Below are 144,179 nucleotides of genomic sequence, written 5' to 3'. Positions count from 1 at the left end.
TTTATGGAGATTGAACAGAGTCAGACTCAACAGGCGATCACGTAGCTTGAGTGCATTTCTAATTGATACCGGACATCTTTTTTATCCCTAAATCTTTTGATTCACTCAGCACATATTAAAATCCCCAAAAGACCTGCTTCCCCCAAAGATCTGCTTCAACATTGATGTCGGTATCTCATCCAAAATAAAATGCTGTTATGTTATATCACGTTAGCTGCAACACCTCTGCTCTTGCATGGACTACTAACTCTACTTTTATACTGATCTAAACTGCACATCGATAAAAGTTTGTTGACACCAAGTTTGGATCTTTTGATCTGTGAGTGTGTGTATGTGTGTGAGTGTGTGTGTGCTTGTGTGTGTGTGTGTGTTTGTGTGAAGAGGTAGGAAGAATGAGAAGACAGAAACCTGGTATCACTCAGGGTTATTCATTCATTCATTCATTCATTTTCCGTTCCGCTTTTCCTCACTAGGGTCGCGGGCGTGCTGGAGCCTATCCCAGCTATCTCCAGGCGAGAGGCGGGGTACACCCTGAATTGGTCGCCAGACAATCGCAGGGCACATATAAATAAACAACCATTCACACTCACATCCATACCTATGGGCAATTCAGATTCTTCAATTAACCTACCCTGCATGTTTTTGGGATGTGGGAGGAAACCGGAGTGCCCGGAGAAAACCCACGCAGGCACGGGGAGAACATGCAAACTCGGATTTGAACCCCGGTCCTCAGAACTGTGAGGCAGATGTGCTAACCAGTCGCCCACCGTGCCACTCAGGGTTGTGTTACTCAGAAATAGTTGTGCAGTACAGGTTGTTTTCTCTACAAGCAAGTTGTGATTGGTGCAGATTTTAATGGACATGGTTAGGAAGATGGAAATGTGTTGACTGCTTCCAGGAGTGTGGTGGATAGATGGAAGGAATACTTTGAGTAGTTGATGAATGAGGAAAACAAGTGAGAAGGAAGAGTAGATGAGTCAATTGTGGCAGCGATTAGGAAGGGGGACGTCAGAACGGCACTAAAAAGGATGAAAATAGAAAGGCAGTTGGTCCTGATGACATACCTGTGGCGGTATGGGAGCAACTACGACTGGCAGATCTTAAGTTTTAACCAGGCTTTTCAATATAATTGTAGAGGGTGCCTGAGCAATGGAGGAAAAGTGTGCCGGTGCCCATTTTTAAGAGCAAGAGCGATGTGCTGAGTTGTGGGAACTACAGAAGAATAAAGTTGATGAGTTACACAATGAAATTATGAGAACGAGTATTTGAGGCTACACTCATGAAAGAAATGAGTATTTAGTTTAGTTTATCAGTTTATTTTTGAAAGGGGACAATGCAATTTCATAAAACACATGAAGTACACATGGTTAAAAAAGCCAGAATTAGCCAGAAGGCTAGTTTTCATCTGTAGTCCCCTGGCCATGATGTAAAAAAGCAGTAAAATACATCTACAAGACAATATAATACAGGATACATAATCAAACTATACTATTAAGAGAGAATAAAACCATAATTTTTTTGATCATAACAAAAAGACAACATAACATACTTGTCTTTTAGTGTTGGCAGCTATAGGTGTTAACTAGCCACATTTTCAGTTTTTTTGTGAAGGCCTTGTATGTTGTAAGCAGTTTAACCTCCTCAGGTACTGAGTTCCACTCACCAGCGCTCCTCACTGACCAGGCTGACTTACTGAAAGTGCTCCTGCGCAGAGGAATGAGACAGTCACCTCTGACAGAGCCTCGAGTGACACGCTCAGAGCTGTTTCTTTGGCTGATGAACTCAGCCAGAGGAGCTGGGGCCAAATCATGCAGTACTTTATAAACCAAATTTAAATCTGCAAATACGTGAAGACTGTCCCAGTTTAAAAGACTGTATTTTTTTAAAATTGCACAGTGATGATAGTGCCTTGGTTTTTTATCCATCACTTTAATTACTTGTTTGTACAAAACTTCCAATGTTTTTTTTGCATTCTGACCAGCCTGGGACCAACTGGTTATGCAATAGTTAAAGTGACTAAGAATCATCGACTGCAGGTAAATTTTTGCAGCTTCAGTTGACATTTCATTCCGAATTGCACGAAAATTTGCGAGGTTTAATTTGATATTTTTACACAATTTGTCAATATGGGCTTTAAAGGAAAGCTGTGAATCTATTATTAACCCAAGATATTTGTATTGGCTGACAATTTGCATTTTTTCTCCATTAACAAGTATGTCGGGGTCAGGTGATACTCTATTTGTTTTAGTGAAATACATGCCTACAGTTTTAGAAACGTTTAGCTGTAGACAGCACTCCTGCAACCAAGTTGTGACACAGGACATTGTATTAGTGAGTTTAGCAGCAACAGTATCTTTGGAGCGACCATGAACAAAGAAAACCGTGTCGTCTGCATACATTACACACTCTGCTTCAGAGCAAACAGTGGGCAAATCGTTGATATAAAGACTAAATAAAAGGGGGCCCAATATTGATCCCTGAGGGACTCCAGAGGTTAGCCTACGAGACTCTGATCTGCAATTGTTAACTGATACAGATTGTGTTCGGTCATGCAGATATGATTCAATCCAGCTCACAGCTTTGTGAGAGAAGTTAAATTTTGAGAGCTTGGTAAGAAGAATAGAGTGATTTACTGTATCGAAAGCTTTCCTGAGGTCCAAGAACACCGCCCCTACAACTCCACCCTTGTCGAGATTTTATTTTCTCAATGAAGAGGCATGTAGCCATTTCAGTGGAATGCTTGGATCTGAAACCAAACTGCATGGCGTGGAGAGAGGGGGAGCTGCTGATTAAATAATGGACAATCTGCTCTGACACCCATTTTTCTGCAACTTTGGAAATGGCCGGAAGAATGCTTATAGGTCGGTAGTTATTCAGAGAAGTTGAGTCACCGGATTTAAAGACAGGGGTAACAATAGCAGATTTCCAGGCCTTTGGAAAGTGACCAGATGAAATTGAAAGATTAATGATTGAGGCAATAGGAGGAGCAAGAGTTGATCCTAGATCTTTGAGCATGCTCGTGTCCATTCCAAAAACATCCTTTGCCTTAGATGGTTTGAGTGAATGAATTAAATCGATAACTTTGGTCTCAGTAATATTTGTAATAGTAAAGAACTGCGTTGCAGACAGGCGGCACGGTGGACGACTGGTTAGAGCGTCTGCCTCACAGTTCTGAGGACCCGGGTTCAATCCCCGGCCCCGCCTGTGTGGAGTTTGTATGTTCTCCCCGTGCCTGCGTGGGTTTTCTCCGGGCACTCCGGTTTCCTCCCACATCCCAAAAACATGCATTAACTGGAGACTCTAAAATTGCCCGTAGGCCTGACTGTGAGTGCGAATGGTTGTTTGTTTCTATGTGCCCTGCGATTGGCTGGCAACCAGTTCAGGGTGTACCCTGCCTCGTGCCCGATGACAGCTGGGATAGGCTCCAGCACGCCCGCGACCCTAGTAAGGAGAAGCGGCTCAGAAAATGGATGGATGGATGGATGCGTTGCAGACAATGCAGGGTATTCCTTCATTTGTTTTACTGCAAACTTAGAAGAGATTTCTGACACAGATTGTAGTTGTTAAAAGCATCAGCCATCACTTGAGGTTCCGTCAGGATGTTTCCATTTAATTGAATTTGCATTAGTTTTGTTTTGTTATTTTGTGTATCACCCAATAGTTTTTTAATATAATTCCAGGTTATTTTTGAATTTCCCTTCGCACTATTCAGAGCAGTAATGAAAAAGTCAGCTTTAGATTTTCTTATTTCTTTCACTACCCTATTTCTCAGTGAGATAAAGTGCTGTCTATTTGTGAGCAACATTATGGTTTCATGCCTAATTATCACAGATACATTATTTTCCTTGATAGTGTTGATGGAGAAGTACAGAGAAGGTCAGAAGGAGCTGCATTGTGTATTTGTATATCTAGAGAAAGCCTATGACAGGGTATCCAGAGAAGAACTGTGCTACTGCGTGAAAAAGTCTGAGTGGCAGAGTTTTTTTCTATGAAATTTACAGACCATGTATCAGGACAGCAGAACAGTGGTGAGGTGTGCTGAAGGTGTGACAGAGGAGTTTAAGATGGAGGTGGGACTACATCAGGGATCAGCCCTAAGCCACTTCCGTTTTGCAATGGTCATGGATAGGTAGACAGATGACGTCAGACTGGAATCCCCATGGACCATGATGTTTGCGAATGACATTGTGATCTTCAGTGAAAGCAGGCAGCGGGTAGAGGAATATTTAGAAAGGTGGAGGAATGCATTGGAAAGTAGAGGAATGAAGATTAGCCCAAGTAAGACAATATACAGACCCTTTCCCAAAATTTAGAATATCATGAAAAAGTTTATTTCCATAATTCCATTCCAAAAGTTTAACTTTCATAGATTATAGATTCAGGGCCCACAATTTAAACAATTTAAAGTATTTATTTGTTTATTTTTTAGGTCCATTGTGAAATATCCACAGTCTGTCATGATTTCGGGTGCAATGTCCAGTGCAGGTATTGGAAAACTCTGCTTTCTTAAATCCAAGGTCACCGCAACAGTCAACGAGAAAGTTTTAGAGGACTTCATGATTCCTTCTGCTGATGATCTCTATGGAGATGCAGATTTCATCTTCCAGCAGGACCTGACCCTTGCCCATACCACCTGAAGCACAAAAACCCTACCTTCTTGACTGGCCAGCCATCTCGCCGGATCTAAACCCCATTGAAAATTTATGGGGTATTATCAAGAGGAAAATGAAGGGCACCAGACCCAAAAATAAAGAAGATCTGACAGTAAGCATCAACGAAATCTGGGCTTCCATAACTCCCAGGCAATGCCACAAGCTGATTGCTTCAATGCCACGGCGCATCGAGGTAGTGGTTAAAGCAAAGGGATTCCCAACCAACTATTGAAGATTAACATATCGCTTTGAAAGTACCATATTTTGATTGATTTAATGTGACCCTAATTTTGTTCTTTTTTTTCAACAGAAACTGAGAAGTAAATGGCGATTTCTTCACATTATTCAAATTTTTTTTAAATTCCTGATTTTGTGGGTTTTATGAGCTGGAAGCCGAAATTATGTAAAAATAAACAAATAAATACTTTCAATTGTGGGCCCTGAATCTCAGTTTAACTTTCTGAATGGAATTATGGAAATAAATAAACTTTTCCATGATTTTGTAATTTTTGGGAAAGGGTCTGTATGTGCATGAATGAGAAAGGTTGAGGTGGAAAAGTGAAGCTACAGAGAGAAGCAATAGCAAGGAGGGAGGACTTTAAATATTTGTCCAGAGCAATAGTGAGTGTGGTAAGGAGGTGAAAAAAACAGATCCAAGCAGGTTGGAACTTGTGGAGGAAAGTGTCAGGTAGTTTTACAATTCTATGTGCCTATGGCTAGAAAGCAAAGCATGGACAGTCTCTGTCACAGAAAGGCACGGCTGCAGTCAATGAATGACGTGATCAATCATTGCCAACAGCCTCTCAAAATATCCATGTCCTTCCTCCTTCATCGACTGTTTCCTCTTTTTTTGTGGCCATCTGGTTCTTGTTTGGCAGTTGTGCCATGTTTTTGTGGTTCAATTAAACGATGCAATACAGTATATACAGGGCAGTACATAATTTTAGTCCTGTTCTCAACGGAGTACCAGATGTTGTTGCCTGGTGCTCATTTTTCCCCCGACTCCCCACTGGAAGAATTTGGCGCGATCTGCTGATTTGGCGCAGTTCTTTGGACAGTAATCTTCAATCTTTTTTGCACCATGGACCAGTTTCACGTAAAGCTATATTTTGACGGAACGTTACAGCCGCGACACAGCAATACCGAAAATTCCAGGAAGCTGGCCGCCTCATGGAGGGACCCTCCTCACACAACCACTGCCGCCACCCCGCGAGTGGTGCTGTTTGCAGGGGAGTTTCTCGTGCGGCACACACTCGCAACTTAGCTCAACTGAACTTAGAAAAGAATGAATCACTTCATAAAAATATTCCATTCATTACATTCATCCAGTGGTTTGTGTATCTCACAACTCTACTGTGGGCCTTAGTAATTGCAACCACTCTACCAACTGCTACAGATTAGTTCACCAACTTTACCACGGTACAGTTTAAATGGTGAGATCTGGGTCTGCTCCATTCAAGCAAAAGCGTAATTCACACAAAATGGTAAAGTACAGTGTGCTGACAGTACCTGTCAACATCAAAAACTGCTTTGATTTGTTTTTTTCCCGCAATAAATTCATTTAATTGAAACACACATGAAGGCAGACAATTCTCTCTCAACTAATCAATTAACAGCCTTGAGTGCACCACCACCCTCTACTGTAGATGCAAAGTGTAACACTGTGAGTGCCATCCCCACTAAAGTGTGCTGAAAAGTGGTATGGTTCGGAAATTTTGAGTATCTTTGCAATGGAAACATTATAATGCATACTGAACTGATAGTCTGGTGGAAACGACGCAAAAGGAACCTAAAGTCAATTTGACTCGAATGCAAAAACATTTTGATGGGTAGTTTTAGAGCATTTATACTTCAGTGTACCACTGTATATCAGGCAGGATGATGAGTAACTCTTGATAACCAGCTGGCTGTATATATAGTGTATATAAGTGTATATAAGAGTGTATCTCCTCTACTTTGAGCACAAAAAAATGAAGGCGAGAGGAGTTAACCACAGATTGGCAGATTATCCGCTCTAATGGAGGGCCTTCTGTCAGAAACAAAAGCCCTGAGTTGTTTTGTACCAGTTCTTTCTATGATTGGTCGATGCTTGTCCCACATTGGTAGTCTATTAAAAGCACCATCCGTCAAGTAGTGCTGGCTGCCTGGCGTTGAGCCTTAGAAAGAAATATAAACACTTTCGCTCACTCCCCAATTTGCTGTCATGTGTGTCTTTTCCGTTTATTTTCTTGAATTTTTTCTTTCCTTCAGTCTGTCTTACTTTCTTTACCACCAGTTGTTGAAGGTGCCATAACAGGCTTTCAAAAGCCAATTTCATCCTACCTGAGCAGGTCACGTCCGGTGTACACAATTTCACATGATCAAGTTTCAAATGTAATTTTTATATTTCATATTAAAGTGTGTTAATAGTCTAAAAGTCAGTAACACCATGCTTAGTGCATCTGGGGGGCATTTAAACCACAATGCACTTGGATCACAAAACCATGCAACATTTGGACACCTCACTTTTTTTTTTAATCTTACAATAAATTAAGAATTATATTTTATTATTTTGTGCACAATATTACCCCCTACAAAACCAAACAAGACTTGTCTGCTTTATAATAGAATATGAAAATTCAAGTTTCAATGTTTTTGAACCAACTCATCCCAAATGGTAAACTGCAAGTGACTAAGAAAACTATTTATTTATTTGTGTGTTTGTTTGTTTGTTTTATTTATTTTTGTGTCAAACCTACCAGTGGTTGAAACTTTGCCACATATGTGATAATGTGATTTTCTATTCCACCTCACAATATTGGATTCATCTGATCTCTGGGGCTTGTTGCGGATTTCTGACTGCTTATCAATCACTGCCTCAACACAAAATTGCAGATGCATTCGCATGTTATCAGTTTTCGCTAGACTTACCAACAGTCAGGAATGGGAGGATTTCACACCTGCTCAACTTGGACACCTTGTATTTAGTATAGGACCGTCAGTGTGACCTGGTTCCCAAACGCTAACCCAAGTTTATTGTATTTGTACCTATTCCCCTCATTGATCTCTTGTCCTTTAAGTCGAGTCTTTATCTTCCATCCATCCATTTTCTGAGCCACTTCTCCCCACTAGGGTCACGGGCGTGCTGGAGCCTATCCCAGCTATCATCGGGCAGGAGGCGGGGTACACCCTGAACTGGTTGCCAGCCAATCGCAGGGCACATACAAACAAACAACCATTCGCACTCACATGCACACCTACGGGAAATTTAGAGTCTTCAATTAATGCATGTTTTTGGGATATAGGAGGAAACCGGAGTGCCCGGAGAAAACCCACGCAGGCACGGGGAGAACATGCAAACTCCACACAGGCGGGGCCGGGTCCTCAGAACTGTGAGGTTGACGCTCTAACCAGTCGTCCACCGTGCCGCCCGTCTTTATCTTCATTTCAATTAAATTTCAAGAAAATTGTTCAAAAGTCAAACACAAATTCAGAACCTCAAACCTCAGTGCGAAGTACCATCCTGTTTCAAACGCTCCACCATCATTACAGTCCCCAAGAAACCTGCAATCTCGGGTCTAAATGACTACAGGCCTGTCGCTTTGACATCTGTGGTCATGAAGTCCTTTGAACGTCTCATGCTGGACCACCTCAAGAGTGTCACAGGTCCCCTGCTGGAGCCCCTGCAGTTTGCCTACCAAGCGAACAGGTCTGCGGATGATGCAGTCAACATGGGACTGCATTACATCCTAGAACACCTTGACAGTGCAGGGACCTACGTGAGGATCCTGTTCGTGGACAGGTCAGCGTTCAACACCATCATCCCTGAACTCCTTTCATCCAAGCTTCTCCAGCTCAGCGTCTCACCTGCCATTTGCCAGTGGATTTACAGCTTTCTGATGGCCAGGACACAGCAGGTCAGGCAGGGGGAGGCCACCTCATCCACACGCAGCATCAGCACTGGGGCGCCCCAAGGTTGTGTCCTCTCTCCGCTGCACTCCTCTCTCTACATGAACGACTGCACCTCAGCGCACCCAACTGTCAAACTCCTGAAGTTTGCAGATGACACCACAGTCATCGGCCTCATCAAGGACGGTGACGAGTCTGCATATGGACAGGAAGCGGAGCGGCTGGAGCTGTGGTGCGGCCGACACAACCTGGAGCTGAACACGCTCAAGACTGTAGAGATGATCGTGGACTTCAGGAGGCATCCTTCGCCACAGCTGCCCCTCACGTTGTCCAGCTGCCTTGTGTCAACCGTCGAGACCTTCAAGTTCCTGGGAATTACAGACTCTCAAGACCTGAAGTGGGCGACCAACATCAACTCCGTCCTCAAAAAGGCCCAGCAGAGGATGTACTTCCTGCGGCTTCTGAGAAAGCACGGCCTGCTGAGACAGTTCACCAGTTATCAGTTCGCCAGTTATCAGTTCTACACAACGGTCATCGAATCAGTCCTGTGTTCTGCCATCACAGTCTGGTTTGGTGCTGCTACAAAAAAGGACAAACTCCGACTGCAACGGACAATCAAAACTGCTGAAAGGATTGTCGGTACCCCCCTACCCACCATTGAGGACTTGCACGTTGCCAGAACTAAGAGAAGAGCGTGCAAAATCGTCTTGGACCCTCCGCACCCCGGTCACCAGCTCTTCCAGCTCCTTCCCTCAGGTAGGCGCTACCGATCAATGCAAACTAGAACTAGCAGACATTCCAACAGCTTCTTCCCTCTTGCGATCAACTTCTTAAACACCTAACCTACAACTCCATTACAACATGCTGGCAATTTTTTTACTTGAGTTTGTTGTCACATTTCTGTGGGGCCAATTATACATTACTTGTGCACTCACTTTAGTTGTCTCGCCATGCTGCACTATTTGCATATACTGGCCACTCATGCCAGAGTAGCATCTGCTCCATTTGCACACTGATTGAGGAGTATCTGCAACATGTGCACAACCAACATTGTGCCAGATTATTGCACTATTCGTCACTTTAAACCGCATACACTCCTTGAAGTCTCGGCGCCCTTTGCACAATGGTCATTGCACCGGACTATTGCAATATTAGTCATTTGAACTGCTCTAAGTGCTAGAGGACTCTGCATCTTTTTACACAATTGTCAAAAAAAAAATTAAAAAAATGTACCGGCATTACCAGATAACTAGCAACCCTTTACTGCTCAGTGACTGTTTTTTTTTGTCAATGTCTTTCTGTCTCCAAAGTGTTCTCTGTCAGTTGATTGTCTGTTGTCGTACTAGAGCGGCTCCAACTAGCGGAGACAAATTCCTTGTGTTTTTGGACATACTTGGCAAAGAAAGATGATTCTGATTCTGATTCAATGAAAATGGTGAAAGATGGGATATAAGCGCTTTAGCATCGGCTAATCTCTCCCATATCCCTGTCCATCCATCCATCTTTTTTCTACTCCTCTTTAGTGTCGTGGCACGGTTATTAGAGCACATTCCCTGGATATTAATCCTACACCAGCCGTATAAGAGTAAGATTTGTCAGCTATTAGACTACCAATGCTCTCTCCCTAGGCAAAGATTTTCCCTGGTCTTTGTTTATTTTGCTTGACTTTAAGGAGTATGTTCTCTGTTATGAGGAGTAAGACAAAAAGAATAATGCTAATATCACAACAGCTAAAATGTGTATAGTTTTTTTCTTTTTTCCCGAAAGTGATACTCAAAAGACATTATTCGAGTTTTACGTTAACTTAAAGTTAAGTGTTACCTAAAAACCTGGACAGATTTAAAAGTGAAAGTTTGACCTCTGTAATGGATTAATTCTATTGCCATTATTTCCATTCATTTTCTGTCAATTAGGCTTATCTTGTTTAGGGTTTCAGAGAAACTAGAGCAGACATGCCCAAAGTCCGGCCCCCGGGCCAAATCCGGCCCGTGTTCATATTTCCAATGGCCCGAAGCCTCTGTCATAAAATCAATAATATATGGCCGGGCAGTACAAAATACACGTGCAATTTTATATTTCACCACAGGATGGCAGTAAACTTGGGGCCGAACTCTCGCGGGGCCGTTTTGCGCAGGATCTGTTTTTTTGCCCATTTCTAAAATGGCAACTGGAAGTAAGAAAAGGAAAGTTGATAGCGAGGGCCGCCGTTTCCAGGACAAATGGAAGTCTGAATATTTTTCCACTGAGTTTAGAAACAACTGCGTCTGCCTAATTTGTCAAGAGACTGTGGCTGTGTTCTAGTTCAATATAAAGAGGCACTAGCAGACGAAACATGCTAATTACGAGAAGCTAACTGGGAACGACAGCAGTGAAAAATTGAAGCAACTGGAAGCTGGTTTAACGGCACAGCAACACTTTTTCACAAGAGCCAGTGAGTTGCATGAAAATGCAACAAAGGCAAGCTATGAGGTGGCAACGCTGATTGCCAAGCACTGCAAACCTTTTACTGAGGGTAAATTTATTAAAGACTGTGTGATGAAAAGGGTGGAGAACATTTGTCCTGGGAAAAAGCAACATTTCGCCAGTTTTCCTGGTTCGTAGCACTGTGTCACGAAGGATCGAAGAAGTTTCTTCTAATACTAAGAGACAGTTGGAGGCAAAAGGAGTGGAGTTTGAATTTTTTTCGTTAGCCTGTGACGAAAGCACGGATGCATCCGACACCGCTCAGTTACTGATTTTTTTGAGAGGAGTGGACAGTGAAATGAGCGTGCGTGACGAGCTACTTGACCTCCAGAGCCTTAAGGACCAAACAAGAGGGAAAGATTTATTTGCTTCTGTTTGTTCCGCCGTAGATGACATAAAATTCCAGTGGAATAAAATCACGGGGATTATTACGGATGGCGCACCTGTCATGGTTGGCGAGCACAGTGAATTATTAACCCTAGTGTCTAACAAAGTAAGCGAAGAAGGAGGTAAAGCTATAAAACTCCATTGTATTATTCACCAACAAGATCTATGTGCCAAACATCTGAAATATGATCACGTAATGAAAACGGTGATAAAGGCTATTAATTATATTCGTGCCAAAGCCCTGTGCCACCGCCAGTTTCAATAATTTCTACTGGATATCCACGCTGAATACGGAGATGTTGTGTATCACACTGATGTAAGATGGCTCAGTCGGGGGTCTGCACTGCAGCACTCAAAGAAGAAATTGGACAATTCTTGGCAAAAAAAGGGACAACCGATGCCAGAAGTAACCGATCCTGTTTGGCTGTCTGATTTTGGATTTTTAGTTGACATAACCCGACATCTGAACGCCCTGAACACAAGCCTTCAGGGGCAAAATGCATTGATAAGCCAACTGTATTGACATATTAAAGCCAAGCTGCTACTTTTCCAAACCCACCTGTCACAAACGCAGCCCAATACCACACATTTCCAATCTCTGCAAGAAATAATGACCTGTTTTCCAGTGCACAATATCAGTGCGCAAATGAGGACGTATGCCACAAACATCTCATCTCTGACTGAGGAGTTTCACCAGCGTTTCAGGGATTTTGCAACTATTGAAAAGGAGATCACGCCTTTTTCCTCCCCCGTTTCCTTGGATCTCAGTGACGTTCCAGCCCACCTCCAGTTGAAGCTCATTGAGCTGCACTGTGACACGGATAAAGACAGGTTCCAAGAGATTCGTACATTTGCTAAGAAAATGTTGCGCTTGTTTGGCTCGACATACTTGTGCGAGAAGACATTCTCAGTCATGAACATGAATAAGAACCGCGTTAGGACAAGACTAAGTGATTCGCACCTGCGTGACATCTTGCGCATTAAAACCATCACTTTTGAGGCAGACCTGCCCCATTTACTGCAGTCGAGATCTCAGTATTACCCATCACATTAATGCAAACATGTTGCTTGTTGATTCTGATGAATAAAGTTTGAGTTTGAGTCAAATTTCATAAAAATACTTTATTTTGCATTTAATTAATTTTTATTTTAACCTTCATTTATCCAGGTCAGGCAGTTATCAGATCTACCTAGCAGCCGACAGCATAGTAAAACAAAGTAAAATAAAAATAAATACAAAAAAAGCATTCCCCTCGTCGGTAGCATGTAAAATTCATGCTGGCCCGTGTGACAATTTTTTTATGTCAATGTGGCCCCTGAGCCAAAAAGTTTGGGCACCCCTGAACTAGAGCCTATTCCACTGACTGTGGTTAAGGTAGACTACAACCTGGACTTCTCACTCGTCAATCACAGGACAGGGACAGAGAATCATTTACACTTGCATTCACAACTACAGTCACGTAATAAGAATCGATCTCAGGTTGGCTGCACAAACTTTGGCCATGTGTACCACTACTCTACCACTGACTGCTATGATTTCCTATGGGAAATCAAGAGATAGCTCAGAGGGTCCATTGCAGAGGTGAGGAGCCAAAAATTTTATTCAAGGAAGATTACTGTTACTTTAGAAAAATGTGACTCAAGTGCAAGTAAAAAGTTATCCTCAAAATAACTACTAGTGTAACAGTAAATAAAAAATGAATTAAGTACTCAGTGAAATAAATACTCAACCACTGATAACTGGCGAGTAACTTATTACTAATCTCAAGGAAGCACAGCAGCTTTTCTCAGTCACTTGTGATGAGCAAATCCCCTTCTGCAAAGGACACCTTAGTGTTTCCATGATTGTAGCTCCTTCAACAGTGGCACCTTTGTGTACATTTGAAACAATTGAGAGCCTCGATACTATAGTATGGCGGTGTGAAAACAACTTCTGGGCCGTAGTATTGAGGTGGGTAGCGAATAAGACACGTGAGTTTTCTTCATGTTGTATCGGACTTTTTATTATTTCCCAAAGTCACAAACTGTCTGCTCATGAGTGTTCTTTACTCTATAAGCAGTGTTATAAATTTAATAAAATATATTTTGTTATGGCGGCCCGTTGGCCGACTGCTTAGCACATCCTCATCACAGTTCTGAGGACCGGGGTTCAAATCCCGGCCCCGCCTGTGTGGAGTTTGCACGGTGTCCCCGTGCTTGCGTGGGTTTTCTCCGGGTACTCCGGTTTCCTCCCACATCCCCAAAAACATGCAGGGTAGGTTAATAGAAGACTATAACTTGCCCGTAGGTGTGAATGTGAGTGCGAATGGTTGTTTGTTTATATGTGCCCTGCGATTGGCTGACGACCGGTACCCCGCCTCCCGCCCAAAGACAGCTGGGATAGGTGCCAGCACCCCCGCGACCCTAGTGAGGATAAGGGGTACAGAAACTGTATGGATGAATATTTTGTGATAATTTGGTGACAAGCGAATTAAAATTATGTTACCTTCCAGTTGTTTATCAAACTGTTGGATTGGCATCACTACACCCTCAGTTTTGAAGGGCTTTGCTGCCTTTGCTTGCATGAAAATAGGCTTAATCTATTCTGATTCTCATAAATTGCAAAGTTAAAATGAAAATATATAATTGAAGCCGCCATGCTGTATGGTTGTGTTAAACATTATTTAATGAAAACAGGAGCTAGAACAATGTGTTATTTCCAAGAAATAGGATTATGGGGATTCTTCATGCCAGCTCCTGTCAGTCTTCATGTGGCACGAGAGAGTGCACTAACACAGTGGTCCCTCACACACAAACATCCACTCTATCAGGATAATGAAGTAATGCTTTTGCCAAATATTACAATTTCACGAATTACCTCATGGAAGTGCATTACCTTTTTTTATGATGATTGTTACTAAATAGAAGAAGAACCAGTATAGAATATAGCGACAACAACAAAAACAGTAGAAACTCGCAAGCAAAAACAGAAATCAAACAACAATACAATGCATATCGGAGCTGAGATTGCAGATAAGGAATGGGGTGAAGGGTGATGGTGGCCTGAGGCTATATGACAGAAGCAGGCAGGGAACCAGGGAGTTATGGTGGCAGGCAGAGAGGCAAGTGACTCAGGTGTGGTGGCAGCCTGGTTGAAAAGACCAACAAGAAAAACAAGTAATAAACTAAGAAAACTGGCAGAGCAGCATAAGCTTGTGCCAACAATAGCATACATACTGTAACTAAGGCTTAACTGAACACAAGTAACTGCCCTTCTTCCTGTCAACAACTAAAAGCCAATTCATGCAAGATATCCACGTTTTGGGTTCTAGATCTCAATTAACATGGATCAGAAATCAGATTAGCAACTCTTAAAGGACCATTTGATCCCTTGTAAATCGCTTGCTCTAGTCGATATAACCAAACTTTTAGTTTAGGTCCACTTTTGAAGATTTACAAAATCTGGCCAGCGTCTGGCCAGGTTTTGAAAGTCATAGTTGGCATTTCATTATTGTTATAGTATATTCTTTTAGCTACAGTATCTTTATTAAAAGAAAAAGCTGTTTACTAAAACAAGTCACTGTATAGAATGAACAACAAACATATTCACCAGGGAAACTTCGGTCTGGATACTTCTGTTGTGTGCTTCTGTTTATGTGCTGAGTGTAATGGACAGGTAATTGGACCCAAATATAATACACCACACTCAGTAAATAAGCGGGTAAAAGGTCTTATTGGGGTCCTTCAAAGGCTGTGTGGAATGAGGAAGAAGAATGTAGCAGGTAAGGTTTGAACGACTTTAGACTTTTTGTAATCGATGCTAAGGTGATGATAGCCAAGATGACTAATCATCATTGATATTTATTTCTATATTAACTCACTGCGCACACCTCCAAATGCAAGCTCACTCACTCATTCTCTCCGCTCTCCTCAGTTGCACATGCCCTACCCCTAATTAATTCATCCAATCATATTCAGACACTTGATCATCAAATCACATTCAAATACCTTCATGGAACAGTCTGAATTAGTACAACTCTAACACCAATTCATGTAACACAATTCAGACCCCCTTAAAGACGTTTGAGATGACCAGAACCCTTCCTAGAGCTGGCCGTCCAGCCAAACTGAGCAATTGGGGGGAGAAGAGCCTTGGTGAAAGAGGTAAAGAAGAACCCAAAGATCACTGTACCTGAGCTCCAGAGATGCAGTCGGGGGATGGGAGAAAGTTCTAGAAAGTCAACCATCATTGCAGCCCTCCACCAGTTGAGGGTTTATGGCAGAGTGGCCCAACTGAAGCCTCTCCTCAATGCAAGACACATGAAAGCATGTTTGCTAAAAAAAAAAAAAACACCTGAAGGACTCCAAGATGGTGAGAATAAGATTCTCGGGTCTGACTAGACCAAGATAGAACTTTTGGCCTTAATTCTAAGCGGAATGTGTGGAGAAAACCAGGCACTGCTCATCACCTGTCCAAAACAGTCCCAACAGTGAGCATGGTGGTGGCAGCATTATCCTGTGGGGGTGTGTTCCTCAGCTGCAGGGACAGGACGACAGGTTGCAATCGAAGGAAAGATGAATGCGGCCAAGTACAGGGATATCCTGGACGAAAACCTTCTCCAGAGTGCTCAGGACCTCAGACTGGGCCGAAGGGTCACCTTCCAACAAGACAATGACCCTAAGCAAACAGCTAAAATAACAAAGGAGTGGCTTCAGAACAACTCTGTGACTGTTCTTGAATGGCCCAGCCAGAGCCCTGACTTAAACCCAACTGAGCATCTCTGGAGAGACCTGAAATGGCTGCCCATCAACGTTCACCATCCAACCTGACAGAACTGGAGAGGATCTGCAAGGAGGAATGGCAGAGGATCCCCAAATCCAGGTGTGGAAAAACTTGCATCCTTCCCAAAAAGACTCATGGCTGTGTTAGCTCAAAAGGGTGCTTCAAATAAATACTGAGCAAAGGGTCTGAATACTTATGACTGTGTAATATTTCAGTTTTTCTTTTTTAATAAATCTGCAAAAACTTCAACAAGTCCGTTTTTTTCTGTCAATATGGGGTGCTGTGTGTACATTAATGAGGAAAAAAATGAACAAACGATTTTAGCAAATGGCTGCAATATAACAAAGTGTGAAAAATTTAAGGGGGTCTGAATACTTTCTGTACGCACTGTACAGTGGAACCTCGATAGAAGGGACTAATAGGGGCGGAGTGGGGTTGTCCGATATAGCCGATTTCAGTTCTTTTTCTTTTTTTATTTTTGGGGGCCATATGCACCCATATTACTGTACAGTGCAAAATTATTGTTTTGTATGATTTTTTTGTGGCCTAAAACACCAAGTACTGTACAAAGTTATTGTAAACAAATATTTAAAAAGGCTTTAAAAATGTTTGAAAGTTTCACATTTTATCCAGGCCAGTGTGCGTAGTCATGGTGACATTGTTGAAGTACAATACTCATCATTGGCAAGTCGCTTTCATGAGGCAGAAGGAATTAGTGTGCTTCCTATTTCCAAATCTGTCGGCAAAGGTGAACGGCTTGACAAAACAATGTTACTGTACCAAAAATAACATGTTCCAGACTCCAGAGACTTGTGTTTTGTATTCCTCAAAGTTAACATTGCCGCCATCCCGCTCTATCTCTCCGCTGCACTCTACGGCACAATAAACAATAATTATAACCATCATGACATGGCCGCCACGTCAGTGCCCCGCATTCAACATGGCCGCCATGAAGCCACATGAGGCACTTCTAATCATATTGCATATCTGTGACCCGGAAATACAACAGTCCCATATTCTGCCTGCATTGCGCCACAACACCAGTAAACAACAGTGGCCAATTCTGAAACTAACAGACATGGTAAATGGCAGTTTAAGTGACATATGGAAACTATTTTTGGACACATTGTTTAGTCCCGACGGCCCGTTTTATCAAATATCCGTTATATCAGGGTACCACTGTAATTTAAAAAATACACGGGAGAATTTTTTTTTTTAAATAATGTATTGTAGCAAACCTGCAGTTGTGTTATGTGGATTGTTGCAATAGTTTTACAAGATCCGACTTTCTTTGAGACCCTGAAGATAATGTATCTATGATTGTGACTGGATGAGTGAGTCAGGTGATCTAGATCTAGAGAAAACCTATGACAGTGTACCCGGTGGGCAGCAAAACCGTGGTGAGGTGTGCTGTAGCTGTGACAAAGAGTTTAAGGTGGAGGTGGCACTGCATCAGGGATCAGCTCTGAGCCCCTAATGTTTACAGTGGTGATTCATAGACTGACAGATGAGGTTAGACTGGAATCCCCATGTACCGTAATGTTTGCAGATGACATTGTGATCTGCAGTGAAAGCAGGGAGCAGGTAGAGGAAAATTAGAAAGGGGGAGACATGCTCTGGATGAATTTAGACAGAATTTATGTGTATGAAAGAGAGAAGGGGAGAAGGAAAAGTGAGGTTACAGGAAGAACAGATGGACTGGGTGAATGACTTACTAATACTAAGGGTCAACAGTTCAGAGCAATGGTGGGTGTGATAAGGAGGTGACGAAACGGGTCCAAGCAGGTTGGAACATCAACATTGGAAAGTATCAGGTGTGTTATGTGACGGAAGAGTCTCTGCTAGGATGAAGGGCAAAGTTTATAAGACAGTGGTGAGGCCAGGCATGATGTACGGATTAGAGACAGTGGCACTAAGAGACAACAGGAAGCAGAGCTGGAGGTGGCGGAAATGAAGATGTTCAGTTTGTCTCAAGGAGTTATCAGGTTGGATAGGATTGTAAATGAGCACATCAGAGGGACAGCCAAGGTTCGATGTTTTGGAGACAAAGTTAGTGAGAGCAGAAGTCAATGGTTTGGACACATCCAGAGGAGAGATAGTGAGTATACAGTGATCCCTCGTCTTTCATGGTCAATGGGGACCAGAACCCCCCGCGAAAGGTGAAAACCGCGAAGTAGGATTCCCCCCCCGCCCCCCTGAAGAATTTTCATGTATGTGTATGTGGGTACCATAATGTTTAAAATATGTAAACAGTATTTATAATTTACATATTTGAGACAAAGATTACAACAGTACACGTATTTACTTAAATCTTTAATTATAAAACCTTATACAGTAATTAACATTTATTATAGAGTAATTAACATTCAGAAGAGGCTTGTGTTGGTGGCAGAGGTTTGGCCTTTGTCCTGCTCATATTGGTGTCTTTTCCCTGCAATCAGCAATCCACAATGCCAATGCCGCTTACATTTCCTCAATTCTCTTATTACGCGGAGTTACCACACGTTTTCCTTCCTTGTTGAAGGTTATTGAAGCAATTTTGCGGATGTTCGCTTCCTCTTTCTTGATGTACCGAACTGCCATAATGGCGTGCCACAGATGCATAACTTCTGCCCTCTTTGATCATATCAAAAAGTTTCACTTTTTCGCTGATGGCCATCATCTTCTTCTTCCTCTTGGGCGCCCCGGAGGAAGCTTTCGCAGGGGCACAGCGCTTAGGCGGCATTGTAAGGGCTTAACTAATCCAAAAAAGTTATCGCGAACACAACACTAAGATACAGTATGCGAGACAGTCCACAGCGTGGACGAAACTGGCGAGACACAACAAGGGAAGATGCTGGGTGAGGCTGCGATGATGCGCAGCCAATCAGCTCACGGGATAAATCCACTCGTGCTCTCGTTGGTCGATGTCGCGCCGGGAACCAATCACGCGCCTTTTATGAGTGCCCGTGACATGTACAGTACAGTACAGGCATGTACCAAGCCTCTGAGTCAACTCATCTCTTTGTTTGGCATGCAGGGAAATCAGAGAGCTGCCTTTACTTTCTCTTTACAGCTGTTGTACAAGTCTGTAACTGTGCCTTCCATCATACATTTACAGCTTGAGATTCTGTAGTGTGAATCAAAAGTCTTCACAAATGCGTTAAGTCAGTCATTCGGACTGCAGGTGTGGGGGCATTTCTCTGCACTCTCTCTCACTCTCCTCTATTCTCATCCTCTGCAGGTCTTTGTGCTCTTTAATGTGGTTTCCTTTCATGTGTTTAGTAAGATTTGTGGTATTGCCACAATACTTGACACAGTGTGCATAAGTCACATGTAGCTTCATTTGAGCTTACTGCAGTGAAATATGTCCAAATGACGTCCTTTTCGCTCTGACATGCTGCGCTTCTTCCTCCTCCGCTGTGATTGGCTGACGAGTGACGGCTGCTGGCGCGTGCGTGCTTGCGACGCGCATCAGTGCGCGAGCTGCCGAACCGTGGCCAATGGAAGCGGAAGCCAGACGGAAAAGTCGATCCATATACGACACATACGTCTATTGACCACAAGTTTCGCTTTTTACTTATATAAAATTGATTGCAGATTCGGTGACATAAAAGTATTAATATTTCCTGTAAAAGTGGACTTGTGATTTATATTTTGATATGAAGATCGATTCTAAAAAAACACGCCCCCAGGTCGGAAGTATTGATATTCACGGATCGATATGCACATCACTAATACAAGCTATAATGTAGGGGGTCACGCACTCTCCCACGTGACCCCTTCCCCACAACTCGGCCACTGTGGTTGGAATGTAATCACAAATGTGTGGTAAACTTTATCCAAGTTTTTAAAGTATTTTATAGCTACAGAATTTTTCTTATGGTATTCTTCCCCCAAAATATGTGGTTTAAATTTACCCAATTAAAGTGGATTTAAATTTCTATAGGTTCCTTTTTACAGTGCATTGGCACTGTTATCAAGTGTGATGAAAAAGTGAAAGAATAATGAGGGGGAGAAGGTATTGTTATAATGCATGAGCATAGGAATTAAGCAAAACGCACTGTAACCTAAAGACTTCTGTCCAAATGCCACCGAAAAACAAATGGAACTCTGTCAGTCTCTCCAGCTCTCACAGTAAATACTTATCCTGACAAACATTCAGAGTAAAAAAGGAACAAAAGGGCAAAGAGGAGGATGATGATATGATATTATATCTGAATCACTACCAATTAAAAACTGATTTGAATTGCTTTCTTATTTCGCTTAAGTGTTCTCGAGCTGCTGATGAACAAGTTGGACTCAAGAAAACTACACTGCCATATTTCTCCCTCTTCACTTGGAGCTTGCTGATTGAGTCTAAATTAAGCATGCCGCACCAATTCATTCTGACCCCTGCGTTCGCTCACAAACACACCCTCCACACCATCATTTCTTGACAGCAAAAAAGCTCATTATTAAACTTGTTATTTTCGACAATAAATGTGTTAGCTCACAGCCTGCAATATGAAGGAGGCTGCACAGTAAATATACATTAGAGACACACTCTGTTTCTGAAGTCAGAACATCGTACATACACAAAATAAACATTGCGCATGTAAACTGTTCCAGAGCTGTAATAGTCAAGTGCCAAGACTGTAGATTACCAGGTGATGGTTTGACTGCAACATAGATTAGCTTCTCGAAAATGTCAAAGGATAGATTTACAATAAATGCAAGTGACTCAATTAAAAAAATTAATAATAATAACGCCTTAACTTGTAAAGTGAAGACAGTAACGCAGCAATTTAGGCAGCACGGGCCAGAGCAACACTTTACCCCGTTTACACCAAATCCACCATTCCAAATGAATACGCACAATTGAGTTTCAAAAAATGTCATATTGTAAAGAACTGAAAATTGTCATTTGTTGAACTTGCAGCATTAGGTCAGATTTATTGAAAAGCTATTTCAATCAAGAACATCTTAACAGATCAAGTTACATTTTAACGTAGGACCCCTAATTTGATAACAGCTTTGCAATTCTTGCATCCATTTAACTTTTTTTATTTTATTTATTTATTTATTTATTTTTAAGAGGTTCTGCTTGAATTTCTTTGCAGGATGCAAACTAGCCTCTCAGAGCTACCGTTTGGATGTGAACTTTCCCCCACCCTCATAGATATTTTGCTTGAGGGTACTCCAAAGGGGCGGCACGGTGACCGACTGGTTAGAGCGTCTGCCTCACAGTTCTGAGGTCTGGGGTTCAATCCCTAACCCCGCCTGTGTGGAGTTTGCATGTTCTCCCCGTGCCTGCGTGGGTTTTCTCCAGGAACTCCGGTTTCCTCCCACATCCCATAAAAAAATGCATGGTGGGTTAATTGACAACTCTAAATTGCCCATAGGTGTGAATGTGAGTGCGAATGGTTGTTTGTTTCCAGGTGCCCTGCAATTGGTTGGCAACCAGTTCAGGGTGTACCCCGCCTCCTGCCCGATGATAGCTGGGATAGGCTCCAGCACGCCCGCGACCCTAGTGAGGAGAAGCGGCTCAGAAAATGGATGGATGGATGGTAGATGCAGGTTTTAGATGTACAGTAAAGAACTAAGCACATTGGTACCAGATAAGTCTCATTTGAAAGTCCAGTAGATGTTGGGAGACATGGATGGAAATCAACAGCGCATTACACAACAACTGGACTTGCTGTGAGTGTGAATTCATGAGACAAACTGCACCTTATTCTGCTGTATTAGATAATGATACAGAATCTTTACATTACCAATCAAAATTATGAACCAAATTCCTAATTTGATTTTCCATCTCACTGCTTGTTTTTCCACACATAGACAGCTCTATGTTTTTTCATGTTTGTTACACTTAACAAGTAAAACCCAAATCTGAAACTGCGAACAGACATCCATTCCTATTTATTGTTTGAATAATCAATAGGACACAGCTGGAAAAACCAGGACTCAGTTGTCAGTCGCATGTTCCAATATTTTTGCTCACATGAAAATAAGCTGGTTCAAACAACACGTCCTACCTTCTTCTTCTTTATACATCATATTCATATGTAAATACCTGAAAATAAAGCTGACATGTTGTCTTAACTCATTCATTTTTAGTCTTCAGAAAAACAATAAAGGACACTGTTCCTATACTGCTGGAGGGGAGTGTACAGTATATGCTGATCTTCATGTTCTAAGAGGGTCAAATCAACTACAGAATCTCAGGCTGTAATCACAACTCATTGAGTTGAACCAGCCTCATTGACCCATTCTCTCAATTATTGAGCACTGGCCTGCATTAGCCTCTCTGTAACCATAAAAAAAGAACCTTTGCTGGCATTATTATTAACTACCAATCCAGTTACATGACTGCCATGGACATCCACCCCCTCATTTTGCCTCCCGATTTGCTTAAGGTCTTACTTGTCATCATTCGTCAGCACGCACACAAAAGCCACTGGCCCTGACAGCCAGAATTTGACATCTTCAAGGCTGTACGCCTCTGTACTCGAGTCATCATTTTATAATATTTCACATCAGTCTTCGACTGGTTAACCCACTTCACTCCAGATTATACATGCAAATGGAAACTTTGTGGTCTCTTGGTCAAAATCATGGGCCATTCAGCTATTTAAGCAGCTGGGAAGTGTGTGGATTCTTGACAGCGATGAGGACACAACCGACTCATTCAACTAGAGCCTTTTGCTAAGCAAGCTAGCTAAAATATTTAGGTGCCGGTACTTATTTAGCATCAAATATTGTATTTTGACAGCACATATGAGGGCAACATATGAGCAAAGAATGCTTTTGAAATGGAAAAACTCTGACAATTAAATTTGTTACAAGGATAAACATCGGGAACGTTGTGTTTCCATCAGGTATTGAAGTATTTTAAGTAATTCAAAATCTTCACATTACATAATTGAGAATTTGATACAGTCTCATAGATTGGCATAATTGTCAAGGAAAAAGCCGATTGCCCTTGACACTGTAACAATTTGTATTTGTCGGTGGACAGCGCAAAAAGAGGAAAGGGGAGAGAGGATAGCTGAGAGGCTACTCGCAATGAATAGCCCCAATCATTGACCGCACTGTACATGTCCATTTTAGCGGTAGAAAGACAAAGATTTTTAGTCCGAGGTACATATTAAATTAGAAATACAGTATTTCTATCTCTTTTTAAAAACACTGCATACGTAAACATCTAGGCTGTCGTAAAGCCATTCCCTTGCAATTTCACATTTGGAATCACAGCCAAACTGGTTGTAGACAGTCAGCAACTCTTGAAAACGAGTTGCAGAACACTATGATGAAGTAATTTCCTTATTTAAACAAGATTGGTTTCGAAGTACTGAAGAGATTAAGAGATATATATGAGGATGGACACAAAAGCAATAAAGAACATCAGTGACTAAAGGCAGCCGAACACCAGGCTCATGCCATTGAACATCGAGCAGAGAGATAACCCTTTATTTTATTTTTTTAGCCTTTAAAATGTATCCAGAAGAACAGTGTGAATGCTCATCAAATCTTACTACAAAAAGAAAAAAAATCCTTTTACATAAAAAAGAGAGGCAGAGTAGATGTCACAGAAGCACAGACTGGAATTTGCCTCTAAATGTGTACTGTTTAAACTGCAGTTCCACCAATAAATGTGCATTTCATGTCGTATACAGCTCTGTCCTAATTTTTGTTGCGGCGTTTTTGCCACATTCTGACAGGGGGCTGTATGCCTAACATCTTGAAAGGTTGTCATAGCTACAGTATAAACACTGGGAAACTATAATCAGACCAATATCACTCATGAGTAGTCACACTAAATGGTGGGCTCAGCAGCACTGTGATCAGCACTTTAAAATGAATCTGGCAGGTGTTTTTCATGAACCAAATGCCCCATCATGCGTCTCTTTGCAGAGTGGGCCACTCATTCTATTACTCAGATAAAACCCGATGAACTCCCCTACAACAAGGCGGCAATCAATACTGCAGCTTCCACACGAGTGCAGTGATGGCTTAGTGAATTGTTTGACCAAATAAGTTGTTTTTCATGAAGAGATTATGAAGGAGGGGGCTGGCTCAGCCCACAGGACAACACAAATAAAGATCCATTCACTGCAATTTACACTATGTGAAGATTACAGGCATTTGAAAGACATAGCATTCTAGAATTCTTATTTAAAGTAAACAACAATGGTCCCCGCTGAACATTCAATAGACTCCTGTAGCCTCAGATCCATAATGTTGAGTTTAGATGTATTATATCTTTGATTTACTACTTAAGTGCAAGACAGTGTGCTTTGTATTCACTCAGATGTGCCCAGGTGTACAATAATGTTTCTGCTATGTATACTTGTCAGAACTAAGGAGGAATGTATGGAACTTAGTATTAGCTACAAATGCTGGGATGGCGTACATTAGCGATTTGTTCCTCATAGGTCTGTGTTGTCGCATCTGTCCCTATTTAAATAAACACGAAATGAAATGAAAGAGGTCAATAAATAATCAGCTAATAAAAATGAAACAAATACAACAGGAAATGTAACAATATACAGTACCAAAATGTCCAAACTGGAAATCAATTCAATTAATTTCCGACCTCAATTACCCTCTTCGGAGGTATTATTTAAATCTCCTCAATACAAAGGACTTCAGTGCCACACTGAAAAGAGATAAAAACTAAAAGAAAAAAAGAAAAAACAAAAACAGAATATTATTTAAAATAACTTGTAATCTTCCTTGTGCCCGATGCCTTAACTTACTTCCGGCAGATATTTTTTGTATTTATTTTAGAGATTTTGGCCAAATAGTCTTAATTAATTTGGTACAAATATTAATAGGATTACAGGATGATAAAACCAAATATAGCTGTTACCTTGAACTGTAAAACGTCAGGAGTTAAGTGTACTTCATCAGAGGGAAAGGAACCTTTTGGCATATATTCCCCCAAAACCTAGTTTTTCATGTTGATCACAAAGCTCACTCACAGCCATTTGTCCAAGAAACTATCCAACTGTTTTCTACTCCGCTCATTCTGTTCAGGGTCACTGTGCGCTGGAGCCTCACCCACCAGACTTCAGGCTTAAGGAAGACTACACCCTGCACTGGTCTCCAGTCAATCACAGGGCAAAAGTGAACCACTACACCAGAAATATTTTTAGCAGCTCCAGAAATTAGTCAAAAAGCGGAAGTCACCCAATGTAGCGAACCACCGCATGTTCACGCTTCGGCATTTGCGTATTGATAATGGGACAGAGACAGGACCAGACGAGACAAAATGGCGTGTGATCAGCTTATTTCACTTATCTCCGACAGTAGTGCGCTTCTTGTATAACAATACAGTACTTCACATTTCTTTTAACACATTCTGTATGTAACAACAGTCACTAATATAACTTATTTTGTACAAAATCCACAAACTGCCTCCCGGAACAGATTGCGGTCAAGTTTGGAGGGAGCAATTTTCTTCTGACAACGCTTACCTAAAGCTAACAAAACGAACAAACAAAGTATTAAAAGCCTAAAAACAGCCAATATTTCTGAACCCTGCAGAAAAGAAATTACACTCTATTTGATGAAAGTCGTTCTCCACAATCAGATTAATCACACATGAACACGAAATGTACAGAAGAAATTCAGTAAATTAAAAGTTTCTGCCAGTACTTTTACCAGCATAACCCTTTGGCATAAAGACTGTCCACTCTTCTGATATCGTTGCTGATATGGCTCCAAAATGGCTTTTATAAATCCACTAAAACTTTACCTCAATGAGTGTAATCCATCAACAGGTTCGAAGGTTGGGGCCTGGAAATACATCCGTGTACCATCGCTATATTGCTGATCTGTAATTGCATTGCCGGTAGCTTAATTGTTGAGGTGTACGTGATCATTTGGAAATGATTCATCACTTAGTGCGGTAATAATTAGTTTCCGATGGATGGCTGAGTGAACGCAGCCTCCCTTGTTCCCCACAGCGGGAATTGGTGAAATACCACGCAGTACTACATGCTGCGATGCCGCGGGGAGGAACTGTATGAGTGTGTGTGTAACTATTAGTCGGTGAACAATTTTGATTAAATGGCTCCCATTCCCATGTGTCCTCCAATCTGCGAGTTGATACTGCATCTGCATTGCATAGAAATTCGGACATAGTCTGCTTCACTTACACAGTTTATCACAACAACAAAAACAAGAAACTGAACTGAAGGGGCTGTCAATCGCATTGCACCGTGAATCTACGGGGAATTGTTCAGCTGTCCTTAAATCATCTGCTTATGAAACTTTCAATCATAATGACAGAGACAGATGGTCGCCCCAGACTAAGGCCCTCATTCATTGCCATATACTAAATATGAGAAAAGGTTTTGCGTATATTACATATTGTATTGATGCACAGCTTTCTTTAACCTTCCTTTTGGCTCCAACGACCTTACACTCTACAATGGAATCATTGAAGTTGAACACAATTCATTCAGGACGCAACCTTTGGTTTAAGCACATTATCTTCTGAAAATACATAAATCTTTCAAGGGTCAGACTATTGCCATCATAAAAACTTTATTAACTGTTCAGACAAATAAAAAGTAATGTTTTAACATTCTTTACTGTCATATGCAAGGGACAGTTAATATTAAAATGTAAAACATAAAAAAAAAAAAAAATTCTGCCCCGACTTTAATAAGAAATGTTAAAGCCATTATGGGGATTTGTCGCAGATCGCCCGTTCTCTTAACCCTTAAGCAATTCTAGGTTTGCCTACCATATTTTGCTTTTATTTCCCATTCAAAACATCCAGCAAAAATTCCACACCGTTCCTGTTTTTTGCCTTGATACTGAAATGATAAATGTATGCCACTATTGATGTTCAATGAGGTATACGAGGTATGTCAGAAAAGTTTCCACGACTGGTGTCACAGAAGACAGGCTATATTTCAAACCTGAAGAAGAAACTACAAGTTTTCTCCTTCAATGTGGGCAAGACGAACAACCAGCACGTCCACAAAGAGCTCCTGCGGCATTCGCTTCGTTCGGTGCACGAGAAGAAGCGAGAGTTGTGGCAGGACAACTCGTGGCTGCTTCACCATGACATCTCCTGCAAAGGCCTGAGCATCTAAAAGTTCCTGGCTGAGAAGAGCGGCTTTCCCACCGCAGGAACTACCCTAGCTACCCTGGTAACTTGAGTTCCACCTGTATCCCCACCGAAAAAAAACTACCAGGGTACGGAAGATTCCCCCTGGATTGTTTTGCTCCTCCTGGCATATAGGGTCTTCCTAGAGCTACAAGGATCTCTTCGAGGGGACGGGCAGTGCTGACGAACACTGATTGGTTGTGTTAACTTTTTCGTTCACACAGCCGCCATTATGCAGCGTTACGCAAGGCTCGAAACAAGAGGATTAAAATATATTGAAAAGAAAACCTTCAAATCACCGATTGAGCGTGGCGGACATTGAGGCAGTGGACCTCGCCAGCGGCTCGCAGCAAAATCTGCCTCCGCCCCGGTGGAGAAGTCGGCATACTCAAGGCCAGCCTTGACTGAATTTTGATGTTGTTATACTCGTATAATATTGTCTGATACGTTACTTTTCACTGCAGGCCTGCTGTCTTCATCAACTGTTAGGAAATGTTTATTACAAATCACAGACTGATCCCAAAATGTTCAGTATTATTCAGTGTCATCCATTATCACTGTGTCAATACGCGACATCCATTTGTATTTTAGTAACATTTCTAAACAATGCTCTCCTTTTTTTAAAGAGCAATGTAAATGTTGAGGCGTGATTACAATTAATATGGTCATCATTTAAAATAATTGCGTATATTTAAATGACATTTAAATTTGATCCATATGAGAGAAAAAACAGAAGCGTCCTCAACTGGACAAATATAAACATTTTGAAATTGAAAGCCATTATTGCAGATATAAATATTAATGTCGACAACTGCATTATGAAACCTCACAAATATGATTTACCGTATATTTGATATCACTAGATTAGCTTGTTTAATCAGATTTTATATATATATATATATATATATATATATATACATTTTAACAGTTCTTAGTAAATTGACCATTTTTATTCATAGGAATTATTACATAAGCAAAAACAGACTTGCAATGTGTGTTTGTTTACTTCATGGAACGTCTGATGTCTCTTTTTTTTTTTTCTTTTTTTGTCCTGTTCGGCTGTTAGGTCAAGCAAAATGGAAAATCTGTATCCCTTTTATGCCGAAACAGTTTTACTGTGTCCCAGTGGAGTTTTTAAGCTTACGCTGTGCTATTATAATTGAGGTTTATTGAGAATCAGACTTGATCAGTCAAACAGAACAAAGTTTCTAGAAGGGAGAAAGAAACAAAGACAAAAGACAAAGCACTAATTGTAAACAGGATGCGTGAAGTAAATCATTACATTATCTACAACAATGAAACGTTAAATATGAGTGTTGCATGGGGCTGTTGTTATACACCCTGTGAGGGAAGGACAGGACAAGATAGAACAGGACAAGGACAGGAGAAGAAGCATGCAGGACCAGGGTCGTGAACTCGGCTGTACAACTGAAGTGTGGTGGCATTAATTATGTAAACTATAAAAGTGTACAGGACGAGAGTAGAAGTGAGGGGATACACAAGCGATTTGCATATTCATGAGTTATTTGTTGCAGTAAGGGGTGTGTGTCTGCGGACACATGCAAGTGAATTGATACCGTTTTACATGCACAAGGACTGACAGAAGTGTCCTGTAATTGCTGTGGCCTCACCGCGGCGGCTGAGGAGCCCAACCAATCAATCGAGGCCCAGGCGTCGGATGTTTCTTAACACCCGTGTTACCCTGTCTGGTATTTTTCCTCTTAAAATCAGTTTTATGCATACTGCCATTTTTAGCAGGCCTCATTTTTAGTCGCATTTACTTCACGACAAGATGCTAGCAACATCCGCTACCACCAAACTTATAACACAAAGCATTTTCTTCATGTTTCAAATGTCAACCTGCAGTTGATTATGCAGTCAGCTTCTACTTTCATGCAGTGTGTCAACAGAATTTAAAGCGCTTGGAGAGCAAAGGTTTAAAGTTGCTGTTTTTGAAAGGCAAAATTACCATAATAAAGAGCTTTTTTTTCTAAATGAATTATTATCAAGCAAGCCCGCTGTCACCACATTGCCTAAGCATGACTCAGCAGGTAATTTTCTCAGTTTAAGTGGTAGCAAAAAAAAAACAAAAAAAAAACTAATGTTGATTGATGAGCAAAATAAAAGGAGAACTAGAACTTTATGATGTGACAGGTAATGATGGATGGGATGTGAAGCTAAAAATGCCATGAAAAGCTTTGGAGGCAGCTGATGCTAGCGGGCAACTACTGTCATTGAAGATATTCCTGCACAGCTACATCCCTTACCTAACTCATATTTTTCATTGGACTCGCAATAAAAGGTGAGGAAGTTGTCTGATGACAATAATGCTTGATGTGTCCTACAGTGAATAGGCAAACTTGTGAAGGCTGTGCTGTATTGGACATGTTGTAACTTTGACAGGGACATACAGTATTGTGAGAATCAGTCTCAGTCAGCTGCAGACAATTTTCAAAGTGTTGGTGATATATAAATATAACTTTACCATATAATTTTCAAAAACTCAATAAAGTTATTTTGCCCAAAGAATAAGCATTGTGTTGTTGTTATTGTTCAGGGTGCATTCACACGAACTAATTAGTAAGGAACTAGGAGTTGGAACAATTGAAAACTAAAATTCGGGTTCATTTGACGAGTGATAGTGTTCTGATCCACAGTGGCGGGTCCAGACCAATATCATTGGGGGTGGGCGGCTGTGGCCAGAGGTTTTGTCCTAGAGGCACAATTTTTATTTTGTAATATTTTTCCATTTTTATTTTGTTTTTCCATTTTTGTTGAGTTGTTGTATTCTAAGTGTATGTTGGGCTCTGTGTAGTGACTCCTTGCTCCTTTTCATTGTGCGGCAAGTCAGCGCACGAGTTGCAAATCCTGCTGTCTTACTACAGTGCTGCATAGCAACTGTATGGTGGAGGGGGGGGGGGGGGGGGGGGGGGCACAAGCGGGTCAAGGCATGGCGGCCCCCTAGAACTGCCAATGCTGATGCGGGCTCATGTGTGGTATGTACAGTGCCCTGGCCTGTGTGACCAAGCATGAATCCTTATGTTCAAGCGGCCATAAAAGTGGAGTATAATCAAAGTAATTGCTCTTCCTCCCAGTTATTAGTATAATCGAAGTAATTGCTCTTCCTCCCAGTTATTAGTGATAACATCCACCTGCATAATAGAAATAACCAGAAAGACTCAGAATAACCCACAAAGTCAAAGCCAACGGGCACATGCTCTCATGCGTACACGTATCGTGTTATTTCCAATACTGTGTTCATCCCACTGTAGTTAACCATATAATAATCATGCACTACTACTGGACTTAAAATAATCAACGTCCGTAAAATTTTAGTGTGTATTATAACGTAATGGCAAACACAATGGGGAGAAATGTAATTATACAACGGTGTTTAACATTGCTTCTAAATTATTTGCTCAAGTTCCCCAAGTTCTGACATTGCAATAAAATGTCTTTTACGTGACAAAATATTTGAGTTCATGTCTTATGAGTATTTCAGAATTAATCAAACAACGTTTTGCTAATTTTAATGGATCTAACTCGAGTATTATTACAAACCCCCACCCTCACCGTTAGACCACTGTATCCATTCAATTACAGATTTCTCCGTTCGATCATCCTCAAATGTGATTTTCCTTCTCTTTGTTCAGACTTCTCTGACAGGCTGAAATTGCTTTATTATTCCCCCAGAGTCTGTCAAATCCCTCAGCGGCTATAAACTCATCACCCGTCACTGGCTCTTTGTCTGGAAGGAAATAAAATGTCAACATTTCTTGGGTGACAGAGTTGCATAATCACCCTCTTCTCAGCTGCATTGCCAACACCCAAGAAAGGTGGAGGAGAGGAAAGAAATACTTTTTATTGAGAGATTTATTTAGGAAAAATAGGAGCTGAACCCCTTGCCACTATTCAATAATTAAGCACCATAAATTCAGCAGCAATCAAAATTACGAATATTAAAAAGACTAAATGGAAATATATATACAGTATACTGTACATGACCCTGCAACTGGCTGGTGACGAGTTCAGGGTACCCCCCACTCCCTGGAGAAACTCTCAATCTCATATTGTGGTATAAGAAAGGAAAGATATCTCTATCACAGGCTTTAATTCCTACATGATAAAACAACCAGGTGTGCCTCAAGCCTCAATAATATGACCACTGCTTTTTTCCATGTACGGTATAAACAAAGGTTACTGCTGCTGCTCTCAACAGATGACACTGTCCTTTACACAACAAATTCAATTATTTCCGTTCCGCATTTGTGTCTTCAATCTGATTTTGACATCCTACAGAACTGTCTTCACATCACAAATTACTGTTGAACAAAATAGGACTTTATCGAGCTCAGGAAATACAAACATTTTACTTTATAATAAACATTAATATTAAAATCTTTGATGATAAATATTATTCACTGGAAAGGGGAACATATCAAAACGGCTATGTCACTAGTAACTTAAACAGAGAATCAGATAATTGTAACAGATTTCAAAAGCAGGACAGTGACCTAAATTACATACTCACCTTTTTGTCAAAATTTAGATAAAGAACATTACTTGAGGAAATGCATTTACTTACATGTGGATGTCGAGAGCCCCATGAATGGGTTTACTTTGGTTCTCCAAATGACTAGCTATGCCCCAGAGTAGATTCAAATTCCGTATATCTTATAATATTTAACATTCCATAATAACTATGCTTTTAATAAATTGAACTGTCGATCTAGTAATTGTTTCACACAAAAATAAATGTACTTCTACTTTGTTAGACTCCTACAGCATGGTATTTAAATGATTAAAAACATGTAAATCAGATTTATCACATTTATCACATTTGACACGAGTTCCCAGATTATTAACAATATACAGTGCTCAGTTGATTTATGGGTTTTTTTCTTTATTAAATGATTCCAGCTCAATGAAATGAAGCGTAACATAAGTTCAGGCCACAATATCAAGCTCCGCTAACAACGTACCATATGAGATGATCCAAAGTCAGGTCACATCTGATGATTACACAGTTATTTCCCTCTAATTGGCTCATCTGATTTCCATTTACACACACCATTGGCTAATGTCATTCAGGGTTCCTTGTCGAAGCTGTTTCAGTCTTTCTGCTCTTGAGGCATGCTCAAAGTACTACGACACAAATTCTTAAACTACAACACCCTGCTGTAAAATGTCGAGTTTGTTTAAAAAAATAATAAAAATAAAAAACTAATCATTAAAATAAAATAAAAATAGCTGTACAATACAACAAATGAACAACAAAATGTAAATCCCTAAATAGGTAAGAAAATAATAACAGGTTTGCATAATCGTACATATATCAGTGTTTTGTGTTGGAATCTGTCAGTAAGGTATATGCTGACATGCTGGGAAAATCTCATACAAAATCCCTATTTTCAGTTCCAAAAGATTTTGTCCAGACATTCTGTCGGGTCTATTCCAAAGCAATTGTGTTCTGGTGAAGCCATTGATTTTGATATTAAATAAAATTACAAAAACCTACACAGTATATTTAATATATAAACCTAGCGGGGGGAAATGCATAGTGAACATACTTTAGTACAGTGGTGCCTTGAGATACGAGTGACCCGACGACTTTTTTTTAGATACAAGAAACTTTGACATACAAGCACTGTACGGTGGCAGTGAACTCAACTCAACGCTTCACAACAAGCAGCAGTTTGGCAGATAGAACTAAAATCCAAAAAGGCGCTTCAAGCTGTTTATTGCCGCTCACAGTTGAATTTTACTGTCAAACTAAACACAAAAAAAGAGAATTACACTTTATTTTTTAAAACATCCAAACAACATTGCCATAAGAATGCAACTTCTAGCTTAATGATGACAAGGTGGGGGAACATTGCAACCCACTTTTGACAATAACATTCTGATGTTTGGTGGCCATTATTTCTATGATTTATTTGCTCTCTCGAGTAAACAAACAAGAAAAAGGCCTCGCCTGTCTCCTTTCCCGGTAGGACAGGGCATGTCCGTTGAGTACTATCCGCAGCATATGTACGTCCGGCAATAGCAGTGTCCACATACAGCAGCCTGAATGCGTCAAGGCCAATTTATACTTACCGCGTGTCCATAGGGTGCGGATATTTGTCATCTGCTACTGTGCTGACCCCTCTGCTGTTCATTTTTGTGACCGCAGTCCCAACTGAAAGAACATAAAGGGTGAAGACATTGTCAGCTTTTCAGCCTGTGGACGGACAACGGGTCCTCAACTTTTATTTTTTTAACAATTTTAACAACGTAATTTTTATTTTTTTAAACAAATGGAACAACTAAATTCATTCATCATCTTCCGTTCCACTTAGCCTCACTAGCGTCGCGGGTGTGCTGGAGCCCATCCCAGCTATCTTTGGGCGAGAGGCGGGGTACACCGTGAACTGGTCAATCGCAGGCCACATATAAACAATTCAATTCAATTAATGCATGTTTTTGGGATGTGGGAGGAAAACCACACAGGCACGGAGAGAACATGCAAACTCCGCACAGGCGGGGCCGGGATTTGAACCTGGGTCCTCAGAACTGTGAGGAAGATGTGCTAACCAGTCGTTCACCGTGCCGCCCAGGCCTACATGTGTGTCTTTAAATAATGAATAAGGTCTGCAGCAGTGAAACTGACGTGCCATGTGACATGCTAGGCTTACTTATATACAGAACTCCCAAAGGTGTGGAATGCTTGTGTACTTACTGAGCACATCTGAGGTATGACCTAGGCTGTGAAGGGGAGACGGGGTTTGAGCACATCTGCTCTGTGATCCAGCTAGTGGAGGTGTGATAAGCTCATGGTTAGTAATCTTAAAGCACATTAGAGGTGTGACCCAGCAGTACCTTTCTGTGAGCAAATATTAAGCACATATTTGAGGTGTCACCTATGCAGTGGAGGTGTGATACAGGTGTGATAAGCACTTAGTAAGCACATCTGAGGTGTCACCCTACAAGTGGAGGTGTGATATACGATATGGGGGGAAAAACAGTTTGTTTGTTTTTTATTTATTGAACAAATTTACCTTACATTACTTTATCATATACTAAAACTTAAAAATAAAATGAACTTACTGAGTTTCACAAAAATATGTCTGAATGATGTTAATTACAAGGTTTATCTGAATCTTACCCGAGGACCAGTTGACCACCAGTTGTCCTAGATATGCACTTATGAGGGCCAGTTGTCCTGCAATCATCTCAGCCACACCAGAGGCCTGTGTGTTGGTGCTGGATATCAAGAAAACAACGAGGTGTCAATCATTTGCTGTGCACTCGCAGGCACACTGATGGCCTCACGCCGGCCTGTTACCTTGGGCTTCAGAAGCTTTGCTGAAACAATGGTGGAATATCCACCTCTGGAAAATAAAAATAAAAACCGCATCCCTCATTTGCCAACAACTAGGCATAAGACTAGCAAACAGAAGCAGAGCGAAGAAGCAACAAAATAAGGAATTGAACAGATTCCAAGACAAAACAAGGGAAGAGTTGCCTTCCAGAGGTGGAGGGAACTCAGGCAGCTAAGAGCATTCAGAAGTGATGTGGAATTACGGACATTTCAGCTCAAGAGGTAAGTTTATCTCCATTTTCCTAGACAGCGCATTTACGGCGAGGCGCAAATGCCGGCGGATGATGATTTTGGTGCAAGCGCAATTCTGGTTGCGTGTTTGACAATTAGGCAGACCAGTCTGCGCCAAGCTAGACATTCTTCCGCAGAGTGGGTATGTCCTTGGAGATGCACCCAGCGGAATGTTAATTTGGTGGCAGAAAGTCAGTCTAAACTTAACGCCTGCCCACATCTAACTGCAGGCGCATCTTGTCTCACGCAAATTTGGTGAATTTGATCGGGCGGGGCACAGGGGAGACAGATACATAGGACCGGGGACATATTTAAGTCACAAGCGGTTATCAATAGCTCATTCTGTATTTAATAACGGTACCCGCTCACATTGTTCGTTGCCACAGAGGTGGTAGTGACAGTGCTCCACTCACACACAGATCGCTGCAATTACGCATCATCCCTTTTTGCACACAGGTGTCTCCATCGAGACTGTCTTTGCGTCGCATTTAGAGAATGAGAGGAGCCGCTTTGATTGGCGGTGAATACAGTAAGCTGCAAACACTCCGCCAAGCTGCGTTGGTCTACAAAATTACCAACACCGGTCTAACCCGCTCCTGGTGAACCAGATTTACGCCGGTCACGCAAATAAATCCCTTAGTGTTATAGTAACAAATAAGTACAAATAAGTCACGCTACCAATGTAGCAGCCGTGGCTAACACTTTTTTACAGTGCATGTTAAAGAGTAAAATCTGGGTTGTCATAGAGAGAGTGTCACTGCCGGGCCATTTTCTGACTCGTAGACCTAATTTAATCACCTTTTGTTACACGACAGTGTGGAGAGCCAAAGCCCTCACCTTTTTGATTTATTCATACTCAACCCCTGCTGAGATATCAGACTCCCACCTCTCTTTCCCTTTTGCCTGTCTTTGCATTTCACTTCATGCTGTCTGTATGTTAATTATCTGTCTCCTAAGTTCCTGCCCCCATCCGTTTGATTGAGTTGTATAAAAGAAAAGACAAATCACTTTCATTGTTCACGGTCAGCTCACCCACGTGGACTGGGTGGTCAGTTCACCAGCCATCCAGCGAGTTTCATTAAATGTACATCCTCACAACAGACTCATTGTTAAATTACTGATTATTGATTCTTGCTGCGAATTTCTTCATCAACGTCTCATGCTCGGGTTGGGCGGGATTGATTTTTGTTGATTAAAAAAATCAACAAAAATCAACAAAACATAATTATCTACGATCAAAATAAAGATGGCTTCAATAATGAGGCAGAGAAATCTGGGGAGAAAATGCAGCTGGCCTTAACATGAAGCCAATGATTAATGTATTTGTTCTGTCTTTTATAGTTTGAGGTTACCCAGCTTCATCATTACATGGAGCATGTTGAATGGGTGTAATCAACCTGCCATTTATTTTCCACCCACCAGACAAAACTAATGTCAATTATAATTACATTATGGAATAAAAAGTTTTGAAATGCCAGCGCCTGCTTAATGCAGAAACAATGTAAAAGGGGTCAGAGCAACTTTTCCTCAGCTTGTTGATCACTCACTAATAAGTTCCTCCAGGACACTCAAGATGTAGGAAACAAATGATCAGATCCGCTAAGGTCATTAATGGAAATCTAAAGGGACATTGTATCCTTTCTCATAATGTAAGAAAACAGACCGTAGCCAAGTAAAAAAATCAATATGCCAAGGATCCCCTTTAAAATTACATCCCAGGGAGCTATATGTTTCTCATCTTCTTGCTCATCTCGCTGACCCCGATTCCGCTAACAGCCACTTGAGTGCATGACTCTATCGTAACTATGTGAGGGATCAAATCAATCACAGTTGTTCTCCAGCGTACGTTTTGCACGTAAATCTTCTCAGTCCAGAATAAGATGTTTTTCTGTAGATATTGTATCTTGTCAACTGTGGGAAGATTGCCGTAGCTAACCCTTAATCAGTTATTTGTATCTAAAGGTGAACATTTATCCTTGTTGCCTTGCCTCTCTCAAAAAGACCAAATGTTGATTATTTTCTATGCATTTAAAATTTCTACGGCAATGTTTTTAATTGTGTTATGATCACTATACATGAGTAATCACAAAAATCCTACACTTCACATTGTACAATATAGTTAGAGACTATCACAACAGTAAACTCATGGAATCATTTCAAAAAGTTGACTGAGATAAATCATCAACTAGCACTAAATCTCTGGTGAGGGATATTTCTACATGTGGAAAAAACTTAATCTGTATTCAAGTGTATGCTGTGTGTGTGCGTGTGTGTAGGAGGGGGAGTGGGGGGGCTGTCCTATCAGTGCTGCACACCACAATGAATAGAAACCCAGACACACAAGTTAACACATAAGATGCGCCCAGGCCACGGCAATGGTAAACACTATTCTCCACAATATCAGTTGAGACTTAATTTTGTGGACTTTGGGGGTTTCTGTAAGAAAAGTACAAATATACCCAAATGTTTTCAATTGGGAAGCAATATCAAAATACCACAAGACCACATCCTGATGAGTGTGACAATTGCAGGTGACTTCCTTATTCGCTATTGTTCCATTTTATGTCAGATTCATGGGGTCTGTGGCTCAGCTGACCGAAACTATTGAACAGGTTTGAAATGTACAATTGTAAACCCTGAGAATTTTCCAAGCAAATCGAGGAAGAAAATCACGCTTCACGCACCACAGGGTAATTGGTCAGGATAGTATTTTAGAGACTTCCGCATTTGCTGACTTTGATCGGAAGGGGGCGAAATGGTCAAATCCGTCCCCAATTGTCAGTTTGTGTTAGGTGTTGAACTGATTAAATGACTAGTCGCCAAGTTGACTTTACTATTTGGGGTCGATGTTTGACGCTTGTCGTCGACAAATTGCTAATAACGTTTTTTTGGCATCTCAATTTAAAGAGGACTCGTCCGTCGACTACCGTCACCGGACTATAATTCTCTGTGGAGTAGTGAAATGTCTGACCAATAAGGTGACACAGTTTAAATATGTCCGCGCGAGTCAGAGAGCACAAAATAAGATGGTTTTGAAAGAGCATAGCTGTTAGCCTCACGAGCTTCGGCTATTCTGATCACTGCAGGTCTTACAAGATTCTTACCAGCAGTAACTCAGGACTGGAACGAGGAACGAAGACTGCAGCGTGAAGTGAAAATAAATCTTCGTCGCCAAAATGTTACGTATAATAATGCACAAATAACAACAATGTGCTAAGAGGAACTTTCTTCATCATGAAGTTGTGTGATACAACAAAAACAACATCACAACACTTGTGTCGCTTTACGAAACTGACATAAGTATACCGTACGGTTGTATGGATGCTACAAGCGTGTGGAAATATTATACCAAAAATGAGACCTGTAGCAAGTCTATCCTCAAATACAATAACAGTACAAGTTAAATAAAAACGATGAAACAGAAAAATGCTTACAACACGGTATGGTATGGAACACAAGATGAGACCGGACAGTTTGTTGAAGAAAAACATGGGGCAAGACTTTAATGATTAACAACTACACTTAGCATAATAGTGAGTTGTGTTTTTAATCATTTGTTTTTGTTTCTATGCTTGACCTTCAAAATAGGTGAAACTGGTCCATGGTGAGAAAAAGTGTGGGGACTACTGTACTTTACTAAAAAAATATATATATATCAATGACGTCATCACTTAATCAACTTCAACTCGACTTTCATCAAATTATTGTCAACAATACAAAAAATCTTTAGCCATTCAACCCCTGATATGTCTATAACCCACTTCAGAAGTATGGGTAATTCTCAACATTATTTGACCGGGGGGCCGTCACTTCCACAGTGGAGGTTTAATGACATTTGCAAAACAAAATGAGAGTATGTTCAATATCACAAATTTTGTACACTTCCAGAGACCTTAGTCTGTGTCTCCCATGATGATGACGATGACCACCGTCCGACCAGCTTAATTATCTATAAAATATTCTCCTACATGCACCCTCTGATGACTCAGTATCTTGTGGTTTTAATGTTCTTTGTGCTTCCCACAGCGTTGCATAAAGAAAATAAATACCGGAACCTTCCAGTGACCCTTTTCATTTTCGCCTCGTTTGTCGTTTTGGTCTTTAATTAGCAAGCTGATGCTGAATTATTTTTCCACTATGTCACTCGCCACAAAGCAGATCGGTGTGGCCCTGGTCATGGTTACCATGACAACAGCACGGACACAGGCGGGTAGTATGTTTGCTTTTCATGCTATAGATTGCCTTATTTTATCTGTACTGAGCAGGATATTTGAAGGCTTTTGACTGCTCAACAATTCGATTACATGGCAAAAACGAGTTTTGGGATGTTGATCTGAATTCAGTGTCAGTACAACCACGTGACCGCCTTTAATTATTTGAATCATAACATTAAAACATTTTTCAAGAAACTGCATCACAGGTCGCTTAAAGAACGTTTCATAATAAAAAATAAAATGTAATTTGCAACACAACTCCGCCTGTGGCAATAATATAGGGAGCCCCTGCAGAGGCTATAAATGGTTGTTTTGTGTGTTTGTGTGTGCTGACGCAATTTTCACTGACCATTTGGGTTAATATCAGCCTGTAGGAACAGTAACACATACACAGTAAAAAGAACATATTAGAACGTGTTATGGAGGAGTCGCAAAAAGGCTCTGTTTATGCTGTTATGTCCTGAATATTATGGTGACCCAATCACAAGTGAATGTATGACACTTCACACTTTCGTTCAAGTGTGTATCGGTGTGACCGCTTTGATCTCACCTCCACACTCTGTGAGGATAAATATGTGTCATTGCAATACCTTAATATGAGTTCATAAGACAGTAACGCAGTTCTCAGACTAGGGTCCCAAGACCCCAGAGGTCTGTGAGCTGTAACTTTGGGGTCCGCAGAATAAACTGCAATAAATCGCCGTGTTACTTTAAAAAAAAAAAAAAAAAAAAAAAGGCGCCCCAAGAAAACAAACATACTAAACCAGTTAGTGCTTTCTACCTTAGATTTTGGCCAATTAAAAGCTCTGTGATTGTGACGTATTACAAGGCCTTTTCACACTGGAATTAGCACAGTGCATTGCATGGTCAATCAACCCATTCATTATGATTGTGCCGAAGAGACACGCCGCCGCTGCAGACGCACCCAAATTGAATAATGTTTTAACGACAGATGGCGCGTCCAGTAGGAGGGATGGTGGCGAAGTGATTTCAAGGTGATGACAGCAATAGACTTTGGCAGAGAATTTACTTGTACAGTGAAAATAGCATGAAAAAGGAGGGGAAAAAAATATGTAAGTGGTGTCCCAGTGTCCCAAGCTCTATGACACAAGACAAATGTCGTACCGTGACGTGGTGAAGAAGGTACGGCGATGGACAGGGATCTCTACTACAATATGCCAGGTTGGTTGAAAGTGGTAGTGGTGTGATTTTAGCATTTTTAACAGTATAAATCCATCCATCCATCCATCCATTTTCTGAGCCGCTTCTCCTCACTAGGGTCCCGGGTGCGCTGGAGCCTATCCCAGTTATCATCGGGTAAGTAGGCGGGGTACACCCTGAACTGGTTGCCAGCCAATCGCAGAACAGTACAAATGTTAGCTTAAAATAAAATGTAGCATAGCCACATATGCTTCACTTGTACCAAATCTCGTCCTCATTTTAAGTAAAGGCAGGACTATCCGTTGTAACAGGGACAAATACATATTGCCGAGCTGTGGCCTACTTTATGTCCAAACAAAGACATCAGGCTACTTCCTGTTTGGTTGCTTAACAGCGAGTGCAATAGTCTTCCAATGGGCTCCTTCCTCGTCATTTTTGCAACAATGGAGAAATTATTATGCACTTGATTTCTGGTTCTTAATAGAAATTACACTCACTAGTTGCTTTTTGGAAAAATACAGCAGTTGCTGAAGGGGTCAAAAGAGTCACAACACTGGCTGATTATTTAAACCAGCTCCTTTCTGTGTGCAGCCATATTGTTCGTGGAAGCAGATTACATCAGCTAGCAATGATGTATAAATATTGAATTTAATTGAATTTGGTGGTCCTTGAAAAAATGTCTCCCTATAAGGGGTCCCTGCACCCAAAATGTTTGAGAACCCCTGGATTACAAGTATGAAAGTGTTTAAAATATACATAAGCATAAGATAAAGCACAAGTCCTCTGTTGAGGGCAGACCTCCATCAAGAGCAAACTCCCGTGTCCTGTAGGTGGCGGTAACATCGGTTATCTTCCATCCATCCATCCATTTTCTGAGCCGCTTCTCCTCACTAGGGTCGGGGGCGTGCTGGAGCCTATCCCAGCTGTCATCGGGCAGGAGGCGGGGTACACCCTGAACTGGTTGCCAGCCAATCGCAGGGCACATACAAACAAACAACCATTCGCACTCACAGTCATGCCTACGGGCCATTTAGAGTCTCCAATTCATGCATGTTTTTGGGATGTGGGAGGAAACCGGAGTGCCCGGAGAAAACCCACGCAGGCGGGACCGGGGATAGAACACGGGTCCTCAGAACTGTGAGGCTGATGCTCTAACCAGTCGGCCACCGTGCCGCCCCGGTTATCTTCCATGGGTGAGAATTTTCATCTTTGGCAGAAGTTCACAATAAAACATTCAAGAGCAGTATAGGGTTAATCAAGTGTTTATGAGATCAGTCTGTGCAGAAGATGATTCAACATATCATCATCTTAAAATGTTTGAGGCTTTTTGCATCCAATATTTGTATTTGATTTCAAATGCAGATAGTTGTGATTAATTACGAAGCCTGTCATTTATTTGGAGGAGGGTGAGATCAGTATGGAGAATGTGAAAGAAGAGATAGTAAAATCCGAGTTGAGGATTTTTCGGCGAAAAACAGACATGCATTGAGCCACTTTTGGTTAAATTGTACAGGACAGGAATCAGAAGGTTAAATCTTTGCTGAAAACATCTACGGTATTAAGATGCAACTGGAACATGGTGCCCTTCCTGGTCCACTATACTATAAAACATTTAAAACATGTTTCTGTGCCATTAAGCACATTTTATCCCAAATCTTCCAACAACTATAAGAATCAAAGACTTCATCATCGCTAACAGGTTCATGTTCACATGGGGTGATTAAACAATATAGGATTCATCCAGAGTAAGTGGGTAAGAGTCAGATTTACCTCAGCAGGGAGGACATTTTATCATGTGGCACAAATCACCTTGATCTAAGCCAGGAAAGTTGGTGTGAGCGTGCAGTGGTTTGTTTACCTTGATGAGCACATTTCTTTTGCATACTGTATTTATACGAAAGCCTCTTCAAAGCAAGGGCTAACAGTAAGCCTGAGCATTTGAAACGCACCACTGCCCTCACTCCCCCCAAACTAATAAGCAATCATTCAACTTTAATGACGAAGTGTGTCAGCAAAGGACTCACTTCACTGGCTGCTTATCTGCTGATAGATTGATAATATCAGTGTGTTAGCAGGATGTCTTCTTGAAGAGTGGTACTTCTCACCTTGTGAGGTGAGCAGAGACAGGAATATAACATTTGGACACACCTTTTAATCAATTCATCAATCAATTAGGGCTCGACCCCTTTGTTCCCTAGAATTCTTCATCATATCAAAGCATTTAGTCAATTCTATGTTTACACCTTTGTGTGAACAGTTTGAGGAAGACAATTTCATTGGAGCATGACTCTGTCCCAGTGCACAAAGCAAAGTCTGTATTGTTATGATTGGATGGGTTTCGTGGGAAAAAAGGCCTAATTGCAGCAAACTCTGCTAAGTAAAGTAGATTAAAAATATATATATTATTAATACTTGTACAATATTTTAAAATTAAGTGACCACAGTGAGTAAACCAATCTAAGTAGAGTAGATTAAAAATATATATATTATTAATACTTGTACAAGATTTTAAAATTAAGTGACCACAGTAAGTAAACCAACTAAAAGAGGGTTGTCTTTAAGCCATTCAATTTTGTAAGTGTAGTATAATGCTGAAAATAAATAAATCCTAAATGTTTCATCTTGTAAAAGTGGAAGGATGAGCTGCACGTAGTAGGTTCCGGTGTTGTTGCTTTGCTATATGATTTTCACCGCAGATAACAGCATTAGAGCTGACTGCAAATCATCAAATCAGATGTCCATCTCATTCTGTTTTTAAAGGAATCCTACGCTTTTTTCCCCAATTTAAAACGATCCGCAGGTGTCCAAATAACACAGCGGACATTCTTTCGTCAAAATACCCCAAGGCTAAACAATTATAGGGCACTTTTCAGGCTTTTCTAGCCTCGCTGAGATCAATACCAAGTACATCTTTTGTTACCATGACCACCAGGGCGAAGCTTGGGCGTTCCGACGAGTTGACCCAATGCTACTTGCGGAAGTATGGCAGCCCAGTTTGTGAAGAAGAAAGCAAGAGAGAGTAAAGTTAGCATTCTCACTCTTGGAGGTAGCACTTCATCAACAAGCTACCAAATAATTTCGCTGAACATTCAAGTATTTGCCAGTTATCAGAAGCTAACGCTAATCTGTGCATCTGACAAAACTCTGTAGCTCTGCTTACCTTTTGGTTACAACAGTCTTTTTTTAGACAATATAGTCCAGCCGTCACTTGAAAATGGTTTATCTTGGCCCCAGCCTAGCTGCCAGGTCAAGGGCAGAGCAGCTCTATCAGGGGGCAGTACATAAAACACCGTTACACTGCAGTCGGGCAAAATTGAGAACCTCTTGCTCACAGACACACTTTTGGAGCCAAGCAGCTCACAAAAGATTTACTTGGTTGTTTAATTTCTAGGCAGGCACTCCAGAGACCAAAGTATTTGAATACAAGAATTCAAAAAAGTCAACGAGATATGTCCCCTTCAACTGAATTGTGTGTTAAAAGACACACACACAAATCTATATTTGTTCAGCCATCCTTTTACTGTTTTTCTGAAAGCCCTTTTACCTTTTGCTCTTTTGTTCATATTGATGAAAGTAGCAAGTGTTCCAGTGATATTCCGTTGATTTATTTGTTTACATTTCCACATACAGTTGCTTGGCGCTTCTTAGTCTGGCTTTACTACGCAATGTGGTTTTGCTTGATTAGTGAAATTAGTTTGTATTTCCACCTTTACCGGCAATTGTACACTGACGCACCGTCGAGCCTTGACCATGTGTCATGACAGGTTCTACGACATCAACTTACGAAGACAACGTGGAATCAGCAGAGGTTCCCACTCAAAAACATTATGGCATTTTTGCCGGTGGCTAAAAGAGTGATGTGCTGTACAACATTGTTTATGGAAAGGCTATATGTGGTACTCCCAGTTTTCTTGAGCAATCAACACATGTTGAGAGAAAAAAGTCTTGAAAAGTCATCACAGTAATTTTATTTTTCATTCCCAACATGTTCCTCACATCTGGCATCACGATCCATCAGTCGTTCCACTCCTTCCTTTGTCGCCGTCAACCAGTCATTAGCACACCTTTCAACTGCGACATATAGGCGACATTTAAATATAAATCACGTGCATTAACATTTATAAACATGGGTTTTATGATAGCGCTGTAATGAGATGTTATAAATCCCAAGGCCACAGTTCACAGTGCCAGCAGACACATAAACCGCAGAGAGGACTTTTACAAGGACACAAGGCAGCGACCCTCCACTCTGCCATCCCGCAGCAATATCATGCAACCTACCACAGTCATGAATTTTGCTCTCTTTTATAGCACAGGGGTTGTAGTGGGAGGTGGTGAGTGGTTGTTTATAATATTTGGAGTAAAAGGGGTGGCCAGTATAATGCAGACAACTCAGCTTCACTTCCAACTATAACCTAAATAAAAGAAATGTTAACCTTTCTAACCGTGTCAAACTGTCAAAGTGTCATTTTTGACACAAGGTGTATACGCACAAAACAATGCAGGCGGGGATAAGAATTGGTTGTTTGATTTCACAGTTGATGGAGTGGAAAGTTAACGTTTAGACAATGTGGCTGATAGAATGTGTGAGAGATTTGTAAGGGGTAAAACAAAAACAAAAATGCAGTGAAGCTCGGTTTGAATGTTGCTTGTTCTGGAAAGGCCATTAAGCAGAGGGTCAATAACAGAGGATAAGCATTCTGGGTATTAAACTGATCATGACATCAAACTAAAGGCAGGGGAGGCTCTCTCTAAAGGCTCCCTTTTGGGAGCATGTTATTCATCTGCGACAGAGGCTTTTTATTAAGCACTGGACATAATAGATGATCCATTGAGCCTGACGCTGTCTTTCATGTCAATGTGTCTCCATCAGGGTCTCTCCGCCCTTTATAAATAAATATAAAACTATCAAATATATATTTTAAAAATAAATAAATAAAGGGAACAATGGGGCACAGGCCATCCCATGCCCTGTCATTGAGCATTCCGTGAAATGAGTCGTAATTTTTCTGTTGCTTGGTCGACCTGTTAGGATTCTGCTCTGCGTTCCAAGCCCACCCACAATGGGTGAAAATCTGCGATATAGAAAGACATTTCCTCCCACATCCTTTAAAAACAATTAAACTTACAAATACATGCTTAAACTTATTAAAGCACACAAAAACACAATTTGCTTGTATTAAATGTATAGAAAATACAGTACTGTATGTATTTTATACTCTCTGTGTACATGCAAGTAAGAAGTTGAGCCTGGTGTGGTGGCGTGTGATGTCGGTGAATCCGCGTGTGAGTGTCTGGTCATGAGAGGTGGCTGACAGCAAGCTGCAACATGACTGTGACTTTCCTTCCCCATGTGTGACAAACTTCACAAACTTAATTTGTTCCAAGTCATCGTTGTGGAACCGAAACCATTTTTCGTATTATAATGAGAGGAAATAGAATTAATCCACTCCAGCCATCAGAAACGAGTCATTGCATGAGGCTCCGCAGACGCCCCACAAGAAACGGACAACCAGGAGCATCCCGCCAACAACCCGCCTGCACTGCACCTCAGGTGGCGGGAGGGGGGCGAGAGTCAGCTAGAGCTTACCAGACGCCTTCAGAATCGCAACACTCTCCAGGGCTTCCTCATAGCACAATCACTGAGGGGACATTTTTAGCAAAGACAAAAAAAGATATCTGTATGCTAAACACATGACGTACAGAGTGAACGAAATTCATCCAGTTTTAGTTTTTTGGTACCTGATTTGTTTGTGATTACGGGTTTCCGCTGCTTCATGTAAAAACTAGGGATTCACTCTTGAGTGCTCACCGATATTGATACCACCTGTAATTTGGATACATAAAATTTCAATTAACACAATGACAGATAATTGTGAACAAAGACCTTCCTTTCTGACGCGCATGATGATTCCCCAATATGTTAAACTATCGCCGTGTAGCATCAACAACTGGCAAGGAAGACTTTCCGATTTTTTTTCCCTGCAGTATCGGTGGCTGTTATCAGCAGCCTTCACGAGTACCTGATACCTTGAAATTAGGCCAGTATTGGCCCCATACCGATACCTGCTATCGATACTCGCCCACACCTTGTTAAAACTGATAAAAAAAAATTTTGCTTAAAAAAAAATGGGATCGATGCACAGCAATATGGCGGGGCAACACAGTACCACTACCCTACATGTACCATCCATCCATTTTCCTTACCGCTTATCCTCATGCGGGTCACGGGCATGCTGGAGCCTATCCCAGCTAACTTCGCCAGCCAATCGCAGGGCATGTACCACACTATTGCGTAAAATAAATTATTGTTCCTAACTGTAGGTAGAGTCACTGATGGTGTAGTGTTTCACTCTTCTAACTTTCGGGCAGGTTGCGTGAGTTCAGTGCCAATGTGGTTGTTGTCTGTCTCTATATGTGATCTGTGATTGGCTATCAGCAAGTCCGGTTGCTGGATGGACGGATGGATGAATGGATGGATGGAACAGAAGGGGATTCTCACAAGCAATAAGCAAAATGTAAATTATTCCTCACCACAACACCTTTTTTCCCCTATAAGATTGTGGATATATTGTAAAGTGCAGACTTACTCTGAGAACTTACTGACTTCAGCACACAACAGCACACTTGTACCAGCTTCCTATGAGTGTAAAGCGTGTCTTTGAGGACTATTTTAGCACAAGACATGACATGGCAGCCATAAGAGAGGAGACCATGGCCAGTAGAAATATATAGCTGTGGTCTAACCTCCCCTCACTGGTTTCTAAGGGGTATTATTGGATAGATTCCAGGAGAGCCTGAGGCAAATATACCAGCTTTTCTGCAAGTGAAATGAAAGTCAAAGAGGTAGGAAGCGCCACAGATTCCTGCAAGCTCCAACACTTGGGAAATGAACTGAGGAAACTTGCAGCGTCTCTAAAGACTGTAATTTTGGCAGCATGGACAGGGATAGTGAGCCACCTCCACATTGGAAACACATTCTGGATGGAAGGACTTTGGCTACTTAAGGCAGATGGATGAGAGTTGAAATGGAAATAATATATGGTTTTAAAGTAGATCATTAGTAAATCGCAAGATTGCTGTTGTTCATTTTGCTTGTCTGGCAAACTTAGAATCCAAGTGAACATTTTGGAAACATGGATACATAAATATTTATACACGTGTCCTTGAGCACATTGTGTTAGTTTACTAGCTCACCCGTCAACAACGTGAGTGACGATTTTAAAATGTGTTTGCGGCTGACTGACACTTGAGTTGCTCACTATAGAAAAAAACAAATCCTTGGTAAAAACGCACATGCCATTAGTCCTTGTCAACGTAAAACAGCACAAAAAGTAACGACATTTGGTAGATTATTTCTTGGCAATAAATCGTATACCAAAAACCTGTTGATTTCCCTTTAAAATGGTGCCACACTTACTGTATAATAAACATGCATTTGCGGGGTGAGCAGCAGAGCTGAGTATGTGGGTTTGCCACATCTTTTCTGGCCATTTCAAACAGCTTATTTTGCTGTTGCTATTGACTCTTGTTTGGTAATTGAAGTTTGATGAGAACAATACATACTGGCAGTTAAACAATTTATTCATTTAACAATCAGTAGACTTATTAGCGTCTGGAAGAGCCATGCACAGTCACAACTGCCTGGCACCTCGTCCTCACGCTGGTCACATGCCTTGTCACACACTGCTGTGTGACGGCATCCCATTTTTCAACCAGCATTTGTCCCAAGTCAGCCAATGTGGTTGTGTTGGTCACTCTAATGCAAGCAACATGCCAAGGCTGATCCCAATAGTATTCATTTTGGGTTTAGGTCAGGTCACATTCCATTCTCTTCCCTCACAAATTATGGAAGTAGTCTCTGATAAACTCTGCTCTGTGAGTGTGAGCACTGTCATATTGGAGGATAGAGTTCGGTCCCAGACTGTGGAGATATCGGATTTCCACTGGTTGCAAAATCCCATTGCGATAGCTCTCTGCATTGAGATTGCCTGCAATAATGACAAACCTATTTTCCCAGTGAGGCTCCACACCATACCCCGGCCTTGCCCCAAAAGATGTTACTCTATCAGTGCACCAATCAGCATAGCGTTCTCATCGTCTTCTGCACACTTGGACCCTACCGTCCAACTGCCGTAAGCAAAATCTGGACTCAACGCTGAACGTAGCATTCCAATTCAACCAGTTCAGGGTGTACCCCCCCTCCTGCCCGATGATAGCTGGGATTGGTTCCAGCACTCCCGCGACCCTTGTGAGGATAAGCGGCTCAGAAAATGGATGGATGGATGCGCATCGTCATAATCATCTACAATGACATAGCCCAATTTGGAAAAACTGTTTTTCACAGTATCATTTGAGAAAGGAATGCGATGCATCACTTTAAACCTCATTAAAACTGATAGAATAATGGAAGAAAAAGTGGTAAAAAAAAAAATCTATCTCTTTCAAATGAAGTTGATATTGAAGACCCACTGTCTCTTGACTTCAGAATGCACCAATAACTTCCATCCATCCATCTTCTGTACTGCTTATCCTCATGAGGGTCGCACGTCTGCTGGAGCCTCTCCTAGCTTACTTCAGGCAAAGAGAAGGGCTACACCCTCAACTGATCCCGCAGCCAGTCACAGACCACATATAGACAACCATTCACACTAATATCACACCTAAGGACAATTTACTGTAGCGTTTTCAATGAACCTAGAATGTAAGTTTTTGGAATGTGGGAGCAAGCCGGAGTACCTGGAGAAAACCCAAGCGAGCACAGGATGAATACTGTACTGTATATAAACTCCACACAGGAAGACTGGAGCACAGATTCAAATCCCCAACCTTAGTACTGAGAGGTAAATGTGGTATTCGCTTTTCCACATGACCTATGTCAAAACATTTATAATTGTTTCATCCTCAGCAGCACTTAATTGAAGACTCTAAACTGCCCATAGATGTAAATGTAATGTGTGAGGAGAAACTGTATAGAAAATAAATGGATGGAAGAATGCTTTATACTCAGTTGTAGCTCAAGGTTCTTGCAAGTCTTGGCTAATTCTTGTACAGTTGGGAGTGTAAAGAAAACATGTTATGGTTGATGAAAGTAAAGTATATTCAGTGAGAAAAAAAAAAGAATTAGATTCCTTTGACTGGGGAATTCAGGGGCAGGGTTCAATCCCCGGCCCCGCCTGTCTGGAGTTTGCATGTTCTCCCCGTGCCTATGTGGGTTTTCTCCAGGCACTCCGGTTTCCTCCCACGTTCCAAAAACATGCATGGTAGCTTAATTGACAACTCTAAATTGTCCGTAGGTGTGAATGTGAGTGCGAATGATTGTTTGTTTTTATGTGCCCTCCGATTGGCTGGCAACCAGTTCAGGGTGTACCCCGCCTCCTGCCCGATGACAGCTGGGATAGGCTCCAGCACGCCCGCGACCCTAGTGAGGAGAAGCGGCTCAGAAAATGGATGGATGGATGGACTGATACTGCATAAAAAGTAAGTTATTGTCAGGTTAATTTCCTCATTAAATAATATGGATGTTTTTCTTTTTGTATTGTATGTATGGAACAACGTATCTGCCTCAAGACTGGAGACTACAACTGCAAGTAAAATGTGATGTGCCACTTAAGTATAAGCAGCAGTGTCGTAGTGGTTAACATGTCTCACAGTTCTAAGATTGTGGGTTCAAACCTTTGCTCTGGCCTTCCTGTGCAGAGTTTGCATGTTCTTGCATTGCTTCCATGGGTTTTCTCCAGCTCCGCCTCGCTCCACCATTCCAAAAACATGCGTGTTAGGTTCATTAAAGACTCTAAACTGTCTCATAAGTGTGAATGGTTGTTTGTCTGTTCGGTATTCGCCCTACGCTTGACTGGGGAGCAGTACTGAGTATATCCTGCCCCCTGTCAAAAGTCAGCTGGGATAGGCTCCAGCTCCCGCACGACCCTAATGAGGACAAACACAAAATGGAAAATGAAAATGGATGGCTGGATAATAATGACAAAGAAAGTAAAGAAGTTGCAATCACAGTGTGTGAAGCATACAAAACAAAAAAGTGGCAGAAGTTACATATTGTAGCATTAAGTGTAAAACTTGGGTAAAATGACAACTGATTAACTTTTGTCTGGAACAAAATGAAGATAGTCTGTCCTAGGCATGAGTCTTTTCTCTTTCCCAAGAGACATTTTTATTTACAATATAAAGTACTTATTCACTACCACTTTACCATTTGTTTGTTGCAGGCCTTGAAATATAAAAGGGGTCTGGTCCTAAAACTGCTCAAATGAAACAATGCCTTCGTCTAACTGCTGTGCTATGTAAGTAAACTTACATGAGCTGAAATGTGTTCCCATTCGTCCCATCAGCCCAGCACCCTGATCTCATTCTCTTGTTTACTTTCTTGCACTCATAACCCTTGTGCTCCTAATCGGCTGTTTTCTCAAATACTACCTGATGTTGTTTTGTTTTGAGCACCCTTGCAGATAATGTACATGGCTCTGTAAATACTCACAGGCTTTATCAGACAGTAAGTTGTGGAGCTACGTGTGTGTGAACCAGGCCAGCAGCATTTTGCTACACTTTAGATGTGATTTATTCACAATGACATTCGCATCGGAGCTGAATAGTGTAAAGAAATAAAAGTCAACTCGTGTAACAACAACCCGGGCTGAGCAGTGCTGTTCTCGTTTGGATGATGTAGTTTAACGCAGCTCCGTGTCTCACTGCTGATTGGTTGTGATACAAAAACACAGAGGTAGTGAGACAATCAATCCTCCAGCATGGGCTTTCTCTGTCATAACACACGTCTGATCCCATTTGTCAACAGGACAGACATACTCGAATTTTAGGGTCAGAGCATCAAAGAAGGCGTTCAAGAAAAAAAAAAAAACAATCCTCAAGGCAACAGCCGTCGCTAGTCACTTGCAAACTTTGTGTGTTTTGTGTGAGGTTCCTCGACATGAAAGGTCAGCAAGGTTGGTGAATGATGTCCTTTGGACTGTCGGTTATGGTAATAAGACCAAGACGAGACAATCAAGTAACATTTTGATTCACTTTTTGTAGAACTTAAAACTGCCTCAATGTGGAAAAACATGGGCTGGATTTACTGTACATAGTTCAGGTGACCCAATTCAGAATTTCTTTTACAAACATGTGGCCCAGTTTTGATATCCTCGTGACAGTTGAACAGAGATAAATGGAAATGTACACATGTTGTTTTACCTTGGTACTCATGATATATTTACAATTCTGGTGCTAAAGCTGTCTAATATATACATATGTATATATATATATATATATAGATATATATATATACATATATATATCTATATATATATATTATTTTTTTGTAATGTATATTCTATGTTTATGATTTATTACTCCTGGAAAAAGACTAGACATAAGACAGTTATCCTATGAATCTGACATCTGCCAGTCACTGGAGTGTAAGCAGACATCAAATGTACACATATACAGATAAATGTGCCTGTTGATGTCGGATAAATGTCAACACAAAATACACTTGCAGTAAATCCAAAATATAGCCAAATATTAGCGATGCATAGGCCAACAGCTTCAAGATTTATCTGCCTATAGAACCTATACTGCAAACACTCAAAAGTCTTACCTAGTGCATTTATCTTACAGTATTTCTCGTGAAAACATCTTTTACTGTCCTTATTTGAAGAAAGTTTTGACTTCTTTTCAAAATTTTCAGCAAGACAAATACATTTGTCTTAAGATACAAGATGTGAGAAGGTCTTTTTTTTTTTTCCATTTCATGGGAAGAGTCACTCCAAACCAAATTAAACCAAATATAATGTTTACCTTTGTGAGTTGTTTTGCATGTGTTTGACCGTGTGCGCATTTGGGTTGTTTCAGGTGTTCCGTAAATGAAACGTTCAGGGATAGAGTACAAAGTGAAAAAGTTGACCTTCAGTGGAAATCCAACCTCATGTCTTTGTGTGTGCCATTTGTACTTCACTAAGAATAATAGCAATCAAGGTTTCCTCATTGTACATCGTCGATGCAAGAGCAGCCTCCTTACGTCAGCCTGTCTTCCGCCTCTTCTCCATTTTATGGCTTTGATGCACTTTTAACGAGGTTAGACGCAGGCACTCAGCATTTTGGGTCGATGGCACTTGCGCGCTGTGTACTCACTGGGTTTTAGTGACGCTCCAGACAGGAACCATTGGGTTTTGTGCTTAGCGTATCTCTTGTCATTTTCTCAAGGATGACAAGGATGATTGCTCAAGGAAGCATGTTTCACTTCTTGGGTGAGTCTGGATGGCAAAAAAATACAAAAGCAAATATCAAGACAAACTCTATCCCAGCCATGGTTTTGTATTTGTTAAAGAAGCTACACTATTAATTCAAACACTGATTAGGTCCAATGTTCTCTGACTCAATGTACCCTTTTCACACAAACGGCATCTGTTATAGTGAGCAATCTGACTGTTATAATACTTGTTCTTCCCTTTTTTTCCCCAGTAGATTTCTTCTTTGGTGTGTGCCTCCCTGGATGGGCCTGTGGCACAGCCGGCAGCGCATAGATGAGAACAGATGATAGGAGCTTTTCCATGACCTTCCAGCCATTCAACTCATTTGACTTTGATGTTTAAAGTAGACCAATAAACGGAGGAGCGGCTGTGCTTCAGATTTAATCCAAATTATAAACTCAAAATGAGTGAAGCGCTGAGGGTACAATGACAAGGAGTTTTTGCTCCACAAATGCTCCTGTAACACCACAGTGTCACCTACTGGTATCTGTGTGTCCTGCTCAATGAGCTGATCTTTTTTTTTTCATGTTTATTATGCCTTATATCACCTTGGAAATTCTGTATTGAATTAACATCTGTTTCGTTGAATAATCTCAATATTTATAATATATTTATGAACAGATCACTTTGCTCATGGTAGAATAGGGGTAGAAAATACAGATATAATACAAATATATGCACCCAAACATGCATGCATACACACTTGATATTGTTTCTTTTTTTTTTTTTCAAATACTTTCATATTGCAGATATGTAGTTCCGTAATGAAAAGAACACACCAAGAAAAATATTCTTCCATACATTTTGTAATGCTTATTAAGAGGAATAATTACATTGTTTGGTGCAAACTCCTCAACCCACTGAAGATTTTGAGAGAAAATTCAATTTTAATTTATATTACTTGCATATACACAGTCATAGGCTATTGTTTTTCCCATAGGAAAACTCTGGAAGTAATCTGTTTCAGACTTGAATTGTTGCAACATTATACCTTTAATTAATGTCTTTATTAATTTATGGACACATTTTTAAATAACATTTTAACATTCTTAACTGTCCTAAAATTGAAAAAAATAAAATAGTTAACCACTGTGAGTATCGAGCGGTAAAAACAATGGTACACTTTAATGACATCAGCATACGGCAAAGGTGAGATCTGCCCTCAAACAACATTCTTAATCATCATGCATGTGTACGATATAACACTAAACACCATCCTTAACTTTATCAACAAGTGGTAAAACACATGGTTAAGCTGGACAAAAGTAGTGGGACACCGCTGGAGTCTTACTCCTTTAAATGTAAGGGCAATGACTTTACTTTCTCAATGATCAGTGATATTCTTCTTCGCTTCTCATGTTCATCTTCTCTGAACACATTGTGTCGAGGCTGTGTTTTGAGGCACATTGTCTCGCCATGCTGCACTATTTGCATGTAGTGGCCACTCATGCCAAAGTAGCATCTGCCCCATTTGCACACTGATTGAGGAGTATCTGTAACATTTGCACAACCAACATTGTCCCAGATGATCGCACTACTCGTCACTTTAAACCGCATACACTCCTTGAAGTCTCGGCGCCCTTTGCGCAATGGTCATTGCACCGGACTATTGCAATATTAGTCATTCGAACTGCTCTAAGTGCTAGAGGACTCTGCATCTTTTTGCACAATTGTTTTTTGTCAATGTCTTTATGTCTCCAAAGTGTTCTGTAAATTGACTGTCTGTTGTACTAGAGCGGCTCCAACGACCGGAGACAAATTCCTTGTGTGTTTTGGACATACTTGGCAAATAAAGACAATTCTGATTCTGATTCTGATTCTGATTCTGACATTTTGGTCAAATTACATATTGTACATTGTCATTACAGGAGTCACTGGACAGTATATGCATGAAGTAACGGAGAGGCGGAGTGAGAAGCTGCACGGTGGAAAAGTTTAGAGAGTTGAGTGGTTTTCTCAATGGTGCGGTGTTCAATCCACCTTTCGTACTCCGTCTCAAACTAGACCCTGGTCACCTATCAAAGTCCTAATGCATCATTACTGAATGACCGGCTTTAACAAACTTACTAGCGCTAACGGCTAACTCGGCTAAGTCTACCACAAAATTTGGTCAATGCGAAAATGTCTGCCTTGAGGCAATGAAAAGTATTAATAAAAGCATATTTGCACCGCCCGGTACCATTTGACCACTGTCCATGTTTACCACACGGATATTTGTTGCAGACTGACGCGCTCTTGGCCCATTGAAAAACATTGCCAAAAACACTTTTTATTGTGTAACGTAGATATAACATGATGTATGAGTGAGCTGAATGGTACTTAGCGGTTTTCTTTACCTAAAATGGCAATCGCTAGTGCGCTAATGCTAACAGCAAATGCCAATCATTTCGCAAAGTCTGATTTTGTTGTCTCAAATTCTGTACAGAGTTTATATTATATACTAAGTACAAATAGTTTCAGGATAGAAGTCCAGCCCTCATAAATGAGAATAAAATACTTTTTTTAATATTATTTAACTTTTGGGGGGGCCAGCGATTACTCGAGTACTCAACAAAATATCTATAGTATAATCAATTCTAAAAAGATTTGATAGTGACAGCCCTAAAACGTACACTGACAAAAATACCACATTTAAGCATTTCTTTGTCATTTATGTTTGTGTTCAACACATTTGCTTACAACAGCCCCCAACCCATCACAAACAGTGTGATCAAGCGGCCTGCGACTGCAGTGCTGTACCATTTCGCAGTGCTGCTCTTACTTTGACTAAATTGGACTGTTTCTTCATCCATCACAATTATAGCACCGATGGGAACCCATGCAGCAAAGGAGGCTGAGCTAGCAAGCAGAATGCGGTCTCTACTTGTATACCCTGCCATTCTCTTCTTTGGGAGTTCAATTCATGACACAGTAAGATGTCACTTAGGTAAGAAGATGAATCAGGATGTCTGTGGACCACCTCCTTAGAATAATGGTTGGACTTGAGGTTAACCTTTTTCCAGCCAAGCACAAGCGCCACAGTTGAGGGTTATATTGACGTCTGACATCCGACTGTCATACTCGGATCGCTGACCTCGTCAAAATGACCTGAGTGCATAGAATGTGGTTTTCCTCATCTCGACTCATTTTTGTGTGCAGCTCCATAAGCACTGGAGAGGATAATATGCAAGAAAATCAATTACCCTTACAGCGGCATTAACCATTTTCCCACTTGAAAGGAGAATATTTACATACTAAACCTAAAACAAAATAGTTTCCAGGTATAAGGGATGAAGAATTATAGCATCATTTCCACACGCTATTTTCATGTCTTACTAAAATTAGCCTGTTTTGAGGGAAGGTCTCATTCCCTTTAAATGTGGCACAATGCCTGTGGAGAAGAGGATGATGCGTAATTGCAGCGTTCCGTGCGTGAGCATTGTCACTGCTATTCTCCGGTGTGCCAACCGACTATGTGTGTGTGTACCCTTATTAAATATTAGAATGAGCTCGTGATAACCGCTGGTGACTTACTGTAAATATGTCCGCGGACCCCACTATCTGTCTGCCTGGGCCCATTTGGTGATCAAATTCACACACAAAAAATCACATTAGACCAGCAGTCTATTTTACGCCAGGTCTCTTATCATTATCAATATTATTATTATTATTATTATTATTATTATTTGTTTTTTTACAAACATAATTCCGGCTCACCCATGACCCAAGTGAGGATAAGTGGTACGGAAAATAGATGGATGGATGGATAATTACAGTGTCGAACAAAAATGTGTCTTATTATCTTTGACCTAGTTTTTGTGGAGGAATCTGATTGGATTGTGCTGGTGTGCACCTAATTCGAGCCAGAGAGTGTATATAAAAATTGTATGTAAACATTGCCAAATTAAGGGGAAAATCTGTAGGTGTCGTTACCAGGTTTACCAAATAGGATACAATGAGAATAGAGCCACGAGCACCTCATCAGTTCGTCTTCTGCACAGCAACAGACTGAAATAACTGACATTATACGACGACACGCCCTCGACCTGGCAGAGGAATCAATTATCCATGCGTACTTTACAATTTGTCACATCATGTCTTCATTTTCATGCGTGCCACGCATTTGATCTTCTTGAAGATGGAATAAAACCAAAGGCGAGAGAGCTGAGGGGGATCTTCAGAAGATAAAGAACACTAGAAAGACTAATGAACGCATCTTTGTGCAGCGGCGGCGGCTCTACGATGACGGTGAGTTTGTGAGGCTTTCAAGAGCGAGGTGGTGGGTGGTGTGGGTGGTTACCAAGGGCAGCATTTGTTAGTCTAACTGAACTGACACAACTACTTTGAACTCAGAAATACTTTATGGCACAGCTTCAAACTTAAGGACCATGTCACTTTATGTGGCCTGCCAGAGCCTGCAAACAATGCCATATGTGCGACTCACTCACTGGGTATTTTATTGACAAAAAGCATGGTATCAAGATCATTGCCAACTCTACAAGGTAATACACACACACACACACACACACACACACACTTACAAACATACAGTGCCGTGAAAAAGTATTGGCCCCTTCTCAAATTCTTATATTTTTGCATTAAAAAAAATGTAAATATCAGACATAGTGATACATACAGATATAACCCAAGTGAACTGAAGTGCTGTTTTTAAATGGTGATTTCATTTATTAACGAAAAAAAAACAATTCAAAGAATTTGAGAAGAATTTGAATTTGAGAGATCCCCAGCAGTGTGAGAATATATGAGTGCCAGGATGCACATGTCTCGAAACAATGAGTCCGAGCCATGAAACAATGAGTCCCTGCAATTTATACAGATACAGCAATCTGCAAGTATATGACGGTTGTTGCTTCGCAGTCCTGCTATATTGCAGATTTTTATTTGTACAACATTTTTGTGTTATCAATTGCTCTTGCTTTTGCTCAATATGTTATGTTTCACCCTGCCACAATAGCACATTTTTTAGGACAATATATTTTCCCAAAAACTATCACAATAAATGATAGAATCGTTGATGTTTATTTACGCCACTGATATAATGATATTATAGAGCATAATAATTCGAGTACATCCTTTTTAAAGAGACCAAAACAATGTCTTAAAGCCGACCAAATTTGAATGAATTAAAAAAAAAAATACACCATGTATGTATTCAAACGCATTTGGGCTTTGTCATTGTCTTTAAATCAGATGCCTACATTTTAATATCACTGTTATTTTTTAGTCTTTATTTTGATTTATTCTATGAATGTTGTTGTGTATTGTATATTTTCTGCTGCCTCTTGGCTTTTGAAAAGAGATTTTTTTTATCACTCAGTAATCTTTTACCTGGTTAAATAAAGGATAAATCAAATGGAAAATAAGGCCGGCCCTCTAACTGCTGGACTGTGATGTGAGACCTTCACCTGTCAATCAAATGACGCTGAAATTGAGTTCACTGAAGTCAACAACTGCCTGAATATAATGTGTGTCGCTATGGTTATGGTTTATAAACAGTGTGTGTGGGAGGGGGGGGGGGGGTGTGTCTGTGTGCGCGCGCTGACGTTTTAACAACATAGCCGCGGTCGAGTGAGCTTTTTTTTTTTAAACCTGTCCTGTCCAGTTGCATGGCCTTGCAAAATGGTGGATCTGTATGCCTTTGTGCTGGAACAGTTTTGCTGTGCAACGGGAGTTTGAAACACTCCCTCTGCTTATTTTAATATGTTGTAATTATTCTGATGTTTATTGAAAATGCAGCAGGACAGAAAAGTTTTAGGGGACAGACAGAGGAACAGAGTGGACTAGGGGACTAGGGGTGAAAACCACAGCAGAACAATAGTGAGACAGTCTTGATCATAGGTGTCAAACTCAAGGCCCGGGGCCCAGATGCGGCCCGCCACATAATTTTATGTGGCCCACGAAAGTAAATCATGCTCGTCAACTTCGTGATTTTTGCTAAAATCTGTACCCAAATTCCAAATTCTCATCATAATAAACAATAATGTTGAGATATTGCATTTTTCTTTAACCAAACCCTTCTTCTACAGTAACTTAAACAATACTTGAACAAACTATTATCCTTGTCTTCTGATTTCAAAACTAGTTATCCCTCAATTTGTTGTGTAACGGTAATAATGTTTTGGTGATTATTAAACATTTATATGGTTCTAACGGCTCTCTGAGGGAAATCATAACTACAAAAAAAAGACAAAAAAAAAAGAGTTTGACACCCATGTTTACATATTTGAACGCAAGTAACATTACAACAGTTATTTGTAGATGGGGAGGGGGGGGGGGGGGGGGGGGTGGACACTCAATAATTAACCAAGAGAACCAGGTAAGAGAGGACAGAAAAGGGCAGTATAGGATGTAAGAAAATGAGCAAGGCAGTGCTACCATCGAGTTGCGCGGTGGGATTCTTTTTTAGTGTCTAAACACCTGTAAGAACCTGTGAGTTGATATGTTAGTATAACCTGTGTTGTTATTAGTGATTCCAGCACAAGTAATTAAAGTCTATAGTGTTTCTATGTGTCTATCGAACTTATTATATATATAGCGGCACGGTGACCAACTGGTTAGCACATCTGCGTTCTGAGGACCGGGGTTCTCGCCTGTGTGGAGTTTGCATTCCTCCCATATCCCAAAAAACATGCGTGGTAGGTTAATTGAAGACTAAATTGCACGTAGGTGTGAATGTGAGTGCGAATGGTTGTTTGTTTATATGTGCCCTGCGATTGGCTGCCCCAATTCCAATGAAGTTGGGACATTGTCCATCCATCCATCCATTTTCTGAGCCGCTTCTCCTCACTAGGGTCGCGGGCGTGCTGGAGCCTATCCCAGCTGTCATCGGGCAGGAGGCGGGGTACACCCTGAACTGGGGTTGCACTAAACAAATGAAGGATCCATCAGTTTGTTGGTAATAATGGATTGTAGTGGAATACATGGTCCATTATGAAACAAAAACGATTATTGTGTCACAACCTGCTTTAGGGCAGTAGTAATATGAGGCAACCCAGAAGGTAACCGCCATTCAACAGGAAAGCTGACTTTTTTTCAGGTCTGCTGCCTCTCCTCCTTGAACCCCGCCACTTCCCTTCTGTGTGTGTGTTCATGTGCACGTTTAGAGATTGACGTGTTGGAGCAAGGACCCAGCTGCAAACAATCATCATCATCATCTTCCGCTGTCTTCTCCACCACGCGGCCAGATCGACTTACACTCTCATTTAGTAGGTCGCATCCAGCTCATATTCATGTACGCTTGCCTTGATCTAAACCTGTATTTATAGTCTTCTCCAAGTTCCTGCACCAGCCTCCTTGTCTGTACTTTTGCTTTGATCATCTCGCAACCCTGTCCAGATTTGACTTCCTTGGTCCATTCCTCAATGGAATCAATACATATTCATTACATAAGACTGCCTTCGTTCAATGTCTGCTCTCGGATCTTCCTTTCCACACCAAATGCTAAGACTTCTGGGCTCTATTTTCATAGACAGCGCATCTGCAGAAGGGTGCATATGCCGGCAGTTTCTTATTTTCGTCTAAATACAAGGCTCGCTGCACGTGTTTACCAATTTGGCAGACCAGTCTGCGCCAAGCTGGTTGTTCTGGTGTAGTGAGGGTGTGTCCTTGTAGATACGCCCAGCGGCGTGACAATTTGCTCGCAGAAAGTCACTCTAAACTTACGCCTGTTCAGACCACATCTAAATCTTGCCACAAGGTAGACCGCTGGTCTAACGAGAGTTTGGTGAATTTGATTGGGGCACAGGCAGACAGATACTGAGGTCTGCGGACATATTTAAGTGGTGGTTATCACCAGCTCATTCTCAATTTAATGAGGGTACCCGCTCAAATTTACGCTGGTCACGAAAATAGGGCCTGGTGTTCTTTGTTGTTCCACTGTTTTGAATTATCTACTTCCGTGTCATGGTTTGACGTACCTAAAACTTGAGCCAGACTGAAATGGGAATTTTGGGGCTGATACCAATACCAATATTGGGGGCTAAAAAAATAATAATAAAATTAATAAAATTAAATTAAAAAAACTTTTTAAAAAAAGATTATTTGCTAAAAACAATAAAGTTTACTAGTTTGAACATTAAATATCTTGTCTTTGTACTGTATTCAATTAAATATATTATATATTATATAATATATTTGCAAATCATTGTATTCTGTTTAACACAATGTCCCAACTTCATTGGAATTGGGGTTGTACATAATACAATATATAGATATTTTGTTTGTGTACCTTTACGCTGCAGGCTTGGACCAAATGCCCCATAGTCAGTAGCACTCTTAATAGTATCAAAAGTAACTTTATTTTCTGGACAAATTAGAAGTGTTTAAACTCTTAAAGTGCTGCCCACGCAGGTTTCTCATACAAACATTTCTCCCTCGTGTCCTCTGCTGGAATCGGAGTGTGGGGTGGTAGGAGGGGAGACAAAGTGTATGTGTGCTGATTGTGTAAAAACTCCTCTGTTGACAAGGTCAAAGGACAAGGAGTCATTTGTAGCTGACAACCATTAGGTTATTGGTTCCTTCCTGGCCAATACTATAGTTTTATTTATTACTAAATGACATTGTGATTTACAATTCTGAAAGAAAATACCACGATTATGTCCCAAAGGTAAATTCTTGCCAGCATTGTATAAATCAAAAGTTTGTTCTATGTCAAAGCCAGAACCAAATAAGAATATAAATCCCTGACTGTAATGCAATATTTCTCGAATGTACATCATTAACGTTTGTAGTTATCCCCCACTATTTGTGGGGGATAGGAACAGAGCCCTGCAAGTAATTGTCCCCCCCCCACCCTAAAAATAAATTTTTATAATTGCATATATTAACTCTTTAAACTGTAAATATACCACAAACTATGATACAAGGCTGCCCTTTGTCACCGATTCTGTTTATAACTTTTATGGACAGAATTTCTAGGTGCAACCAAGGCGTAAATGGGGTCCGGTTTGGTGGCCTCAGTATTGCATCTCTGCTTTTTGCAGATGATGTGATTCTGTTGGCTTCATCAAGCCGTGATCTCCAACTCTCACTGGAGCAGTTTGCAGAGTGTGAAGCGGCTAGGATGAGAATCAGCACCTCCAAATCTGAGGCCATGGTCCTCAGTTGGAAAAGGGTGGCATGCCCTCTTCGGGTCGGGGATGAGATCCTGCCCCAAGTGGAGGAGTTCAAGTATCTTGGGGTCTTGTTCACGAGTAAGGGAAGAATGGAACGGGAGATCGACAGGCGGATCGGTGCAGTGTCTGCAGTGATGCGGACTTTGTATCGATCTGTTGTGGAAAAGAAGGAGCTAAGCCGAAAGGCGAAGGTCTCGATTTACAGGTCGATCTACGTTCCTACCCTCACCTATGGTCACGAGCTGTGGGTCGGGACCGAAAGAACAAGATGCAAGCGGCCGAAAAGAATTTCCTCCGCAGGGTGTCCGGGCTCTCCCTTAGAGATAGGGTGAGAAGCTCGGTCATCCGGTAGGATCTCAGAGTAGAGCCGCTGCCCCTCCACATCGAGAGGAGCAAGATGAGGTGGCTGGGGCATCTGATTTGGATGCCTCCCGGACGCCTCCCTCGTGAGGTGTTCCGGGCACATCCCACCGGGAGGAGACCCCGGGGACGACACAGGACACGCTGGAGAGACTACATCCTTCGGCTGGCCTGGGAACGCCTCGGGATCCCCCCGGAAGAGCTGGATGAAGTGGCTGGGGAGAGGGAAGTCTGGGCGTCTCTGCTAAAGCTACTGCCCCCGCGACCCGACCTTGGATAAGCGGTAGAAAATGGATAGATGGATACTTGCAAAACTTTGATCTTGACATTACTGTCAGAGGAAGCAGAGATGAAACATTTGCTAGGATCACAATCACAGGATAGAATGGGAAACCTGAATCACCAGTATCAGAATGAATAGAAATGCAGGTTTTGTGCAAGTATTGCAGCGGGAGGGAATCAGAACCATTCTGCTGATCGATGCTACTGCGTCTGCTGGATAGCTACAAATTTATCTTTGTTGTTCAGATAAAAAAAAATAAAAATTTCGACTCGATTTCGATTTTTTTTGGCGATTTATAACATTGCCATTGGGAGAGAAATATTTTTTTGGAAGCACATCAGACAGTAGAGAGTACTGTAGTGTCCCTGGTAGCCTAAACAAGTGGTTGATACACCACCCATCTTTTTCAGAAATAATGCCACTGCACACATATTAAAACAAACACTACTTGCAAGGGAGTGTAAAAATACTTCGACAGTAACTAAAGAACAAAATGGAACATTGCACATTTAAAATGCTGCTATATTTTGAATTATTAAAATTACAGTTTACCAAAACAGAGATTTTCCAACTGCAGTATTTACCCTGCAGCCAGATCACAAATGTCTTTGCACTCTCCTTCTTCGAGTTATAAAGAGAGTGACTCAGGTTTTGTTCATTTTCATAATATCACAAAGAAAAGCCTTTTTTATGGCAAATCTGTCTTTATATTTGATGGCTCACTGCACCACAGCATGAGTTAACCCAGAGGAAAGCTTTGTTGCTCACAGTAGTTCTTCTGTATATCAACATCATCTTATTTGTACATTACTAAATTGTTTCTCCTCAACTCACTCGGTAAAAATGAGCAAAAGAAAATCAGTCAAAGACAAATTATGGAGTCCAGGTTGAAAATAACAGAACAAAAAGCGAAAAGCAGCAGTTTGCTGTGCTCATCGGCTTCTTGGGCCTAATTTACACATCATAAACTGGATCTCTGAAACCAACTGCTGTTATTTTACATCCATTTATAAGCAGATTACATTTTCTCTCTGGGTCTTGCTGTTATCCCAAAAGCTGATTATGAGGGAGAAAAAACACCAGGACTGGGTGAAAAAGATCTTAAACAGGGATCAGACTAAACCAAGAGGATGGTTACTTCTAATTGCGCTGCTCTTCATCTGACATGAAAATGATTTAAGTCTTGCCGAGGAAAAATAGGCTGGACAATGATGAGACAATTTGTTCAATTTTAATTTCCTCTGGGCAATCCTAATCTTGATGTGGAAATATTGTACGCATTAAAGCTTACAGCAAATAACATGTAATTGTAAAAAAAAATAAAAAATTAATAAATAAAAAAAGAAAGAAAAGAAAAAAGAAGAAGAAGAAAATACTGCCGATAAGGAGTGTAATTTGCTCCTCACATTAAACGTGCAAAGCATGTGTCAAAGTTTTAATAAGAGTCAACAGAATGCAATATAAATGCAATGGACCTTTGGGGACCTCAGCAAGTTCAATTGACTGATGGTAATAAATGTGTCATGCTGAAAGACTGATTAACTCATTTGCAGTCTGACATTTGTATTATTTGTGATAGATCAGCTTTGTTAGTCATCAAACTGTTCTCGATTTATCATTTTACCCGACTGGCTGTCATCTCCTGTAGGCCTTACAAAGCATTTAAAATTGCCGCTCCAAAATAATGTTGATGGTAAACGTGCACGTGGGGCAACTGTGTCTCTATCATAGCCGTTCCAACCCCAGATCACAGAATAGAATAGAATAGAATAGAATAGAATAGAATAGGCCATTATAAATTCTGGTTATACAACAACAAAAGGACCATATTAGGAGCACTCAAATTGAATCATATCAAAGAATCAAAACTCTCCTCAGAAATCAATGCACATATTTACACTAACATCAGGCAATGAGACTGGGCAGATTGAGCGTAGCAGTGTATGGGTCAACTATACATGAATAATAAACACTATATATGCAGATGGGAATGGCAACTGGACATGAATGAATAGTCACTATTTATACACAGATGGAAAATGATATGTTTCGATAAATATTCTATATAAGCAGGTGAGAGTGAAATAAACATCTATCAGCAGTGGAGTGACAACTATACATGAATAATATTTAAACTGAATATTATATTCATTTACTATGCATACTAAATATGTAGTTGTGTCTCTGGAAAAAAAAGCAACAAGAAGAGGTACATTCTCCTCTCCCCCAGTAGACTGCATCCTGAAAAATGTTGTCTGTTGACACTATTGGTAAATGTTGATATGCCAACTCAGAACTGTGAGGCAGACACTCTAACCAGTCGTCCACCGTGCCGCCAGGGCAATAACAATAATTTGAAAATATATATATATATTATATTTAAGGTTTTAAACAGGCCGAACTCTATCAAAAGTAGGTAAACAGCTTGTTATCATGTGAAGAGAAAGTTGCATAAGAATAAGAATAAAATGACATAAAACAAGCTGACTGACAAAAATCAAATGGGCTTGTCATGTTTAAGTGAGTTAAGCAGCGCCATTTCAGAAGTGACAAAGATGTGTGGGAAAATGGGTTTCAGATGTTGTTCAACCATGTGCATATCTACACTAATATGCACATCTGTTGAAGCGTACTAATATTTTTACAAGCTGTGTTTAACCAGCCCTGCCTCTGAGACTTTGAGCCTCGCCACATGAAACATGCCAGGCAACTCAGCACGGCCTATTAGCATGTCAATATCATTTCAGTGTGCTCTCCAGGTAGGCACAAGCGGATATGGCAGGAACAGACCAAAAAAAAAACAAAAAAAAAAAAACATGCTAACCCTAAACCAAAGATCCAGAACTATTTTCAAGCAACGGCCGGAGTCCTGAAACACTATCATTCAGAAATACTCACATCTCCCATGGGTGCAATGTCCCCTGTCATCTTGTCAAAGCCAAAAGGTAAGCAGAGACACTACGAAGCTATTCAATCTTAATTGGTGCAACTCCCATCTGCAGAGCTGGAAGCAGAACATCCCACAGAAGACAAAGGAACTCTTAGTTTAGGCACGGTATTACATGGTTTTTGTCTTTTATTTGTATGAATGTGCATTCACCTATAAATAATCACACACACAATTGCTCACACACAACTACTGATCAATGTGGTGATATTTTAAGCCTGAGTTCTTCCATGGAAAGATGCCATGTTTATTATCTATGTAAAGCTGAGCTTGCAGAGGGATTAATATGGTAAATCACGCTGGGGAAAATAAACCATTTAACATCTAGAGTTAAATTAAGGAATCTGGAATCAAAGCTAAGAGAAGAAAGAGACAATTTTCTTGCTGTAAGGATGGCACAGGGGACCCAAGAAGGAGGGGAAGGGAGCACTTCAAATTTGACAGCGCCTCTGTTTCACCCTCTCTTGCGCTCCTGCTCTTTGCTCTTCCAGACTCAACACACATGGCAACTCACAACTGTGGCAAGGTGGCACCAGGTTTTTGGCCATCTTTTGCTCCAGACGCGATGCGACGGCCTGTGTGGCACATGTGGGAGTTCTTTGACAATGACTTTTGTTGCTGAGTTTAAAATGTTTCAAGGTTTAAAAAAAAAATTGGTCTTCTGGATATTCATCTGGATGTTCAAAGAAAGTAAATGCAAATATTATGCACTTTTTTTTCCCCGACTGACAAGCTAAAATGCAAGCAATTATATTTACAAATTTTGCCTGACATTTTTTTTTTTAGTCATATCACTTTGATACAAAATGAGTTGATAAAACTGTCAAGTATGTTTAGCTTTAAACAGCTTTATCCCAGCTTGTTGTGTTGATCTGTTCTTATAATCAGATGATTGAATGCAGAATACTGCTCCCAGCAACTTATCCAGTAGTTTTTACAAATAAATAAATTGCAGGTTCTCTATAGTATTCAAATTCGGTGGGGGTGGGGAGGCGTGAAAGAATTTCTGTCCCTTGGGGAAGCACAATTGAAAATAATTGAAAAACGCTGAGGTGACGTGTTTTCTAACATTGCTAAGCGTTTTAGCTTACCTTCAACAAAGTGTTCAGAGCAAACAAGGATGTATGGGTATCCGGCCGGAGTGAGATCAGCTCTGCTGATTCGTGAACGCTGCAATCTTTGTCTTTTCCTGGACAAATGTTCTCTCTTCTCCCCTGACTAAAAATTGGCACCGGTAAATAGTGAAATGATACTATGTCCCTCCCACCTGTAAGTATTGTTGCAGAAAAACTCCGCACACTAATTCCTTTGACATTGGGTCGACCTCCAAAACAGTGACCGCGGATATTCCAGAGGTGCGTGACTTCATGAGCAATAATAAGGTCAAATAATGACATTGTTGGCTAATTATCTAATCTGTATGCACTGTATCCATGTACTGTTTTTGACTGAATGTACTCCATTTTTAAAAGCATGAATACTTCAGTCCCTCAGTTGCATCCTCACCATTTCAAAGCATATTTACATTTCCCATTATCAAAATGGGCGTGGCTTGAGAATCAGTGCCTGAACATCAGCAACCCTCTCAACTTTAGATCATAAAGCTAACGTTAGCTAACTACTGTACTTGTTGTAATGTAAACATTTACTGTGAATATTATAGAAATAAGTAATTACTCCTCAGGTTAATGTTAAAATAGGCTCTGCCTAAGTGATGGCATGTTTATTAGGAAGGGTGTGTTACAGCTTTAAGGAAATAATATAGTTCCACTCATGGGGGATGTTTACTATGCTGACTCTTGTAGTAATAGTCGGCATTTGATGTTTGCTGTTCAGTATTGAGCCTGACACTTTTTTTTCCCAGATAAAGTTGGTCTGAGGATAAGAAGTTGTCATGTTTCACAAGGTGAAGTTACCACGGTACTGCACTAAGTTTAGGAACAGTTTAACAAATTTCCAGATATTTGTTGGGCAGAAGGCGTCTTAAAACAACAAACAAAGTTCCAGTGATGTAGTCTGGCTGTGTCCGTTGTCTTTGAAAATCGCGAGGGAGGGGTTTAACTGATTGACAGGCCAATGCCCCAATCATGACAGTGCCATTCCCAGTTTACGCTCGCATATCAACATTTACTAAATAATTTATTTTATTTTGAAACCCAGCACAAATGTTCCTTCAAATGCTACAATATTTATTCGACGTTCACACAGTCAGCAACGCTCTCAGCATTTGTACTGTACATATTTTAACCCTTTAATCACATTCACAACACTCCACTCACAAATGAGTCTCTGTTCTGTTAGCAGCTCGCGAGCTCAGGTAGGCTAACCAGTTTTAAAGGCTTTAACATGCACGCGTGTGCCGCGAGTCACACACAGACGCGAAAAGAAGTATGTGACTCAAGTGTAGCACCATTAATATGTTTCCCATTAACCCTAACCCACCCTAATCCTAACCTTAACAGATCCTAAACTGACTTAAGCCCCAACCCTAGCCCAAACTTCTTTGTCTTTATTTCGTACAAATGTGCTACCTGTTTGGGATGGTCATCTCGTTCCATCTGCATAGCCTGCCCTTCCCACGACGCAGGAACCAATCATGTTGCAGAGGGGCGTGTCCTGCCTTGGAACTATGTGGGAATCTTAATAACGCTGTTATGGAAGAACAGAATGCAAGTGGAGCAGCAGGCAACAACAGAGGGTGTTCCATGCTGTTGTGTTGTCTTCAATAAACAACCCTTTAATTGCATTGTTTACTTTATTAACACACTTTTTCATATTTTTGTTGCTGTCTGTCTTGTTGTATCTTGTCATCCTCTTCTCATTCTGTGATGCTTTTGCGAGAGCTCAATAATTTGCCAAACCAACTTTTTCCAGTATTTGGGATGTATTGGCTCTATGGGGCCTCAGTAAACGTGAAATGTGAAATATGAATTAAAATTGTCCACGCATTCCAGAGTTGCAGACATTCGAGAGGCCTGAAATCAGGTCATTTGAATTTCTCAAGCTTATCTATAGCACTAGCGAAGATCTCCGCCTTCCCTTTCTACTCCTGAGCCAGCATTAGCAACATAATAAACACGTGCTCTCACAATTGGGTCTTCTACACAGAGGCAACCAATCAGAGGAAAGGGGGTGGTCTTAGCCAAATTTGGACAAAACGAATACAAAACTGGGTCAAACAGAAGTAGCTGTGAAAGGGCCTTTTCTCGACACTCATACGACAAAACTAAGGTGTTTTTTTTTTTTTTATGAAATTGACACATTTATACTAAGCCCATGTTGGAGAGACACTCTATGGAGGTCTAAAGAGCCAAAATATGGGACCTTTAAACTATAACACTAACTTTGAAGTTGTGCTTCTTTCTTCTTTTTTTGATGGTTTTTGATACCGTATGTGTTAAGTCCTCCTTTTCTTTTGGAGTTTCACCATCCTTGTCCAGGTTTAGACACTTAGAGCTCTATTTTCCTGACTAGCGCAAATCCGGCGCGGCGCATGGTGTATCTCTGCGAGGGGACGATTTTGAACGGATTGTTGTAACCTCGCGCGTAGCTGGCGTATTTAGCAAAAGTGTCTGTCTGTGCACCGACGGGCCGACTTTATTCGCCACCAATCATAGCGACTTCATGCATTGCCTTTAAGTGAGGTGCAATGACAATCTCGCATGTATGGAGAGAGCGCTCTGTGCTGACTATAGCATTGTCACTTGGCCTGTATGGCAAAAGACAACATGAATGAATACAGTAAGAACTGGTGATAATGGCGGGTGACTTGAATATGTCCGGGGATATCATGACTCTATCGCCACCTATGCACAATCATTTGTGCATGTGGCCTCCCCGCCCTCATAGCTGTGTGCTGGCCAGTGAGGTGATTTAAAGAAATAAAAATGGTCCAATAAAGATGATAATAATGGGATGCATTCAATGAACTGCGTTCTGCAATGATTCAGAGGGTTGTATGTCCGCTGTTCATATATTTATGAATAAAATACGTTTGAGCCACCCCACATGTCTGTGGAGTTTGTGTATCTGTCTGCCCACTCTGCATGGAGGTTAGCTTGACCCGGTTTTGGTACTTTAGTGGTCGGTGTACGCCCCGGGCATTTAAAATGGGACGTCTACGCTAATGTGGGCGTCACCAGAATCCTCTCCAATTCAAGATGGTTATTGCGTACCCTTTAAAAGCGGTGCAAATAGTCTCGCATGGTGACAGCATATATGCGTGACTGGAGCATTGAACGTTAGCGGTATACCCTTTTTACATTCAGAATGAGCTAGTGAAAAATTCTTGCCGACTTAAATGTGTTGGCAGACCTCATTGATCTATATCTCCTCCTTATTCTCTCTGTCTCTGGTAAAGAAAGTCATGAGTGAAGTGATATACGTTATATGATCTTGTAGTCGTATGTTTGTTGTATCAAGCCAAGTCTCTGTATTCATGGTGGCGAAAGCATTGCTTTCTCTGGGTGGAATATGTAAATGAGGGGTTTGAGGTCTGTCTCTCAAACCTCATGTACTATCTGAGAATAGTGACGTTCAGTTGGGGTCAAAGAATGGCTTGCAGGGGAAAAAACGAACCGTCAGGATTGAACAATGTGTCCAAAAATAGTTTTCATTTTGTCACTTAAACTGCCATTTAAGAGCCATTTCTCTCAGTTCTCCATATCTTACCTGATCACCACTGATTCTTTGCAATATATGCACGCCTGGGCACAAAGAGTGAATTCTCATACTGCACCAAGATTTCAGTTGTCTAACATTAAAAGAAAACCACAGCAACACAGTACTGCAGAGTTCAAATTTAATTTATATCTACCAAAGTTAAATTTATTTTACCTTAATTATGTTGGCTTGGTAGCAGAGATATTTCAGTGCTGATGAAACAAAAATGGAATACACAAAACCGTTAGGACGGCTCTATTATGAGACATAAGTAAAAATGGATGTTATTTCAGCAAGCCATTAAATAAGTGCCTGTCCTGTGTACTCGCCCAGATTTTGAATCATTTCCCTCTCAAAACAACTTCCTCCATTCTATGCGCCCCGAAAAGAAATAACAGAAAAACACAAGCGGCTTTAAACCCGAGCACTACCTTGTGAGTCCTCGAGGGGCTGCAGCTTGGCTTTGAGGGGGGCGGACATGGTGGTGAAGCATTCCCAAGAGATTAGTTGCATCTCTCACATGAGTTGTACCTGATAAAAATTTCAACCTACACACTGGTCTACACTGCTCCTTACCATAAAATGAAGGTTGTAATGCTGTGATTTATGTCTAATGGATAAGAGGTAGGTTATTATTATTTTTTTTTTAAATAAATAAAGGTTATATGAAAGTAGAAATTAACACACCACATGAAAATGTATCTCCCCATTGCAGTTAATAAAGATTTTATGATGGTGACAGTTTGGCAGCAAGTCACTGATGGTTTAGTGGTACACTCGCCTGACTTTGGTGCAGGCAGCGTGGGTTCAGTTCCCACTCAGTGACGGTGTGAATGCAAATGGTTGTCCGTTTCTATATGTGCCCTGCGACTGACTGGCGACCAGGTCAGGGTGTAGTCTGCCTTTTGCCCGAAGTCAGCTGGGATAGGCTCCAGCGCCCTGCTACCCTAACCAGAATAAGCAGTGTTGAAAATTGAAAAAAAATGGACAGTTTGGCAACAGTTCCATTATTGGTTATTAATAATGTTGGTCTAGTCGTTTAAAAATAAATCGACCTGCATCCAAGAAATTATTGTGTGGACAGGTTCTATTGTATTTTGTTGAAGTCCACTTGACATTCTTATTTAAGTGATTAATGATTTGCATGTGTGTAGTATGTATAATCGTTCATCCTCATCTTTATTTCTTTAAGTTGAACAATGCTGAAACAGCAACACCATTTGCTCATTCTTTTGCCAATGGTTATTAGCCATGTATACGCCACCATTGAATACCATGTTGACAATGTGTTCAGACAATTAGCCGTTTGGCTTGGTTCTGATAACTGTTGACCTTTTGGCAAGACTGAAAGACACATTTTTGTTATCCGATGACTTGAATTGATTAATTTTATACCTCTTTACATGACCAAATGGCAATGCATAACATTAAATTTTATGAGGTTGAAAAAAAAAACACTTACGGAACATTCATTTATTTACTTGGCTGTGGGGTTACTGATCTTGCCCATAAAGAGGATGCTGCAGGTGGAGTCTTCCAGGATAAAGACCAAGAAGGGTCTATCCAGTCTAAACTTCATAGGCATACTCATTGGCATAACCTCCACTGTAGTGACGCCTACTGCTACGGTCCCAATTTCGTCAATGGTCAGAACTGCCTCATGGGATGCCTGTGAAAGAAGCAGTTGGTTAGAAAGAAATGAAATTGTAGTAGAAGAAGAAAGTTGTGGCTATAGCAAAGGACCTCTGAATGATTCTTTATGTATGTATGTATGTATTTATGTATTGTATTGTATTGTATGTATGTATGTATGTATGTATGTATGAAACCACCCTACAGGGTGCTATTGCTAATAGAAATGTCAGGTTAGTGTGATGGTATTTATTAGGGGTGAGGTGTGTCAAAATGTTTGGGAGCCACTACTTTAGGGGTACAATGACTGGTCTTGACCTTACCTTTACCTGGTTTGCACTTGAATGTTACAGTTACCTTGGTTTCTTTAACCTTGAAAGGACATAAATTGACTCCTACTATACCTAGAAGTATCTCTGTGTTCAATTCTACCTTAGATAGCTTAAGCGCGACATCATCCGAAATCCCAGAGAAATCGGCAGTGTCTTCGAAAGCAGCGCTTATTCCCATTTCTTTCAATGTGCTGTCCAAGGCAGCTTCAGCAGAAATTGAGAATTTGGGTAAGAACACGTCCACAGATCTGAAATATACCAACAAGAGGTTGTGTCAGTGCCACTAAGAAATGCTGTTTGGACAAATCACTTTTCATTCTTACTGTTTATAAGTAGAGTCGTGCCAGTGCTTAATGTAGTCCTTGTTGATGTAGCCTTCCACGCTCTTCATCTTGCCCTCATCAGGCAGGACAATCATCATGGACGTGTTGCCTTTGTACGGCAGCATGAGGACGGTGGTGCTGTTGTCATCGTCGTAATACATTTCATAACGACCTGTCCTCATCATCATGTCAACTTCCACTTTGGTAGTATCGTCCACATGGAAGTCAGCCTTTCTTGTCAGTGAGTTGTTGAAGGGTCTGTCCCACGCTCCTGTAACCAGACATAAAAACGTTTTTAAACTTACTTTGTAACTCTGTGACATGCTCTCGCTTTTCCATCTCCTACCTTTGAAGTAGACCGTGTTGATCAGCATCATAGCCATGTTTTCATCCAATTCCTTAACATGATCTTTAATCATGTTACGGGTTTTGTTAGCTATGTATGAGTTGATCTCAGCCGCAGCCTCTTGAGATTTCCCAAAGTCAACCTTGAGGACCTCAGCAGAGTAGAATTCCTTGGCATTTTTTATGAAGGAGTCACAGGGACTGAAGTGGGAGTCTAAAGCAACTGCATTAGTGACATCAAGCTCCTGGTGCACATTGTTTTCGCCAAGTTTATGAAAAAGATGCTTGTACCCTTGGTTGATCGTAGCCTGCTCCTTCCCACTGTAGCCAAGAGTGGAAAACAGCTGGCTGTGGGTCTCACCATGTGCCCCTGTGGACAGTAGGGACAGGGCGGTGGAGATGCCCAGTGGGGAGAAGAAGATGTTCTCTGCAGCACCTGCTTTGGCTTTCAGGGTTTTATAAAGGGCAAAGGCAAAATCTGCATTGGGAGGGGACAGCCCGTGGCATTTCATGTTATCTCCATGGTGGTGGTCTGCCAGGCATGCAGCCAGCAGCAATGCCACGACAGTGCAGCTTGCAAAGAAATGATGCATCTTTACAACCTGTTCAGAACAATTTGGAAAAGGCAAGTTATAGCCAAATTCAGCACTATAAGCAAATGTGATAGCATTATTATGTATTTACAAGATGTAATGATCTAATGTCATTTCTTTTATTCCATTTGTGGTGAAGAGGCAGCTTCCCACACACTGTATATAGTTTTCCAATGAGTTGTTCAATTGTTTCTTTTGACAAAATTGTGTCCACTTTTATATACAGTTGAACCTCTAATGTTAAAACACCCCAAAAGTGATACAATTCAGAGTTCAACCAAGGTTTTTTTTGTTGAAAAATATGCTACAAAATTCAAATAAAACACACACGGAATAAATTCATCTCTTGAGATGTTGACTCAGTGAACGTCTAAAGAATTGAATCCACAATGGTGCTTTTTTTTTTTTTGTGGGGGCTATTCTGTTTTTTTTTTTTTTTTTTTGTGAAGGCATCCCAGAAGGCTAGCAGTAATAGCAAAGAGGGAAGGTATTACAGTATAATCATAACCATTCCATTGTACACTACACTTCATCTAGAGTCTTGAGAATAGTTCTGAGGTATATTTCACTGCATGATAAACACTTATATGACAAACATATACAGGTAAATTGGAGATTCTTCTAATAAAGGGACAGTCACAAAAAAAATCTATTTGTGATTGTTTGAAGAGATGTGTCCCTAAAATCCTCCAACAAACGACGAAGTATATATTTTTTATATATACCGTATGTCTTTAAAATCATCTCATATTTACATTTGATGAAGTCTGAGAAGATTCCTCTTGCCATTGCTTACCTTTTATTGTCCTCTTTGCTGCGGGCAGATCAACAGAATTTTCCCCATTTTATACACCTCCTCAGACAGTCATGTTGGTTAAAGATTAACCAGAATTGCCTCTGTCCTAGCAAAGAGATACCTTATCTGTTTGGACAATCACACACAACTCACATGTGCAACAAAGGGGTGAAAAGCCCGTAGTTCTTTTTGGGAACAAATTGCATCAGATGCTTGGATGTTACGGTTACGGATCTAATTCAATCCAAACTAGAAATCGACCACCTGGTATACGTATGCAGAGAGACGGCATTTCAAAATCAATTTTTTAATTTGATAATCACTTGCAACTTTAAGTAAATCAAAATAAAATATGCTAACTTCCTTTATCTGGCAATATGATTTAAATTTTCCATCCCCTGATTCAAACCTAAAATAATCAAATAACTTCTCACGTTAGTCCAATAGACCGATTTTTTTCAGTCAGATCAGGTTTTAAAGGTAAAAATTCTGAAGGGGATTCTCCAAGGTTGAAAACAATCTGTTCTGTGACGCTGTCCAACTTTGATTTTTGGTGTATTTCCAATAGGAAATGGGAACCGATCACATTGGAGGAATCAATCCCTCAATTTTATATACTGCTTGTCTTACTGTAAGTGAGCAGGAGCCTATCCCAACTGACTTTCGACGAGAGGCGGAGCACACCCTGGACTGGTCGCCGGCCATTGGCAGGGAACATAATAGAGACATTCACATTCACACCTATGGGCAATTTGGAATGTTTAAATAACCTGAATTAAATATGGGCAGAATGTGGAAGGAAGCCAGAATAAACGGACAAAACCCACACAAGCACAGGGAGAGCATGGAAACTCTTCACAGGAAGGCTTTAGTCGTAATGGCGGCGCATGCACATGCAGCGGCTTCTCTCTGTCCCGACCGAACAATGTTTTTGTGTCTTTCGTCTCATACGTCAGAGTGTTTTAGCCTGTCTTCGTCAAGTCTACATGTCCCAAGGTCCAGATACAATCGTAGGTTTCTGCTCGACATAGGCAGAACTACTTTTACGGAGTTAAAGTCTACTCTCACTGAGGAGCTACAGAACTGCAGTCTGCTCCAGGTGCCTACAACAACTCCGACACTCACTCCTGTATTGCGCCAACAGTGGAGGCGCCACGAGCGGCGAAGGAGGAAGTAGAAGCGGGCCAAGCATCGAGGTATCCAAGCAAGCCGAGCAGCTAACTACACAAGCTGGCAATTCCCACCATCGTGTTAGCCATTAGTGTACGTTCTCTGGAGAACAAGCTGGATTACATTTGACTACTCCGCCCTATGCGTAAAACTGTGAGAAAGTGCTGTGTTTGTGGGAACATGGCTTAACAGCAGTGTTCCAGAGAGCGCCATTCAGCTCGACCGGCTAGCATGCTACCGAGCGGACAGAGCTCACGTCAAGGGAGGTAAGACCTGCAGCGGCGGGCTCTGTGTTTACATCAATGTTGCCTGGTGCCGGGACGCTGTCTTGGTCAGTCAACTCTGCTCACCACTACTAGAGTTTATGGTTCTAAATTTACTGCCGTACTGCTTGTGGCTGTTTACATCCCTCCCAGCTCCAATAAACACAACAGGAGTGAAGCGCTATACCATCACATCACACAGCAGACGGCCCACCCAGATGCTTTCCTCATCCTGGCTGGGGATTTCAAACTTCCTGACCCCAAGACTGTGTTTCCAAAACTCTCCTCAAGCATTCACTTTCCAACACGGGGAAATAACACTCTGGACAATGTTTTTACCACCCTGAGAGGAGCCAACAAGGCCCTTCACCTCCCCCACCTCAGTGCCTCAGACCACCTCAATGTAATGCTAATGCCTTCTTACAGACTACCGGTTATAGTCACCCAACCAGTTCGGAAACAGGTACAAGTGTGAGCAGAAGGGTCACTAGAGGCACTTCAAGACTGTTTTGCCACCACAGACTGGACCATGTTCAAACAGGCTGCCATCTACAACTCCATCACTGACCTTCAGGAGTACACAAAGACTTTTACCGCCTGCATTAGCAAATGCATGGATGGTGTCACCACCACTAAGTCGATCACTGTTCGTGCTAATCAGAAGCCATCGCTGCGACAGAGGTCTACAGACTACTGAAGGTCCGCAACGCTGCTTTTAGATCTGGGGATGAGGAGGGCCTGAGGACAGCTGGGGACAATCTGTCCTGTGGCATCAGAGAGGCCAAGAGGGAGTACTCCAGGAGGATCACACACCGCTTCAGTAACAGCAGTGACACCAGGAGTCTGTGGCAAGGTATTCAGACCATTACGGACTACAAACCTTCACCACAGACCTGCGACAGTTCCACATCCCTGCTGAATGAGCTAAAAACCTTCTTTGCTCACTTTGAGGCACACAACAGCACACTTGCACACAAGTCTCCACCCCCTCCTGGTGACCAGGTGCTGTCACTGCCCCGGGACAGCGTGAGAAGTGTACGTAAAGCCCCGGGGCAAGATAACATACCTGGTTGTGTTCTGAGGGACTGTGCAGCTGAACTCACAGATGTCGTCATGAACATCTTCAACATCTCCTTGAGTCAGGCTGTTGTCCCTACGTGCTTCAAAGCCACCACCATCATCCCGGTCCCGAAGCAGTCATCTCCCTCCTGCTTTGATGACTACTGTACGGTAGCGCTCACTCCAATCTTGATGAAGTGCTTCGAGCGGCTAGTCATGCACCACATCAAGTCCTCGCCTCCCCCCCTCCTTGGACCCCTCCCAGTTTGCATATCGGTCCAACCGGTCAACGGATGATGCCATCTCCACCACCCTCCACTCTGCTCTCACACACCTGGACTCTAAGGACTCATATGTCAAAATGCTGTTCATAGGCTTCAGCTCAGCATTTGATACCATCATCCCCCAACAACTGATTCACAAACTGGACCAGCTGGGGCTCAACAATGCAATGTGAAACTGGCTGCTGGACTTTCTGACAGGGAGACCGCAGGCAGCAACACATCCAGCACCCTCACCCTGAACACAGGGGCTCCTCACGGATGTGTGTTGAGCCCCCTCCTCTTCACCCTGCTGACCTATGACTGGGCTCCAACCTCTTCGTCATGTTTTCATCAGCATTTCATCAGCAACGGGGACGAGACAGACTACAGGAGTGAGGTGAGCCGCCTGGCCGAGTGGTACATGGACAACAATATCTCCCTGAATGTGGAGAAAACCGAGGAGTTTGTTGTGGACTTGAGGAGAGTGCACTCCCAGCATACTCCCCTGAACATCAACGGTGCTGTGGTGGAGAGGGCGCGCAGCACCAAGTTCCTTGGAATGCACATCACTGAGGACATCTCCTGGACCAGCAACATCTCAGTACTGGCCAAGAAAGCTCACCAGCATTTCTACTTCCTGCGCAAGCTGAGAAGAGCCAGAGCCCTGACCCCCATCATGTGCTCGTTCTACAGAGGTACCATAGAGAGCATCCTTACCAGCTGCATTACTGTGTGGTATGGTGCCTGCACCGCATCTTGCCGCAAGACTCTCCATCCCATAGTGAGAGCAGCTGAGAAGATCACTGGAACCTCTCTTCCCTCCTTGCAGGACATTTACAGCACCCGCCTCACCCACAAAGCCCTCCTCCGCATAGCGCGGGATCAGGGAGGAGACTGCGGAGTCTGCGGGCCAGGAGCAGCTGAGTTAAAGACAGTTTTATTCATCAGGCTGTCAGGAAGCTGAACTCTCTGCCCTCTCTGCCCCCTCTACCATGGGCATGCACACACACGCGCACACTTCCCCACACTGCCTTCTAATTTGTAAATGTCTTTATGTGCCTTGGTATTCAGACTTGGACTATATTGCACGTCTCCTAATGTTTTATATTTGCCCATTTTATACTTCTTATACTTTATATCCATCCATCCGTCCATTTTCTGAGCCGCTTCTCCTCACTAGGGTCGCGGGCGTGCTGGAGCCTATCCCAGCTGTCATCGGGCAGGAGGCGGGGTACACCCTGAACTGGTTGCCAGCCAATCGCAGTATACTTTATATACCATAGTTTTATTTAGCTTCTTTATACTGATGTTTATTATTTATACTTGTTTTTGTATACATTTTTTGTAGCACCGTCGGCCCTTGAGTACCATAATTTTAATTCTCTGTATGTGCTACGCATATTGTAGAATTGACAATAAAGGTACCTTGTACCTTGTGGGGCAGACATGCTAAACACCGCTCCTGGTGTTAACTACTTATTCTTATCGATTGATATTCTTCCCAAATATATCTGTGGAATTCTGAATTTTAGGACTACATGGGCATTCAACTTCAGATGTTTCACTGTCGGTCCAAACTACCCACGAGTAAGGTCAGTAAGGTAAAATTGTCAATTTGTTTTTGTTTACTGTTTCACTCAATATGAGAAGGTGATAATGGTTTTCATTATGTCTGGTTTCTCTATATGGCTATCAGCAGTTCATGGCTAGGGATTTTATTGTAACCAATACAAAGCAGGCCCACTGGAATACATTTTGAATATGCACAGATTGACAATATTTTTTATTTAACAAATCAATATTATATCCCCATTATTATCTTTTAAAACACTTCTTAAAACGCACTTTTACCGACGGGCTTTTGTGTAACATTGTGTTCTCATGCCTTTTATTTGGATTTATTTATGAATGTATTTATTTATTTATCTATCTATTTAGTTAGTTCAGTTGAATCTGTTGGGCTCTTGCAAAGCCTGGGCTCCTCAATCCGTTTTATATAATAGAGCTTATGAGAGCTGGCATTGTCATTGATGGTGTAGTGGTGCATTCGCCTGACTTCGGTGCAGGCAGCGTGGCTGCAGTTCCCACTCAGTGACAGTGTGAATGTAAGCGCCAGTGGTTGTCGGTGTCTATATGTACCAAGTGACTGACTGGTGACCAGTTCAGGGTGTAGTCCGCCTTTCTCCCAATGTCAGCTGGGATATGCTCCAGCATCCCGTGACCCTGAACAGAATAAATGGCATTGAGAATGGATGGATTGATGGATAGTTGGTATGCACTGCATATATTTTTAGATATTTATGTTTTTTAAATTTTGTCTTATTTTGTTTTTAAAAGTGCTATATAATTATTATTGTGAGTAGTAATAGTAGTTGTAGTGGTAGTAGTTGTACTAGTAGTAGTATTAAAGCATATCACTACAGTATATCATAATAAAATCAATTAAAAAAATGGAACGGAATGGAAGCACAGTGGAACATATTGTAGTTTCCATATCGGTCTCACTTCGGAGAGGTTCTGGATTCGAGTCTCAGCTCATGGCCTCCTGTATGGAGTTTCCATTGTTTTCTCATTGCTTGCTTTGGAGTACTCTGACTTCCTCCCACATTCCCCCAAATTTAAAGGCTCACTCAAAGGTGTATATTTGGGTGTAAATGGTTGTTTGCCTCCATGTGTCTTGCGATTGGCTGGCAATCAAGGGTGCCCCCCGCCTCTCGGCCCAAAGTCAACTGGGATAGGCTCCAGCTCATCTGTGACCTGAAACAGGATAAGCAGTAAAGAAAATGAATGGCTGCAATTCAAGTGTCAATTGCTCATGAAAGTGGACTTCTAACATATTATATTTTCCTCGTGTTGCACTTGCATCTGCTAATTTGGTGCTATTCTCGTTTGGATGACAAAAAAGATGGACCTTTTGGGCCCCTGACAAAATTTACCATCAAAATGAGAGGTCAAAAAAAGGTGATAGTGCGCAGTAGCTCGGCAGGCTTTGGAAACGGTAGGATGTTCAAACCACAGCAATTGAGTGCTGCCGCCTTGTAAAAACAACAATCAGTGTGTTAATGAATTCGCTCTACACTCCCTGGTTGTCTTGGCTCACTGACGGAGCGAGCAGTAATTATTGTTGACTTGAAATCTACTTGATGTCATTCATCATGCTATGAAACAACAGAATGCAAGTGGCGCTGCAGGAAACAAGTGGGAGGTTGTTCCATGGGATGGATCGATATGCTGTACTATATGACCTCTCCAGAGGACATGAACTCCACATTGTGGACACACTTAATGGCATGTAGTGCACTGTACATACTGTATGTACATGCCCCACATACTGTACATAATGGGCCATTTTTCTCAGTTATCCAGAACTTATCTGATCACCGCTGGTTCCTTGCAATAGATATGCATGCGTGAGCCCAAAAAAAGGGCATTCTCATATTGCTCCTGGATGTAATGTTGCAGTACCACTGGGACACCATTTTGTAGAGTTCAAATTTAATTTAAATGAAGGCGTATTCATTATATTAACTAAAATTTTAAAAAATAAAAATGTAAAAAATAATTTCTGTTAGCTGTTGAAACCTAAAATGGCATTAACAGAACCATTAGCATAACATATAAAGTAAGTAAGAAATGTATGTTAATGCGTATGTATGTTAATCAAGCTATTAAACAATTGCTTCTCTTGGGCATCCGCCCTGCTTTTTAATCAACACACCCTCAAAACAGTTCCCTGCATTATGTGCCCCCCCCGCCTCCCCGACCCAAAAACAAAAGAGGGTGTGACATTTCTAAGAATTTCTGTGAAATGGGACATTCCCATTCCGGGTTGTCTCAATTGTAATTTGTTTCGTCTTTTGTAAAAGTGTTTCTGCTTTTGTTAATTTGTTTTCTGAAATGTAAAAGTGTTTTGTTTTTTTGTTCATTTGTTTTCTGAAATGTAAAAGTGTTTTGGTTTTTGTTCATTTGTTTTCTGAAATGTAACGGTGTTTCACAATTTGTTATATTGTTTTGCGCTTCCTGGCCACCGTAATTTACTCCCCCTTATGAAAACTGAGTGATAAAAGCAGGGGTTGGATATTTTCCCATGTTTCAAGTCAAAGCAAAATTTTCATAAATCTCAAATTATGTTGGCGTAAACTCTTTTGCAGATTCACGAAGTGATGGTTACGACGTTTTCTCTCTGCCTTGAAATGCAAAAATACACCCGCATGGATAAAACCATATATTGTAGCAGGGACTTACCTTTTTTATTGCATTGGTAATAATGGTATTCATCCACAAATCCGAAAAATACCTCTCTCTCGCTCTCTCTGTAATAACTGTCATACACGTAGTTACGTTACGTTTTTGTCTATCATTTTGCGAGATGATAGTGGCGGCAGGGTGGGCGACTGGTTAGCACATCTGCCTCACAGTTCTGAGGACCGGGGTTCAAATCCCAGCCTCGCCTGTGTGGAATTTCCATGTTCTCCCCGTGCCTGCATGGGTTTTCTCCGAGTACTCCGGTTTCCTCCCACATCCCAAAAACATGCACAGTAGGTTGATTGAAGACTCTAAATTGCCCGCAGGTGTGAATGTGAGTGCGAATGGTTGTTTGTTTATATGTGCCCCGCGATAGGCTGGCGACCAGTTCATGGCCCGAAGATAGGTGGGATAGGCTCCAGCACGCCGGCGACACCCGTGAGGATAAGCGGTAAAGAAAATGGATGAATGCATGGATGGAAGTCCCAACTGTCGGCCCAGGACCCAAATGGCACAAATAGAAAAACAACCATTCAAAGTCACATTCATACCTAGGGACAGTTTTGGGGTCTTGTTTTTGGAATGTGGGAAGAAGTCAGAAAACATGGAGAAAACCCACGCAAGCATGGAGAGAACATGCAAACTCCATACAGGGGGATCTGAGCCGAGATTCGAACCAAGGACCTCTTGGCTGTGTACCACCGCTCACTTTATCATGTGTGGATAAATATTTCATATAAATTGGATGTCTACCAATGTCCTACGAGTGTACAGATGTATGTATTTTTATCCAAGCTACATTTCATTTTGTGGAGCTGTTTGTCAACTCCAACTCACGTTCACTATGCTGCTATTCTGCAGCTTAGGGAAGAGGGCTCCACTGCCCCACACAACAGAAAAAGGAAAGGATGAGTCGGCAGAAACAAACATGTTTTGTCCATGTAGATTGATATCACATTTGGATGACGAATCTCCATGATTGGTTGGCGACCGGTCCAGGGTGTAGCCCGCCTCTCGCCCAAAAACAGCCGGCAGAGGTTTTAGCTCACCCGCAATCCTCATGAGGACAGGCAATATATAAAATGGATGGATGGATGATGACTCTGTTTCATAAAAGTAACACTTTTTTCTAGGTACATAGTCAACTGCTTGGGATCAGGTAATGCTGGATTTACACTGCACATGTATCCAAGTGCCCAATTCCATTTAAATGCCTATATCCGAGTTTGATGACTGTCAATTTACATGTACATTTTAAGTGACACAGATCCCATATGGCTGTGTTTGACATTAGACTCCTGACACGGACAGTGTTGGGAAGATTACTTTGGAAATGCAGTCGGTTACACTTACAAGTTACCCTATTGAAAATGTAATAGCAGTGTAACTATTTCAATTACTTTCTAAAAGTAATATAACGGATCACATTTGATTGCTTTTCTTTATATTGAATGAATGCATCAACAGGATCCTTTGATGTTTTTCCTTTAAAAAAAGTGGATTAAAACCATATAGATCATACATTTGGATTCAACCACATATCTGTTATTTACACAAATAATAAACTGCTAGCAAAACACGATGGAACATAAATACATTAAAAAAAATTGCTCGTTGCATTATACGTGTGTGTGTGTGTGCAGCATGTGACAAACATACCATGCACAAATGCAATAACAATGCAATATAAAATAATGCAATAATGCATGAAAATGTATTTTTTTTCATTTGTCTAATGTCAAATTTGCACAATTTAGACAATATCGCTTCATATGATAAAATAGATAAGTGAATGTTCCATTAAAAAAAAATCCCAAATTATAAAAATGAAACTGTTCAAGTCTTTGTTTGTTTGTTTTTAAAAAGTGTAACTATGAGCCTAACCTTTCCAAAATTCGACACAACCTAATAGATTGCACCACAAGGTGGTTTTTTGAAGTCATAATTGGAAAAATATGTCATGTTTGAGACAGAACAGAATGGCACATGACCAGAGAGAGCCAATCACAAGCGTCGGCATCAGAACTAGGAAGTGACATGAAACGGGGAAAAAAAAGAGCTTTTGTGGTTATTTTTCAAATGCAACTAAAATTGTAATCATGGAACTTTCCAAAGGCAACTAATATAATTACACATTCTTCCACTAATGTAATAGAGTAAAAATACATACATTTTGTCACTAAATTACATCTCATTACAAGCAATTAGTTCCTCCCCAATACTGTTCACAGAACACATAAAACAGCGTGCATGCGCAGATGACCACACTGCTCTTAAATAACTTAAACAACATGCACTAGTACGTGGCAATGACAACATGGAAGTAAACAATTAGAATGAAACTATACAAACATTACAGAGAATTTAACTTTCCTGGGGTGACCCTCTCTGATTCTGATGTGAAGATATCTATTGATGCCACCATGCCACATATCTGAACTGTGCCACTTGAGAGCAAAAAAATGTGAGACGCGAAACATGCAGTGTAGCTTTCCCTTAATACAGAATCACTACTGCCGACACAGCGGTGTTTCGGAAGACCAATTTCGGCCTCTCATGGGACATTTGCAGACTTTCTCAGCTTTCACTGAGGCACAGCGTGCATCTTAAACCATACACAAAAACCAGACTACTAGATCTTGGCCTCATTCGTAGGCGTTGCTAGTTGATTTCAGACGACAGGCCAACCTCCTGCTTTGGTGATGTGTTGCTCTCTTTGCTCGGTGAGTGGGTGGTGCCCAAAACCTATCGATCTCCAGGGATGAGCTTTTGACCCATGGGCTGAACTCCAAGCAAACAATGGCAGTCTGCTTTTTAAGTTTCACAGCAAACTCCCTCGCTCTGTGTGTGTCCTTGCGTGTGTGCGCGTGTGTTTGTGTGTGAGACAGTTAAGTTGTGGCAAACCCACGTCTCCTTTTAAATGGTCAACATGGATTTTGAACACTTATGTAATGGATGCATGCTAAAATTTTGCTTCACCTTATTTGTGCACCAGGTAAAAAGGCATTATATTTGAAGAGAAGGTGTCTATGCATTTATTCAATATCTTACTTGTGAGCTGAATTATCCATGTACTAATATGCTTTTTGTCCTCACTAATAGTAGCTAGTAAACTAGTAGAATGACTAGGCCACAGAAGCAGAAAAACTAGAGTACGTTACTAGTGAGTTGACAACTGTGTGCTACTAGTGACTACGAGTGACATAAAGTTATACTAGCTAACATCTAGTACTTCACTAGTAGTGTTCAGATGTCACCTACTGCATAGTTTCACTAGTAACATGTAGTTGTTCTATGAGTGCACCCTACTCATTCTACTAGTGCGGAGAAATGTACATAGGCTACAATAGTGCATTACTGTATGCATTGGAAGGCAGTAGTGTAAAAAAAAAAAAAAAACATCACTAGTAAGGCATAGTTGTTATACTAGTGCATCCTAGTCCTTCCAGCACCCTATTCGTTCTATTAGTGCGCTGAATTGTCTTACAGTACTAGTAAGGAAAAAGCGTACTAGTACATGGACAATTTAGCATACTAGTAGGATATCAAATAAATGCTCTAACCCCTTGCAATACACATTATGTGTTCCTATTTATGTAAGTACTGAGACATTCTGGGTCAATTACCTTTTTAAATCATATCATCAAAGAGCTTAATAATTGATCATAAAGCGTTCTAATAGGGAAAAGAAAATGAGCCGGTGCGTAAAATTTCAAAGTGTTCACTAAGTATGATCAGATTAATCTCATCGTGTTCATAATTAGACAACAGGTAAAATGGGATTCTTAGCAGCCAAAGTGATGCAGCGTAGACGCATCACGATTGGGGTGGCTGTGTACAGCATTTGATGTTGCAGTGCCACCACCTGGGACAACTGGAAATAGCAAGAGTGACGCCAACATTAGAATGGACTCAAACAACAGCTGGGCATGCTATAATAAGTACAAACCTCTATCAATCCATCCATTTTGTACCATGTATCATGTCCCGGAATAGCTGGAGCCGATCCCAGCTGATTTGGCCAAGAGGCAGGCTGCACCCTGGACTGCTCCCATATAAGATGGCAACCTTTCACATCCACATTCAAATTTGTACGAGCAGTTAGAAGTCTTCCGTTAAACTAACATGCATGTTTTTGGGTATGTAGGAGGAAGCCAGAATACATGGACAAAACCCATCTAAGCACGGGGAAGACGTAAAGTCCACTCGAGATTCAAACCCATAACCTTCGACTGAGGCAGACGCGCGCTCAGCACGTTCCCACCATGCCTCCAGACTAAAGTTTACACAAGTAAAAACGTCATCATGTATACAATTTATACTGTAAGCAGCGGTTATCAAAGCAAGCAAATCTGAGTAATTATAAGGATAACTGTGTGATGTTTAACATCTGTTGGCAGTGAGACAGCCAAACACAGTCATTAAATGTTGTCTTGCGGGAAATTGTGTGACACAGATACAAAAGAGTCATCCCCAGCCCCAAATGCCTTATTTGCCCTGTGGAAAGGGAATATTTTAATAAGGAGGCTGTACCGCCGGGTAATTCAAAGGCTCATTTGAGGCACAACGAGGCAGCAGGAGAGCAGCATCCACAGCCATAGGAGCATTTCCACCTCTAATGGGCTTATGTCACAAGAGGCAGCAGAAAATTGAAGAAAGAATCCTTCCTTGCTGTTGGCAAAGCACACGCATGTTCGATTCAGGCTAAGAAATTGAAACTACACAGAGACAATGAAAACAAATGCAGGAATATAAACCAATTCAAATTTGCCAATTACTTTTTGACATTGACCTTGTTCTGCAACAATGACACTATTCTGTTTTTCTCTTTCTCCTCATACAGTTGTAAAGGCAATTTATTTCAACAGTTGTCAACAGAAACTAACAGCAAAAAAAAATGTGCATTCTAAAACAAGCTAATCAAAGCTAAGCAAGAAAAGAGCCCCAAAATCAAGGACAAAAATAACATGGAGTGTCCTGAAGGGTCTACCAATATCATAGACGACTGAAGTCGTTGATCTGGGATTGCGATGGCAATGAGAGAGCATGTGTACCATCCAAATATTTTACTGACAGTATGGGCTCTATTTTCGTGACTGGCGTAAATCTGTGTAACTCTGCACAGAGGCAGGTTAAAACTTCAACTTCAACCTATCCTATCCTCTCCTCCTTTTTTAAATGTGGCGCCCTTGAAGCCCACTGAGTCTTTGAAGACTCTGGAGGAAGTGGGATGATTTTAAAAAATATCAAAATGATGATGATGATGATGATGATAATAATAATTATGCGTTCAATGAATTGATTTCTTCAATGACTCAGAGGGTTCGATGCCCGCTATTCACATATTTATGAATGGAATATAGCTAACCTTCAGCACACACGTGTGTGGACCTCAGAAACTGTCTGCCTGTGCCCCGATCAAACTCACCAAAATCCTGTTAGACCAGCGGTCTTACCTATTGTGCCGGACTTGGACATGGTCATCAGGCATAAGTTTAGACAGTCTCATATTCATCTGTCTATTTTCTCTAGCACTTGTGCTCTTTAGGCTGGAGCCTATCCCACTTTGGGCGAGAGGCTGAGTACACCCTAGAGGCTGGTCACCAGCCAATCACAGGGTGGATAGACAAACAATAATTTTGTCTTCAATTAACCGGTTGCGCACGTTTTTGGACTGTGGGAGGAAGCCAGAGGACCCAGAGCCTCAGATTGAGAGACTGTATTTTCTCTCAAATAATTACGTCCCTGAAATGGGAACCTCTAAGGCCTACACCTGTGTCCTTCTTCAATTTAGGGTTTCCCATCTGAGGTTTCTCCTTCTTTTCTTCACTGTAATCGGTCTCATTATTCTGTCCTGTAACGACTCTCTCCACTTCACTTTACACATCATGAGCTGAGGACGCCAGGAAGTTGGAGGCTTTCAGATGTTCGGACTTTTCTGCATTCGGGATCATTTCTTGTGCTGTTTCTTCTTCAACTTTTAGCACTCCCTGTCTGAGCTGAGCGTACGGAAGAAAAACGTCGTTGCTCAGGTCAGGTCAGTTATGTAGCTGCTCCTCAGGTCCTCCTCTTCCGCTGAGTCCAGTGCTGACAAGCTATAAATCATTACCCTCATGTACTTGTGTTCAAACTGCACTCATCACTTCTCCACTCTTGTGTCATTTCCTTATTTTATAGCATAAGCTATCTCATATTAGTATTAGGTAAATTGGTAGAATTGGTTTACTGTGGTGCCATTACATGGTAAAATAATCTGCCAAGCAAAATGAACACCTTGAATGTGAATAATTTTACCCATCTATTGTCTTTTGTTTGTACAATGTCACCTGGAGTCTGCTGCAGCTCTGCACAGAAGGCTGCAATCTGTATAGCAGATCTATAACTATAATGTATTACTTATTGGGCTACTGTATAAAGGGTGCCAGGTGAGGTGCTCCCTCATGTTCCCAGGCTGTTTGAACCTATACCTAAAAACGGAGTGCCCGGAGAAAACCCACGCAGGCACAGGGAGAACATGCAAACTCCACGAGGTGGATGCGCTCATCTAAAACATAATACATTCTTTATCAAATGAAATCTTTGTGAAATAACAAATGAAGGCAGATTCAGCTCCAAGAAGTGGTCTTATACTATATTTTGTTAAACAGCACAATACTGTAGGCTCACCGGGCAGATGACTAAAACAGGAACAAGGCTGCCGTGGATATAAAAAGTAAACACACGGCTGTCACAACTCACTTTGATTGGCCCGCGAAGCCCAATAGAAGACTTTGTGTGCGGACATGTGACTTTGTCGTGTCGTTCGATTGGCGAACCTGAGTGTGACGTCACTGCGGTACTCACCGGTGGATTGGAGCAACGGCGCCCGATGCGGAAGTCGAAACGAAAGTGTAAAAATAAATCGCGCACACAATTATTGATAAAAGAAAGTCGCGAACAGCATGTAGGTCGTCGTAAATGTAACGGAGTAACTGTAGCGCGTCACTACCGCCCTCTGACCGTCACCAGTAAATATGAAGCACATCAATAAGATCAAAGCCGTACTTCTTTCCTCCTTGAAGCATTGGTCATACGTCATAAAGAGTATCGTACGTCATCATCATTTGATCTCTTTGATGCCTTTATCTCATCCCTCCTATAAAAGTTCTGCACGTGTTTCACTGTGAATTCATGCCAACGTCAATGAAGACAGAGTGCGTTGCTCTTGGAGTGAATCGTCTTCCTTCTTTGGAAAAGTTGAGCAGGTAAGGAATCCTGACTTTATTTAGTCAAATAGAGTTGATTGTGTTGTGTTTCTGTATATGTATCATGCTTCCACGTGAGCTAAATAGTGGAAAGCATTCCATTATTTGTACACTTCTCTCGCAAAAGACAAGTGGCTGATGTCAAGTGTATGTTTTTATTTCACAGGGTAAATATTGCTGATTGTTAACTTTTAAACTTGTAACAATGCAAAAAAAAAAAGTTATGAATGTCAGTGTTTGTATTTTCCAGTGTACACAAGGTGACGATGCGGTGCCTCCTTTGGCCGTTTGCCCTCCTGGGAGCGCTTTGCAGCAGTGGTCCGGCGAGCGCTCTAGACATCGGCGTGAACGGCGAGCACTACCACGCCGCCAGGGGGTCAGATGTCAAGCTGGCCTGCCCGTACACTCACACCGTGAGCACCACGCAGTACACGGAGATCATGTGGAGTATTGTGTCCGGACCAGAAGAGAGGCACGTCATTTGGTTCACCAACGGCCACTTGTATCCTGATCTGGACAAAGCACTGGAGGGCAGGGTCCACTTCATATCGTCCGATCCCCACAACGGAGACGCTTCCATCATCATCAGAGACCTTCGTCTCTCAGACTCCGGGAAGTACCGGTGCTTCGTGAAGAAGTTACCAGAACTGGACTTTAAGAGCGTGGAGCTGACGGTCATTGAGGCGCCCGGTCAGCCTCAGTGCAGTGTGGACAGGGAATTTGCAGGAGGCTATGGCGTGACGCTGAAATGCAAATCCTCACACGGCAGCCATCCTCTGAGGTACACCTGGGCCAAGACCAGCGGAAACCAGGTCTTGCCTGCTAATGCCGTCGTTGACACCGTGGGAGGCACCTTGCGTGTGGACAACACCGGCGAGCGGAACTGCGGGAGCTATCGCTGCACGGCGGACAGCATGGTGGACACCAAACACTGCGAGCTTGTCCTCAAGTGTCCGCCGCCGTCCCAACCACACACAGACGTCGACAGTCCGCAGTCCCTTTCGACCACCGCAGTCGCCTCCATTGCTGTCTTCGTCACCATCAGCGTGCTCGGCCTTGTCGCCATCGCCGCTGCCTTCTACTGGCACCGACAAAGGTCCGTGGACTTGAACGACAAAATAGCTATATAATAGATTATTTCGTCTTTTGTGTAACAACACAAAATGGGACTACCACGGCCGGCGTTTGACCACCAGCAGCATTTTTCTTAGTTTGTTTTTGCATTCTTAAACATTGACTTTTTTCATGATGTTATCTTAGAATTTTTGACTGCAGCGGCCTTTTAATTTGCACTTTAATTCTCTCAAGTGTAAAGATGTCCATTTTCTTTATGTTTTAGTCTTGATACATTTGTAAATAAAGGCCAGAAAATGGAAAGGATTTACAGTATTTGTTTTACGAACGATGAAATGTTTTGAATTTTTAGTATGAGAATTTGTAACTCGATAAGAGCGACACATGACTTCTGTACTCTGGTTCAACTCAAGGAGCAAGGAATGGGTAAAAGGATGTAACAGGTAAACACAAATATCTATTTATTACCGTTAATTAACAAAAGGCAGAATCACAATTCAGATTCAATTCCCCAGTACGAAAGTTTGAAAATGATTTATCGTCCTTAGTATCGTATGCCACAAAAACCTGTCATTTGAACAGGGGTGTGTAGACTTTAGCCATGTTGTCGCTGGTGAAAGTTTCCAAAATGATCCCTTGTAAAATGTGCACTCCAGAGTCGCGTTGATGTTCAGCTCGCCATCCCTGTGTGTCTCTAAAAAGTCAACCCATCGCTTTTTTCCATTTCCTCATTTTTTGGGAGCTTAAATAACGTCACCGAGCTCTTCTGTAAATTTAGGCATCCGGCAAAGACGCATTTTCGGGGTGGAGCCGTCGTTAGCTTGCTGACTGCACGCTCGAGTGGTAAATGGGCCTTGTTACGCAACCTCAGCAGCTAACACTCAACTGAACAGCCCAACGAAATGGCATCACCTTGTACTTACAGTATATAGTGCAGAACTCGCACGCAAAAGTATATGGTATATAGCGAGGGAGGGAACGACACCTGCGTATCAGACGCTTTCTGCTCTTTCTCAAAACACGCCAGCTCGAAGTGATCAGCAGAGTTCGGAATGCTTCGCCAGGCACCCGTAGCTGACTGCGTTTCTTCCCCCGTCGATTGACTTTCCCGATCCGCTGGTCACGTATTCCTTTTCGCTTGGAAAGCCAAAGAAACTCTTGCCGCTGACGGAACCATTTGTACGATCAAATACCACGCAAAGCATTGTGAAATTGCTAAATCATACGACGACAAATTACACAAGGATGGGAACGACGGCATGGAACGATAGCGCACAACGCCGAACGAACAGGCTGTTTGGCTCGTGTGACGTCTCGGCGCCCGATAGAACCGAAGACCAGAAGGCGCTGGATGAAAGAAGTAGAAGGCGCATCCTGAATCATATTTATCAATTTAACTGCTGTATAGCTGCTATATAATCACTTCGAAATGGCAGATGTGGTTGGTAAAGGGGTTCTAGACTTAAGAACATTTTTAACATCTTTGTCCTTTGACCTTTAAGTGTTTTATTATCCAAATTATGGCTTGGTTTAAAAACACAACACCACCGTAAGTTTTGGAACACTCATTTAGTTTTCAAAATAATAATTATTATTTTTATTTTTTTTGCAACAAAAAAATCTTATGAAAAAAATAATCTAGGAGTTAACACTTTGTGAGTCATTTTGTTTCACAATAAAACATCCATTCATTTTCTGAGCCGCTTCTCACTAGGGTCGCGGGCGTGCTGGAGCCTATCCCAGCTATCATCAGGGTGCACCTTGAACTGGTTGCCAGCCAATCGCAGGGCACATATAAAACAACCATTCGCACTCACATTCACACCTACGGGCAATTTAGAGTTGTCAATTAACCTAGCATGCGTGTTTTTGGGATGTGGGAGGAAACCGCAGTGCCCGGAGAAAACCCACGCAGGCACGGGGAGAACATGCAAACTCCACACAGGCGGAGCCGGGGATTGAACCCCGGTCCTCAGAACTGTGAGGCAGACGCTCTAACCAGTCGTCCACCGTGCCGCCCTGATTAAACATTTTAGATGAAATTATAAACCCATACAAAAATAGAGCACAACTGCCAATCTTCTTACTACAAACAAAGCATCGTGTGTTTCGATTGAGTTTGTGGCAGCCAGCGGTGTCCAATAGGAAGCGCTTCACCTGATTCAGACAATACCCGGCAGCCCGTGTTTTTTCTCTACCCGCTTCAAGAAAGGTGATGTCTACAGAGTCCATCGCCACCGTGGAAAGCGGGAGTCTTGTCCAAAGAACATCGCACGTGATGCTTCTGAGACTCCAGAAGTCACGCCTTTTCATTCTTTGAATTGCTGTTTGCAACCTTGTTGTGTCCACAAGCAACAGACAAGTGCAAGGGAGCAACAACACCGCAAGGCTGCAGAGATGTCGCAGTGGGATTGCTCCAAAGTTGCAAAATGACTTGAAGCAATAGGTAGACTGGGAAATGGGTTTGAGATATTTATTCAACATCCTCGCCATCCAGCTTAAGGTCCATGTACTAGTGGTACGCTCTGTCCTCGCGAGTATGACGATTCGGTGCACTTGTAGAACGACTGGTTTTACTTGTGAGGTAAAACTGCACTAGTTGACGTGTGCCTCTTGTACCTATTAGGAAGAGGTAGATGTTAACGACTAGTTGTGTCCTCTCTCCACTGCTCTTCTCTCTCTACACGAACGACTGCACCTCAGCGCACCCGACTGTCAAACTCCTGAAGTTTGCAGATGACACCACTGTCATCGGCCTCATCAAGGACAGTGACGAGTCTGCATATCGACAGGAAGCGGAGCGGCTGGAGCTGTGGTGCGGCCGACACAACCTGGAGCTGAATATGCTCAAGACTGTAGAGATGATCGTGGACTTCAGGAGGCATCCTTCGCCACAGCTGCCCCTCACGTTGTCCAGCTGCCTTGTGTCAACCGTCGAGACCGGCAAGTTCCTGGGAATTACAGTCTCTCAGAACCTGATGTGGGAGACCAACATCAACTCCGTCCTCAAAAAGGCCCAGCAGAGGATGTACTTCCTGCGGCTTCTGAGAAAGCACGGCCTGCCACCGGAGCTGCTGAGGCAGTTCTACACAGCGGTCATCGAATCAGACCTGTGTTCTTCCATCGCAGTCTGGTTTGGTGCTGCTACAAAAAAGGACACACTCCGACTGCAACGGACAATCAAAACTGCTGAAAGGATTGTCGGTACCCCCCTACCGACCCTTGAGGACTTGCACGCTGCCAGAACTAAGACAAGCGCGTGAAAAAACCTCTCGGACCCTGCGCATCCCGGTCACCAGCTCTTCCAGCGCCTTCCCTCAGGTAGGCGCTACCGATCAATGCAAACTAGAACTAGTAGACATTCCAACAGCTTCTTCCCTCTTGCGATCAACTTCTTAAACACCTGACCTACAATTCCATTACAACATGCTGGCAATTTTTTGACTTCGTTGTCACATTTCTGTGGGGCCAATTATGTATTACTCGTGCACTCACTGTAGTTGTCTTGCCATGCTGCACTATTTGCATATACTGGCCACTCTTGCCAGAGTAGCATCTGCTCCATTGCACACTGTTTGAGGAGTATCTGTAACATTTGCACAACCGACATTGTCCCAGATTATCGCACTACTCGTCACTTTAAACCGCATACACTCCTTGAAGTCTCAGCGCCCCTTGCACAATGGTCATTGCACCGGTCTATTGCGATATTGGTCATTCGAACTGCTCTAGGTGCTAGAGGACTCTGCATCTTTTTGCACAATTGTTTTTGTCAATGTCTTTGTTTTTTGTCAATGTCTTTGTCTCCAACATGCTGGAAATTTTTTGACTTGAGTTCGTTGTCACATTTTTGTGGGGCCAATTATACATTACTCGTGCACTCACTGTAGTTGTCTCGCCACGCTGCACTATTTGCATATCTGTTGTTGACAAATACTGGCCACTCATGCCAGAATAGCATCTGCTCCATAAGCACACTGATTGAGGAGTATCTTCAACATTTGCACAACCAACATTGTCCCAGATTATCGCACTACTCGTCACTTTAAACCGCATACACTCATTGAAGTTTTGGCGCCCTTTGCACAATGGTCATTGCACCGGACTATTGCAATATTAGTCATTCGAACTGCTCTAAGTGCTAGAGGACTCTGCATCTTTTTGCACAATTGTCAAAAAAAAAAAAAAAAAGGAAAAAAAATGTATCAGCATTACCAGATAACTAGCAACCCTTTACTGCTCAGTGACTGTTTTTTTTTTTTTTTGTCAATGTCTTTATGTCTCAAAAGTGTCTGTTGTCGGAATAGAGCGGCTCCAACTACCGGAGACAAATTCCTTGTGTGTTTTTTGGACATACTTGGCAAATAAAGATGATTCTTATTCTGATTCTGAATTTTACATCACTATTGGTTCTACTCACATGCAGTTGTCAACGAGTGCAGTTTTGCCACCCGAGCAACATGCAGTTGTCTCGCTGGAATGCCAAAATTGTACTTCTCGCGAGGATAAAGAATGTACTAGTACTTGCACCTTAAGTAGGATATAGGATAAATGTTCAAGCGACTTTAAAAAGGGGAATTTGGAGTACTTATAAACTACTCGACACCTGTCCATTATGTTTGTTTATTAAAATCATTATACAAATGAGGGCAAAACGGAGGCTGTGCAACAATTTTGAACATGTCCAAATCACAGACTTCTTGAGGCAAGACATACTTTCCTGAGTAACTGTGCAGCACAAGAATGTTTGAACTTTTGATTCGACCATCACCAGCTTTGTGGCTATTCAATCAGAGAACATAGTTGAAACTTGCTTTTTAAAAAAAAAAAAAAAAAAAAGGACGTTTACAGTCATGTTCATCGTTGGTCAATAATGGCACCTGGTCGTTTCAAGTGTCCTGCCCATTGCAAAATCGACTACTTCTTCCCCATGATGAAGCTAGGGACCTCAGCATCATCATCAGCCTCTTTTTCCTCCTCGTCCTTCTTTTCGTCTTCACTGCTATCATCGGGTCTTCTCTCCGCGTCTCCATCTCCTTGGTCTTGTTTGGCTTTTTTCGCCATTAACGTCTTCTGCTTCATCTTTTCTCGCTTCTTCCTGCGCTTTGCCGTCCTCTCATCGGCTTCCCGTTGGTTTTGTTCCACTTTGTCCAAGTAAGCCTGCTCCTTGCTTTGCTTCACGGACATTTTGTCCAAAAAGTCTTGTCTCTGATACTCTCGGCGTCGGAGGTGCCGATAAACGTGGAACTCACCGCTGCCAGCGCCGGCGCTGGAGCCCATCACATCTCGGACGAACTCGGGCGGAGCCCGAGGGTTCCATTCTTTCTGTCGGTCCGGGATTGCAGCGGGTTTATCGGGGTTCCGCATCAACCTCTCCAACTTGAGGCGTTGTTCTTCCGCAGGAGTTTTGGCAATGACCAGCGGCTGGCCGCCCTTCCCTCCGGGTTTCGACGTTTTGTTGTTTTTCGGATCGTGCCCCGCCATCTTGCTGAGCGACTGTAACATTAATTACTTCCGCCTTGGTCGAGTGACCCGGAAGTTTTTAATGCTTTTCTGTAGTTATTTCTCAAAACGATTTTATTTGCTACTCTAATTCAACGGAATATTCACTGGTTACTTTATTTGAAATGTTATAATTTTATTTAAGCTTTGGTAAACATTGTTTACTTCGCTGTTTAATAATTTAATTGTGTAACAAATATACGATCGACGTATCTGTCAACCAATGATAAATCAGAGTATAATTTGCTCGGGGGGAGCTAACCAATACATAACGTCCATTGTTCAGTTGTCCCGCCTCTCCGTGACTTGCTTAAGGTTTTTTTTTTTTTTTTGAGAGTGGCTGAGCTCTGGTGTTGAAGCAATACACGCACATTTCTTTTCATTTCTTCTCTTCGTTTAAACATAAAACCGTCAAAGCAGGATGAATAGCTTACTAAAATACACTTCTCGGTGTTTGCGGTTCGGAGCGGCGTACTCTCTACCCGGACAAGCCGAAGGACGCGTGTGGACGGCCTCTACACGACTCTTGTGCGCGGCGTCGGACCTCCAAAAAGACCTTGGCAAGATGGTGAAGAAGGACAAGGTGGTGGTTTTTATGAAGGGGACTCCAGCTCAGCCCATGTGTGGTTTCAGCAACGCCGTGGTCCAGATTCTGCGGATGCACGGAGTAGACGAGTACGCTACGTACAACGTGTTGGCCGACGAGGAGCTCCGAGAAGGTCAGCCCATTTAGATAACAGCAGCAACAAGTTGTCATTTGAGGTTAATGTCAACCTTTTTAGTCCGAAATTCTCCAGTGAAAACCTGTCGCGCAACCATCATCGTTCAATGACTCATCGCTATTTCTTTATTTGACGTTCTTGTAGACGTCGTGACATCATAAACGTTCCTGGCCAACTCACCTAAGGTTGACTCCGACTTTTATCAGCATTGTGCAGAAGCCTCGTAGGGTGTGGTTGCTTCGAAACAGCCGTTCGAAATTCATGTCGCTTCCAGGGGATTTTGGGCGAAGCCCCTACGACCATTTGCACTGACGTTACCTGTACAAACCAAGAGAGGAAGCAGGAAGTAAGACACATGAACTCAACAACAGTCCATTTCCCAGGGGAGTATTACGCAGCCACTGAGGTGGCAAGTATTTACTGTCACTACTCAACCAGATGTACAGATATTTACTCAGGTAAAAGCAGAAGTACTGGTTGAGCTCCTGTATATAAGTAAAAGTAAACTCGTAGAGACATATGCTCCTGAAGTACAAAAATGATATTCAATACGCTGTGGGAAATGTGTTGGTCGATTCATGGATCAAACACCTGCTGTGATTGGATTTGTTTGGCAGGACTTGTCAAGTGGCCTAATATCCATTATAAATGGAAATGTCCAAGGGACTCTTGTGAAGAAGGCGAATTGTAGAGTTAAACAAGTTGGAAGAAGCCTTTTCTATTCATTTGTAAAAGACAGATTCCAAGATCAGTTCAAACGATTGTACATACAAGTTACCGTATTTTCTCGGCGCACCGAATTAAAAGGCGCAGTCTCAGTTACGGGGGCCTATTTCTGTATTTAACACATACATAAGGCGCACCGTGTTATTGGGCGCAGGCATGGTCAAACATACGCTATCGTAAAACATACGGTAGCGTGCATGCACGCTAAAACAATGGTTTTAAAAAGGCAACGGGAGCAAAACTGAGTTCGGTTGTACTTTATTGAAGTAATTAACAATGTACGCACGTTATTTTTTGATGAATCCTCATCCACAAATCCATCAAAGTCCTCATCTTCAGTATCCGAAAGGAACAGCTGGGCAAGTTGTCCATCAAACACGGCAGGTTCGAGTCAGTCTCGTTGCCGTGCGGCTCCTTAGAAATGATGCCGGCTTTTACGAAGGCTCGAACAACAGTTCAAGCAGACACGTTAGCCCAAGCATCCACAATCCATTCACAAATTGTGGCGCAATTCGCCCGGCGCTGCCTCCTAGTCTTAGTAAAGCTGTGTTGGCCATCTGTCATCCATGGCTCCCACGCCGCTCGCAACTTCACTTTGAACGCCCTGCTTACACCGATGTCCAGCGGTTGGAGTTCCTTAGTCAAGCCTCTCGGAATGATGGCAAGCTTCCTCACTTGCTGCACATGGCAGAGTTATTGCACTCAGTCAAATGGTGACTTGAGACGCTTCTCCCGGCTGTTCTTTGCTCATTAATCCATTGCTCCAGTTGGTCTTCCAACTCGGGCCACCTCGCCTTGTTTCCGCGTTTTGTTTTTCTTTTTTTTCCCCACGGAAACTCAGCTTTGTCTTCTTGACTTGGCGAAGCTCGTTTTTCTGCTTCCTCCACTCCCGAACCATGGATTCGTTGATCTTGAATTCTCTTGCGACTGCTCGATTCCCATGTTCCTCCGCGTAACTGATAGCTTGCAGTTTAAACTGTGCTTCGTAAGTGCCATTTTCGGGGGTCCTTAGCCAAAACGATGTTGTTGTGCACAATGCACACCCCGACGCTATATACCTACTGGGGGCGTGGCTTTAGCGTCTTCCTTCAGGCACCCTTTACGTCCGCATGCTGTCCTCAGCCACGTCCGCTTTTCCTCTGTATAAGCAGCGTGTCGGCAAGAAATGCTCCCTGTCAGTCAAGCGGTCTAAAAAAAAGTAAAACGAACGCTCATCACACAACATTTATTCATGTTGGAACTTGGTGCACACACAATGCGCGCCGCATTATAAGGCGCCCTGTCCATTTTGGAGAACATTTAAGACTTTTAAGCGTGCCTTATGGTTGGGAAAATACGGTATTTGGATGTGACATCACTTTGCCTATTTCTGGAAGTTCTTCACATTTGCCTCAAATCAACAGCTCAGTGCAGTTGGATGTTCCAACAGGACATGAATCACAGCAAGTCAGGGGGAATTACTTTTTCACACAGTGCCAGGTAGCTTTGAATTATATAACTTTATTCATAAGTAAAATTACCATTTATAAAAAAATAATAATAATAAATTAAAAAAAACTACATTTTATGTTTACATGGGTTATCTTAAACATTAAATCAGAATCATCTTTATTTGCCAAGTATGTAAAAAAAAAAAAAAAAAAAAAAAAAAAATTGTCTCCTGTAGTTGGAGCCGCTCTCATACGACAACAGAAAATACTTTTGGGGTATAAAAACACAGGATGGAGAATCACTGAGCAATGAAAGGTTACTGGTAATGTGGTAATGGTGATACTTTTTTTGGGGGGGGGGACAATTGTGCAAATGATGCAGTGTGAAATGACTAATAGAGTGATAATCTGGTACAGTGACCATTGTGCAAATGGTGGAGACTTAAAGAAATTTAAGCAGTTTAAAGTGACTTGTAGTGCGATAATCATCAACAGTGTCAATTGTCCATCTTATGTTATTATTTGACAAGTCTGAACCATTGTGTTTTGCTTCCCACAGGAGTCAAAATGTTCTCCAACTGGCCAACGATCCCTCAGGTCTACTTCAATGGAGAGTTTGTGGGAGGCTGTGACATCCTCCTCCAGATGCACCAGAATGGTGATCTGGTGGATGAGCTGAAGAAGCTGGGCGTCCAGTCTGCATTATTGGATGCTGAAAAAGACTCCAAGTAGATGAGGAAGATCCTAGATGAGAACTTAAATGTGCTTAAAAACACATTTACTCGGTTGAATCTCACTTGTTGTACTCGCCAGACAAAATTGACTCTTCTGACTGACAATGTAGATGTGATTGAGGGCTAAATGTATGAGCAGTTTAGGGGGCAGGACAGTGGATTCTGAGATTCCCTGAATTCTAACCTGGAATTATCTTTTAAATAAGTAGCACACACGAGCATTGTTAAACAGAAATGTTGGTTGTCTCATCACAACTTCCTGAAAAAGGCTGACCCCAACACTGAGCTACGAGCTTTAATACTGAAATGACTCCTCAGGATGACTTCACACCATTGTTCAAGTTGGACCAGAATGCAATGTCATCGCACCAGAAAACATCCAAATACACTTGTGTAAAGAAGGGACAATTTTGTCTTGAATTATTATTGATTAAAGTGAATATTGCTAAGAGAGGTTTTATAATGTACACGCTTGACATTGTTGTGTGATCACCATGGCACCAACAACAACTTGTTTCCTACACTTGAAATGGACACTGTTTTTAAGACCCGCTGAAACGCAACAAATAATTCACACCCTTTTTTTTTGTTTAGTCTTGAGAATAATTTATGGTATTTTTGTAACATTTTAAGTGTGTTTGTCAGCTAAGAGCCTAAAATCTCTTGACCGTCAATCACTGTAGCTTGTTTTCCGCCCATCACTTGTATTTTCACAGCAATGGTACATTGCAATATATTGCACATTTATATCATGATCAAATGTATTTTAGGTGCATGTACACTGAGTGACAATTAAAATATCAAGTGACAAAATTGGGTTCCGCCTTTTTGAGCAATGTAGCAGCTACAAATGCATCAAATCAAAACAAGCTTATCAAAAAGTTATTTAATACAAAATACTATTTTCCAAAATATATCTGTATGGGCTTTACAGCAAAGACACTACATTTCCAGGGTCACACTGCTGAGTAACAGTTCAGATTTTCTGCAGGAAGCGCAGCACGAGGTCTCGCAGTGTCGTGCGTAGAGGCTCGTTGTTGTCGCACACAATGTGTGTGCCGTCCTCCTCCAGCTGAATCAGCGTGTCCTCCGCCTGCAAGTGTAGGATGTGTCCGTCTGCCGTCTCCTCCACTTTTACCTCTGTAATGCCGTGCTGCGAAGCAAATTGATAATAATTTTACCTTGTAATTTTTTTTATCGTTGCTAAGTTTTGTTTCTGCAAAAGCATTAGGGCTATACTGAAAAAAATAAACAAAAAAAGCACTTTAAAGTGAAAGCTTTAATAAGTCCTACTTTAACACATGAATGTCCAAATCAGTCTACACATCGCTGATGGCCCTCTTTAGATACCAGGCACACGATGACCATCTAATACTTCGGACACTGATGATAATCTGATGATGTGCTACCAAATATTTCTTTTAAACATACAGTATAACTTGATGAGAACTACATTGCTCATTCTTAGACAGGCAACAAACTACTGATATAATTCCATCACTTCCCCTCATGAAAAAATACTATTCTCGTAATATTCCGACTTTAGTGTTGAAAATATACTTACCATCTCTCAACTTGCAACTTTTGTCTTGAAAATATACAACTTTATTCTCGTAAAATTACAATTTATCTCGAAAGGACAACTTTATTCTCAAATATATATACAACTTTTGAAGTCCTAATATTCCAAGAATAAAGTCGGATATTTTCATGAAAAAAAGTTACACACTTTTGAGACAAACAGCTGTAATAATGCAAAACTATGGTTGCATCTTTTCGAGAGAAAGTCATATACTTTGCGATTGGCAGGCAACCAGTCCATGGTCTACCCTGCCTCGCCCTAAATTGGCCAGTTTAGGCTCCAGCTCAGCCGAGAGCCTCAATGAGAAGCGGTATCGAAAATGGATGGATGGACTTTCAAGATACAAAGTTCTTGCAATATTATGAGAAAAACCTCAAAGACAGATAATTGTTTTATCTAGAAAATATGACTATTTTAACCATGAAAATGATGACTTTATATCGATCTCAATTTCTAATGTAAAAAATATTTTTTTACATACAACTTTATTCTCATAGTGTCATTTTTGACATTGTTGCTTTGGCCGCAATACGTCTTTGTAACATTCCTACTCTGAGTGAGGTGGAAAAAAAAATAAAAAATCCTGACCTTTTGCAGAGTGGCAAGGAAGGCTTCAATGGGTACAACGCCACTGAGGAGGGGTTTGGGCGACTGACCCGCTGGGGGCTCCTCCATTACCCGCTTCCTCTTCTTGGTAGGGGGGGCTGGAGGAGGCTTGGGAACTGACTGGCAATACAAAATGGGAAAATATCTTTACTCCAAATACGTTTTGGGGAAATAAATATTTTATCGGCCTGCTCTTGGATTGTCATGAACAATGCTGTGTAAAAATCAATACTAGTTTTTAATTCACAAAATTCAGTTGAGAAATGGTTATGCGCTTCGGAAGAACCCATTAAATTTTGGTGAGGATCTGGATAACTTGCATACAGAAATATTGTTCATGGCATCAAATGCCCATTGCCCAGAATCATATTGCTCCACTTTTGCGACTCATCCTCCATGAACCATGAAGTAGCTTTCTAACTAAAAAATGCATCAAATGGACAAATGCATTGTTTGTTGATACTTCGGCCAGTGACAACGTAGTTATACAGTATATGGACATCATAGCACCGCTAAAACAACAAATCTAATTGGAGACTTCTGTTTGATTGACTTTCACTCACCAACAGCGTGTGCTTGTTGTCCTTCGAGTGCAACATGGCCGACACGGTTGCCACAGAGATGCCAGGTTTGACCTCAGAGGGCACCAGGGAGTTGGCCAACTAGGAACAAAAGTAGCTGATGTCCAGATTAAAATAGCCCACGTTGATTTTTAATCCAGTATACCCATAATGGAGTCTTGACTTTTCCCAGGACAAAAGCAAACTACTTGTGAAATATCTATGGAAACTGTACAATTTTGAGCTGGTTTAGTAGTAGTTTAGTCCCTCCTTGTGTGTCTCACCTCAGGTAGAATATAGACACGCTCGTAACGGCGTCTGAAAGGCAGGCTGAGCACGGAACAGCGCCTGTAGGGCATGGGAGGGGGCTGCAGCTCCAGCATCAGATCAGAGCGATGAGACTGGGTCATTGGAGGCTGGGTGTACTGCTCGGGACATACCACGTGGACGGGCTGCAGGGAGAGTGGTGGCAAGGAGGTAATAATAAGCAAACAGGCCACGAAAGCAGATAGCAGGGTTTCTCCTGCAAAAAGGCCAGATTCACATAGTATTGGGCTACCTACAGCTCTAAAAGCTGATTGTACCTTCTGCCATCTAGCGGAAGAGAATTTAATTGTTCTTCCTGTCACGACACGTCACTGGCATCGATAGATGAACAAATAAGCATTATTTGTCGTATATAAAAAAATTTGGACCAATTAAGTGAAAATAGTCAATATCCCACACTTTGGTTAGGAATCATTGATATGATATAATAATAAAAAAAAAAAGGTGAAGCGTACAGTAAATACTCAATGTCTTCTAATGAAATGTTATATTTTCCAGTCGCTCGATACACATCTTGTAAAGTGTGCATACAGTTTCTATCAACGACAACACACTACTCAACTGTGAACAACTCTACCCCCACATTTGAAAAACATCATGTATAGCAATATTTGCATATATGTATACAGAATCTAAACAATATTCACACATTCTCAGTTTCTTTACACACATTATTATTTTTGTTACATTTCATTTTTCATGATATTCTGAACTGTGAGACGAGAACAAGCTAAGAAGTCAATTGCTCAGTGTAACTGCTGCGGGTTTTTCTATTCATATTATAATAAACATAAAACAATACAAGCGTCAAATAAAAGCATCTTAAAAAAAATGTAAATAATCTGTGGAGATAATGCTTTTTGTACTGCAGAATATTTGTAAAACTCAACTACGGTGTTGCAGGATGTTACCTGAACCTCCTTGAGCAGCTTTGACACTTGGTGGAAGTTAAGACGTGTGTCAATGGGACAGTAAACGCACTTCATGGCTAGTGGCTGGTAGGGGGCCAAAGCATCCAAGTAGGAGAAGTCAGGTTCTGTCGGCACAAATCAATTAGAACGTTGCCTTCAGGTACGTCGGTTTTATAAGCTGTTTATGGCTCGCGTGTGTTTCCAACCCGTGAAGATGATGGTGTTGAGGCTGGATTTGCCCCACAGCTCCATGAAGTGGACCACATCCCCAAAGCGCAGTGAGGGGTGGCCAGTGAACACCACGCACGGTTGGCGGAAGTCACTGCTAAAGTCACCGTGAATGCTGGGGTAGTGCTTCAGCTTGTTGCTTTGGATCAGCTGAAACACCAGCACAGGATGTACACATTACCCATCAGCCGCCTGCTCTAGTCTCGACAACATCATTTTGAAGTGATGCTGGTAGGAATGATGCTTTGATGTTCATGTAAAAAAAAAAAAATCCTACACAATCAAAACACATTGCAACCTCATCTGATGATATTACGATGAGAACAGAAATATGAGCGAATGAACAAAGGATAGGATTTTCCATGGTATAATGTAATTGTTGCCAAGTGCGCATGTTCATTTTTTTTTTTTAAATGACCTCTGCCATACAAGTCTAAAAGGGATTATAAAAAATACGTTTGCCAATTTCCTAAAAAAAAAAAAAAAGTCAGCTTCACTGCAACCCGAATGAGAACAAGCAGGATAGCGTGATGGTTAAAACCACCAAAAGGACTGGAAGGGGTACATCATCAACCATAATTAATACTGTGATAATGCATAAACTGGCTGTTTTTTATTGAGTTATTTTATTACCTAAAATAATATTTCAAAAATATATCAAGTAATAGCGCAACTGTTTCCTGGTCTGTTTCTATTACGTACAGTTTTATACTAGCTGGATGCGAAGCTTGGAGGGAGGACTATTTCTGGCATTGTTTGATAAAGGTCTGTGCTCTCTGAGGGATCTTGTTCGATTAGTTTGACTGACATAGAAAGTGACAAACTTAAATACAGAATATACTGAATATAAGCCAATAACTAATTAAAAATATTGATATTGTTGGAGTGTACACAAAATCATCACTGTCGGACTGAAACCTCCTATGTCCAAATTTGGTCAATCTCAATATTTCTTTCACAAATCAATACAATCGGTCAGTCCCCACATGGGTCTGTTATTTTTTACAAATTATTAATCAATCTAAAGTGTTGAAAATAGCTTGAAAAACCACCAATAGTGTTTAATAACTCCCCCCTCAAAATGTAATTTACTAAAAAAATAATTGTTTCAGGGATGTGAGGATTCCGCCTCACACATTGTTTTATTTCAGGTCTAATTTATGGTAATTCTGCGGCTGTTTATGTCTTGCCTGGTGTTTTAGAAAATTAGCATTCAAATTTGTTGTTCAAATCTCTATGGTTCCTCTCAGAAATCCATCTAAAATTCCACATCATACAGCGTTGTTGTACAGGACGTACCTCCGCATGGGGGAATGGAGGCTCTGGAAGATACACCTTTGACTGCTTGTTGTGACAGAGCCTAAAATGATCATTAAAATGAATGTGAGCTTGTGTGACATCCAGCTGCTTAAAAGAAAATATGTTTTTCTGTTCTGCTGTTCTACAGCAAAGTGAATAAAACTAAATACGTCAATAGAAAAAAGTGTCCTCACCACTCAGCAAAGATTTGTGAGAACTCCAGGGAACTGTTGGCGACAGGGGAGATAAAGTAGAAGGGAGTAGTACCCAGGTTGGCGCTGTCGATGAACTGGTACAGACACTCCAGCAGGTCATAAATCACCCCGGAAGAGTAGCATGGCACGAGCACATTGCCTCCGGCGCGAATTGTCATGGCTACAACACACACGTGGCCAACATTCAAATCATCAAAAGATGAATCTTTGGTCATTTAATCTCACAAAGTAGCCAGTTGGGACATTTTAGCCTACCTAGATTGCTGCAAAACTCTCCCAGCATGCCATCTGGGTTGGCAGTGGGCATCTGGGTGAGGCCTGTCAGAATGAGAACATCACTGTTCTTCAGGGAACTTTGGTCCATCGGCTGGGAGAAGACAGAAGACAGACTTGAAAGTGAACAAATAAGCTAACATATAAACACTGATGTAACTTGGCCACTATGAAATGGGAAATTCGCTGTTGCTTCCCCACCTACCTGCGGGTGTGTGGTGAGGAGGGACGACCCGGACACGTAGGAAACTTTCTCATGATGAGACTGGATGATCCAGTTGGAACTACCCAAGGAGTAGCCAGAGCTTAATGGGGAGATCTGTACTGCTCCAAACAACTCCTGCAAAAAAAGAAAATCATAAGGGGAAAACAGTTCATGATTTTTTATTTTTTATTTTTGTGGTTTCCAGGAGATTTAAATATGTTAGTAAAAAGCATGACTGACACGTCATTTCATTTCCAGTTAGGGATGAAGTGGATATCAGATAAACCTTGATACAATTTAAACAGTTACTATTAGCATTTAATAATTAAATTATCATTAATAGCGTATTTTGTGCAATGTGTTGTCTAGTGTGCACACGAGCGACAGAGAGTGACGCAGTGCTGCCAACCCAAACGGCTCTTTAGAAAAAAATAAAATGACTAGTGTCAATTTAGGAACATTTTTTGGGGTCACTGGAGACCTTTGAGCACTCGGACTGCCTTTCAGATGCAGTCAGAGAGGGAGATGGATCAACCCTCGGCATCCGGACAGCAAGTCAAGCATGAAGCCGTCACTTTCTGAGGCCTCAGTGTAGCTAGGGTGTAGACATTAAATAACAAAAAAGGTTGCTCTACATAAAAAACCACAAACAGAGTCTCTGTCCACTTATTTATGCAGTGGAGGTTGCACATTCTCCCTGACCACCAGACACAGATCAGTCTGTATCTTCAAGCGGGAACTACTCAAAACTGGATAAAGGTGCTTGACTTAACAAAAAGTCCTTCAAAAGCTTAAATATAGCCAATCTGAATTAATGTTACAGACTTGTGAATATGATCAGCTCAAAATGCAGTTTCAGATCACATTGCTATGATTGCACATCTTGTCGTCTGTTAAAAATAATTATATTTTTTTAAATGTCTTGTTTGTGATCACTTTTGTCTATTCACTGAAGTCATTTGAATTGACAAACACTGTTCATTAAATTTAGCAATTAGTCTTTATTGAATAATTAATTACATTAATGATTTAGTACAGTCCCATCACTAAAGACCTGTATGTCACATCCATCCATCCATCCATTTTCTGAGCCGCTTCTCCTCACTAGGGTCGCGGGCGTGCTGGAGCCTATCCCAGCTGTCATCGGGCAGGAGGCGGGGTACACCCTGAACTGGTTGCCAGCCAATCGCAGGGCACATCGAAACAAACAACCATTCGCACTCACAGTCATGCCTACGGGCAATTTAGAGTCTCCAATTAATGCATGTTTTTGGGATGTGGGAGGAAACCGGAGTGCCCGGAGAAAACCCACACAGGCACGGGGAGAACATGCAAACTCCACACAGGCGGGGACGGGGATTGAACCCCGCACCTCAGAACTGTGAGGCTGACGCTCTAACCAGTCGGCCACCGTGCCGCCTGTATGTCACAGTCTTCTTAATAATTTTAAGTACAATTTATGGGGTCTTGCATGCATATTAAAAAAAAGAATAGGCATAGGCTACAGATAAGTTTTTATTCAAAATAAAACTTTTCACTGCATGTTTCTTAGATTTTTTTGCTTGCATTACTTCTAGTAATATCCTGACAATACCGATAATCTCGTCATGAAAATTGTGACATTTTCATGTCGTTTCATCTTGACATGCACAATTTTCAAATCTATGGCTCATAAAAGATATATGGAGAACTACAGAAATACCTCCAACATAAATAAATCTGTATTAATCTGTAATTGTTGAAAACACATTTTTTCAGGATACTTTTAACAGGATTTTATAACTCTTTTCTATTGTGTTCATAAATTAGGTCTGCCATTAGCCTGAAGTGTGTGTATGTGTGTGTGTGCGCGCGTGTGCACGCGCACGTGCGTTGACTGGACACCAACATGAGGACAGATTCTTACCACTTTCTGTGAATAACCCACAAGCTGCACTTTGCTCAAGGCAGAGTTGACCTCCTGCATACCGTAGCTTCGCTTCCATGTCCAAACATCAACTGCATCCTTCAGCGGTCCAGGAAGCAACCTTTTAAATAAAATTCAAATTGTTTTTGACTAACAACATGGTTGCGAGAGGAGCTACAAAAACAACTTCGCATCTTTCCAGGCCCTGAAAGTGACAACCTGGTACTTAACATATGATGGCAAAGCAACAATTTAGTAACAGCTGACCTGAGGCATGTGCTTCCAAGTTGTAAATATTTTTCTGACATTCCCTTGCCTAACCCGTGCAAGTCTACATGAGAAAAAAACAATGAGAGACCTGGAAGCGGTGCAGCGGGTGTTGCTCTAACTCTTACATATGGACCAGCTGAGCCATGCAGTTTGACGGCTTATCGTTGAACATTTAAAATGTTCATTTATTAAGGGCTGTGTTCATATACATGTTTTGACATTATCTGTTAAGACTGTTATTTTTAAAATTATTATTTCAGTGCAAGTTAATGCTCGGATTAAAAAAACTGTTTCAATGCTTGTTTGATATCAGGGGATAAAAAGCAAATCCCAAAAGGAAAAATCCCAGAAGGAAAAATGAAAAAAAGAGAAATTAAAAAAAAAAAAAAAAAAGCTTTTGGAATATTGTTGGATAATATTGCCTAGGGCACGGTCAGGGACTGGTTACCACATCTGCCTCACAGTTCTGAGGACTAGGGTTCAAATCCCAGCCCCGCCTATGTGGAGTTTGCATGCTCTTCCCATGCCTGTGTGGGTTTTCTCCGGGCACTCCGGTTTCCTCCCACATCCCAAAAACATGCACGGTAGGTTGAATGGAACCTCTAAATTGCCCTTAGGTGTGAATCTGTGCGCGACCAGTTCAGAGTGTACCCCGCCTCTCGCCCAAAGATAGCACGCCCGCGACCCTTGTGAGGATAAATCGCTACAGAAAATGGATGGATGGATGGAATATTGCGCAGCACAACCCTGGATTCGTCACCAGGGCATGCCCTCTCTCTGTCTCTCTTGACCAGTTCAGGATACCTTTGTATTTCCTTTTTCTTCCAGGAGATGGCAGACTGAGCTTTAGGAACTCTCTCCATGAACTTCACCAGCTCTTCCATCAGCAGTCTAAACAAAAAACAATTATTTTAAAGCAGAAACACCTACAAAATTTGAAATTAATCACACAAAAGTAACCAACCAAAGGCTTCTTTTCCACAACCGTACAAAGCTGTACTAAAATGTTACAAATGCTTCCACTGGAAAAAAAAATCCCCATGTCTCTTTACCTTCCAATCTGCAGGGTGGGCTCTGTTGCGTACACTGTGCCAGTGAAGCCTGTGTTTTCTGTGATGTAGGGCAGGGCCATCATACAGTGGTAGTTGGAGATCAAGATGACATCGATCGTTGACAGATCTAGTAGTTCCCTCTGAAAACATCAATGTCGCTCACCTACATGTCTATTATTGTTTTATGTGCAGTAGTACCTTAATGCTATAAAATACTGTCATATCATAGCAGTATTGTGAAGGGACAACCTGCCTAAGAAACATACATTAAGGTTTGCATGCAGTGGCTGAACACATTACCTCTGGGAGACAGAACTCTGGCTGTGAATCCACAAACACTCTGCCTGCGCACTCTTTCAGCTCCTACAAATACAAGTGAGGTAGTGAGTCCCTTCTCAGTCTCCAATTAGTTAGACAATAAAGAAACAGTGTTTTCATCACTGACAATGAAATCAACCAAAATCAGCATCTCACACCTTTTCCAAGTTTAAGGTTCCGTCTTTAGCGCTCCAACCAGGCAGCTTTGAGAGCCTTGGGCTGTAAAAGGAGTACATATCTATTGTATGGAGTAATTTCAAATAATAATGTACTTAAGGGAGCGTTGGATTATCTCAAAAGTCAATGGGTAATATATTCAGCAAAGACACTATAGGGCATCGTTACTCACCTGTGCACGAGGGGAAGGGGCAAGAAGTTGAGGACAGAAGTGGTATCAAGTCCACAATCGAGCATGATGGTGGTCGATTTAAATTTGAGGACATTGCAGGGCAATGTAGGATGGCCAGACAGACAGTACTAATGGCAGCCAATTAGGAGAAAAACACACATCATCGATTGTCCAGAAGAAAATATATATATATATATATATATATATATGTAAATATCCACAACATTGGATCATCATCACCTCTAAACATACTGTATGCATCTGTGACTGCTTAGCTAACTGTTTGGCTACTGAGTGACAGGCTAGTTGCTAAGCTAACAACACCTGCTATGACATCCCCACTACATCCACGTCCACACAGTTACTTTATTGGTACGTACTTATCACTTACCAATTTCATTTTTGTACAAATAAGTCCACAATAAAGAGCATATGAGGGGAAAACTATTATCGCTAATCCTTCATCCTGCTCCAATTTTCTTCTTCGCTGGCATAATTGGTAGATTGTACACAAACGCCATTGACCCATAGCGCCACCTCTCGTGTATCGGAAGAGCTTGATAAAATGGACTTCCGGTATTTAGTAGTTACGTTAAAATGCTTTTACTGTTTACGTCTGTGGATGACAAGATTGTCAGTGAAGAACGTAACATTATATTACAGACAGGCTAAATGCGTGAAACTGGAGAGGCGTCTATAATTTGAAACGTATGCCACGTTTATAACAATACGACCAATATGAGTTCCGAAACGTTTAGTTAAGAACTTTATAGGCTGAGATTCCGTTCCTTGCGGTGGGCTAACGAGAGGTGTCACCTTCCCAACATTGGAACCTGTCAAACCACTCCCCGGTGACTCAACTGCTTCGAGCTCGTCAAAAGTGAATGTTGCGACATGGACTACGTAAACCTTTCCCGGTAGACTTCGAGCAGTATTCACCTCTCCAGGTAGGCTGAAAGTTTTTGTTTTTCCCATCGTGAACAGCTAACCAAATGTAGCTAGTTGTCAAACCGAGAAACAGTACCGATACATTTACTAGCAGGTCGAACAAATAATGATTTCCCTCGACTACACGGTATGTCCTTAACGTTATTAATTGGTGTAAAGAGCTGAGATGGATGAGTCTCCACTCTAGTGCGTACCCGGCCCCTCACCCAAAGTCAGCTGTAATGGGCAGCAGATCGCCCAAGACCCAAACGAGGGTGGACGATGGGTCAGTGTGGAACCAAATTGTTTCATGTACTTGCTTTCTTGCATATAAAACCTATTACAATCTGTCTTTCAGTAGCGCTAAACTGATTTCTGTGTAACATACGGCACACCCCTGTGAAGTGTGCGTGTCTTTTTTTTTTCTTTTTTTTTGACACAATCCATATCCCCTTTTCGGCCATAGATCAGAGGAGGTATAAAGCTTAGTTTTTCAGCTATGGGAAACGTGGCTTGTAACAACCTCGAAATCCCTCCACCAAAGGGCCCAAATGCTGCAGGATGCACCGACTTTATGATGGATCACACAGTGCAGGTAAAGCTCAGGATGATCAACAACAGCCAGTGTGATTGTTTTGGGGGATAAACGTCTGCATTTGTGTCCCCAAAAGGGCAGTTTCTTCCGCCTGTACTATCCTTGCCAGAGGATGGACGAAGCAGCGATGCCACACTGGATCCCAAGCAGAGAGTACTTTAATGGACTGGCAGACTTTATGAAAATCAACAGGACTTTCAGTGAAAGAATATTCAACTGCCTCTTTGGTAATTTATTGCGTCATACAGTGAATTTCGAACTCTAGTCACAATTATACTCTTGTTTTTTTTGTTTTTTTTTAACCTGTTCTTGAGGAATATGTCATGTTCTGAAAACCCTTAAACCAGAGCAGAGGTTCTCAAACCTTACAGGGGAGAAATCCAACAACTCCATCTAACACCAGTTAAACATACTGTAACAACCACTGTACATCTAAATCTAGGATTTAATTTTATTTTTTAAACATTTCAACCACCCTAAATATTCACACTCAGTTTAGCCAGTTTGGGTTCTGCACGACTCGAGGTAATTCTTCATCCTTCGTCAGCAGCTAAAAATGCTGCACGCCAAGTGACGCAAAAGTAAAGTGACTGATGCAGGGATGGCAGTTCAGTCTGAACAGAACTTTTAATTGGCTCAAAGCTAAGGTAGGGAGGAGTAAGTGATTTAGCATTTACCACTCGCCATATGCAGGTAGGAAAGAAATGAATGAAACGACAATAATTTATGGCAAATCATTACTCACTTACCCCTTATGCTATGGCTCGTGAACCCCCATGGGTTCCCTGACCACAGTTTGAGAACCCCTAGTCGATCGGACCAAAGAGCCTTGTCAAAGTACACAAGTCTGAAAAGCCATTAATAAATACCAACGCAATTGTTTTGTTTCACACAAATTTTCATCCCCACTGGATAGTCAGTGGGGCACTCTTTGTATCAGTTTTTTTTGTTGTTGTAGTTTTTTTGTTTATTACAACTAATATCATTATAAGAACAAGGTAGCTTTAGATGTTAAAAAGAGAGCACAAGAGTTTGACTTTATTAAACCCCCTTCTTCCCCCCCAGGGTCCTTTAAGATTCCAGCCTTCTTAGATGCTCCATTTAACTCGACTGAAAAATGCCCAGTAGTTATCTTTTCGCATGGCTTGGGGGCCTTCAGGTATATACTATCCTTTTTTGGCATTGACACATTTAAAAATGAATTGTATTGTATTATTTTTATTCAGGAATGGTCTTGTGTTTTTTTTCCCCTTGTAGGACTTTGTACTCAGCTATATGTACAGAACTAGCCTCTCAGGGCTTCATAGTGGCATCTGTGGAACACAGGTATGTGTACATGAAATAGACTGATTCTGTCTACTCACTGGCCACATCTACATTCAATAGTGAGGCCAAATATAAGAGCTATATGTTTCCAATATTTTTTCTTGCTTATTGGGAGATCAAAATACTGTACAGTGGACCCCTGCTTTTCACGGGAGATAGGGACTTGGCCCGACTGCAAATGGCGAAAATCTGCGACTAATTGACACCCATTATAATTGCATTGGGGAGAAAGGAGGAAAAAAAATAAAAATAATAAATCTCTGATAAGCAGTGATATACTGCCAATAAGCGATTTTAGGGTTGGTCACCCAAAAAAAAAAAAAACGTTTCTTTAAAGCGAAACAAAAGGAAAAAATGTCGGGGGAGAATCTGTGAATGAATAGCAGAATCAGCGAGTGCCGAACCTCTAATATATAGGGGTCTACTGTACTACATTAAAAGCTAACGTAAAAATAAACATTTGGCTAAATGATTACTATACTGCTCGAAGTGTATCAGTCCAAATTGACCAGTACAAGGGGTCCTTTGAGTTCCAGTCCCACAACACCAAGTCAGAACTAGTCGTCATCATTAACTAAGTAATAATTACTGTAAATTTGTATGAAAAACACTTCACTATCCCAGTTGACTTTGAGCCAAAGGTGGGGTACACCCAGGACTGGTTGTCAGTCAATCACAGCGGCACATATAGACAAACCATCCACACTCACTTGTGAATAATTTAGTGTTAAGTAACCTTAGAAGCATGTTTTTGGAATGTGGGAGGAATTAACTTCCCCGTTACAGTCCAGTTGCATTGGGGCCAAATGTGGCAGTGACCCACCAGATACAGCAAAAGAAGCTGTGTAGAAAAGAAAAAAAATCTTACTGTGTAGTAGTTGGCACCCACATTATCCACACCTAAAGGACTCAAGCCAACAAGTCAGATGGTTTAGTTAATATTATTCAGCCCTGGCAGAGGTCAACTGTGGATTTTTTAAATCACTCTTGCATTGGATATTTTTGGTGTGCATTTTGGTGTTCCTAATAAAGTTGGCCATTTGTCATTACTGTATATCTCGAAACGGAATACATAAAGTTGTCATCTTGACAATCCACGCTGACTCATCTTCCTTGACATTTAGGCTTTGAGCTCAAGAATGTGACTGGACAGGCTTTAACTGACGGCATTGCTCAATTGAACTACTGCTCTGCAGGACAAGCTTTTTCAAATATAAAATATACTTCTCCTGGTTCAGTAAAAGAAAAGCCAGAATGACTTGCTTAGGGAAATATTGTGCACCTTTCCCTCCCTCCGTCAAATGGAAAAAAGTTGGTGTGCCGCACACATACACGTGACATCTATCAGCTGGTGACGGGTACAGCCACAGAAAGAGCCTTTGACCTAGTAATTCTGCTTGCATGTGGTTGTCACACAGTCATAAAGGCAGTCCAAATTATTTGGCTCAGATTCAAACCATGTACAAAATGTCAAGTCATCATAGCGAATACATTCACTTCTTGGGTAATTAGTATTCTGTCCTTGTTTGGTTTGTAAGTAGGTGGATGGTTAAGGTAGTGCGTTAAGGGAAACTCAACCATTACTGGATAGACGTGAAAGAGGAATGCCTTCATTATATTATATAAGGAGGTATCTAGTTAAAACTAGAACAGACAAATGTCCATGAAGTGTGCACCTAATGCATATGTGCTCTGTACCTTGAACTCTGCAACTCTTTGAAGGAGATGAACTGATTACTCCAAGGTTGTTAATCAGCCTTGAATTTTGGCACAGTTCTTTCTACCAAGGTTAAAGCGGAAGTCATCAACTTCCTCTATTGTTGTCAAATATATGCAAAATATATGAATGAGTGTGAATGGTTGTCTGTATGTACCCAATGACGGCACTGGCTATAAAAATTGAGCATTAGAGAGAGAGAGAGAGAGACCCTTTTCAAATACTAATTAGAATATCATGGAAAAGTTTATTTCCATAATTCCATTCAGAAAGTTAAACTTTCATAGATTATAGATTCAGATAAACAATTTGAAGTATTTGTTTATTTTTACATAATTTGGGCTTCCGGCTCATAAAACTCACAATCAGGAATTTAAAACATTGGAATACTTTGAAATCAGCCCAAATTTTGCATGCCATAAATGTTTTAAACTGTCACACACTAATCATCTACCAAACTCAAAGCACCTGCACAGGTTTCCCCAGGTGTCATTAAATTGCTTCAGTTTGGTTCAATTGTCTCATTTGGGTTCAATATGGGGAAGACTGCGGACTTGACAACTGGCTAGAAGACCATCATTGATACCCTCCATAGGATGGGTAAGCCACAAAAGTTCATAACTAAGGAAGCTGGCTGTTAACAGAGTCCTGTGTCCAAGAATATCAATGGAAAGTCTAGTGGAGGAACAAAATGTGGCAGGAGAAGATGCACCAGCAAAAAAAGATAACTGTGGGCTTCAGCGGATTGTCAAACAGAGACGATTCAAGAATCTAGCAGAAATAGTGGAATGAGGCAGGAGTCACAGCTTCAAAAACCACCACATTCAGACGCATCCGGGAGGTGGGCTACAACTGTCGGCTTGCTCGGATCAAGCCGCTTCTGAGCCTGAGCCAATGTAGGAAGCGTCTCAACTGGGCCAAGGAGAAGAAGGACTGGGCTGTTGGCCAGTGGTCCGAGGTCCTCTTTTCCGATGAAAGTAAAGTGTGCCTTTCATTCGGGTGCAATGTCCAGTGCAGGTGTTGGTAAACTTTCTTAAATCCAAGGTCACCGCAACAGTCCACCAGAATGTTTTAGAAGACTTCATGATTCCTTCTGCTGAGGATATGTATGGAGATGCAGATTTCATCTTCCAGCAGGACCTGGCCCCTGCCCCTACTGCCAGAAGCACCAAAACCTGGTTTGATGCCCATGCCATCACCGTGCTTGACTGGCCAGGCAACTCGCCGGATCTAAACCCCATTGAGAATCTAAGGGGTATTGTCAAGAGGAAAATGAGGGGCATCAGACCCCAAAATAAAAAAGAACTGACAGCAAGCATCAAGGAAATCTGGGCTTCCATAACTCCCAGGCAAAGCCACAGGCTGATTGCCTCAATGCCACGCCGCATCGAGGCAGTGATTAAAGCAAACGGATTCCCAACCAAGTATTGAAGATTAACGTATCGTTTTGAAAGTAACATATTTTGATTGATTTAAGATGGGGTTTTTTCTACAAAAACTGAGAATGGTCATTTCTTCACAGTATTAAAATTTTTGGAATTCCTGATTTCGTAGGTTTTACGAGCTGGAAGCCCAAATTATGTAAAAATAAACAAATAAATAACTTCAAATTGTTTCAATTGTGGGCCCGGATCTACAAAACTTTAACTTTTCCAATGGAATTAGGGAAATACTTTTCCATGATATAAACATTTTTGGGAAAGGGTCTGAGTGTGTGTGTCGGCCACCTCGGCAATAGAGGCGCGGAACATGGTCCACTCGGACTCAGTGTCCCCCGCCTCATCCAGGACGTGGGTGAAGTTCTGCCGGAGGTGGTAGTTGAAACTCCTTCTGACAGGGGATTCTGCCAGACATTCCCAGCAGACCCTCACAATATGTTTGGGCCTGCCACGTCGGACTGGCATCTTCCCCCACCATCGGAGCCAACTCACCACCAGGTGGTGATCAGTTGACAGCTCCGCTCCTCTCTTCACCCGAGTGTCCAAGACATTGGCCGCAAGTCCGATGACACGACACATACACACACATATATATATATGGAGCCGTATTACACAGCATGTTTAAATGGTGCCAGATTGTTCAACCTTAGCTGAACAGTACACTACTGATTACAACTGTCGTCGTCCTAAGTTTCAAATGGGATATTTCAGATGTCCAAGCACTCTCAAATGCAGCATTATATTTCCTGAATCATCGTGGCATTTGTCCAAAAACAACAACAACAAAACTATCTTCCGCAGAGACCTGTCTGCCTCAGCTACGCATCACCTTCGACAGAAGAGTGAGTTGGAGCAGGCCAACAAGAATTCCTCCAAGACATCACTCACAGACACCCTGGTGAGGGAGTGGCTGTACTACAGGAGTCTGCAACAAGGGGAACAAGAATTCCCCCTCAGAAACCAGCAAGTATGAAGCTTTAATTGATTTACTATAACACTATACCCACTATGGAGTCTTAACCATAACAAGCCTGCAACTATTTAAATAAAAGAATCTAATGCTTAATCTGAGACCTGTAGAGCCGTGAGATATTATACAGAGGTTATTTTTGTATTTCAAAAGAGTAATTCAAGAATGTGTCAAGATTTGATGCAAAACCTGTCTTTTCCAGGTGCAACAGAGGGCCGACGAATGCATCCGTGCGCTTCATAAACTCACGGACATTAACTCAGGGGTGCCGGTGCAAAATGTTTTGCTTACACAATTTGACTGGAAGACTTTGAAGGTAAACAAGTCATTTTCTAATGTATTATTTATTTCAATAAAGCGCAGCAGCTTCACAATCCTTGGGTCAATAGCTTGATTGTCTAAACACGTTTACTTGCATTTAAAAAGTCTAAATTTAAAGCATAGCATTGTTTGCTGTAACATTATTTTAAAGAAGATGTGCTTCTCCCCCCCCCCACACAATTTAAAACTGTTTCCATGTGGCTTTTACTTGCGGGAGCAGACCTCAGACTGGGGTAAATAAATAGAGTGCCTGTAAAGAGAAAAGATTTTCAATTGTGGCGGCAGCATTTCATACACTACACTGGATACATCAGCAATAAAGTAATTTGTCAACAAAATGCCCCCTTTAAGATTGATATATATTTTGAATAGAATCATTCTAGCCTTAGACGGCACCTCCTTTGACGAGAATAGTTATGGTTCTGTACCTTGTATCAGGACTTTGGTAATGCCACCTCTGATAGTATGTCCTGCTCAATCTAGAACTCCATGGATCTCAGCAGAGTAGCTGTGATGGGTCATTCCTTTGGGGGAGCAACATCCATAGAAGCTCTCGCCAAAGAGGCAAAATTCAAGTAAGTTGTACGATCTCCACATTCTTCCATTTTCTGTACCGCTTTTTGCATCCAGACACCCTGGAACTCAATGTTGTGCGAAGTATGTTATAGAATTTAACTTGAGTCTAAATATACTTGGCTATTGAGGGGGTCTTTGATAACACCCTTCTAACTTGCTCTCTCTCTCTCCCAGGTGCGCCGTAGTACTGGACGCCTGGATGTTCCCGTTAAAAGATGAAACCTTCCCTCAAGTAAGTCAGCCCATCTTCTTCATCAACTCGGAGAAGTTCCAGTGGGCGGAGAACATCAAACGCATCAAAAATTTGGATTCGTCAGACATAGAGAGAAAAATGGTGACCATCAGGTAGCACGAGCAGAAAAGAAAAACAATGATGGAAACTTAAATGGATTTGCTCTCGTTCTAATGGATTTTGTGGCTTTCGTTCCCCCAGAGGGACCGTGCACCAGTCTTTCCCAGACTTCACCTTTCTGACAGGAGACTTGATCGGCAAGTTGATGAATCTAAAGGGTGACCTCGACCCAGAAATCGGCCTTGACCTCACAAACAAAGCATCGCTTGCTTTTCTGCAACGGCATCTTGGTAAAACTAATCTTAACCCATAACTCTGTATTTTAAAATGTGGGCAGGGTTTGAACCTTTTTTTTTTTTTAAAGGTTTGGAAAAGGACTTCAATCAGTGGGACCCTCTGATTGAAGGGGATGACGAAAACCTCATTCCAGGAACAAATGTCACTTTGTTTCAGTCGGCCATCTGACATTAAACAAAGCCACAGGAAATTCCTGGAGCCTCTTTAACCTCCCAATGTGCCCTTAAAATGACCCAAGAATGTCAACCAAAATAACATTTTAAGCTTAGGGGGTTTAAAATTGACATTTGGAGAACATTTTTTCTGCACATAATGTAACTGACCTTTTAAAAGTATTTAAATCTGTTCATATTTTCCAAGAATTTTATCAAAATTATTTAAATCAAGTTCTGTATGATAGTTTGTGTATTGTGTTACTGAAACCTCCCATCTACTCTGTAATTTTCCACTGCAACATATTTGGTGTGTGTTATATATTTTTAGTTTTCATCATGAGGCAAATTACACCAAATGTGGCTATATGGATCAAGAAGAAAGAACGACACACATACAAATGTGAGATATGTGCCTTCATTCACAGTATAGGTCAGTAAGGTCTCTGTAAATATAAAAGGTGATCCACACATTTTATTTACTGAAGTCTATTTTTTTGTGCACACTGCAATGAATCCAGTTTGTATACCAACATTGTTCTTGTTTTAACTGCTCAGGGAGTGCAAAGAAAGTCCAAATGAAATGATTGAATGTCATTTATTGTGCCTCCATAACTCAAAAGCGCACACCTAACACCAAGAAAACTTTGTTGAAAATGTTCAAGGGCAAACCCTTAAAACTAACAGTGTGTGCTGTCACTCCTCTGGTTCAGTGTCAGCTGAGCTATCATCGATGACCAGATAACGTTGAAAGAGGTCTGGCAGTATATCACCTAAAAGAAAAAGATGCGCACACATGGTCACTGGGGAAGAAAAAATAATACATCAGTGTGCTAAATTAAGGCTCTGTCCTACACATCTTACTGGTATGTTCGAAACTATGTTTTTACATTCTTAGGGCTTTCAGGATTTATAAAATTGCTTTTCACTTGACTCAATAAATGACAAAACAAAGCATCTTAAGTCATCCATTTTCCATGGGAGTAAGATGAGTGAACCACTACACACGGTAAATCTTCTAGATGTATTTTTTGTCACAATTTAAATAAGGTTCCGAGATGTCTTAACATGTCACTGACATGCTTTTGTCCAAATATCCCATGTATCAAGAATGATAACTACTTTATATAAATATATTTTCTCAACACTTACAAATATTGTCACCATCAGGGGACAGACTCACATGCACCTCATCTTTGGAATCCTTTGGAGCAGGAGAAAAACAATCGCACTAGGATGTTCAGGCATATTGATCAAGAGATGGAGCAAAATTACAGTATAATAATTGGTTATCAATGAAAAAACGTATGATGACTTCATGATTTACAATGAGGAATGGAGAGGGGATATAGTTGAATTCAAATCAAGTGTCATCTTACCTTGGTGTACTCCCAAAAAACAATCACACTAGGATGTTCAGGTATATTGATCACCAAGATATGGAGCAAAATTACAGTATAATAATTGGTTATCAATGAAAACAAAACGTATGATCACTTCATGAGTTACAATGAGGAATGGAGAGCGAATACAGTTGAATTCAAATCCGCTTTTTGTTCACTACTGTGGGTATCTGTCAAACAAGTCTCTGGCAATCCAGGTCACCTCATCAACATTACCCTGAAAAGTAAAAACTTTAGTATTTGCTAGTAACCTTTGACTGGGATGGTTTTGTTAATCGAATGACAGTAACTACCTTGTCTGGACAGAGATGCGAATGGGACCTAGCCTCTGTGTCAAACGACAGGGCTGTAAACACACAGTTTATTCCAGAATGTAGACAGTTACCTTGTACTTTGGAGGGATGGGGGGAAAAAAAAGACACTACAAACCAGAATGTTCACCTTGAAAATCTGTCATTGTGTCTTCTGCCACAGTGTCACTCTGCAAACACACAACACATCTTTGACCGCTTGGAAACTACTTGAAGAAAAATTACAAGCCCAATTCCAATGAAGTTGGGACAAATAAAAACAGAATACATCCATCCATCCATTTTCTGAGCCGCTTATGCTCACAAGGGTCGCAGGAGTGCTGGAGCATATCCCAGCTATCATCGGGCAGGAGGCGGGGTACACCCTGAACTGGTTGCCAGCCAATCACATGGCACAGAAACAAACAACCATTCGCGCTCACATTCACACCTACGGGCAATTTAGAGTCTTCAATTAACCTTGCATGCATGTTTTTGGGATGTGGGAGGAAACCCATGGAGGCACGGGGAGAACATGCAAACTTTACACAGGCGGGGCCGGGGATTGAACCCCGGTCCTCAGAACTATGAGGCAGACGCTCTAACCAGTCGACCACCGCGCCACAAACAAAATACAATGATTTGCAAATCATGTTCAACCTATATTTAATTGAATACAATGTATTTAATGTTCAAACTGATAAACTTGATTGTTTTTAGCAAATAATCATTAACTTGGAATTTTATGGCTGCAACACGTTTCAAAACAGGGACAGGGTCATGTTTACCACTGTGTTAGATCATCTCTTTTAACAACATTCAATAAACGTTTGGCAACTGAGGACACTAATTGTTGAAGCTTTGTAGGTGGAATTCTTTCCCTTTCTTGCTTGATGTACAGCTTCAGTACGGGGTCTCCGTTGTCGTATTTTACGCTTCATTATGCGCCACACATTTTGGGAGACCGGTCTGGACTGCAGGCAGGCCAGTCTAGTACCCGCACTCTTTTACTACAAAGCCACGCTGTTGTAACGTGCAGAATGTGGTTTGGCATTGTCTTGCTGAAATAAGCAGGGGCGTCTGTGAAAAAGACATTGCTTGGATGGCAGCATATGTTTCTCCAAAACCTGTATGTACCTTTCAGCATTAATGGTGCCTTCACAGATGTGTAAGTTACCCATGCCATTGGCACTAACACAGCCCCATACCATCACAGATGCTGGCTTTTGAACTTTGCGTCCGTAACAGCCCGGATGGTTCTTTTCCTCTTTGGCCCAGAGGACACGACGTCCACAATTTCCAAAAACAATTTGAAATGTGTACTTGTCGGACCACAGAACACTTTTCCACTTTGCGTCAGTCCATCTTAGATGAGCTCGGGCCCAGAGAAGCCGGTGGCGTTTTTGGGTGTTGTTGATAAATGGCTTTTGCTTTGAATAGTAGAGCTTCAAGTTGCACTTACGCATGTAGCACCGAACTGTATTTACTGACATTGGTTTTCTGAAGTGTTCCTGAGCCCATGTGGTGATATCCTTTACACATTGATGTTGGTTTTTGATGCAGTGCCACCTGAGGGATCGAAGGTCACGGACATTCGATGTTGGTTTTCGGGCTTGCCGCTTCCATGCAGTGATTTCTCCAGATTCTCTGAACCTTTTGATATTATGGGCCGTAGATGATGCAATCCCTAAATTCCTTGCAACTGCATGTTGAGGAACGTTGTCCTTAAACTGTTCGACTATTTTCTCACGCACTTGTTCACAAAGAGGTGAACCTCACCCCATCTTTGCTTGTCAATAACTGAGCAATTCAAGGAAGCTCCTTTTATTCCCAGTCATGGCACCCACCTGTTCCCAATTAGCCTGTTCACCTGTGGGATGTTCCAAACAGGTGTTTGATGAGCATTCCTCAACTTTCTCAGTCTTTTTTGCCACCTGTCCCAGCTTTTTTGGCACGTGTTGCAGCCATAAAATTCTAAGTTAATGATTATTTGCTAAAAGCAATCAAGTTTATCAGTTTGAACATTAAATATCTTGTCTTCGTAGTGTATTCAATTAAATATAGGTTGAACATGATTTGCAAATCATTGTATTCTGTTTTTATTTATGTTTAACACAACGTCCCAACTTCATTGGAATTGGGGTTGTATATTACACAAACAGAAGCAATAAAAAATTATTTTGTTTAAAGTAAAAGCTATGCTCGATGTATAAAGTTGATTTTGGTTCTGTGTTACCTCCTCCTGTGCAGATGTACCTTCTTCTGGAAGAGTCATTCTAATTTTCAATGGCTGTTCTGAGCAAGATTCTGTTAAAAAAATAAATAAACCTCTCCATCAAAAATCTACAGACGATATATTTCACGTGTCCATTCGACCTGCAATCTGGACAGTGAACACAGTGGATATTGCGAATTTATCCAATTGTGACACTTGGCTATTATACCTAGAGCAGTGAAACTGGAAGAAAATGGCTTCCACCCTTCTGGAAGACTGCACAAGTGTGTGTTTGTTTTTGTTGTTAATTTGATGCTTGATTTCAAGGGGGGGGGGGGGGGGGGGCTCGCTCACAAGCTCTGTACATCACAAAAGGTGTATGATGCTGTTCAAGTCTGGACTCAAGTTAATCCACACCAATCTCATCCAAATACGTCTTTATACAGTGGAAAATAGATACCGTCGATAAAAGGTTGTCAACTTGTCACATTACATTTTTCTATTTAATGTTATCATTGACTATACAGTACATTTGATATATTGTACCAATAACATTGCACATAACTTACCAATGACTTGCCCAATAAAAGGCCCAAATTGATGCAGTGGTTCATTCAGGGCCTACAATAAAAAAATAAATAGGACTTAGGCATGCATCTGTATATGTACACGACATGCAAGAAACCAAGTGTGAGCACTTAACCATGAAGTGGGCCTGTATTATAACTGTAATGTCACATATTACAAATAACCTGAAATAGTAGATGGAACTGTGACAACAGCACAAAAAAAAGTTTGAATTCCTCTGATAAGCAATGTTCTACGCCAGGGGTGGGCAATCAATTTTCCTCAGGAATCACATGAGAAACTGTCACAGTTGTCAAATGCCAAACCAACATGATAACCTCAATTGTGTTCAATATTAATTTAAAAGCAGTAACCTGTTGTTTTTATGCGCTTCTACATATGTACATACGCTGCAGTATGTCGTTACAGTTATACACTACTCACTAAAAGTTAGGGATATTAGGATTTCGGGTGAAATTTCAGGATGAACCGAAAACGAAAACCATAACCGTTAGAGGTGAACTTCTCTAAGCTTTTGAATGCATGTCCAACTGTTTAAAGGTCAGAGGACAAAGATTTTCATCTATTTTTTTCTTGATAACTCTAGAGCCCCTTTACAAACCACATCTGCCATTTCAAAGTGATTATCTGGCAGATATACAGCAGTTAAATCGATAAATAGGATGCAGAATGCGCCTTCCGGTCTTCGTCTTTTTCCGGCGCTGTGACGTCACACGAGCCAAACATCCTGTTCATTCTGCGTTGTGTGCTATTGTTCCCATCCTTGTATATTTGTTGTCGCATGATTTAACGATGTCACGATGGACACAAAGAAGTTTTCAATCGTTCTTTTCGTCTTATCATCCACAGCTATTTCCACTCTAAATGTGATGGGCCTACAAGGCCACGCCACCTGGGCCTGTCGCGATAACACATTTTTAAAGACATATTTTCCCAGACACTATCACGGTAAATGAAAGTATCATTGACGTTATTGTTTTATATGCCGCTGATATTAAGAGCAATTAACTTTTAATTCAAGAATATTGAACATTGGGATTGAAATGTAGCATAAAATCATGCATAAAATTACTAATGCAAAAAAAAGAAGAAAAGGAACATGTATTGTGTTATATATATATATATATAATTCACGGTCTACATGAACAGCAGCAACAGCTCCAGTAGAAACACTAGCACATTCATTATAACACTGATGGGTGGACAGTCCTCATGCCTTTGTAGGTTATTTGTGGAGCCAGCCGCTTTCACTTTCTTAGCTAGAGTATTTCTTACATTCTGTGGTGAGTCTACTCTCGTACTCTTAATTCTCTCGTTTCCCTCACTCCTCTCAAGTCCTCGTGTGTGCGGCGCGCTGTGTAATTGTTTAGAATTGCTACAGCACATCATTACACGGAGCCTGTCCCGCCTGACCCGAATGCTGGGTGCACCAGTGCGTCCTCATTTCTTTTTTTCAGCCACACTGTTGAAAAGTTTGTTTGCACGTGCACCCAAATTGGTTGCACTCTAGAGCCCCGAGTACTGAAAAACAGTTGAACATGTTTTTGATATACAATACATATATTGATCTATTTTTTTTTTTTATTTTTCAAAATTTGAATTATTTATTCATCCATCCATCCATTTTCCATACCGCTTATCCTCACTAGGATCGCGAGCGTGCAATTGCCTACCCCAGCTATCTTGGGGCGAGGTACAGGGTACACCCTGAACTGGTCGCCAGCCAATCGGAGGGCACATATAAACAAACAACCATTCGCACTCACATACATACCAAAGGACTATTGAGAGTCTTCCTGACCTACCATGCATGTTTTTGGGATGTGGGAGGAAACCGGAGTACCCAGAGAAAAACCACGCAGGCACGGTGTGAACATGAAAACTCCACACAGGCGGGGCCAGGATTTGAACCCCGGTCCTCAGAACTGTGAGGCAGATGTGCTAACCAGTCCCCACTGTGCCGCCACTATTTAATCAACATTCACAAAAACTGTCTAGTGTGTCTTAATTTTTCTACACTTTTAAAGTATGCTGACATTCGGAGCACCAACTAACTCCTATTATCTCCTTTCCTAGTTGGGATGCCCAAATCATTATCAGGGCAAATACCCCTCTTCCTTCCACCTAACAGGAAATAATGTTGCTATCATGAGGAAACAAGTCATCGCTTTTGAACACTGCTCTTGCATGCCAACAAACACGTGCACACACACACCATACAACCCTCTTATTACTACTCACTTGGCCGATGGTTTCTAAACAAAAGGACTGTACTTATTCTACGTTTTATTTTGACTACATAAAAGACCTTGCAGGGACGACGACTGGTTAGCACATCTGCCGCACAGTTCTGAGGTTGCGGGTTCAAATCCGGCCTCTCGTGTGTGGAGTTTGCATGTTCTCCCCGTGCCTACGTGGGTTTTCTCTGGATATTCCAGTTACCTCCCACATCCCAAAAATATGCATGGTAGCTTAATTGAAGACTAAATTGTCTGAATAGTTTATATGTGCCCTGTGATTGCCTGCCGACCAGTCCAGGGTGTACCCCACCTCTTGCCCACAGTCAGGGATAGGTTCCAGCACACCCGCGACCCTAGTGAGGAGATGCGCTACAGAAAATTAATGGATGGGAAAAAACCTTGCAAGGAGAGACTGAGTGGGCTGGATGTGTCCCTTCGGGCCACTTGTTCAAAACTCTGTTATTTTAACCACTGGTTAACCCCTAACCACCGGTTCAATTCTTACCCCGCCGTGAGCTAATCAACCGTTAAATATGCCTTGTTCAAAACATGGTTAGTCACGTCGTTTGTTAACGGCACCGTCAAAGTTAACCGTGTGGTTGACGTCACTGGTCAGCGCCAATATATCCCACAATTCCTCATTTTGTTGACTTGCGGTTTCGCGAAAAAACTGTCGTGAGCAGACCCGGGCCATTTCGCACAAATGTGGGTGAACTATTCTTTTAAGATTAAACAACCATAAACGTATTATTGTTTTGTACACTGTAACATAGTTTACAGTAACAATTATGGCGTGTCGATCGGGATAATAGGTAACATATTGAAATGAAATTCACAGAATATTTTTATTATTAATAACGTTCCAAACATGTACAGCTCTCTGTTTTATACTCAAGATTGAATACAGAGAAGGGGCATCACCTACAATTACTAGAGATTTTAGAGATGATTCATTGATTTTATGCTTCATATCAAGCAATAATTATCATACCCCATGTTTAATTTTGATAAGGATGGTTTGAAAACAAAACAAAATGAACTCTTCTCTTATTATACTGAATTGCAGTTTAGGTTTCATTGTACTTTATATATATTTTTTTATTTATAATATTTTGAAATATAATAATATAAACGCTAATGACATTTACATATATTTATATAAAATGCATCATCATTGCCATGTCTCTGAATGAACTTTAAATGGTATTCAATGATCCAGTGAACAGAGAAAATCAGTAAAAACTTTACATGGATGTAATATGATTCTGTCAATATCTCTTACTGAAAAACTGACATCATTGTGGGACAATCAACTATTCTTAATAAATCCATGAGCTAATTCTTTTGGCTTGTTATATCTATTTTAACCTATATTATTTTATCTAATTGAATCAAATTTTAGACTGTTATTCAAGTTACCGTGGACAAGGTAAATATAGACATTTTACGGGTGCTTCATACTGACGCAATGTTTATCTATTTCCAATATTTGTTTTTGACTTCATTATGTATGATCGTTCAAATAGATCACAGTCATGTCTTATTTATTGAATAAATCTATGAAATATATGTTATTTTCACAACTTTTAATGTCGCGTGTCTTGAGATGATACACACCAAGTTTGAAGCAAATTATTAGCCGCGAACGCCATCTCGAGAGTTAACCACACTGTTAAAACTTTAGCGGCGGCCCTGACGTGTGTTAACTTTAACGTCAAGTTAACAGCCAGTTAAAGTTAACAGTTTTGGACAACAAGATAACGGTGCCGTTAAAGTTAACGCTCGGTTAAGTCTACTTAACCAGTGGTGAAAAAATAACTGAGTTTTGAACAACCGGGCCCAGGTCTGTTATAAGCAGATGGGTTCTACACAAGCTACGACGACACCCTGTTTACACCTTATGTTTTGACTCCAACGCAAAGACTCATGAACAGAATGAAAAAAACAGCAGATGTGTACACAACAAATGAGGAAACTGTGTGATGCAATTTACCATTTCCTCTCCAGTCACAGTGATATGACAATGGTTGCTCGCAGCCATTATGCCATCACTCTGCTCATTTGGATCTGCAATGCAAATGTGATATTAGGTTATTTAATCCGTTTCCTAGCAGTAAATTAGTTACATCTTTAATTGAAGGTATTTTGGAAGTGTTGCATATTGATGGATTTTTTTTTAAAGTTTGGCATGCATTAGTAGAATGGAAATACTGCTCTCTACTGGATGATAATCTCATGACATGCCAATCATCATCTTGAAGAGTTCCATTATCAACAACCTAGTCAATGTGTCATCAGAGCGTATTCTTGCATGTGAGACTATGTAGATACCAGTCAACCCCTCAAAGAAGAAAATGTTTTGGGTTTTTTTTATACAGAAATTGGGTATTTATGTCAAAACTCCAATTCCAATTACGTTTGGGACGTTGTGAAAAACAAAACAATAATTTGCAAATCCAGTTCAACCTATATTCAATCAAATACACACAAAAAAGTATTTTTAATGTTCAAACGGAAACTTTTTTTTGTTGTTGCAAATATTCATTCATTTTGAATTTGATACCTGCAACATGTTCCCAAAAAGCTGGGATAGTGGCAGGTTTCCCACTGTTACATCGGCTTTCCTTTTAATAACGCTCAATAAGCGTTTACAAACTGACAACACTAATTGTTGAAACTTAAGCCTATTGTCTTTACTTTTAATAATGTTGCAATATTGCATGCATGTCTTGTCACCAAGCCCCCTTTTAAAATGCACTGAATAAACATTTTGTCACTGACTTCTGATTTCAAAACTATTTATCCATCAATTTGTTGTGTATATGTAATAAGCCTATTGTCTTTACTTTTAATAATGTTGCGCAAGATGGCGCCTACCAGTGTGGTCGCCTCGGTAACGCGCTCTCTAGTATTGTCTTTGTTTTTGTGTTTTTCGTCCGTCTTTGGAGACCTTACACGACTCACTTACACAAGGGGAGACCTGCTAACCATCAAGGAGTCTACTCCAGACTTTCTGTCACCAACTTTCGAAAATCCGCTCAGTTTTTTCCCAGAGTTACTCACCGGAGCGGCGTCCGCGGTTTTCGGCGCATGGAGACGGAAGCGGCGCCACAGAGGGAAGTGAGCCGGCATTCAGGTGAAACTCCGCAAGAGAGGACACAGATTGGCGTTCCCGTCGATCCACCTCGCGAATGTACGCTCCCTACCCAACAAAATGGACGAGCTTCATCTTCTGTTAAAGACACGTAAAGACTTCGGACGTTCCGCGGCCATGTGCTTCACGGAGACCTGGCTTTGCGACGCTGTACCCGATGCCGGCATTATGCTTCCCGGTTTCCACATTCATCGAGCGGACCGCGACATGGAATCATCGGGGAAAACAAAGGGCGGTGGGATATGCCTCTATATCAACGAAAAATGGTGTACGGACGTCACGGTGATCAGCACACACTGCAGCCCGCATTTGGAGTCGCTATTCTTAAATTGTAAACCATTCTACTCGCCACGTGAGTTCGCATAATTCATTTTCGCTGGCGTCTATATTCCGCCTCAAGCTAACACGAACGCCGCATTGCTAACGCTCGCCGATCAAGTCAACGAAATTGAAAAAAAACACCCCGACTCACCCCTCATTATTCTCGGGGACTTTAACAAAGCTAAACTCAACCACGAACTCCCTAAATACAAGCAGCACATCGACTGTCCTACCAGGGAAAATAATACTTTAGACCACTGCTACACCACGGTAAAAAACGCATACCGTGCTATACCTCGTGCAGCCTTGGGCTCGTCTGATCACTGCTTAATTCACTTAATACCGACGTACAGGCAAGAACTTAAATGTGCGAAGCCTACAGTGAAAACAGTCAAAAAGTGGACAAATGAAGCCAAGATGGAACTTCAAAGCTGCTTAGACTGCACAGACTGGAGTGTCTTTGAAAATTCAGCTGGCAGCCTGGATGAATATACGGACACTGTCACATCCTATATCAGTTTCTGTGAAGAGGTCTGTGTTCCAACAAAATCATTTCGCACATTCAACAACAATAAGCCGTGGTTCACTGCTAAACTTAAGCAGCTTCGCCAAGCTAAGGAGGACGCATATCAGAGCGGGGACAGGGCCCTGTATAATCGAGCTAGAAACCAGCTGACCAAAGAAATTAACATTGCAAAGAGGATCTATACAGCAAAGTTGGAAAAACAGTTTAGCGCAAACGACTCTAAATCAGTCTGGCATGCATTCCAGTCGCTGACTAATTACAAGCGACGATCCCCCCAAGCTGAGAACAATAGCACACTAGCCAACGACTTGAATACCTTCTACTGCAGATTTGAAAAGGACAGTTTCACACCACACACCAACCCGGCCGCACCCGCGACCACAATCACACCTCTGACCTCTGCGTTAACCATCCATGAACAGGATGTGAGACGCATCTTCAAACAACAAAAGATTAACAAAGCGGCAGGCCCGGACCACGTGTCTCCATCCTGCCTCAAAGTCTGCGCGGACCAGCTCGCGCCAGTCTTCACTCAGATCTTCAACAGATCACTGGAAATGTGCGAAGTTCCATCCTGTTTCAAACGCTCCACCATCATCCCAGTCCCCAAGAAACCTGCAATCTCGGGTCTGAATGACTACAGGCCTGTCGCTTTGACATCTGTGGTCATGAAGTCCTTTGAACGTCTTGTGCTGGACCACCTCAAGAGTGTCACAGGTCCCCTGCTGGACCCCCTGCAGTTTGCCTACCAAGCGAACAGATCTGCAGATGATGCAGTCAACATGGGACTGCACTTCATCCTAGAACACCTCGACAGTGCAGGGACCTACGCGAGGATCCTGTTCGTGGACTTCAGCTCAGCGTTCAACACCATCATCCCTGAACTCCTTTCATCCAAGCTTCTCCAGCTCAGCGTCTCACCTGCCATCTGCCAGTGGATTTACAGCTTTCTGACGGGCAGGACACAGCAGGTCAGGCTGGGGGAGGCCACCTCATCCACACGCAGCATCAGCACTGGGGCGCCCCAAGGTTGTGTCCTCTCTCCGCTGCTCTTCTCTCTCTACACGAACGACTGCACCTCAGCGAACCCGACTGTCAAACTCCTGAAGTTTGCAGATGACACCACTGTCATCGGCCTCATCAAGGACGGTGACGAGTCTGCATATCGACAGGAAGCGGAGCGGCTGGAGCTGTGGTGCGGCCGACACAACCTGGAGCTGGATATGCTCAAGACTGTAGAGATGATCGTGGACTTCAGGAGGCATCCTTCGCCACAGCTGCCCCTCACGTTGTCCAGCTGCCTTGTGTCAACCGTCGAGACCTTCAAGTTCCTGGGAATTACAATCTCCCAGGACCTGAAGTGGGCGACCAACATCAACTCCGTCCTCAAAAAGGCCCAGCAGAGGATGTACTTCCTGCGGCTTCTGAGAAAGCATGGCCTGCCACCGGAGCTGCTGAGACAGTTCTACACAGCGGTCATCGAATCAGTGCTGTGTTCTTCCATCACAGTCTGGTTTGGTGCTGCTACAAAAAAGGACAAACTCCGACTGCAACGGACAATCAAAACTGCTGAAAGGATTGTCGGTACCCCCCTACCCACCCTTGAGGACTTGCACGCTGCCAGAACTAAGACAAGGGCGTGCAAAATCCTCTCGGACCCACCCCACCCTGGTCACCAGCTCTTCCAGCTCCTTCCCTCAGGTAGGCGCTACCGATCAATGCAAACTAGAACTAGTAGACATTCCAACAGCTTCTTCCCTCTTGCAATCAACTTCTTGAACAGCTAACTTACAATTCCATTACAACAAGCTGGCAATTTTTTGACTTGAGTTCGTTGTCACATTTCTGTATTATGTATTACTCGTGCACTCACTGTAGTTGTCTCGCCGTGCTGCACTATTTGCATATAGTGGCCACTCATGCCAGAGTAGTATCTGCTCCATTTGCACACTGATTGAGGAGTATCTGTAACATTTGCACAACCATTGTCCCAGATTATCGCACTACTCGTCACTTTAAACCGCATACACTCCTTGAAGTCTCAGTGCCCTTTGCACAATGGTCATTGCACCGGACTATTGCGATATTAGCCATTCGAACTGAGGACTCTGCATCTTTTTGCACAATTGTTGTTTGTTGTTGTTTTTTGTTAATGTCTTTATGTCTCCAAAGTGTTCTGTAAATTGACTGTCTGTTGTACTAGAGCGGCTCCAACTACCGGAGACAAATTCCTTGTGTGTTTTGGACATACTTGGCAAATAAAGATGATTCTGATTCTGATTCTGATAATATGAGGCGATAATACTTTTTTTATGGGTTCACAGGGTTTAACAGCACTCTGAGGGAAACCATAACTACGATGTGGCCCACAACAAAAATTAGTTTAACACCCCTTCTGTACACAACGATGCCATTTTTTTTTTTTTTTTAATCCAGTGGCGCCTCAGGGATCGAAGGTCACGGGCATTCAACGTTGGTTTTCGTTGTTGCAGGCATCAGTGTTTCCCCTACATAGGCTTTCCTTGGGCAGCCCGCCAATGTATATTAACAGTCTCCCAAGAAGATGAAACTAGATTTCATTTCTAATTTCAATCATAATACAAAATAGCAAAAAGTGAAAAATGTCAGTTAATTTTCTTGTGCCATCTTCTAAAACGGTTATGCAAGAGCCTCATGCTGCATGCATGAGGATTAGCATAAATGGACGTGACTTGGACTTTCAACGTACGTGCAATAAATAAGCATAGTTCATAAACCTTTGACTAGATTATTTTGAATGCATTTACTACACATTACGGCGCGACCCTGCACCACCCTGCCCATCACAAGTAATTTCTCAACCTAGGGGCAACACTGAGGCATTAAATTCACAATGAGGGAATATTTGCAAAAGAACAATAACATTAATCAGTATGAACATTAAATAGCTTGTCTTTGCAGTGTAGATGACTGAATATATGTTGAAAAATATTTGCTAATCATTGTATTCTGCTTTTATTTACGTTTCACACACTCTCCTGATTTAAGCACAATTGGGGTTTGTAGGTTTAATGAATCTGTATAAAGAGCTTCACTTTTTAAATTGAACTCCAGTGTGTGTGTGTGTGTATATATATATATATATATATATATATATATATATATATATATATAAACACTGATATAATATGCACCTAATTATTCAAATTTAGTTAGGTAAACTGCTCACCGTGTAACTGTTGCACAACAGGCACAAGGAAAGGCAACACTGATTCACTTGGAACCTATGAATAAGACAGCAATATAAATACATTTCACTCCATCTAAAAAATGTGACCTAGCATAGAGGTGAGAATTTATTGCCAAGTCCAACTAATGAAGCAAACTTTTAAAACAAGTGAGCTCTTCACTTAAAACGAAATTAAAATGTATTTTCATATACTGTCAGCAGTGCAGGATTTAAAATTTTTTGTATTTTTTTTTTTTTTTTAAAAGCAAGATACCAGTTGAGAGTCTGCAGAAGTAGTGTCAACAACGGTTTCATGAGGAATGTAGTTCATCACAGCATCACGGGCGACCTTAAAAAGGTGACAAAAATGTCATTTAATTTTGGGGATGATTAACAAGGCAAACAGGATAAAAACCTTTGACCATTCATTTACAGAGACTAAAATTTGATTGACTGTTAAAAATATGGTCAATTGTAAGGAATTTATTTTGGATTATTGTGTCTTCAAACATTTGGCAATGGCACTTTCCTGGCATTGCGTTCTCTTTGAAATCCACATATGTTTGAGAATGCCAGTGAACCCTTGCCAACCTGGTGACCCGTCGCATTTCCTGTATGACAGCGTACACCGCTGTAAGTCCAACGTTCCAGTTCTGCGTCAATTTGAATTGTATTCATTTCAATTTTAATCACCCGTTACACCATTTTATTTATGTTTTACGCATGTTAGTTATTATCCATGCTATATTTTCATGACTTTTCCAAAACTATATATATTTTTAAAAATAATAATAATAATAGAAAATCCATAACTTTTCCAGCACCTGGAAAATGTATTTTCAAGTTCCATAACTTTTCCCAGGTTTTTCATGACGGTGCGATCCCTGATTACAATAGTAACTATATTAATTTGTGTACCACTGTGAGCTCATGTGGTTGTATGTGGAACAGAGTCGCACAGTTGAAAGGGCGTGCCACCGTTCTGTCATTTCAAAGACGACACAGCATCGTGCATTTGAAGAGCACGATTTTCGGTTTCGATAGAGAATCGTTACAGCCTTAAATAAAATATAAACAAATTTTACCATTTTCACGTTTGTCCCACTCATAACTGGATTTGAAATTACAGCCTTGTTGTCCTCAGTAGCAACTTTTGGATCTGTAAATACAACATAAAATATCAAAAACCTAACTGTATATAGCTCTGACATGCATTATACAAAACATTAAGGACTTACCAGCAGAATAGGTCCTAACTTTATAGCAGGCTCTCATGTGGATATCAACCACTTCAAATGGGGACAATGGAATCCCACAGTCATCTGCGGCCTCCTGAAGGTTCTTGTCTGGTGGAGATTTTATCTCATCTGACAAAGTTGTGTCCAGTACAGAGGCAGCTTCCTCAAAGTTTTTGTCACTCTCTGCCACGTTTGTGTCCATATTTTGCCAGGGGTCCACATTTTCATCTGTTCCGCTATCAATATGTGAAACATTGGATTCCATATCATGAATCAAAACACTGGGGACTGTGTTTACCCCTTCACTTGTGCTCCAGCTTTCAGATAAACACTTCTCTTCTTGTGGGGACTTGCTAGAAAGAATTGAAGTGTGAAGATAATCCACAGGGCTCTGAATGTTCTTTGGAGAACTTGTTACCACAGAGTACAAGTCAGCATCATTAGGACATTTACCAGTGTGAGCACCAGGAATAGCAAGTCTTGCGTCTTCATTCTCAGAGGTTTCGTTTTCTGGCTCTTTCGCAGTTGCATCAATTGGGCCTAGTTTTTCATCTAGTATGCACTGTGGGACGTCCGGTTTGTTTTCGAGTGTGGAAGTCATCCACCACCTTTTCATAGTCTCATTTAACTTCTGTCCTTCACATTCAAGTTGCACAAGGTGCATGTTCTTTCCATCTTCTCTGGATAGCTTGGTGACAGTTAGCTGCAATAATTTGTCTTCTGCAATTGAAGCCAATTCATCGAAAGCACTGTCACACCAAGAGCCATGCGACTCATCAAAACCTTCAAGCTTACATAAAAATGCCTGTGGATGAGTTTCTAACAGGTTAACGCATATTTCCCTCACATCTGTGCAAGTAACTTCAGCTGTGTTTCCATAGTCGACAAACAGAACTGACAGCTCATCTCCATCTTTATTCAGTACTTCAGCACGGCACCAAAGCTGGTCCTCTGCAAAAAATGCAATGCATGGAGTGCCAGGTAAGAGAGCGCTCATGCTGACATGTGTATCATAAGCTGCATTTCCGAATTCAGAGAGACTTTCAGATATATTATCAAGTGCAATCGAGTCAGCAGGTTGACACCAAAATTTATGAGTGTCAAATATAGCTGAGATGTAAACATCGAGCTGTTGTCCCTCTGTAAATTCTATATAATGGTAACTGAGAGAACGAAGATTCTGTGATGTTTCTGAGTTCTGCACATTCTTTCCCATATTCTGTTCAGTGTCAGATGGGATTTCAGGACATTTTGCTGGTGCTTCAAATGGAGACAATGGAATCCCAGACTCATCTGACAAAGTTGTGTCTATCAAAGTGGCAGCTTCCTCATCAACGTTCTTGACCATATTTTGCAAAGGCAACACATTCTCTTCAATTCCACTATCAATCTGTGAAACATTGGTTTCCATGTGATGAATCAAAACAGTGGGCACTGTATTTACCCCTTCACTTGTTTCAAGTTGGATCCAGCTTTCAAACAAACACCTCTCTTCTTGTGGGGATTCAGTAGAAAGAACTGAAGTGTGAAGATAATCCACAGGGCTCTGAATGTTCGTTGGACTACTTGTTACCACAGAGTACAAGTCAGCATTATTATGCCATTTACCAGTGTGTGCACTAGGAACAGAAAGTCTTGTCTCTTCATTCTCAGGAGGTTCATTTTCTGGCTCTTTCGCGGTTGCATCAATTTGGCTTAGTTTTTCATCTAGCATCTGCTGTGCGACGTCCGGTTTGTTTTGCAGTGTGGAAGTCATCCACCACCTTTTCATAGTCTCATTTAACCTCTGGCAATCACATTCCAGCTGCACAAGGTACATGTTTTTTCCATCTTCTCTAGATGTCTTGGTGACAATCATCTGCAATAATTTGTCTTCTGCAATTGAAGCCAACTCATCGACAGCACTATCAACCCAAGAGCCATGCAACTCATCAAAACCTTCAAGCGTACACAAAAATGCCTGTGTTGGAGTTTCTAACAGGTCACTGGGCATTTCCCTCACATTTGTAATGGTAACATCAGCTGTGTTGCCATAGTCTACAAAGAGAACTGACAGTTTATCTCCATCTTTATTCAATATTTCAGCACGGCACCAAAGCTGATCCTCTGCAAAAAATGCAATGCATGGACTACCAGGTAAGAGAGCACTCATGCTGACGTGTGTATTATAAGTTGCATTTCCGATTTCCGAGAGATTTTTAGATATCTTATCAAGTGCATTGGAGTCAGCAGGCTGACACCAAAATTTATGTGCATCACATATAGCTGAGATGTAAACATCTAGCTGTTGTCCCTGTATAAATTCTATATGGTGATAACAGGGAGAACAGAAATCCAGTGATGCTTCTGAGTTCTGCACACTCGCTTCCACTTTCTGTTCAGTGTCAGATGGGATTTTAGGACATTTTGCTGGTGCTTTACATGTGACCTGCACACCATTATCCTCAAGAATGACTTGCCACACTACCTCAGACTGCTGCACAAATTGACATTTCAGCATTTTCTCTGCATTTGAGCCAATATCTCTTTTCAGAGTGGACACCACTTCTGCATCAAGCACCTCAAGAGATTCAGCTTCACTTAACATGCAGTGTGTGCTGTATCTTGGCAACTGCACAAAAGCCTGATTGAGTTTGGCTAGTTTGGAAAATGGTAACTGAACTATGTTGCCAAAATCAACAAACTCAACAACAGCCATAGAGCTGGACAGCACTTGTTTTACACATGCCCGGTACCATGAGGAATCATCAGCAAACTCAGCTTCAACGAGGTCACCTACATCTACTTCAGTAATGCTGATTTTGGGGGTGGATAGTGGGTCATTAAGCTTGTGAACTAGGGAGAATATTTCATCCTCTTCTCTGACAAGCTGCACATAGAAGCTTGACGGGCTGTTGTAATGTGAAACATAAACATCTGCCTCCATACCCAATGTGATCAAATCTTTGGGCAAGTCTTCAAGTTTAGGGAGTTTTGAATATTTGGCTTGGTGGAGCACATTGCCAGACTCTTTAACAGGTGATTTACAATCCAACTTTGAGTCGTTTAGGACTGTGAGATTTTCTTTTCTTTCATTATTACTATTTTGCTTGCTCTGATGTTGCCTTTGGTGTGGTGTTTGGTACAGTTCTTGTGAGGTTTTAACCCTCTGATCATTGTTCAAATTCTGTCTTGAAGATTGTGTAGCTTGTCTTACTTTATGTGCTGGTTTTGGGTCAGGTACATGACTTGAGTAGAAAACAGATATTGCTTCTTTTTCCTTATTTGCATAAGGAGTCTCAAGAGCTTTCTGACGCTGACAGAGAACTTGACCTTCAGTCTTCATCTCTAGCTGAAAGATTGTCTTCATCTTTGAATTGATTTGAGTGTTTTTGTGATAAAGTTCAACCAGTAGATTCCCACTGGGTTCTTTGGCTACGACTAGAACTTGGAATTTACATTCTGTCACGGATGTTTTAAACCAGTTATTCACCTCACTGGGAACATCTGTTGGGACATCAGAGAGACCGCACACTACTGCTTGTACAGGTATAGACATTATGTCATTGGCCTCTTTGGGCACTGGAAGCAAGTCCGATTTGTCCACTTTAGCTGTATCGCCATAATCAACAAAGTGAACCAGGATTGATGGCTTAGTGGCCTTGATCTGTGCCCTGTACCACAGCCCATCAGTGTACTTTGCAAAGCACAATTTCCCAAATACTGTTGGGGGCTCCACAATGCCAAGCTGATGGCAGAGATTGTTGACCTTCACATTAAGGTCCTTTAGAACATCAGCATTCCTCTCAAGTTGGCAGTAGAACTGACTGACACTGTTTACACATGTGACTGTAACTTGTTCTTCAATTCCAGTTTTGATATTGTGTGTTGAGTAGTAATATGTGTCCAGGCGGAAAGATGGTCTGGGGACTGTCCTGCCAGGCGCGCTATGGGCAAGAGTGGCCATACTTTCAGAGATGCTCTCAAAGGGGGTTTCTAGGTCCACAATGTTCAATGCTATTTTCTTTTCATTGTACATGACTGCATATATGGTGCACTTTAATGTCACAGAGTTGGAGGCAGCAGTTTCCACAAATTTGTAAAACTTCTCCTTTGCCTCATCATTCCAATCATTTACAACTGACATAAATTTGGGAGGGTTAAATAGACTGCATCGAAATGCTTGACTGTGCAGATTAAGAAATTCAGCATTGATCGTCCTCAGTTCGTGGAGAGGGACTGTCTTTGTTTGGCCGTAGTCCACAAAAAGAACAGTCACATGAGTTGTTTCGTGTTTGTGAATTACACGGGCTCGGTACCAGATTCCATTGTCAGGGTGGTGAACAACACAAACTGCTTCTGTAAGAGGCTCATAAATGCTGCCTGCATAGTGTGCTTGTATGCTATGCATTAGCAATTTCAGCTGCCAAGAGTTCCGGGCGAGTTGGCACCAAAAATCATTTGGGCTCTCAATGTAAGACACGCTGACATCAAGGACAGTACCAATAGGAAACATATGTTCCTTGAACTTTCCAATTTGTAACTCTTTGCTTGAGGGGTCAACATTCTGGGTCGGAAAAGAAACCTCACTGTTTCCGCAAACACCCAAGAATCCAGCTTCTGAATATTGTGTGAAGATTTGGGATGTTTTTTCAATCTCATTCCTTTCAGCAAGGCCAGAAGAACACAGCATCTTACTGGTATCCCTTTGTCCTGGTGAGTGATGCTGGCTGCTGTATTCCCCGTTTCCAATAGCATAATCAAGTGTTTTTTCACTCTCCTGCAGAGTGTTCTCCTTAGAACAAAACATGTTGTTGAGGTTTTTATTTTCATCACCATAGAGTGAAACATAGTAAACACCCTCTGAGATACTTTGGTACTGGAATTTGGCAATGAGAGTCTTGTGCAAGAGTAGGGACTTGAGATATGAAATCTGAGTGCTTGTCCATCCAATCCCTTTGTCAATAATTCCATGGAGTGAACATACATAGGTCACAACAGGCATTCTGAAGAACTCTGGAGCCAGTGGTCTTACATTTGCTATTTGAACCAATTGTTTTGTACCATAGTCAACATTGAGTACTTCCACCATCTGGTTTACTGGAAATACTTGTTGTAGAACACAGCGGTACCAATTGCCATCATTTCCCCTTGCAGCACAAGGAAATCCTATCATTTCAGGATCTACAATGCAATTAACCTTTGTGCCCCTACAGCGCTGTGTGATTTGCTCCGAGAGTTTATTTAACTCTTGAGAAAAAACCTTCAACTGGCAGAAAACCCGCTGTGGATTGGTCACTTCTGTCACTACAACAGTCTCTACAGCTCCTGCTGACACCTCTGGATACATGTACAACTCCTCCTTGTTCAATTGCTTGACTTCGCCCATGGAGGTTTGAAAAAAATTTTCAGCTTCACTTTTAGGCTTTAGTGACTTGAGAACAAAGTCCAGGAACACGCTTGGTTCCAGTTTCTTCGCTAATCCCATTTCATACATTTGTCTGGATATGCATGGGATGTCCAGAAGAAGCTTTCTTTCATGTACTAGTACATCTTGCACATGTGCCTTTACTGTCTGTCCTCGAAGAGACTGCAGGAATTCAAGTGCGACTGAAGACCACCTATTTTCAGGAGACAGTGGAAATACATTGGCAAGCACACATAACTCCACTGCAGGTGACAGGTGGAAGTGCTCCCTCTTACCCAAAGCCAATAACTTTGTGGTGGTGCTACATGTGATCCCTTCGTCAATGAGGAAGACTTTGCAGTTGGATCCATTTCTTGTGACTATGCGGGACCTATACCATGTACCATCGATCTGAACCAAGCACAAGTCACCAGGATTTCCTTCAAACTCCGGAAATGCGTTTGCAGGAGACTGAATGTTTTTGGCCAGGGATTGATATTCCGCTGCCCTTGCCTGGGCAAAATTGGCCCAGAATTCTATGAGCCCACAAATGGGATATGAGTGAACCCTGGTAATCAGGATTGTAACATTCGAGCTTCGTGGCGGAAGTCCAAGGATGGAAGCCATTGCGGCAGTTTTACTTGCTCAAACTCTCCATTATTTGTCACTTTCAATCACTGTGTGAGAGCAATGGAAGTGATCTGGAAGATAGAAGTTCACAAACATATTACATATGACCATCAGGTATGGCTGGGTGACATGGCTTTAAAATAAAATCTCAGATTTTTTTTCCACAAAAAGCTGATTTTGGACTTTAATCGATTTCTTTACCCTTTAACAGAAAGGGAACTGACTTTGGGGGTGGGCGATATGGGCAAAAAATAAATTATATATACATATATATATACACACACACAGACCCTTTCCAAAACAAATTTAATATGGAAAAATTCATTTATTTCCATTCAAAAAGTTAAACTTTCATAGATTATAGATTCAGAGCCCACAATTTAAACAATTTCAAGTATTTATTTATTTTTACATAATATGGGCTTCCAGCTCATAAAACCCACAAAATCAGGAATTCAAAAAAATTTAGAATAATGTGAAGAAATCAGTCCAAATTTTGCAGGCCATAAATGTTTTAAACTGAGTGTCACACAGTAATCCTCTACTAAACTCAAAGCACCTGCACAGGTTTCCCCAAGTGTCATTAAATTGCTTAAGTTTGGTTCAATTGTCTCAGTTGGGTTCAATATGGGGAAGACTGCAGAATTGACAACTGGCTAGAAGACCATCATTGATACCCTCCATAGCATGGGTAAGCCACAAAAACGTCATAGCTAAGGAGGTTAGCTGTTCACAGAGTGCTGTGTTCAAGCATATCAATGGAAGGACAGTGATGTGGCAGTAGAAGATGCACCAGCAAATGAGACGATCGTGGGCTTCAGCGGATTATCAAAGAGAGAAGATTCAAGAATCTAGCAGAGATCCAGAAAGAGTGGAATGAGGTGGGAGTCACAGCTTCAAAAACCACCAGATACAGACTCATCCGGGAGACGGGCTACAACTGTCGGGTTCCTCGGGTCAAGCCACTTCTGAGCCTGAGCCAACCAGAAGGGTTTAGAGGACTTCATAATTCCTTCTGCTGCTGATCTGTATGGCGATGCAGATTTCAGCTTCCAGCAGGACCTGGCCCCTACCCATACTGGTAGAAGCACCAAAACCTGGTTTGATGCCCATGCCATCACAGTGCTTGACTGCTCAGCCAACTCGCTGGATCTGAACCCCATTGAGAATCTATGGGGTAATATCAAGAGGAAAATGAGGGGCACCAGACCCCGAAAAAAAGAACTGACAGCAAGCATCAAGGAAATCTGGGGTTCCATAACTCCCAGGCAATGCCACAGACTGATTGCCTCAATGCCACGGCGCATCGAGGCAGTGATTAAAGCAAAGTGATTCCCAACCTACCATTTTATAATAGCTGAGATAGTCTCCAGCAGCTCGTGACCCTAGTGAGTATAAGCAGTAAAGAAAATGGATGGCTGGATAGCTTATATAGTGGGGGACGGAAAGTATACGCCCAAACCTCTTGACGTGACAAGGGTGTCTTTAAAGCTGATAAACAAGTTAATAATAATAATGACAATAATATTAATATAACTGAGTTTTGGGGTGGAACAGATTGATTGTATTTTCATTCACTGCAGTGGGAAACATTACCTCAGTTTACCAACATTTTGGGTTACAAACGGGGTCACGGAACGAATTAAGTTTGTAACCGAAGTTCCAGTATATAGAAGATCTAAATAGATACAGTATGTTGCTCCATCTTGTGAGCCGATTGGTTATCGGTTTATTGAAACTTGCTGATTGGTCCAAAAATCGTGATCGTGTAAAGCTTAATTTTAACTGCACTAAAACAAATTCCTGTAGAAAAAAAAAATCAGTTCTGCGGGCAATTATGTAACGCAAAGGGTCCAAATAACTTCCAAAAATTATACACTGCAATTTGAATGCACTTAAAAAAATACAACAGGTTTGTGGCCACTTAAAATCCAGAAAGCCTCGTGCATGCCAAACTTGCAGTCAGTGAATGAGTCATCGATCATTGCCAACAACCTCAAAATAACCACAGGCTCTCCTTTCCCCATTTTTCCCATTGCAGCCCCGCTAGATGTGCGGTGCTCAATCACTTAGTGTGCAGCCAAGTCGCCGATTTTATTTTATTCGCACCGGTCCACGTCACTCACTTGCGTTTGTGAATCAGCAGGTATGTGCATTTATTTTTGAGACAAACGTAATGCAGTTTTCCAGTTTGGAAAATTTTAAAATTTAAAAAAATAAAAACAAAACCACATCAAAAATCAATCATCCACAAATGCACCATCAAAACAATTCACAGGCAAATTGAAAATTGACGAATGACAAGTTATGATAAATGCACAGACAAGATTAAAAAAAACTTGTAAATTTTGGGATTTGAAGAAGAAAAAAAACGCGAAAATCGCGGATATAGTTGTGGATTTGAGAAAAACGTGCAAATAATTTTTTGACATATCTCTCCATATATCAATACGTCGGCTTCACCTCAGATGAATGACGAGCACAAATTTGACACATTAAACACACTTTAAAAACAACAAGATTTTAAAATAAAATAAGTTGTGTTGCTTTACACAAAGAAAAATCTCACCTTTTGTTATTTTTCTGACAATGTCACGACTTTGGTGCAGAAGATGGCGCCGATCGTTTCACCCAATGAACTTCCGCCAAAATCCACGCTGGTGCCGATGTGCTAAATTGTTAGCAGGCGCCCAAACGTCGCGGAATATAACCCGGATGATGTTGCTTTAGTCCACGTTTTTGTACTGCCGTGCACTATTTAGCCAGATAATAAGGAAACTGACTCCTAAACTACTTCAAGGTGAGAATTTAAACTAGCAAACGTCGTCAGTAAATCGAAGACTGGGTCCCCACGCGTGTAGCTACCGTAAAACACGCCCACTTTCTTTTTGACCCGGAAATTACCTACTTATTTTTCATCGTTTCATTTATTTTTTTTATTTTTTTACTCTTTTAGAAACGTGAGAGGAATAAAATAGATTCAGCTAAAAAGATAGCGAAACACAACTATTAAATTTGTCTCTTGTGGAAATTGTTTTAACAATGTTGTCTAGGATGTCTGAGGGTTTTATGGCCTTTCTCTTATTCTTGATCATCCTTAGGGGGTTAAAACAAACTTTTTTTCTGTGCAGTTATTTTTTTCCCCCCTCTCCAATCATCACAAATTGTTTCCATAGCAATTGCCGTTAAGAAATTGAATCACCGATGTAGTTCTAAGTAAGAATACCTGTAAGAACTATTACTGTCAATTAGTATGTTCAATACCTGTTTTAATAACTTATTTGCCACAACACCAACAACAAATTTCCCTCTTTTATTAACTTTTTTTTAGTTTTTGCATTGAGAACCACAAAAAAAACACTGGACACAGCTTTGCTGCAAGCTAAATTCTTATTGGATAATTAGGATTGAATTGACAACAGACGCTGTATGCGCAAAACAAAACAATATCACACAAAAGAAGGTAATTTATGATAACAACAATGCATAAAATACACACTACTCATATAAAGCTTGTGTCTAAAAAAAAAAAAAAAAAAAAGCCTGGCACAAGACAACACATACGCCACATATCATTTTTTTCTCTTAATCCAAATCTGTTGAATCTTTGGTTCCCTGATTCACTAATTCCCTTTCCCTGTTTTGCCCCATTATACTGTGAGTCCCCAAGATCTTAATCAATCAACCAATCAATCAAGTGACTTTAACTGTCTATTTACACCGTATCATCCATCATCCACGGAGGTTGAAAAAAGTAGGTTGTCCATTTGGACAAAGGTGTAAGACATACAGATATCTGTTTTTAATGCAGGAAGTAGACCTAAATGTATAAAGTAATCAGAAAACGAAATACTCAAGTAAAGTACAGATACCTGAAAAATCTATTTAAGTCCAATAACTACAAGTATTTGTATAGTAGGCTACATTGGTTTACAATATATTCCATATTCCTTTTGGGAATTAAACATCAGTGTCATTTTTAATGAAAACGTAGGCCTACTACTACACTGTTATATTTTAATGTCGGTCATTATGGTGGTACTTGGAGAGCTAAGTACTTTTTTTTTTTTTTTTAGGTGTAAAAGGTTTGAGAACCACAGCTCTAAAAGAGTATTCTGACTGACTATTTTGTGGTGTGGGGTGTGCTGGGAGTGATTTTTTTTTTCCCCCTCCCCGATACGCTCTGAAAATGATTGAGGGTTGACAATTGCAAATGTTAATCCTGCCTCTTACAGCTCAGTCTTGAATACACGACACACGAAAGGCAGTCAGAACACACATGGCAATATTTTTTTACTCACTTGTGGGGTCGCTCACATTTGTAAACATCGACTATGTTCGAACTCTGTATGTGTGTACCCTGCTCATGTGAATTTTAAAAAGCAAACAAAGATACATATGCACTTGAAAGTGAGCATCCGTAGAACCGGCTGATGTCAAGTAAGATATTTCTCTCCCTAAAAAGAACGACAGGGAACACTACACTAGGGAACACAATTTTTGTTGAGTTAGGTCTGACAGCTGTTTTTAACAAATGTTTGGGTGCCGAATCCAAAAGTGATCTCAGTTTTTCTCTATCACGTCAAGTTTTTGAACTATAGATCCCCATTTTCTTCAAAAATATGAAAAACTCTGTACTTAACAGATATGTGCTTGTTTTATAAAACATTTCAAACATTAACATAGAAACAGGCATGATTGCAGTGTTTATTTAACACTATTATGTTCGACAAAGGATATGGCACAAATCCAATTCAGTCCTACTATGCTAGCTTTCTGTTCGCAGATATTGATAGTACTGACCTATTGGGAGCTGCACGCACCTCTCACCGCACTGACTCAATTGTGACTGCGCAAACAAGTTGCCGCGTAGCTGTAGATGAGTCTAATTGTCATCAGCTGGCATGTTTTACTACAGCTAATCAGTGGAATTTTGCTTATCTGGAGGGTAAGCTACAGAGAAAAAAAACTTGACGTGCTAGAAAAAAAAAAACTGACTGACATTTTTGGAATCAGCATGCCAATTTTTAATTCAATCAATTTTTAATCAGCATAAAAATCTAATTCAACAGATTTTTTTTCTTTCAAATTGTCCTCCAGTGTTATTAGACCACGGCAATCTTAAGTCCAAAGTGACCAAGGAGGTTATTGTTTTTGCTGTCTGAGTGTAACTCATGTTTGGAAATGTTTCAAATATCCAAACCATATTGTTGAGCTTTGTGTAAAAAGCTTTAGGTTAAACATGTTGTATTTATGGTGAAAACTAGTTGGATCCCTAAATACAGGATGTAGAAAGGACGGTAGAGCTTGATTCATGGTTGCTTCTGTTTACTTGTTTTGAATAGTAATGTTGTTACCAGTTAGATCTATTTTTTTTTATTGTTGTGTTGTATTATACCAATGATTCTCAAAATGTGATACTAGTACATCTTTTGGTACAAGGACTCCCTTTATTGAGATATGAAGTAATCCCTGTCTAAGTGCAGTTCAGTTTTATTTACCTTTTTAGGACAAAACATTTGCATTCAATATTTAAGAACCGTTTCTTTTGAAACTTTTATTGAGGTGAAATTTTGATTTAACTTCACAACACATTTTAATTGAATCACTATTTAATTTCTGTTTTCCTATGTTTAAGCGCAGTGCTAATGTTCAAACTGTACACAATGTTACAGTGGCTTACAATAAAATTAAATAAAATCTGTGCTTCGTGTTTGATGAACGCTACGCTTTTGTATTTTGATGTCGGTCATGATGGTGTAACTTGGAGAACCAAGTATTTTATTAGGTGGTACTTGATGTAAAAAGTTGGAGGTACCGAGGAGGACTAAACGGAAGCCTTGCCGGTCCATCTCTTTGGAATAATCTCCCTCTAAATATTAGGCAACCCCCTCACTGTCCATTTTGAAAACTCGTCTTAAAACCCATTTTTATTCTTTGGCTTTCAGTTCACTGCACGTTTTTTTTGTTGTTGTATTGTTT

General features: G+C 41.3%; 7 protein-coding genes, 1 long non-coding RNA gene and 1 other non-coding gene across 22 annotated transcripts; 3 read left to right on the top strand and 6 right to left on the bottom strand.

The window, feature by feature from the left end:
• Positions 1–70,990: 70,990 nt before the first annotated feature.
• On the bottom strand, positions 70,991–73,978 carry LOC133468584 (alpha-1-antitrypsin homolog). The gene is made up of 5 exons (XM_061754662.1): positions 73,854–73,978; positions 72,466–73,066; positions 72,120–72,390; positions 71,897–72,044; positions 70,991–71,501 (listed from the first exon to the last, which is right to left on the bottom strand). Exons 2-5 carry the CDS (start codon positions 73,055–73,057, stop codon positions 71,310–71,312), a joined length of 1,203 nt encoding a protein of 400 aa, XP_061610646.1. The 5' UTR covers positions 73,058–73,066; positions 73,854–73,978; the 3' UTR covers positions 70,991–71,309.
• Positions 73,979–82,476: 8,498 nt separating this feature from the next.
• Positions 82,477–87,580, bottom strand: LOC133467972 (uncharacterized). The gene is made up of 3 exons (XR_009785341.1): positions 87,520–87,580; positions 84,803–84,921; positions 82,477–84,727 (listed from the first exon to the last, which is right to left on the bottom strand). It is a non-coding gene; the product is annotated as an uncharacterized LOC133467972 (long non-coding RNA).
• A 197-nt stretch (positions 87,581–87,777) lies between these two features.
• On the top strand, positions 87,778–89,545 carry LOC133467969 (coxsackievirus and adenovirus receptor homolog). The gene is made up of 2 exons (XM_061753230.1): positions 87,778–88,097; positions 88,348–89,545. Exons 1-2 carry the CDS (start codon positions 88,024–88,026, stop codon positions 89,225–89,227), a joined length of 954 nt encoding a protein of 317 aa, XP_061609214.1. The 5' UTR covers positions 87,778–88,023; the 3' UTR covers positions 89,228–89,545.
• Positions 89,546–91,288: 1,743 nt separating this feature from the next.
• Positions 91,289–91,550, bottom strand: LOC133468758 (small Cajal body-specific RNA 13). The gene has a single exon (XR_009785568.1). It is a non-coding gene; the product is annotated as a small Cajal body-specific RNA 13 (non-coding RNA).
• A 2,228-nt stretch (positions 91,551–93,778) lies between these two features.
• Positions 93,779–94,926, bottom strand: prkrip1 (PRKR interacting protein 1). Its single transcript, XM_061753231.1, has one exon. The coding sequence runs from the start codon at positions 94,674–94,676 to the stop codon at positions 94,089–94,091; it is 588 nt and encodes a 195-aa protein (XP_061609215.1). The 5' UTR covers positions 94,677–94,926; the 3' UTR covers positions 93,779–94,088.
• Positions 94,927–94,971: 45 nt separating this feature from the next.
• Positions 94,972–98,738, top strand: glrx5 (glutaredoxin 5 homolog (S. cerevisiae)). The gene is made up of 2 exons (XM_061753232.1): positions 94,972–95,392; positions 98,111–98,738. Exons 1-2 carry the CDS (start codon positions 95,095–95,097, stop codon positions 98,281–98,283), a joined length of 471 nt encoding a protein of 156 aa, XP_061609216.1. The 5' UTR covers positions 94,972–95,094; the 3' UTR covers positions 98,284–98,738.
• Positions 98,739–99,151: 413 nt separating this feature from the next.
• Positions 99,152–108,937, bottom strand: ints9 (integrator complex subunit 9). Of its 3 annotated transcripts, XM_061753224.1 has the most exons (17): positions 108,778–108,937; positions 108,387–108,514; positions 108,196–108,256; positions 108,020–108,082; positions 107,720–107,859; positions 107,472–107,558; positions 106,398–106,518; positions 104,492–104,626; positions 104,269–104,380; positions 103,993–104,173; positions 103,799–103,859; positions 102,478–102,649; positions 102,272–102,396; positions 101,318–101,485; positions 101,037–101,135; positions 100,456–100,593; positions 99,152–99,438 (listed from the first exon to the last, which is right to left on the bottom strand). In XM_061753224.1, exons 1-17 carry the CDS (start codon positions 108,913–108,915, stop codon positions 99,262–99,264), a joined length of 2,106 nt encoding a protein of 701 aa, XP_061609208.1. In that variant the 5' UTR covers positions 108,916–108,937; the 3' UTR covers positions 99,152–99,261. The 3 variants fall into 3 exon arrangements, with proteins under 3 accessions (XP_061609208.1, XP_061609210.1, XP_061609209.1); XM_061753226.1 differs by lacking the exon at positions 108,387–108,514 and having other exon boundaries at positions 108,778–108,906; XM_061753225.1 differs by lacking the exon at positions 108,778–108,937 and having other exon boundaries at positions 108,387–108,529.
• A 130-nt stretch (positions 108,938–109,067) lies between these two features.
• On the top strand, positions 109,068–117,585 carry pla2g7 (phospholipase A2, group VII (platelet-activating factor acetylhydrolase, plasma)). 2 transcript variants are annotated; one of them, XM_061753229.1, is made up of 11 exons: positions 109,068–109,333; positions 109,858–109,908; positions 109,985–110,135; positions 110,974–111,067; positions 111,166–111,234; positions 115,192–115,357; positions 115,563–115,676; positions 116,165–116,256; positions 116,432–116,602; positions 116,691–116,839; positions 116,914–117,585. In XM_061753229.1, the coding sequence occupies exons 1-11, from the start codon at positions 109,271–109,273 to the stop codon at positions 117,012–117,014; spliced, it is 1,221 nt and encodes a 406-aa protein (XP_061609213.1). In that variant the 5' UTR covers positions 109,068–109,270; the 3' UTR covers positions 117,015–117,585. The 2 variants fall into 2 exon arrangements, with proteins under 2 accessions (XP_061609213.1, XP_061609212.1); XM_061753228.1 differs by having other exon boundaries at positions 109,780–109,908.
• On the bottom strand, positions 117,581–143,076 carry tdrd6 (tudor domain containing 6). Of its 11 annotated transcripts, none has more exons than XM_061753215.1 (12): positions 143,001–143,076; positions 132,182–138,268; positions 132,029–132,102; positions 131,218–131,292; positions 130,944–130,998; positions 125,728–125,801; positions 121,476–121,527; positions 120,928–120,998; positions 118,831–118,882; positions 118,695–118,747; positions 118,151–118,202; positions 117,581–117,771 (listed from the first exon to the last, which is right to left on the bottom strand). In XM_061753215.1, the coding sequence occupies exons 2-12, from the start codon at positions 138,192–138,194 to the stop codon at positions 117,695–117,697; spliced, it is 6,648 nt and encodes a 2,215-aa protein (XP_061609199.1). In that variant the 5' UTR covers positions 138,195–138,268; positions 143,001–143,076; the 3' UTR covers positions 117,581–117,694. The 11 variants fall into 11 exon arrangements, 9 of the variants coding, with proteins under 9 accessions (XP_061609199.1, XP_061609198.1, XP_061609200.1 ...); XM_061753214.1 differs by lacking the exon at positions 143,001–143,076 and adding an exon at positions 140,767–141,091; XM_061753216.1 differs by lacking the exon at positions 143,001–143,076 and adding an exon at positions 140,767–141,091 and having other exon boundaries at positions 118,843–118,882.
• Between the last annotated feature and the right edge of the window lie 1,103 nt (positions 143,077–144,179).

Source organism: Phyllopteryx taeniolatus, chromosome 18 (assembly GCF_024500385.1).
Source record: "Phyllopteryx taeniolatus isolate TA_2022b chromosome 18, UOR_Ptae_1.2, whole genome shotgun sequence".
Classification (NCBI taxonomy): Eukaryota; Metazoa; Chordata; class Actinopteri; order Syngnathiformes; family Syngnathidae; genus Phyllopteryx; species Phyllopteryx taeniolatus.
This window is presented reverse-complemented; position numbering and strand designations above follow the sequence as displayed.

What these genes read in the sequence shown, in the direction of transcription:
- glrx5 (XM_061753232.1), top strand. Translation starts at nt 95,095, where the DNA reads ATGAATAGCTTACTAAAATACACTTCTCGGTGTTTGCGGTTCGGAGCG. An exon ending in CGACGAGGAGCTCCGAGAAG is followed by an intron (nt 95,393 to 98,110) that starts GTCAGCCCATTT and finishes TGCTTCCCACAG; the next exon opens with GAGTCAAAATGTTCTCCAAC.
- prkrip1 (XM_061753231.1), bottom strand. Translation starts at nt 94,676, where the DNA reads ATGTTACAGTCGCTCAGCAAGATGGCGGGGCACGATCCGAAAAACAAC.
- tdrd6 (XM_061753215.1), bottom strand. Translation starts at nt 138,194, where the DNA reads ATGGCTTCCATCCTTGGACTTCCGCCACGAAGCTCGAATGTTACAATC. An exon ending in CTGTGACTGGAGAGGAAATG is followed by an intron (nt 121,528 to 125,727) that starts GTAAATTGCATC and finishes TTTTTATTGTAG; the next exon opens with GCCCTGAATGAACCACTGCA. An exon ending in CCCTGATGGTGACAATATTT is followed by an intron (nt 117,772 to 118,150) that starts GTAAGTGTTGAG and finishes TTTTTCTTTTAG; the next exon opens with GTGATATACTGCCAGACCTC.
- LOC133467969 (XM_061753230.1), top strand. Translation starts at nt 88,024, where the DNA reads ATGCCAACGTCAATGAAGACAGAGTGCGTTGCTCTTGGAGTGAATCGT. An exon ending in TCTTTGGAAAAGTTGAGCAG is followed by an intron (nt 88,098 to 88,347) that starts GTAAGGAATCCT and finishes TGTATTTTCCAG; the next exon opens with TGTACACAAGGTGACGATGC.
- pla2g7 (XM_061753228.1), top strand. Translation starts at nt 109,271, where the DNA reads ATGTTGCGACATGGACTACGTAAACCTTTCCCGGTAGACTTCGAGCAG. An exon ending in TTGACTGGAAGACTTTGAAG is followed by an intron (nt 115,677 to 116,164) that starts GTAAACAAGTCA and finishes TGCTCAATCTAG; the next exon opens with AACTCCATGGATCTCAGCAG. An exon ending in AGAAAAATGGTGACCATCAG is followed by an intron (nt 116,603 to 116,690) that starts GTAGCACGAGCA and finishes TCGTTCCCCCAG; the next exon opens with AGGGACCGTGCACCAGTCTT.
- ints9 (XM_061753224.1), bottom strand. Translation starts at nt 108,915, where the DNA reads ATGGGTCAATGGCGTTTGTGTACAATCTACCAATTATGCCAGCGAAGA. An exon ending in CAGAGTTCTGTCTCCCAGAG is followed by an intron (nt 107,860 to 108,019) that starts GTAATGTGTTCA and finishes TGATGTTTTCAG; the next exon opens with AGGGAACTACTAGATCTGTC. An exon ending in TCACAAATCTTTGCTGAGTG is followed by an intron (nt 103,860 to 103,992) that starts GTGAGGACACTT and finishes TGATCATTTTAG; the next exon opens with GCTCTGTCACAACAAGCAGT.
- LOC133468584 (XM_061754662.1), bottom strand. Translation starts at nt 73,057, where the DNA reads ATGCATCATTTCTTTGCAAGCTGCACTGTCGTGGCATTGCTGCTGGCT. An exon ending in CACGACTCTACTTATAAACA is followed by an intron (nt 72,045 to 72,119) that starts GTAAGAATGAAA and finishes GGTATATTTCAG; the next exon opens with ATCTGTGGACGTGTTCTTAC. An exon ending in TCGCGCTTAAGCTATCTAAG is followed by an intron (nt 71,502 to 71,896) that starts GTAGAATTGAAC and finishes CTTCTTTCACAG; the next exon opens with GCATCCCATGAGGCAGTTCT.